Consider the following 144,179-nt stretch of genomic DNA (forward strand, 5'->3'; position numbering starts at 1 on the left):
GTTTATTGTAAGGAGCCTTTTCATACAATGATAATACTACATTTTGGATTTCTGTGTCTCTACACCAGTGCTCAGTAATACAAACTACTGCGCAGTTCAAACATTGGAGCTCAACTCCTAATAGTTGTATTTTATTTTTTATTGATTGCATGTTTTGATGGAGGATTGTTAAGTCTATGAAATGCCCCATGTTACTCTTTCCAGTGGTTTGTTTTTCTTTGTGACAGCTGGTATATATGATAAGTGAAGTGTTAAAATCTGTCTTGTGAGTGATTGTTTGAATATTTTGAAACTACTGGAGATACTCTTTAGGCAGGGGAAACTGTTGTCTGGATTTATCCTAAAAAAGCTGGTTTAGAAATCCCTGTTCTACAATTATATAACCTACCTGAAAACTTCTAATGTCTCCATGTGTCTTCCATATATACAACCATATTTTGTGATTCTTAAAACAAGTGGTTGCAATGACTAAAATATGCTCTTTGTAAAATCAAGTAGGTTCTTCTTTCTTTCCTTCCCAACCAGTTCTTGCTCTCTTACTATTTTATCCTTCTCTTCCATTTCCTACTATCACTTTCTGGTCTCCGACTGGAACTGAATTTTTAGTTCCTTTAACTAACCTCTGGATCATACTCCCAGTAAGACTGAAGGGAAAGCTATAGCTTGATTGACACAGGTAATCCCATATGTGCCATATCAGGGAAATTAATAGACATACTAAACAAAGTACAGATGTCATAGAGTTACCAGTTGTTGGCACTAAAATAAGAGGAGCCATTGGCAGGGTTAGCAAAAGTATAAATAGACACATACTTTTATCTTTCTCTACAAAAATATTCAAATCACATGGTGTGTTTTTTCATTTCTAACCTGAATGCAAATGTTTTGTTGGTTATGAATTGGATACTGAAGACAGAGGCAAGTTTTGATTGGATGAACCAAAAATTTCTATTTACAGAACATAAATTGGGAATAAGTCCAATAACAAATTTATTAATTCAAAATTGTACAGACTGGGTATTCAGATTTGAGAAGTGAGTTTTGTAGATGATGGGGGATACTGTGAAGAAGATAATGGGAAAGATAATGATGATGAGGCATACAGTAGTTTAGTTGAAGCTAGAGAGATTAAGTCCTGATAAAAACGCTGAACTGAGGGAACTGTTGTGGGGTTATTGTGATATATTTGATGAAAGATGTGATAAGGTAAGGGATCATGAGTGTGGACTTAGATTAAAGCCACATGACCCTTTTTGGCTCCCATCTCCAGAAGAAAAGATGTGGAAAAGGAATTGCAGAAAATGAGATATGGACTATTGTGGGGTGAAGTATTAGTGAGTATAACAACCCGTTAGTAGTGGTTCCTAAATGGGATGGTAGTGTTAGGTAGGTGTAATATTATTCGAGACACCTGAATGAATTTCTAGAAAGAGAAGCAGATCATTCTAAGAATAGTGACAAGCTCCTACATAAATTCAAAGATATGAAGTTTTTGACTAGTTTGGACTGCACCTGTGGCTTTCTTCAGGCAGCAATAGATCCAAATTCAAGAAAATGTACTGCATCAGTACTGTGTGGTACGCTTCAGACTCAAATGTTTTGGTTGCAGAGTTTATTAGGGCTTTAGATTTCGTTTCAGGAAAGGAAATTCTGGCTAAATTAACAATTTATGTTGATAATATTGTGATCACTGGGTAATGTTGGAAAGATTATGTTAAGATATTGAGGGAAGTTTGTAACAAATTAAGGCAATGGATATGTCCATAAAATTACCCACATGTAAATTTGCTATGAAAAAACTAAAACTTCTTGACCACAGCATTTCAAAAGAGGGGATTTTGTAAGACCAAGAGAAATTTGAAGCCATAGCAAAATTCCCAATTCCAAAAACAAAGAAACAGATTAAGTCATATTTCAGAATGTGTGGATATTACCAAAAATTCCTGAGTACACAGGCTTTAAATACACCTAATTTGAATAAACTTCTCAAGACAATTGTTATGAGGGTATGGGACCAAGGTTGCCTTTGATAACATAAAGACACAATGTGTAACAGTAAAATATTATACAGGTCTGATTTATTCATTCTATTTGTATCATGGCAGATAGCAATGACTATAGTCTAAGAGCTCACCTTTTCCAAGCAGTAGAAGTGAATGGGTTGTTAACACAGATCCATCACCTTTGTTTGCCGAACATTTAAGAAACACAAGAAATCTTACACTGAAATTGAGAAAGAATTATTGTCTATTTATTGGGCCTTTGTCAGATTCAGAAACTACTTACGTGGGCATCAGGTTGTGGTCTACACAGACCATAAAGCATTGATCTATATACAGGAGTGTAGGATACACTATGGTAGGATAACTTGGAAGACACTTCTGTGGCAACAGTTTGGTTACACCACTAAGCATATCAAAGAGCATGACAGCTTAATTGCCACTACATATCAAGATTTCCAGTGGGGAGTGATTTCATAGAAAATAGTGGGGAGTGCGAGAAATAATTCAGAATTTTGTATCTGAAAAGGGTAAATTATGAGCAAGGCATTGGGGACATTTGTAATGACATCTGCAGGAATCAAAACCATGATCAAAACTGGAAGCTGTTTAAGAGTTATTTAGTAAGGAGAAGACATGAAAAAGTGGGGGAGCATTAAAAAGTATACATGGGGATTTCGTTTATTTAGTACTGTGTTGACAGTGACTTTTCGTGATTATGTTGACATGAACGATACATTGTGCAAGCTTTGGGCATTGTGGAACACAGAAACGGATACAAAAAAATCCAGGAAAATTTTTATTTTTGCAATATCGCTAAGAGGACAAGCAAATTGTTAGCAACCTGTGACAGATGCCAGAGTGAAAGTGATGAATCTGTCTTTCAAGAGGTTTTATGCAGAATATTCTGCCAAGTGAACAATATGAACTTGTTGCAGTAGATCGATATGGAGCTTTACCCAATTCAGAAGGTGGTTTCTGGTACATCTTTGTCATGGTTGATGTATTTTCTAAATTTAACAGGTTGTACCCACTTTGGAAAGCAGCCAGCAGGAACAGTATCTTCAAAATCAGATGGGGGGGGGAGGGCTACTTTACCAAAGTAGGGAAACAAAAAAATGCTGTCTGATAATGGGATACAGTTCACTTCTGGATCATAAAAATCATTAATAGAAGATAGACTATATTTTTATAACTGTGTACCATCCATCAGGGAATCCTGTTAAACAATACAATTGTGAAATAGGGAAGTTGTTTCTAGCTTATTGAACACATCATCATAACTGTAGTGGCATTACCCAACTTTGTTAAGGAAATACAGTAGCTGGTGCAACATTATAAATAGGCTGGGAAAATCCTTGCTGGTGAAGGTTTCAGTTCTACTCACTTACAACCATGTCACTCAACCACACAATTTTCTTGCAGCAGCTGACCCCAAGTGGACAATATTTTGATTTATAATTCACGAAACAGCAAAATTACTCAAAGCAGCTGAAGACAATGATATTAAGGGTAGACTGTACTGCAGTTATTTACAGGCCAACAGGAACTACAGAAAAGAAAGAGAAAAGGCAAAGAAGGAAAGCAATGCCAAATTTATTGAAGAAGATTGGTAAGGCAGCAGCGGATCTGATTAAGTTACACATGAAAAGGCCCACCTCTTACACTAATTCTTCCAGTCCAGATGAGTTTAATGAATATTTTATAAAGATAATGGAAAGCAAGGTTTGAGAAATTCCTGACTTTGGAATAGAATATGCAGTTGCTTTAAAATTTTGGAATATATATGATATGGTAATACAGAACAGATTGTATCCAAATGACATAACAAAAATTACAAAAAAACCATAAACCTTCACAGAGCTCCAATATTCATGACATGTCCTGCACCTTATTAAAAAACCATAACCAGTGGAACTGCACAACCACTTACAGGAGTAATAAATAAATGCCTCCAAGATGGGGTTTCCCAGACTTCCTGAAAGTAGCACACACAAAAAAGGCAATCCACAGAAAGTGTGAAGCTACTGGCCCATATCTATATTACCAGTTCTAGCTGAGTTGATGGAGCCAATAATGAAAGATCAACTATTAAGTTGATGAAAATAACCTCTTTTACAATATGCAAGACAGCTTTTGGAAGAGCAGGTCAGCAACAACAGAAATACTCAACTTACTTACAAATATAAGTCAGAGTTTTTAAGACAAAGAGTGTGTAGCACTAGTACTCTGTGATCTTAGTAAGGCATTCAACTGTATCTCACACAAGGTCCTGCTTGGTAAGCTAAAATCATATGGTATTGGGGGGTCTGTTCTGAAAACTCTTGGATCCTGCCTGAATAACAGATGATAGACTTTATCAGTGGAAGACAGACACAGGTGAAAAGAAGTTACAACATGGTGTGCCACAGGGATCCATAAAAGGGCTGACATAGTTTCTGATTTTTGTTAATGGCTCCAACGGGCACACCTTGCAGTTTGAAGATGATACAAACTTGTTCTCAAAAGAAGAGAATGTTGTTCAGGCAATTCAACAAGCAGAAGTCCTTCTCAATGAAGATGACATCTGCTTCATCATGAACAAGATGAAAATTAGTGAAGACAAAACTCAGAGGATGATGTACAGATTCAGTGATATCGGAGCATTATGTGACATGGCAGCTCACAAGTTTCTGGGCTTTTTCATTTATACCAAGTTAACCTGGCAACAGCATGCTAAATACATATGTTCCAAACTTTCATGGGTCCTGTACCTCTTGAGGAAACTAGAAGTATAATATCAGAACACTACCTACTAATAGTGTACTGTTCCACAACCACATTAGTCGTGGGCTGTTGTGAGGTCATTCTGTAGGCTGCAAGAATATGCTTTTATTGCAAAAGAAAGCAATTAGGATCATTACCTCAAACAAAGAATAACTGACCACTGTAAATTAACTTTTACGACATCTGCAAGCCACTGTGAGGTGTGGCAGAGGGTATGTCCCACTGTATCAGATATTAGGGTTTCTTTCCATTCCATTCTCGTATGGAACACAGGAATAACGATTGTTTGAATGCCTCTGTGCGTGATGTAATTATTCTGATCTTATCCTCATGATCCATATGTGAGCGATATGTGGAGGTCTGTAGTATACTCATAGAGTCATCATTTAAAGCCAGTTCTTGAAATTTTGTTAGCAGACTTTCTCAATACAGTTTACGCCTATCTTCAAGAGTCTGCCAGTTCAGTTTCTTCAGTACCTCTGTGACATTTTCCTACAGATCAAACCAACTTGTGACCACTCATGTTGCCCTTCTCTGTATACATTCAGTATCTCATGTTAGTCCTATTTAGTACGAGTCTCAGATACCTACACACTTGAGCCAGACTCTAGAATTGGTCACGTGAGTTTTATAAGCAATCTCCTTTGTAGATTGATTGCACTCCCCCAGTGTTCTACCAAGAAACCAAAATCTACCATCTGCTTTACCCATGACTGAGCTCGTGTGATCATTCCATTTCATTTCTATATAATTTTTTTACACTCAGGTATTTGTGTGATGAGTCGGCTGATTCCAACAGTGTGTCATTGATATTGTAGTCAAAGAATACTCTTTTTTGTGAAATGTACAGCTTTACATATTTGAACATTTAAAGCAAGTTGCCAGTCTTTGCACCACTTTGAAATCTTATGAAGATCTAACTGAATATTTATGCAAGGTCTTTCAGACAGTACCTCATTTCAGATAACTGCATCATCTGTAAAAAGCTTGGGTTGTTATTAATGTCTGTACCATCATTAATATACAACATGAACAGCGAGGGCCCCAACACACTTCCCTGGGACACATCTGAAGTTACTTTTACATTTGATGAAGACTCTCCATTCAAGGTAACATGCTGTGTCCTCCCTACCAAAAATCCTGAATCCAGTCACAGATTTCACTTGATATGCCACACGATAATACTTTTGACAAAAAGTGTAGGTGTAGTACTGAATAAAATGCTTTTCAGAAATCAAGAGATACTGCATTCACCTGACTGCCTTGATGCCCCTAAATGGCTCAAGTGTGCACTACAAATTGGAGGCTGCTACTAAGATGTGTGTGGGATGCACACAAGGCTTTTTTAAATTAGGTGACTCTCCATCTGATTGAGGTAACAGTAGCTGTAGACCCAGAAGTTGTTAGTGTAAGACAGAAAAAAATGCCTTCTGCAGGTGAGAGTATTAAAATCCTAATGGTAAACTGCTGAAGCATTCACAACAGAGTGCCAGAGTTCAAAGATGTCATGAAAAGCAATGAAGCCCCTATCAGAATCAATACTGAACTTGTGGATGAGTTAGCTCCTCTTCTAACTATAATCTATCATAGATCCCTCAAACAATAAACCATGTCGAGTTCTTGGAAAAAAGTACAGGTCACATCAGTCTACAAGAAGGGTAATAAAAGTCATACTCAAAACTAGTGTCCAGTATCCTTGACATTGATTAGTTGCAGAATCCTAGAACATATTCTGAGCTCAAACATAATCAGGTATCTTGAACAGAGTGACCTGCTCAGTACTAACCAGCATGGACTCCAAAAACATTGATCATGTGAAACCAAACTCGCACTTTTCTCACAAGACATACTGAAAGCTTTGGATGATGGCAATCAGGTAGACACAGTATTTCTTAATTTACAAAAAATATTTGACCCAGTACCACACCTATGCTTGTTGTCAAAAGTACAGTCATATGGGGTGTCAAGCAAAATTTGTGACTAGACTGAGGTCTTTCTGACAAGGAGGATGCAGAATGTTATCTAGGATGAAGAGTCATCATCAGATGTAGAAGTAAGTTTGTGTTTACCCTAGAGAAGGGTGTCGAGACCCTTGGTGCTCATGTTGTATATAAACAATCTTGGAGAAAATATTAATAATAGCAATAGGCTTTTTGCAGGTGATGCACTTATCTATAATGAAACTGCATAAATATTCATCCAGATCTTGATAAGATTGGCAACTTGCTTTAAATTTCAGAAATGTAAAATTGTGACCTTACAAAATGAAAAAACATAGTATTCTATGTCTGTAATATCAATTAATCATTGTTGGAATCAGTCAACTCACACCTGGATGTAACACTTTGTAAGGATATGAAATGGGATGATCACATAGACTCAGCTGTGCATAAAGCAAGTGGCAGACTTCAGTTTACTGGTAGAATACTGGAGCAATGCGATCAGACTACAAAGGAGATAGCTTATCACCAGTGCAATCAGTTCTAGAATCTGGCTCAAGTGTGTGGGTATGTGGGACCCATACCAGACAGGACTAACAGGGGATACTGAATAGATACAGAGAAGGGCAGCACCAATGGTCACAGGTTGGTTTCATCTGTAGGAAACTGACACAGAGATACTGAAGAAACTGAACTGACAGACTCTTGAAGATGGACATAAACTATCCCAAGAAAGCCTATAACAAAGTTTCAATAACTGGTTTTAAATGATGAATCTAGGAATACACTGCATTTCCATAAGTATCACTCACATAGGGATCATGAGGATAAGATTAGAATAATTACAATATGCATTCAACCACTCATTTATCTAGACAATACACATGAACTGAATGGGAAGAAACTATAATAACTTGTACAATAGGACATACTCTCTGCCATATACCTCATGGTGGTTTGCATAGATGTAAATGTAAAGAAATCCATAGCTTTCAGTATGTCATGTGAGAAACATGCGAGTTGGGTTTCACACGACCAGTGTTTCCGGAATCCATGCTGGTTGGCATGGAGGAGGTAATTCTGTTCAAGATACCTCATTATGTCTGACCTCAGAACATGTAAAATTCTACAACAAATCAGTGTCAAGAATATTGGATGGCAGTTTTGTAGATCACTTCTACTATCCTTGTTGAAGAAAATCACTAAGAAACTGTATAAGAAAGAGTTGCAATTGGCGAAACAAAGATACAACACAAATCTCATAAAATATAGTAAAAACCAATGCAAAACAGCCTGGTCAGTAATTAATGCTGTTAAAGGTGAAGTCAGAAACTTTGATAAGACAGTCCCAATACCAGCAGATACATTCAATAAATATTTTGTAAGCTGTGCTGATGATATCAAAAAGTTGATCAGTAAACCCAATGTGACATGTATAGATTATCTTAAGAGAGCAAACCTAAATCATAATAGGGCCAGATCATCATTGAAACACTTTAAAGAGGTACGCCAACATGAAGTTCTTAAAATAGTCAACAAAAAAAAAAAATGAAAAATTCATACAGTACAGATATTTTTAATATGTCAAACAATCTGTTGAAAGAAATCATACATTACATTGCAGCACCATTAACATATTCTATAAACCTGTGTCTCATAGAAGGGTTTTTTCCTGATCCTCTCAAACCATCCAAGGTAACTCCAGTCTTTAAGAAGGGTGTCAAATCAGATCCTGCAAACTACAGAGCAATTTCACTAATTCCAGTACTAGCAAAAGTCTTTGAAGGCATAATATATCAACAGATGTATGAGTACCTAGAACTAAATGGTATTTTAAGCGCATCACAGTTTGGTTACAGAAAAGGAAGGTCAGCTATACATGCCATAGAGCTCTTAGTCAGAGACATTCTAGTAGCATTTGAGGACCATGCACACACACAGGTAACTTATGTGAGCTGAGCAAAGCTTTTGACTGTGTTGCCACTCACTTTTGCTCTCTAAACTTGAGTACTATGGAATATGTGATAAAAGTTTAAAACTCATCAAATCATACCTCAATAAAAGGAAACAGGTGGTGAGTTCAGGAAGTCATCTGTCAAACATACTCGAGGTTCAACACGGAGTGCCACAGGGATCTAAATTGGGACCACTTCCTTTCCCTGTACACATTAATGACTTACCAGGAAATATAGATGTAAAGACATATATGTATGCAGATGACACAACTTTTCTATCTGTAAACCATGTACTTGATAACCTTGTTAGTGATATGAAATTGGCAAAAGAAAATGCAACATCATGGTTTAATGCCAGTGGTCTGCTATTAAATGAGGAAAAGACCCAGGATATGTGGTTCAGTCTATCAAAGACTACAAAAATAGAAAAACAAAAGGCAAAGTTTTTAGGTATCATACTTGACAACAGTCTAACGTGGAACTCTCATGTTGATCACATAGTGGTTAGGTTGTCAAGAGTTATATATTTGTTGAAGAGACTGATGTGTTGTGTGACATTTGAGTACATAAGGACAGCGTACTTTACCTTTTTTCAATCTGTTTTAAGGTATGGGTTAATACTCTGGGGAAAGAGCAGAAAAATAAATGCAATTATGGTTATCCAGAAGAAAGCAATCAGAGTAATGGCTAAGGTAGATAATAGAACACATTGTAAACCATTGTTCATTAAATATAGAATTTTAACAGTTATTAATTTATATAATCTTGACAGTGTTCACTACATACTTGCTGAACTACCTAATTTAAGTGTAACAAATCAAAGGCATGGCTACTATACAAGAACCTGTACGTCTCTGCTGTTGCCACAAAATAGATTAGCTAAAACTAACAATAGTCACAAGTATATGGCAATTAAAATATATAACAAATTGTCTAAAAATGGGTCAATCAAGCCTGACAAATTATTTAAAGAAAATGTTCATAACTTCTTGTTAACTAATCCATTCTATTCATTAAAAGAATTTTTTGAAATGCCCAATATGAACTTAAATATGTAAAAATTTATTTTGTAAAATTAATAGGTTAAGTGAACTGACGAAGTCTATTGCATGTAATAATGCTGAATGACCAATAAAGATTCTGAATCTGAATGTGACCTGCGCGTTTTCCGAGAACTGGCCAAGGTTTTTTGTTCAAGGAATCTGTGATAGATTATAGTCAGAAGAGGGGCTAACTCAGCCAAAAATTTAGTGTAGAATCTGATATGGATTTCATCAAGCTCTTTAATGATTTCAGCTGTTTCTCAATGCCACTGACACGAAACTTATTTTGCTCATATTTTCAGTGGCACAAGGATTAAATCTGGGCTATTCTGCTGGGTTTTCCTTTGTAAAGGAAAATTTGAAAATGGAGTTAAGCATTTCAGCTTTTGCTTTGCCACCCTGTTTCAGTTCCTGTCTCATTCGCTAGGGACTGGATGCTAGCTTTGGTGTCACTAATAGCACTTAGATACAACCAGAATTTGTTTAGGTTTTGTTACAATATCTGCTATGGTAATCACTGAAGGCTTCAAGCATTACTTTCTTTACAGCTAAATGTATTTCATTAAGCACTTCTCTATCTATACTATAGAATCTACATATCAGAAGTTTTGAATGTTTACAGCCAGTATGTGTTCGATTGCCACATTAACGTAAAGGTTACTCATGAGACCTACAGAAAGAGAACTGAAGTTCACCAACACTGCACTTGCAATAAAGATAGTATAGACGGGTCAAAATGTCAGTTAACAAAGGTACAGAACAGCTTCCCAATGGTGGCCCTAAAACTGTTTCTTGCTCTACCTAAGGAAATTCAGTTTTTAGCACTGGAACAATTGAGGGCTAACATTTGTGTAAATTAAAAGAGCACCCTCTGTAGAGTACTGAAGAATTCTTCTTCGGTGTCTGCTTGAATTGCATGTTAGTACTATGACTGCTACAACAACTTAACTATTTAATTACACTTTGTTCTTGCATTGGTTTTATAGTTTTATTATCACTGTAAAGCATATAGGAATCTAGCTCTTAACTCCAATATCTTGATGAAGGGATATGTTAAATATATGAACAGGTCTGCACTTATATAATCACGACAGTGCTTAAATACCCTTGTGAAAGAAGAACTTTTTGCTTTCACCTCTTTAATTGTCTTCATGATATCACTAAGTGTCTTAGGAGATACAAGCATGTAGCTAACTTTGGAACAGTTAGCTTTATGCAGAAGGATTATTGTATCAATACTGAGTATTTACAATCAGTTTTCTTGTATCTGCTAAAAACTTATATTGAAGATATTAGTAAATCATGCACTGTCTTTTTACTATGTTTCCACCCCTGACTTATTTCTATGTCAAACATGCTCTCTGTTTTTTCTTCACTCTCCCTTTAAATAATTTTCCAGGTGGTTTTTGATTTTTTTGTTGGAGTTGTCGAGTTCAGATGCAATGTACCAAGCATGGTTATGGAATTTTTATGACTCTTTTAAAAATATTATGTACAATTTAGAATATTTCTTTTTCATGGGATCATCATGTATCCTTAGCAATTTGTGTACATTTCTTTTCATTTTATAGGCAATTCTGACCCTTCTAGTAATCCAGGGTTTCCTTTTAGTATCCTGAGGCTTGTTCCATACAGTCCTATTAAAATAAAAGAAGAAGAAGAAAAAGAAGAAGAGAGCTTGGAACAGTGACACAAACTCATTAGAGAACAAGGTAATTTGGCTTGCCTGAAAGATTTAAAAGATGATTTTCCTTTACCACATAGGATGATGTCTTGCATTATACTGTTAAGCAGTTGTCTGTCATGATGCGAATCTTGAAGTAGTATATAAAAACTGCAGCTGATTAGGGCTGGTGTTAGAGAAGAAGCAATGCCTTTTTCAAAGGCACCATTTTTCTCCTAATATACATATGTAAAGAAATCAGGAAGTAAATTACAAAATTGAATAGGCTACCAGTATGGTAGGCAGCTTCTGCTTGCTAATGTATAACTTGAGTCATTCCACATCCATCAAGGCTTTCCTTCATAAGGTGATTTACGAAACACTACGTGTGAATGAATGACCAAGCAATCAGGGCCAATGCTGGTGCATAACTTTTGAAATAAAGATTTGTGGTGTGTATGGGGAGACTGTTTCGTACATTTGACTTTGACCTTGTATTTTATAGTATATTTTTTGGAAAATAATTAAATGTGCCATTCTGGTTCCTTCTGAGCTGAAAACCTCTGAAATAATTGCCAGGATAAAACATGTCACTTTTCATCAATGATTACCAACACCGGTACCCATTTATTTATATATTACAGATAGTTTATTTCTTAAACATTGCTGATGTATTTGACTAATAGAGTGAGAAGGATTTCTCCTGTGTGATACATTTTAGTGCTATAGAGGCCAATAAATCGAAATCATCATGTAGACGTTCGCCTCCTTCCTGAGGTTTTCTCGACGAGAAAAGCGTGTCAGTTTTTCTATTAGAATATTAGTTTCTCGGTAGAACGCACAGCATTGTTAAATCAGATATTTGGCACCTGTGAAGAAAGAGTAAAGCGTACTGTTCCGAAATGGTAAACCACTTGGGCATCCCTACTAAGCGCTACACTATATGAATGTGCACAGTGCTAATATTTTTCAAATTCTTGTGGTACAGTCTTTAAATATTACTTGAGCTTGTGGTATTATTAGTTTAATGTCAATCTTTTATCGAACGTAAATGGGGTTTGTTTATTATGATATTTTGCTTCGAAAACATTTTTCGTTCACGTCGTTTATTTGCGAAGGTAGTACGGTGTAGTATTATGTAAACTTAATGATACAGCAGAATGTGTATCTGTATCGTAGTTGGTGAGAATGCTGTTAAGTAACACGTGTCAGATAACAGCTGTTGGCTGTTGTGCAGTGAGGTCGGGGTTCAGGAAGCGTCGCAGTCCGCAATGAGAAACATGGGAGTGTTTTTAAGGTTATCGCGTTTGGTAAGGAAAGAAGTTTTAAAGTACAACATTACAGAAGAGAATATATTATTGTCATTAGGCTATACACTGAATGTGACTTGTGCACCTTCCCGCATGATCGTAACCTATAGTTTCTTGAGGTGGAAAATACGTTGTTTACGAGTATTAACATTAGTACTCTTCGTTTGAGAGTGTCAAAGAATTGTATTGTACCTTCTCCTTGAAAACTCGTGTATTTACAAAAGAAAACAGTGGGAGTTGTCTGTATTCAGTCTCATTCAATTTCACGTACAGGGATTCACAATCTGGTTCATTGACTCAGTTTCGTAAAGGGATTCACAATCTGATTCACTGGCTCAGTTTCGTAATTATTATGAAATCGTGTATTTTTTTCGTAAGAAACATGGGAAAACATTGTCCAACTGGATACATCTCAGCGACATTGCTTTCTGTGATACTTGGATATTGTAAACGACGTCCTTCCAGATTATCTACGTGCTGTCTTTTAAGTGAACTTTCGAGCAGATTGGGAAGTCAGACGTTTCGTACAAACCAATTTGTTCCGAAAGAACATAACGAATCGAAGGACTATGGTAATAAGAAAGTAGTAAAATTAACACGAATCTTTACTTCAATTCTTGCACAGTAACGTTTATGTGATGGTGGCGAATTTTGGCTCTTTCAACTGCTTCCTAGTAGGTAAATGGAAGACCAAAATGTGATAATATGAGCAGCAAATTTTTGACATTTTGGTAAACTTTTATGTGCTCTTTATTCTGTGGAGTCATTGCAGTGTCAGTGCTCTAATCCTTTTAGTATATCTTAACAGTCACAGAATGCTTTGCCACGTCTTTGTTTCAATCTTCACCATAGAATTATGTATTTGAGGAGTTCTCCAACACAGTGACATACAAATGGCTTTGACTGTAAGAGCAGTAATCCATAAATAAGAATTTTTCAACTATATGGTAACAGATAAGATGGAATCAGAATAATGTAATTAATATGTAGAAAACCTTGTCAGTCTCAGGCTGGTTCATTGACTCAGTTTCGTAAAGGGATTCACAATCTGATTCACTGGCTCAGTTTCGTAATTATTATGAAATCGTGTATTTTTTTCGTAAGAAACATGGGAAAACATTGTCCAACTGGATACATCTCAGCGACATTGCTTTCTGTGATACTTGGATATTGTAAACGACGTCCTTCCAGATTATCTACGTGCTGTCTTTTAAGTGAACTTTCGAGCAGATTGGGAAGTCAGACGTTTCGTACAAACCAATTTGTTCCGAAAGAACATAACGAATCGAAGGACTATGGTAATAAGAAAGTAGTAAAATTAACACGAATCTTTACTTCAATTCTTGCACAGTAACGTTTATGTGATGGTGGCGAATTTTGGCTCTTTCAACTGCTTCCTAGTAGGTAAATGGAAGACCAAAATGTGATAATATGAGCAGCAAATTTTTGACATTTTGGTAAACTTTTATGTGCTCTTTATTCTGTGGAGTCATTGCAGTGTCAGTGCTCTAATCCTTTTAGTATATCTTAACAGTCACAGAATGCTTTGCCACGTCTTTGTTTCAATCTTCACCATAGAATTATGTATTTGAGGAGTTCTCCAACACAGTGACATACAAATGGCTTTGACTGTAAGAGCAGTAATCCATAAATAAGAATTTTTCAACTATATGGTAACAGATAAGATGGAATCAGAATAATGTAATTAATATGTAGAAAACCTTGTCAGTCTCAGGCTGGTTCTTTGAGTGTATTTTGTAGGTACATCAATGAAATAAGTTAAACCTGTGAAATGAAGAGAATTTAAATATTTGAGAAACATCCCAGGCATCTGTGAACAGCTCTGATGTTATCACTGTAATGCATTACAAAGAATACTGCAAAACATTGAAGCAAGTAATCTAGAAGTCTAGGCAGTTTTATTATATGAAAAATGTAATTACATAAGGCAACAAAACAAAAACCATATGGGATGTGGTGAAGAGACAGACAGATGGGGCTAGAATGGAAGGGGAACATAGCACTAAAAATAAATGAGACATTGGTAACAAGTGCATGTAACGTTCCAAACTTCTTAAACAAGTACTTTATTTCTGTTACTGACAACTTGGCATTATGAGATTCAGTAAACAGTGCAATGGAATATCTGAGATCATTTCTACAAATAACTTAAGTAAAATGGAAGTGACACTCACTTCTTTCAGAGAAGTAGCATAAATCATAAAATCCTTAACATCAAAGTATTCTAATGGCTATGATAACACACCAACAAAGTAAGTGTTCACATGCTTTGAGTTCTGCCTTAAATTATTCGCATAACCAATCTCTTATTAGTGGAACATTTCCAGACTACTGAAGTTAAGCCTCTTTACAAGAAGGGCCGTAAAGAGGCACCGTCAGAATATTGACCAATTTCACATCTTAAACATCTGACTGCTAATAATATATTGTCTAAGTCACAACTTGGGTTCCTTAAGTGTTCTGATATACAGAAGGCTATTTACAGTGAGAATGTACTTAAGTCATTGAGTAACAAATTACAGGCTACTGGCATTTTCTGTGACTTGTCAGAAACCTTTAACTGTTTGAATCACAGCATTGTCTTAAGTAAATTAGAATATTATGGTGTCACTGGTAGTGGTGCAAAAGTCTTACCCAACTAACAAGAAGCAAATACCTGTGGAGTAAGCAATCAGTCTTCATCTGATTGGGAATTAATTACATGTTGTGTTTCTCAAGGTTCCGTCTTGGATCTATTGGTTTTTTTCTTGTGTACATTAATGACCTCTCGTCTGTCACACTGTTGGGTGCTAGGTTTGTTTTGTTTGCAAGTGATACAAACATAGCAATAAATAGCAAGTCAAATATAGATTTAGAAATATTTGCTAATCAAATTTTCACTGGCAGTAATAAATGATGTAAAGCTAATTCACAGTGACTAAGCTTTGAAAAGACCCACTAATGCAGTTCAGAGTCTGTAAGAGATTTCCTTCAAGCTTGCATATAACATATGAAGACAGGCAGATAGAAAAGGTTGACAGTGTTAAATTTCTGGGCTAGTAATAAATTCAGTTGGGAAGAGAATACCACAGAATTGCTGAAGCACTTAAACAAGTCTGTATTTGCAATGCGAATGCTGTTAGATATAGGAAATATAAAGGCAAAAACTTGTATAGGAAATATAAATGCAAAAACTTGCATACTTTGCTTGCTTTCATTCTGTTATGTCATATGGGATCATGTTTTGGGTAACTCATCAAGCTGAGCAAAAGTTTTTAGCAGTGTAAAAGCGTGTAATAAAACTCACTTTGGTGTAATTTCAAGAACACCACATAGAAACATATTCAAAGAAGGTATTTTAATTGCTGCCTTCTTAGTATATTTATTCCTTAATGTAATTTGTTGCAGATAATGTGTGTCTATTTCCATCAAATAGCTTAATAAGTAGTATCAACACTAGAAATAAGAACAATTTACATTAAGATCTAAAATCACCAACCTTAGTACAAAACAGGTCCAATATTCAGGAACATACATTTTCAATAAATCGCCAACAATCTTTTTCAAATAAAGCACAGTTTAAAAAGAGTTTCAAAAACTTTTCTGATTGGCAGCTCCTTCTACTTTTAACAAATAAAAATAAAGTAATAATAATAATAATAACATGTTAGATATAGAAGAAAAATTTCAGCTAACATATATAGAATACAAAGACACAAATACAGACATTAGACCATTCTTGCATAGACCACCAAATAACCCACAAGTCGAAACAACAATAACAACTATCAACGCAATCATTCACAACAAAATAAATGAAAATACAACTATGGAAGAGTTACAACTACTGGTTTATATAGGAGCACTCACTACACTAAGTATACACACTAAGCAGAGATCAGACCAAACCAACACACAGAAGAAACCCACAAAACCAGCATGGCAACACAGGCTACAGATCAGAATAGAAAAACTGAGAAAAGACATCGGACAGCTAACACAGTTTATAAGAAATGAAATATCAGATAAAAAACTAAAAAGGTTAGGTAAAATCTCACGACAAGAAGCAACAGAGCAATTAGATGAAAAGATGCAGAAATTAAAAGCATTGGCCAAACAACTTAGAGGATACAAAAAAAGTGAAAATCGAAGGAAACAAAACCAAACATTCAACACAAACCAAAAGAAATTTTATCAGACAATAGATAACACACACATTAAAATAGACAACCCACCAAACATAACAGACATGGAACACTTCTGGAGCAACATATGGTCAAACCCGGTACAGCATAACAGGCATGCACGGTGGATACAAGCAGAAACAGATGCATACAAGATGATACCACAAATGCCTGAAGTGATAATTTTGCAGCATGAAGTCACCCAAGCAATTAATTCTACTCACAATTGGAAAGCCCCTGGAAAAGATAAAATAGCAAATTTCTGGCTTAAGAAGTTCACCTCAACACATTCACATCTAACTAAATTATTTAACAGTTACATTGCAGACCCATTCACATTCCCTGATACACTTACACATGGAATAACTTATCTGAAACCTGAAGATCAAGCAGACACAGCAAACCCAGCAAAATATCGCCCCATAACATGCCTACCAACAATATACAAAACATTAACTTCAGTCATTACACAGAAATAAAACATGTATTCATTTCAACATATACATTACGATATGAACGACACTTATGTAAAATTCTAGGTAAATAATTGCAGATAATTCACAGATGAGAGCGACTTATTAATTCTGCGCCTCTTTTCTGCAAATAAGTATCAATATTGCTAACTGTGGAGCCACACAAAATATTACATCCTTCTAGGACAACGAATGACATAAGAGTGCTGATACCTACTGGCTGCGACAAGAGAGTGGTGTTAATTCCTTTGTTTTGCTTTCTCTTCTCTTAAAAAATCGATACATATAATCTAAGTTCAGTAAATTAAATATTGTCTGTGCTCGAGTGCAAATGGTTCCTTAAATACTCTATAGATGAATATCTTAACAGGTGCTGTTAGACCTGCTTAAGTAAATATGTCTGTTAGATTTAGTTCTGACAGCACTTGGTCATAACAATCAAGATTGGGTATTTTGTGTATGATAAAATTATTAAAAGTGCATGACCATATCTGCTTCTGATAGTGTATTAATTCTGTAAATATTAGCAGTTCCAGTTTACTGTAATGTATTCACATATCTTGACAACCTCCTGTGAAATGATCAGTTAAGTATTATATTCAAATGTTCTACGTTTTTTATATCATACTTTCTGACATGCTCCACACCCACAAAAATCTTCTCATTTTTGGATCTGTGGAATGAAGGCTGGATCTGATCTGATCTGATATAAACTAAGAAATGGGTAGCAATAATAAGTTTCAGAAGGTTAATCTTCTTGGGATACTTTACTGATCAGGCTACCACCACAAGATTTCAAGATGTACATTGTAACTAGGTTTGTTTAAACATTTGTTTAAACGTGGTCCTATTCAAGCTAAGATCTTCCCTTCCTCCAACTTCTGAACTGGCATTAACCAATTATAGGTGACCTATAATTTAATGTAAACTCCAAACCCAAACTGGCATTTTTTTTCAAAGACACATGTTGGCAGAGGTGAAACGAGAAGGGACAGGAAAAAAAAAATCCTAAAGAAGAACGAGAGACATTTAGAGACAGAGCTCAAACTTGAGATGAACAAGGATGGGGAAGAAAATGAGCCATGTCCTTTTCAAGGAACCATCCCAACATTCATAGGAAGTGATTTAAGGAAGTACAGAAAATTAATTCTAGATAGCTGGTTAGGGATTTTAACCTGCTCCTTCCAAGTGTGTCTCCACTGTCTCGACTATTGTCACTGTGCCAGGTGCATGTTGATGTCAGAATACCTGAACCAAATGTCTTCACTTTTTTGAATTTAATACCATGGCTAATTGTGTGAGTTTACTGCCATTTTCATGTGTATTGCACCTGCGCATGTCAGTAAGCACTCACAAATGGCTTTTTGAGCTCAAATTAGGTGTGTAACTAAGAAGAGGTGTAAATAAATATGGGCTAAGTAGAAAAATTACCCTTTCATTTAGGACTTATTTATTGCAAATTGCTATAGATGTTTGCTGTTTCTATAATTTTTTCTGAGTTACAAGCCAGATGATTTAACAATACGAAAGTCTACAAACAAAATGACAGTTTATGGAAACTGACTCCAGTTGTGAAAGCCTACAAACATACTAGAGCAAAGATCCTTGGTGTAAAAGGTCATTGTTTTCATTCTGACACTGAGTACAGGCTCAAGGGGAGGGGGAATCCTTAATCCTGCATGCAAGTATGGAAATTTTAGCTGTCATGTCCAAATCTGTAAGGTGTTTTCATTATCATTAGCAGTGTACTCATTGCCAAGTGTGACGACATGTCTCTCAATTCATTTCTTAGGTACCTGAATAGTCGACTAGATGTCCCCGCAGCGATCTTCAGCTCTTCTTAATATAAGTAGCTTTGACTGACATGGGAAGATCAACTTCTAATGAAATAATTTGTTCTCCTGTTTGTCCATGGTATCCAAAATATGTTCCTCCAACACCACTTCTCGAAGGCATCGATTCGGCCCTTGTTGCTAGCTTTCATGGTCCAGGTCTTGTAGCTGTACAAGAACAGAGGGAACACCAATGAGTCCACCAAGTGCATTTGTGTTGTTTTGGATATTGCCTGTTCTGCTAGATCTTAGTGGGTTTAACCATTGAGACTTAGCCAAGAACAATTAATCTTTTTATTTCTTCATCACAATTTCCTGTGTCATTGATTAGAGGTTCTACGTATACATTTCACTTACTACCTACAGATCTTGTAAGTAGCCTGTAAGTTGGATTTAATCTAAACTCTGTCAGTTAATAACCATTAGTTAGGTCTTCGTCATGTTTATCTCTAGACTGAAATTAAAGTAATAATCTTCACTCAGAAAACAGATCACGAACTTCTCGCTCACTTCCTGCAATAATAGTAGTATCATCAGCTAAACATAGTCTGCATCTACATTTATACTCCCCAAACCACCGTGAAATGTATGGCAGAGTAAATGTCCCATTACACCAGTCATTAGGGTAACTTCCTATTCTATCATGTATGGAACATGGGAAGAATGATTGTTTTAATTGCTCTGAGCATGCATTAGTTATTCTAATCTTTTCCTCACGATCCCTATGTGAGTGACAGGGGTTGTAGTATATTCCTAGAGTCTTCCAGTTCAGTTCCGAGTAATTTCATGTGAAATCACCCAGTGGCCATTGCCATTATGTCACAGATTTTTCTGAAAATTTGGTGTAAGAATGTACATAATGAGTTAGGGTTAAAATATTTTTTCTGGAATTTTTTGACCAAAATTGTAATTAGGAGACCATTTTGAAATGTGGGTCCCTTCTACCAATTGGCGTTGAGAAACGAAGTGCCTTATAAAATTGTAACCACTATAACTTTATTATTTATGAATCAATTTTATTCAATTTGGTGTCATTGGAAAGTAAAAGAATAGAGCTATAATAAAAAAAATTATTAAAGTGCTGTTTCTAAGCAATAAATGTTTGAAAATTTGTAATTAATGTAATTGCTTAATTTTTTTTTTTTTTTTTGCAAATTTCAGGAATTTTTTTTTCAGCAGAATCACAAGTTTCACCATCTGAATTTTTGTTTCAAATAATTCCTACTGCCATCCTTTTCAACATAAAAAAAATAGAAGGGTGTTTGTCCTCTGCTGTTAGATCTTATACTTTTTCAATAATGCTGTAATAATTAATTGCTTCAAATAGCTAATCAACAATACATGAAACAACAATGGAAAATTCAGTCTAGCAGCAACACTCACATGCAACACAGGCTGCGTGTGTTAGGTTTTTGTGTGTCTGTGCACTTTATAAATCTGAAGGACTTTGTCTTGATTTTGTCCGTCTTACATAAGCAGCCATTCTGTCTGGTACTTAGAGAACAAGAAAAAGTTTCAAACCAACCAGTTCTTTTCTGCAACATACACAGTTGATTAAAAATCACAATGGAAAACAAATGTTCTTTAGGTTTTGGGTCAGCAGTTGTGTGTCTGAAGAAAAGCGGTAACAGGGAAGAGCTTGATTTAATAGATATGTCAAGCCTGAATGAAGCTGATACTGAATTATTGAAGCAAAGAAGCACCTGTGAAAATATTAAGCGTGTTTGTTCTTCGCACAAAAGGCTATATTTGGGAACATTTGAAGACAAAGAATTTGCTGTGACCCTTTTCTGAAGCATGGTAAAAAGCCTGCTAAGAAATCTTTGAAACCTATTTCTTTAACCATGGCAACGAAATATAAAACCCTTGGACTTATCCCAGGTACCAAGCTGTGCATAACATGCCGTAAAGACATTCTATCTCCTATGGGGGATAACCTTCCAGGGATGGATGAATGTGAAGTTGAAGATCAAGAATATACACCAGATCCATCTACAGCTCTTCAGAAACGTAATGAAAGTTGTGAACTACTTGAAATTCCACCATTTAAGATTACCAAGAGAGCACAAGACAGGCGCCCAGAATACATTCGATCCAAATCTCGTTGCTTAGCTTTAAAATTCCAGCAAACGGCATCAGGAGTGCTACATGTTCCAGTGAAAAAAGTGTCTGAGGAAACTGGCAGTGCTGAATATACAGACTGTAATATTTTAATGCAAAAACTTAAAGAGAAATTCAGCAGAAGTTCTGTTAAAGAAAAACTACAAATATTTACCTTAGCACCAGCTTCATGGAGTAAAGAAAAAATCCAAATGTTTTTTAACACTACTGAATACATGGTAAAGAAATTGAGGGTATTGCTAAAATAAGATGGTATTTTGTCAAAAGGGAGTTATAAAATGGGAAAGAGAATATGTAAGAATGTGGCAAAACATGTCCAGAATTTTTACTGTGAAGATGATATGTCGCATTTCTGCTAATAAAAAAGACTGAATGGCAAAAGAGTGTATAAGATAAAAAGACTACTTAGCTTTCAGAGAATAATACCCTGAAGATAAAATTGGTTTTACTAAATTTTGTGAACTTAGGCCAAAAGAATGTGTTACTGTAAACAGTCGTGTAATGCATAACGTATGTGTATGCATGTATCACCAAAATGTAAAACTGTTAATGCATGCTACACATGTGAAAGAACCATACACTGAACTTCTACAGAAACTTGTTTGCAATCTGGAAAATGAGAAGTGCATGGTGCATCGCTGTTCTCAGTGTCCTGACGAATATGAACTGCACAATTTTTTAATGGAGCTGGAGTCCTTAAAAGATTGTGAAAATGTTGTATTCAAAGAATGGATCCAAACTGATCGACCTTTACTGGAGACAATAATGAAGACAGCCGATGAATTTGTTGAGTATCTCATGCAAAAACTTCAAAATTTAACACAACATCATTAAGTATCAAAATCTGAGTCACTACTTCAAATCAACCCTCTCTGATACTACATGCATCATAGTGGATTTTGCAGAGAACTATACCCGTTTGCTTCAGGATGCTGCACAAGGATTTCACTGGCAGAACATTCAAGTCACCCTTCATCCTTTTGTGGTGTACTTTAAAACAGATGATTGCATTAAGTCAATGTCATTGTGTTGTATAAGTGACTTGTTTGCAGCATGATACAGACACATTCTATGTTTTCTCCAGAAAACTGCTCTCACTTATGTATTGGACAATTACCACACATCCAGCATGTTATGTACTTCAGTGATGGCACAATATAAAAACTTAAAGAACTTGGAATGGAATGGAATTTTTTTGCCACTAGTCATGGCAAAAATGCATGTGATGGAGTTGGTGGTACTATTAAATGTTTAGCAACAAGAGCAAGTTTACAGCATCCATATGACAGTCACATTTTAAGTCCAAAAGATCTGTTTACATTTGCCAAAACACATGTTCCAGGAATATAAACATTTTATGTTACAACAGAGGAGGTAACAAAGTTCACAAACATGTTACAAAAACGATATGAGACTGGTTCTACCATTCCTGGGACAAGAGTGAATCATTTTTTCAAACCACTGAATGAAAACAAGTTGCTGATAGTGTGTTTCATCATCTACTAAATTCATTTAAGTTCCTCGTGGAATTCAAAACACTGCCTCTAACACAATTAAAGAAGAAACATTTGTCACAGCTATCTATGATAATCAGTGGTAGCTTGGAAAAATTCTAGAGATAAGTGAAGAACACAGAGATGCAAAAGTCAAGTTCATGAGTCCAAGTGGCCCTTCATCAAGTTATTCATGGCCACTTCACACTGAAGTTGCCGGATACCTTATGAAAACATTTTAATGACATTGCCTGCTCCTAGTGCAAGCACAAGTACTGGTTGTTTATATACTTTTGAATCAGACATAATATTGTCCATTGAAAACTTGTTTGACAGAATCAATGCTTTTTGGAATTTTATGAATGTGTTTTATGAGAACTGATCATCATTTGTGACCACTAGGTAAGAGTCACAAAATGAAACATGTATATTATTATTTATGTTCTTACTGTTTTAAATGATTAAACAGAACAAACACCCTTCTGATTTTTTTATGTTGAAATGTATGACAATAGGAATTCTTTGAGACAAAATTTATATTGGTGAAACTTGTGATTTTGAGGGAAAAAAATTGCTGATCTTAAAAAAAAATTAATTATTGAAAAAGACATTAATTACAGATTTGCGCATATTTATATGCACAGTTGCAGCATTTTTGTAGTTTAGTGATATAGTTGGTCCTTTTATCTTTCTAATGACACCCAATTGAATAAAATTGATTTATAAATAAGGGAGTTATAGTAGTACAAGACTTTCAACCTACCTTTTGTACTGATGCCAGATGGAGAAAATGCTAGACATTTCAAAATAGCCCCCTGACTACAGTTTTGATCTAAAAAATCTGAAAAAAATATTTTATCACTTTCTATTTGTGTACTTCCTTACACTAAATTTTTACAAATATCTGTGACATGATGGCAACGAGATTTCTTTATTTTGGATTATTTTAAATGAAATGAACCTTCCTTCAATATTTCTGTGACGCACTCCCATAGATCAAACCAATGTGTGACCATTTGTACTGACAATCTCTGTAAATGTCATTGAAAGTATTGCACATTTCTCTCTTGACAGCCAAACGCGTTTCATTCAGCGTGCCTCTACCTACAGCCTTACACTTTGTTTTACACCTATTACACAATAATCTCTGTTTCTTTACAGCCAATTATGAACTATTGTACTGGTTTCATGTGTTGCAGTGTATGGTCAACTACTCTTTTAAACTTAAGCCATAGTTCCTGTGCATGCTCCTACCCTGTGCTGAAAGTTCCACATTGCTCACTGAGATATGACATTACTGATTTTTTATGTAATTTGGTGAAAATATAAGTTTTTCTGCTTGTTTTAGTTGTCTTTTATACTTTGGTAATCACTGTTGCCACAGCTGTGTCAGGTAACTGATGCTAGTTTTGGTGTGGACATCCTTAAAGAAATCAGATCAATTTGTTGCTATAATATCCAATATATTTCCATTATGAGTCAGGTTCCTAACTATCTGTTCAAGGTAGTTTTCAGAGAAGGCACGTAGTAATGTTTCGCAGAATGTCTTATCATATCCACCACTAACAAATCTGTAATTTTGCCAATTAATTGTCTCTGCCAATGATTACAGTATGATTGGGGAAGTTATGTACAAGTGAACTGAGCAGATTGTTGATTTACTTGCTACCAATTTAAATTCCACCATCCCAGCTATTCATTGTATCCCGGGTGACGTACTCTGCATCGATGTTATAGAACTGAGGTAACAATATGTAAACATGTCTGTCTCCATGTGTCACACCACATATCATAGCAATATCAAAAGCCTAAAAAAAACTGTGCTAAAGTCACAATATTTAATGCACAGCATGACAATTTTCTGGCAGGCTGTATGAATTTTCAAATCTACCAATAGTGTCATTTAGACCTTAATCTAAACCCCAACCATAATAATATCCTCAACATAGGAGGAGGGAGGGAGAGAGAGAAACCTTGCTGTTAAACTCTAATGTACAAGGTGTACAACTTTGCTTTTGCCGTTTTTCCCCAATATTTGAGGCTTTAATGAAACAAATTGGTTACACATGTATCATTCAAAGTATTTTCCATTGCTGGCCACTACTTTCTCCCGTCTTTTGGGCAGTGTACGAATCCCACATCGAAAAAATTGTTCGTCTTTTGAAGCGATCCACGAATCGATCCAATTTGTGACTCCTTCATGAGTTCAGAAGTGTTGATCAGCCAGGCCATGTGCCACTGATCTAAACAGGTAATAGAGAGAGCAATGTCTGCAGAATATGGCGGGTGGGGTAGGACTTCCCATTTTAATGTTTCCAAGTACGTGTTGACCTGTTTTGCAATGTCAGGTTGAGCGTTGTCATGCTGCAAAGTCACTTTATCATGCCTCTCGCTGTATTGTGGCCATTTGTCTTTTAATGCTCTTCTCAAATGCATTGTGTTCGATAATGAGCACCTCTGATTGTTTCACTTGGTTTTAACACCTCATAGTACATGACACGGAGCTGGTCTCTCCAAATGCAGAGTGTTGTGGATTGGCAAGACAGCCAACCCACTATGAGAGGAAGCCGAAAGGCACGCGTTTTAGCTCACACAGGCTGGCGTGAGGTCTGGAACAGGTCAAGGAAATGAGACCAACAAAAAAGTACATAGCTGCTGGAATACTTAACTTTAATCCATAAATGGTGAACATCGCTCTTGACGGTACATGTTTTACAGCATCAATAGTAACTGGTAATGGCACTTTGCTAGGTCGTAGCAAATGATGTAGTTGAAGGCTATGCTAACTATCGTCTCGGCAAATGAGAGCGTAATTTGTCAGTAAACCATCGCTAGCAAAGTCGGCTGTACAACTGGGGCGAGTGCTAGGAAGTCTCTCTAGACCTGCCGTGTGGCGGCGCTCGGTCTGCAATCACTGATAGTGGCGACACGCGGGTCCGATGTATACTAACGGACCGCGGACGATTTAAAGGCTACCACCTAGCAAGTGTGGTGTCTGGCGGTGACACCACACAGAGCATGATTTTGGAGCTGTGAATATGCGGTTTGGCCATCAATGTGGAAGCATGGCCGGGATATCCCCATGATTTTTTGCATTTAGGATTATTGCAATGAATCCGTTTTCCATCCCCACTCACAATGTGATGCAGACATCCCTTCTGTTTTTGCCTCTGAAACAACTGTTCACAAACACACAAATGCCATTCAATGTCTCTTGGTTTCAGCTCTAACGGGACCCAAGTTCCTTTTTCTGCCTTGAGACTTTTTGAAATGGCTTGCTGTGTCACTCTCACTAATCGTGCCAATTCTTCTTGAGTTTGACACGAGTCTTCACTCAGCAGTATCTCCAATTCTGCATCTTCGAAAACATTCTCTCTTCCACCACTATGCCGGTCTACGATGTTAAAATCACTGTTCTTGAAGCCTTGAAACCACTCACAACACATTCTTTCACTAATAGCATCCTTACCATACGTACTTGAGAGCATTCGATGAGACAGCTGCCGTTTTCTTCATATTGAAACAAAACAGTAACACCTCCTGCAAATGACAAGAATTAGGTTCGTAAACTGACATTTTCAATCAAGAACAACTTTATGATGCAGACACAAATCGACTAATATTTGAATGAGGTTATGTTGACTGAGGTCCAAGATAACTGCCTGATTCTGTGATATGTTTCTTTCGACCACTACTTACCATTGTCGCCACCTATTGGCAAATGGTGGAAAGCAAAGTAGTACACTTTGTTCTTCAGCAAATCATTGTTGGATTGTGAACAAACCATTGTAATTACATCTACTTGAGACATATTTTAAATTTCCTGGTGCACTTTATATTAACAGTAATAAAATGCGGTGGGGGGCATGATGTCACAGGGCCAAAAGGATGGGATACCACACTATAACTGTCCCTCTCATGCATATATTCAAATAGATGATGCAACAGAGAAAACTACAACTAAGGCTATAGTCTGTTTCCTTTAAATATACATTCAAGAAACCTTTAATGTAAAGGCTCTCACTAATTTCATTTCACTACTTACTCAACCATTTCTGCTTGTAACATGCTCATGATTTCTACGGCCTTTGGCCTAAGTGTACAGGTAGTTGAACTCATGTCGTCAGACCAGATATGTCTCCTAAGTTTGTGTGTTAACACATACTTCAGCACTGAAGGAGACAGAGATAGAGATAGAGATAGAGATAGAGATAGAGAGAGAGAGAGAGAGAGAGAGAGAGAGAGAGAGCTCAATGAGAAAAGTTTGATTTGTGCTACAGTGATCACCATTTCCTTCCAACTGACTACTTCCCCAAATAGAGCCAATAATCAGTGTAGTGTCACATATCAACGTGGTAGCGTGATGTGTTACCCAGCTTCTAGATAGACAATGAATGAGGACCATGATGTTAAGCAGTATAGTGATTTAATAGTTAAGAGCAAGAAAGTATTAATAGTTTTGTTACGTATTTTTGCATGAAGTGAGTGTGCAAAAGGATGTCACGTGTCCCCAAGGTGGGATGTTGATCACAGTAACTACAAGAGATGAAGTACTTGCATTGGCCACCTGTCCTTCAAATCAATTTCTTTTAGTGTTATCCTTGTTTCCTGGTCAGATGAATAATGTTTCTTGTTGTCCCAGGTCTGTGGTACCTTCCAGGTATCCTGTCTCATAGACAAATGGTTGTGTGAAATGTGTACCATGCCTCAGGCACTTCATCTGGGCTTCCATGGGACCTGTGGTAGTAATCAAAGGCACCATGACAGCTGTTGATGGTGCCAACTTTATTGTGGACCACCTGCATTCTTTCAAGCTTGATGTCTTCCCAGTGAAAATGGCATTTTCCAGGAGAATAACTATTTGTGTTACCAGGCAAGAATTGTGCTACAGGTTGTTTGAGGAGCATGATTGTGAACTGATGTCTGGGCCACCAAATTTGCTCGATATGAACTCTGTGGAATGGAACACTTCTGGGATACTATGGGATGCCAGCTCTGCACCCATTGGCCCATAATTTACAGGAATTTAGGAACTTCATGATGTGTAGACATATGGTGACGCATATCTCTATAACCTATGAAGGACTTGGCAGATCCGTGCCCCACAGAATTGCTGTTGCATTACATTCCAAAATTGACCAACATGCTATTAAGCAAGTGGTTGTAATATTTTGTTTCAGTACCATATGAACAAAACTACTGAATAAACACCGATACTGTTTACAGTTACCTCTCAACAAGCTTTCACATCATTCAAATTATTTAGGTTGCCTAAACCAACACCACTCATCGTATAGATGTGTATTCTAGCCTAATACAATCCCTATATCATTTTCTTGATTCAAAAAAGTATAAAGGAAATTTACTGTTCAGGCAAATTGTCTTGCTAGCTTTTCACTCTCAGGCATTGATGCACTGGAGGAGGGGGGAGATGGAGGGGGGGGGGGGGGAGAGAGAGAGAGAGAGAGAGAGAGAGAGAGAGAGAGAGAGAGAGAGAGAGAGAGAGAGAGAAAACTTTAAATAAAAACTTGGAATATCCATGAACATGACACAAATGACACTAGACTCTTATTGGAAATTGATTCACAGAATATGATGAATGAATAGCAAAATAGCAAATTCTATGCTTCATCATAATGCCATTATCAGGTTATTTGAAAAGAGGGGAAAAACACTACTACACATTTTCCTTTAAATTTCAAGCTATGTTTTGTTCTTACTGCTTAGTAAAACTAAATGTATTCACTACTTCAGTTTAGTTCAGTTATTTGTATGTCACAAGGATCATAAGTGCAATTTCTCTGTATGATGTGCAACAAAGGAGTTTTACACTTGGCAACATGCTGACCAATTACATGAATGCTGTAAGTTTTTCTTATGATCATATATATATATATAATAGAGGGAAACATTCCACGCGGGAAAAATATATTTAAAAACAAAGATGATGTGACTTACCATACGAAAGCGCTGGCAGGTCGATAGAAACACAAACAGACACATACATACACACACATACACACAAAATTCAAGCTTTCGCAACAAACTGTTGCCTCATCAGGAAAGAGGGAAGTAAAGTAGAGGGAAAGACGAAAGGAAGTGGGTTTTAAGGGAGAGGGTAAGGAGTCATTCCAATCCCGGGAGCGGAAAGACTTACCTTAGGGGGAAAAAAGGACAAGTATACACTCGCGCGCGCACACACACACACACACACACACACACACACACACACACACACATCCATCCACACATATACAGACACAAACTTGTGTCTGTATATGTGTGGATGGACGTGTGTGTGTGTGTGTGTGTGTGTGTGTGTGTGTGTGTGTGAGTGTGTGTGTGTGTGTGTGTGAGTGTATACCCGTCCTTTTTCCCCCCTAAGGTAAGTCTTTCCGCTCCCGGGACTGGAATGACTCCTTACCCTCTCCCTTAAAACCCACTTCCTTTCATCTTTCCCTCTCCTTCCCTCTTTCCTGATGAGGCAACAGTTTGTTGCGAAAGCTTGAATTTTGTGTGTATGTATGTCTGTGTCTGTCTGTGTTTCTATCGACCTGCCAGCGCTTTCGTATATATATATATATATATATATATATATATATATATATATATATATATATATATATATGTTCAAAATCCCTCTGCCCAATCCCCCCACCATGCACACACACGAAGTCAGATTATATTTACACACTCAGAAATTCTTTCTTCTAGAAAGTAAGAATTGTCAAACAGATATGATTTCACTTTTTATCTGTTAACTTCTTTACATCACTGGGAAGATGGTCAAAGATTTTTTTACTACTGAATACTTCTCCTAGTATTATGTTCACAAATTTTACTGTTGTTTTCAAATTGTGACTGTTTGTTAACAACAAACTCCATAAGGATGTACATGTTGTCATTATGCCTTACTATTCAAAAATCTGTCTGCTATAGGTTCTACAGAGGACAACACACATTATGCTCAGCTTCAGGCTTCTGTGCAATCATCACTTTCTTCCTCAGTGATGAGTCATCCCAAATAAGAATGAAAATATGAACTTGAAGAGCTACGACATTTGAGAAGATCTATAATATATGACTTTCTCTGTTTCAGTTTCATATCAATATAAACACCTAAGAATTTTGAATATTCTGTTCCATGTATTGATTTATCATTTTGTATTATTTCTAATAATGTACTGGGCCTTGTGCAGTACTAGAATTACGTGTATTGTCGCTTATCTAAGTTCAGTATAAGTCCATTTGCAGAAAACCAGGCATTACTTTATTTACATTTTCAAGTGTTGCATTTTCTCCATTAGGCTTGACTATAATACTTGAACTGTCAGCAAAGAGAACAATTTCTACTTCTTGTTTATATGGCAGCAAACCATTCATATATAACAAAAAGAACAGTGGGTCCAATATTGATCCCTATGATACATTTGTATTGACCATCTACATCTACATGTACATCCATACTCTGCAAAGTACATGTCAGGGGGAACTTTTCATTGTACCATTTATTAGTGGTTCTTCCCATTCTATTCATGTACAGAGCACAGGTAGAACGACTGATTTAAATTCCTCTGTGTGTGCTATAACTAATCTACTTGTGTCCTCACGAACTCTGTTCGAGTGACACCTAGGGGGTGCAGCATATTCCTAAATTGATCTTTTAAAGCTGTTTTTTTGTAATTCTGTAATTAGGCTTTCTCAGGATAGTTTGTTTCTATCTTCAAGTGTTTGCCAGTTCAGTTTCTTCGGCATCTCCATGATGCTCTCCCATGGGTCAAACAAATTGTGATTATTCATGCTGCCCTTCTCTGTACACACTCAATATCCTCCATCAGTCCTAGCTGGTATGGGCACCACATGCTAGAATAAATTGTTTATAAGCAATCCCCTTTGTAGACTGTTTGCAATTCTTAGCGTTTTACCAATGAACCACAGCCTGCCGCCTGCTTTACCTACAGCTGAGCCTATGCAATCGTTTCACTTCATACCCTTACAAGGTGTTCCACCCAAGTATTTGTATGAGCTGACCATTTCTAATACGGCCATGTTGATGCTGTAGCCGTAGGATACATCTTTTTTGTGAAATGCAGAATTTTACATTTCTGAACATTTAAAGCAAGTTGCCAATCTTCACACACTTTCAAATCTTACCGAGATCCAACTGGATATTTCTACAGGTTTTTTTTTTTTCAAATGGTTCGTCATTTTAGATAACTGCATCTTCTGTGAATAGAATGGGGTTACGCTAAACATTATCTGAAAGATCATTAATGTTAAACATTAACAGAAAGGGGCCCAACACCCTTGCTTGTGGTGCACGAGGTCACATATGCTGATAATTCTCATCCAAGATAAAACGTTGCATCTTCCCTACCAGGGAATCCTCAATCAAATCACAGATTTGGCTTGGTATTCCATATGATTATACTTTTGTGGCACTGAGTCAAATGCCTTTTGGAAGTCGAGACATACTGCATCTGCCTGACTGCCGTGGTCCATGGCTTTCAGGATGTCGTGTGAGAAAAGTGTGGGGTGACAGTGCACATGTTTGAAGTTTTAATCCATGAATCCTTGCTGGTTGTCATGGAGAACGCCATTCTGTTCAAAATACCGCATTACATGCAGCGGTGCGATAATTAAACTCATATTCTGTTGTATAGTTCTAATCGATGGTAAAAGCTGTACAGCACCCATGTGAAATGCAAGCAACTTAATTCGAGATTGTGCAGTAAAAAACTAGTTCTGAAAGTGGAGACAAGTCTCTCGAATTGAAAAACAAAATTGATATATTTTGTTTATTAATCCCTAAAGCATTTCTGAATACATGAAGGAACCAAATTTTCAATTCTATCGTTTCTTTCAGATTGACGTAGTGTAATTTTTTTACCAACACAACACGCATTTCAACACTGAACAGTCTTTCTTGGATGTTATGCTCTGGATTACGTGTTACTTCCGAACCTGATTTTGCATTTTTAATCACAGATTTATGGGATACATTATACCGTATGTTCAGTTACCAACAGATTCCACTACGATTGCATTTTTTGTTCTTTGGCTATGTCTTTTTAGTACTGAGAATTTTCTACACTTACGAAATCTGTTTTGGTGTTCATACGAGAGTCGCCGGTAATCGTCAGTTTTGCTGACACTGGCCTTGAAACATACCCCCTGTCGGGCAGATTAATGTTCAAGGACGCGGTGCTGTTTTTAGTTTTCCGTTATCACTTCACACTGAACCAGGCAGCTTTCCATGGCGACAGTATCCGTCTTTTTGAGTATACTAAACTGTATATATCGTCGTAGGCTTTGGTGTTTCTCTCCACGGCGTAAAATGAAGCCGATACTGGCCACTGAGTCATCTCTAAGTTCAGAACTGGCACTTGTGGTTTAAAAATCCGACTGTACAAGGACCTAAACGTCGGGACTAGTACAAGTTATATATTGTTACTGAGAAACAAATTACTATAAACCATTTATGTGGAAAGAAACTGTAAGTTTGCTGTCATTTATTATAAACAATTTCATTTTGTACATTCTATATTTTAATTTCTGCATATGACAAATCCAATTGTAGACAACTTCATTTAGTATATTCTATAGTGTTAATTTCTATGTATGACAATCCAATATCGTTTGTACGATGACACGGATGATAAATAAATATTTCCTTATAATATATAACGAACAAAGTTGGTATACTGATACTACTGTACCGGTACTCTAATGTACTTCTTTCCATTAAAAGTACTGTCTTAAGCGGAAAAAAAAACTTCTCACATTTCAGCATGAGAGAGCCAAGTATTGAAACACTAGTAATAATCTTCTAATGTGCATACTGAAATTGGACTATACTCGCACAGTTGTCGCTACGAAATGGCTACGCGTATTTGAGCGACACGAAAACCGGTTTTTGCCAGACTACCGCCACGAAGTTAGCCACGTATTCTGGCGCTGGTATACTTCGGATGGATCAGTAGTGGTAGACTTAAGTCCGTCAGAGGACCAGCGGCGGCAAAATTAAAGGAGGGCCCCGGTCTCATTAGAAATTGATGTATTTGTAGTACACATTTTGTAAAAAAAACAATTACATAATACAAATGTGACGGCTGAGAAAGTATTTATAGTGCGTGAGCTGTATGCTCTACTAATTGTAGTATAATTATGAAAACATATACCGTAAGAGAGAAACTTGGAACACGAATCATCATTTAGCACAGTAACCATTAGGTAGAGAGCAAGAAATAATAAAGAACAGAATACGAAAATGTATATCTTGAAACGAAGCCTGTACTATTATAATGTAAGCTAGTTTCATAACTTAGTACGGGATAGTACCGGTACCACTCGCGAACTGTTACTTTTCGTCAGGTAAGCAGCAACGTGCACGACGGCTGTAATAGTCAGTTGATTGCTTTGTGTTACAGAAGCTGAGATCACTGTTGGTATTGGCATGTGAATAAAAATATACTGATAATAGCGAAACAAGACATAGATGGCGACAGCACAGGTCTGTGACAAAGCACACAATAGTCTAGTCAACACTGGCTAATAGCCTACTCTGCACACTTGGCAACTAACGTCTGCAAATCGGTACGGGACGTAGTATTACCAGTTATTTTATTGGCTTCTAGCATACAAACTTTCTAGCCATCACAAATAAATGTACTGATACACATAACAAGGTAACATTTTTTTTCTTCGTCATAGATACTATTTAGGTCATACATTCACATGTTTTCAGATCAAAATTATTGTAATCAGATTACAAAACACAGTTAACCGCTAAAAATTTATTTGTTAATTAAGTTCTTTAGTTAAGTTCAATTCATTTTAGATTTTTATGTCTTCTTTCGCAAGAAACCGGGATATGACATCGTATCTACTCCTGGTGGTGTCTCCGAGAATTGGGATCGTGCAAAGCGGCTGGCAGTGACCAAGTCTTAAAGAGCACCTTTAAAACGTGAACTCTGCCTTTCTCATAGCGTCTACACTGATGTAAGATGTGATTTACATCACCAATTGTTTCCTCTTCACATTGACAGTAGGGTGTCTCCGATACGCCGATTCTGTGTAAGTTGGCAGGGGAAGATCCTTGATTGAGACGCATACTCACAATGGACGTTATAATTTTCCTTGAATGTTTGAAGTTCGCAAACCATGTTTGTCTTGGTATGGATTCTGTATGTGTGCATAGCTTTTACCTATTTTTCGTTGGCTTTCAGTCCATTCCCCTGCCAGGAGAGAATCGCTTGTTGTTTTACTTTTAGGAGGTATTCTGTATATGGCAGTTTAATGTCCATAGGTCTTCCACTGTAAGTCGCATCTCTCGCTAGTTGATCTGCTTTGTCATTGTATAGAATGCCGGAATGTGATTTGTCCCATACAAATTCTATAATTTGGCCAGTCTTCTTAGCTTTGTGATAATGATCCAGTATGTCGGGGTGTATCACCTGGTAGTTGAAACTTCCTTTCTTCTGCAGATTCTGGACAGAAGAAAGCACATCCGGTATGATTTTCCGTCCTCATTTTTGAGCCATCTGTATATACACTCCTGGAAATGGAAAAATGAACACATTGACACCGGTGTGTCAGACCCACCATACTTGCTCCGGACACTGCGAGAGGGCTGTACAAGCAATGATCACACGCACGGCACAGCGGACACACCAGGAACCGCGGTGTTGGCCGTCGAATGGCGCTAGCTGCGCAGCATTTGTGCACCGCCGTCGTCAGTGTCAGCCAGTTTGCCGTGGCATACGGAGCTCCATCGCAGTCTTTAACACTGGTAGCATGCCGCGACAGCGTGGACGTGAACCGTATGTGCAGTTGACGGACTTTGATCGAGGGCGTATAGTGGGCATGCGGGAGGCCGGGTGGACGTACCGCCGAATTGCTCAACACGTGGGGCGTGAGGTCTCCACAGTACATCGATGTTGTCGCCAGTGGTCGGCGGAAGGTGCACGTGCCCGTCGACCTGGGACCGGACCGCAGCGACGCACGGATGCACGCCAAGACCGTAGGATCCTACGCAGTGCCGTAGGGGATCGCACCGCCACTTCCCAGCAAATGAGGGACACTGTTGCTCCTGGGGTATCGGCGAGGACCATTCGCAACCGTCTCCATGAAGCTGGGCTACGGTCCCGCACACCGTTAGGCCGTCTTCCGCTCACGCCCCAACATCGTGCAGCCCGCCTCCAGTGGTGTCGCGACAGGGGTGAATGGAGGGACGAATGGAGAGGTGTCGTCTTCAGCGATGAGAGTCGCTTCTGCCTTGGTGCCAATGATGGTCGTATGCGTGTTTGGCGCCGTGCAGGTGAGCGCCACAATCAGGACTGCATACGACCGAGGCACACAGGGCCAACACCCGGCATCATGGTGTGGGGAGCGATCTCCTACACTGGCCGTACACCACTGGTGATCGTCGAGGGGACACTGAATAGTGCACGGTACATCCAAACCGTCATCGAACCCATCGTTCTACCATTCCTAGACCGGCAAGGGAACTTGCTGTTCCAACAGGACAATGCACGTCCGCATGTATCCCGTGCCACCCAACGTGCTCTAGAAGGTGTAAGTCAACTACCCTGGCCAGCAAGATCTCCGGATCTGTCCCCCATTGAGCATGTTTGGGACTGGATGAAGCGTCGTCTCACGTGGTCTGCACGTCCAGCACGAACGCTGGTCCAACTGAGGCGCCAGGTGGAAATGGCATGGCAAGCCGTTCCACAGGACTACATCCAGCATCTCTACGATCGTCTCCATGGGAGAATAGCAGCCTGCATTGCTGCGAAAGGTGGATATACACTGTACTAATGCCGACATTGTGCATGCTCTGTTGCCTGTGTCTATGTGCCTGTGGGTCTGTCAGTGTGATCATGTGATGTATCTGACCCCAGGAATGTGTCAATAAAGTTTCCCCTTCCTGGGACAATGAATTCACGGTCTTCTTATTTCAATTTCCAGGAGTGTAGTTTAAGATACCCTGCCCACTTTTCTGCCAGGTACGATGTAGGCGAAAACTGCCCATATCCTTTTCCTTTGCTGGAATAGTCGACATATGTTACAGGAACATCGTGATAAGAGCTATGATAGTCATATAGGAACATTGGAAGAACCTCACTTCGATATACTTTCTTTTGGAGATATTTACACGTGGAGATATTTACACGTGGAGATATTTACACGTGGAGATATAAAACTGTTGTTTCCTGACATTTCTGTTACTCCCGATTTGAGAGAGCGTTTCGCACTTTATCAGTGGATGTTTAGTATCTGCCATCCACTGTACGATATAACGAACACACACCATTGTTCTGCGAATATATAGAGGCATTTGTGATGCTTCCAGGAGAAGGGCGTTGGTGGGAGAAGAATGTATATATCCGAAGCAGATGCGTAAGCTTCTGTAATGCAGTTTATCCAGTAGTGATAGGTACTTTTTAGCAGCAGTGTGGTAGACCGTGCATCCGTAGTCTATACGGGAACGTATCAACGTGCGGTAGAGTGAGCAGAGAATTGGGGTGAGCACCCCACCATACTCTTGTCACTGATCTGATAAGGTTCAATGCTTTTTCAAACGTGCTGACAACGGTTTGAATATGAGGTGTCCAACTCATTCTGGAATCGAAGAGAACACCAAGAAACCTCGCATGGGATTTTACTGGTATTTTATGACCAGAAAGTCTAGCACTGTTCAAGTACCCTGGCATACTTTGGTTCGTGAAAGGAACAAGTACTGATTTTTCTGGCGAAATCTGTAACCCACAGCTACGCAATGTTTGATCCAGTGTGCCCATCGCCTTTGATAGCTCACACACAGCCTGATCCATTCCTTTGGTCGACGCATATAAACAAATATCATCTCCATACTGGAGGATTTTAACTGGGAAAGGGATAGTGCAAAGAGTAGGGGGCCGATGATAGCTCCTTGTGGAAGACCTGTTGTAAGGCGACGTGGTCCAACTAATTTATTTTAGAATCGAACCCATATGTGTCTTTGAGCAAGGAAAGTGCTGATTCCATAAATCAGTTGTCGCGGGATTCCAATGGTTTCCAACTTCTGTAGCAACACAGGTATAAGAACATTATCATTCGGTCCAACTATATCCAGGAATAGAGCTGTTACATTCTCTTTTCTTGTTGTTGCGTCATAGCTCTCTGACGTTTCTAAACCCATACTGACTCGATGACAGGGTCTGATTTGATTCCAACCACCATTCCAAGCTATTTTTTACCAGGCTTTCTAAAGTTTTGCCAATACAGGAAGAAAGAGAAATAGGTCTATATGATTTGCCCTGCTCTTCATCCTTATGTGGTTTCAGTATGGGTACCACTACTTGAGTTGTCCAATCTTCTATTAGCGTGTCATTCATCAATATTTGGTTAAATATCTGTAACAGTTTTCTGGGCGCTGTGTCTGGGAGATTTTCTATGATCTGATAGTGTATACCTTACAAACCGGGTGTGGAAGTTGCGCTCTTTTTAATGCCATTCATCAGTTCTTCATACGAAAACGGTACCAGAAGCGGATAAATGTAATCCCGTTGCTCGGGGGGGGGGGGGGGGGGGGGCATATGGCTGCTCGGCTGTGAAAGCTGGTGAGATTAAATTCACAAAGTCTTCAAGCCATGCGTCACTTAATGGCTGACGCATAGTATTACTAGTTACTTGTACTGGCCACACAAACTGCAATCGGTCCTTGGCTTCACTCATTCCAGACTTCCACACTTTCCTGTCATCTGCGTCTTCACCTCCCAGACGCAGTATCTGCATGTCTCCCATGGTATTATCCTTGCATCTCATTCTCGGCCGTCCCAGTGGTCTCTTTTCTTCTGCTTCTCCATCCATTACAGCCTTTATTTCCGTGTTCTCCCTTCTCCTCCTCACATGTCCGTAAGATCTTAGTTTCTTAATTTTCACACTCGTTAGGATGTCGGGCAGTGTCTATAATTGAGTCCTCTGTTTTTCCTTATTCTCCACTGTTCATTTTCTTTCACTGGTCCATATATTTTTCTCCGTACTTTATTTTCAAAAGTGTCGAGTTTTTTCTCTGTTTTCTTTTTCACGGTCCATGCCTCACATCCATAGCACACTATTGGCTTGATGATGGTTTGATATATTCCTATTTTTGCCTGCCTAGGTAGTAACTTCGATCTTATGATGATGTGCATAGCTCCTAGGCATCTTCCCCCAGCTTGAATTCTTGTTACTGTCTCTTGTTCTATAAGGTTTTGTTGGTTGATGTTGACACTAAGGTACGTGAATGTGTCTGTCTTCTGTATTGTTAGATTTTCGATTTTTAGATGGTTTGGTCCTAAATGAGCTCTTCTTCTTACTGCCATGAACTTTGTTTTACTTTCATTTATTCTTACTGTTAGTCCTACTTTCTTAAATTCTTCAATTGGCATAGTCCCCATTTTCTCCAGGTCTTCCATGTTCTTTCCTATCAGCACAATATCATCTGCAAAAGCCAGGACATCCATCTTTTTTCCTATGGTGACTCCTGCATTTTCACACGTTGCCCTCCTCAGGGTGTTGTTGAGGGCCAAATTGAATGGGGTTGGTGATACAATATATCTCTGTCTCACTCCTGTTTTTACTTCAAATGCTTCTGAGAAATCCCCCTGCACTTTCACTCTACACTTCGATCCCATCACACACATTTTAGTTAGCTTTATCAGCTTTTCAGGTGTCACATACTCCTCTCTTACTATGCTCTCATATGCTTTTTTGAAACCTATAAACAGGCAAAAGGTTTCATGACTGTACTGCCATTTCTTATCTGACATTTGTCTTAGTGCGAATATTGGTCGATTGTTGATTTACCGTTTATGAACTCTGCTTGTGCTGTGTCTAATATTTCCTCAATGTATGGGTTGAGCCTGTTCAGTATAATTTTGGTATTACCTTATAGCATGTGCATACAAGAGATATCCCTCTATAGTTCTGTGTCAGCGTTTTGTCTCCTCCCTTGTATATGGGACATTTTGCAGCAGTTTCCCATTCCTCCAGCATTACTTCTTTTCTCCATACGTCTTTTATCATATCGGCCAACCATTCATGTATCTTCTCTCCCCTTCTTTGATGAGCTCTGCTGGTGTCATGTCTACATCAGAGGCCTTCCCATGTTTTTTTAGTCATTTCATTGCCTCCTTCACCTCCATCACAGTTAGTTCCTCGATTAACGGTTGTACGGTCTGATTTTCTGTCTTGTTTTCATTCTTGTTGGTATCTAGCGGCTTGTTCAGCAGTTCTTTGAAGTATTTCCTCCAGTTCTCTAAATTTCCTTCATTCGTAGTGATCAGTTTTCCATTCTCGTCCTTCATTACCACAGACTTAGCTCTGTACTGTTTTCTATAGCTATTCATTGTCCTGTAAAACTTTTTACTTTTGTTCTGGTTATAGTCCTCCTCAGCCTTCTCTATCTGTTTATATATATGAATGCTCCTTTCTCTCGCCATATTATACTCTTCATTTCTCTCGTGATTTTACTGTATGTTGCTTGGTTTTCATGGTTGTTATTGTTCATGATTGTCTGTCTGGCTCTCCTCCTATCCTGTACTACTTTTCTACATGTTTCATTGAACCATGATTTGCGCTTTATATTGCTATTATTATTATCGCCTAGTAGTTCATGTGCTGTCTCCATCATAACTGTTATCTTCTTCCATTTTGTGTTGATATCATCTTCTTTTGTTGTCATTCTCTAATTCAGCGAATCTATTTGTAAGCTTCCCCTTAAACTGTTTATTCATCTTCTCCTCCTGTTTTAGCCTATTCACAACTACTCCTTAGGTTCTTTTACCACTGATGTTCTTACTTGGTGGTTTTGGTAGTGATTTTTTCATCTTTATTAGCACAAAAGAATGGCCTGATCCTATCTCAGCGCCTCTCATTGTCCGAACATCTGTTATTGCCTTTGTATGTTTTTTTCTATCAAATCATGGTCTATTTGGTTCCTAGTTAATCCATCCAGTGAGGCCCATGTTGCTTTATGTATATCTTTATGGGGGAATGATGTACTTGCTATTTTCATGTTTCTAGCTGTGGCGAAGTTGATAAGCCTCATACCATTATCATCTGATTCAGTGTGAAGGCTGAACATGCCTATATGTGCTTGTCATTGTTGTTCTTGTCCTATTTTGGCATTTAAGTCTCCCAGCACAATTCTGATGTTGTACTGTGGTAATCTGGCGTACATCTGGTCTAAGGTGTCATAGAATTCGCCTTTTATGTCCTCCTCCTCAGTTTGGGCATGCACACTTATTAATGAGATATTTCTATATTTGCCTTTGAATCTGATGTGGTATATTCTTTCATTGACATTTTTTAGTGTCATCACATTGGCCATTATATTGTTATGAACTGCAAATCCTGTCCCAAATATATGGTGACCATGCTTGTTACCACTGTAAATTATCATATAGTTTTTCTCTCTGTGCACACTTTGTCCAGGCCATCTTATCTCTTGCAAGGCTGTAATATCCATCTTTTACTCTGTCAGTTCTTCATCAAGTATCTTTGTCTGTCATGCAGCGTACAGTGTTTTTATGTTCCATGTACCTATTCGTAGTCCTTCATTCATAAGCTTGGATCGTTTTCCGTTATATCCATTCCAATGCAAGGCGGGCTATGAGTGTATAGGAACCTGTCAGTTTTTGTACAGTGTTGGATGGTTAACTCAAAGATTAACCCTCCCACTTTATCTGACCATGGGACTGGCTGGAACGCTAGTGTTACCAATGACCTAAAAATATATCCTATTTCATATGTGCGGTTTAATTAAGAACCTCCCCATGCAGAAAACCAATAGCATCTTTCATGACTATGATACAAGATCAAAATACGACTTGAGAGTAGTACAAAATGGGGTACACAGCTGTAGCACAATGGCGTGTAAATGCTCTCCCATAGTACATAAAAAATTTTACCAGTGTAATAATATACTTAAATTCTAGCAAATCTATAACATGTAATATGGAATAATTGTATTTTATTATTTAATTGCTTTATACCTCCGTTTCACTGTAGGAAATGCCGAAGCTGGTAATTACTAGGATATTTTGTTCCTATGCACATATTATAATTTGTGTCTATTAGCATTTGAAATCTGTTACATATAATCATGACTGGTTCCATATCTGTTGTGCATTGGATCAATGGAACACGAAGAAATAAATGCCATAAATCTCCATACTGGTATCATCAAGAACTAGTAGTCCACGTGCCAAGTTACTATAGGCCTATAGTACCCACATAATAGTTATTATTCGTATTGTTATAGTAAATGTTTTTGTGCTTTTATTTTTCTGAAATTCTTAACGATGTCGCTGAAATCTATTGCAATTGAAACTTTCCCGCTGATAAAATGGAAAGATTGGCCAGTCCTTCTTGACTCACTGTAGAGCGAAAATAATTTTATATTAGTTTAAAACTTCTCTCTCATGGTGCGACCAAGGCACGTTTACTCAAGAAGTACTGGGCTATAAGTGATGCATGGCAATTATCCACTGACAACCCATTGAGTTATAAACAGAAGGATTTGTTGGACTCGCTCGTATCGGCTGCACGTAGATGCCTAAGATACCTTTTTGCAGCACCCGCATCTTATCAGACATATCATAAATTTCTATCAAATTCTCCACTGCCACAGCCAGAGGATCATCAGGATAAATCTTGTTTAAACTGTCTAGAAACTTTTGGTGATTTACTTCACGACGATGCATCGTTGTGACAGTTCGTGTATAAATCCGTGTATGTATTCACACTCTGACAGATGGACTTCTTGAGTCGATAATCCAGTGCCATGAGCTAATTCAACCGGCATTTTTTTTTTTTTTAAATTACCTTCCGTCTTCCTAGTCGGTAAGTGTTTGTCAGTATCACTGCATTTTTAGTGCCAAAAATAATAACGTCATCAAAGACTCATTCAGGGCTTTTAATTTGGCGAGTCCTTCATCCAAAGTCAGTTTCGGAGACTGTAGACAGGCGCTATAGTTGGACTACGTCTACTTTCTCCAATACCGCGTGCAAAAACTTTAGACAGGCCAAGAAGTTAGTCACATACAACTGAAAGGAGCAGGTTTGCTGCGGATTAGTATCAAGGTTTGCCTTGGATGGATCTCGCATACCCGTATTTTCCAAAGTGCTCACAATTGTTTCCACTTTTCTTTTTTGACTGACTGAATTGTAATGAGGACTCCAGCGAGTATCAGAAAAAACACGTTTCCAACTTCTTCCCTTTTGTTTTCTCTGCAAGTAATTCCCATGTATATGTAGAATACGAGAAGCATGAACTTCTCGCCAGTTCAAAAATAGTTGACGGTGGAGCTCCACATAGAGTTTGTGAATAATTATCACAGTTACTAAAGAGAAATTTTGACAGACGTCTCGAATTTTTCGGTGTACTCATCTATGTACACCTGACAATGACTCGGCATTGTCATAACTAGTAATGCGGCGTAAGTGTGATAACAAGCAGAAGCGGAAACAGACGTCAAAAGCCAATTTTAGTGGAAGTGTATCTTTTAAAAAAAATTAACAATTATTTACCAGACACTGTTTTTTATTATATTAATGCTTAACATTTGTCAATGGAAGATTTTGTGTAACAAAAATTAATTTTGCCGCTTTTTCACCTGCAATCAATTTCGATGTTCTTCGTGTATGAGGTCAGCCCCACTGAATAACTGTTCACTGGCTACCCTACTGGTAGACGCTGGCATAGCCTATAATGGCAACAGATGGTAGTGTTTGTGTCCTTTTGATTTCCACCACATTAGCGGACCATCCGTTAGAGGAAGTCACTTTTTCTATTTTGTACTCTGATTTTGATGCTACAATCAAACCTATTAGATTGTCGGTTTCGTTAGTCGTAGTCGGATCTTGCTTACCTTCGTTCATACGAATTCTAATGTTTGTAACGATGTTTCTAATTGAGACTCCGTGATTAAGCCACAACTTGTTGTGACGATGCCACTGACTTGTATCGCGGATCTAAATACATTGTAATGGTGTACTTATCGTTTTTGGTATGTTCTTCTAATCTCATGGTTGAATTTAATTCATCACCTGATTTTCTTGTAAAATTTTGGAATTGTTCTGTAGTATCAGTTTTTGTTTTTCTTGCTGTAAAGTCGTCACAAGAACTTGAATTAACGTGAAAAGCTCACTTGAAAATTGAGTTTCTAGTAATTCCTTCGAATAGTTTCCTTACTTCCAAAATTTTTTGAATATTTGTCCAGTCTTCAGTGGAGGTCATCGTGATTTGATTTGAAAATAAGTACAGAATTAACGAATCCTTGAGCTCTGAAAATCGTTGCATCATATCGAAAATGCTGTTCCAGCTGGAAATAGAAGAAATTAACAGGATTTTCGTAAAAACAGAACACTCAATACATATACTAAAGATACACCATAAAATTAAAATTCATTTATATATGTTTAACCATATTTACTGTGTTGGGCAATTCTGAATGACAGATGAAGCGCAATGATTAAGGCATTCCCTCTGAATTTTTGCCAGCTCGGTTTGTGCGACCAAGGAATGATTTAAAGGGATGGAATTTTCTTTTTTCAGTTTGGCAGTAAGTAGTTGAAACACCCCTGTGGTTCGAATACAGAGTTGTATCTGATGTACTGCACAATTCACATCATCAAAACCAGACAACTGCAGTGCTTCAATCATGTTAAATACACGATTACGAACAATACAATGCACTGATTCATGATTTATGCTCTATTCTTGAAGTATCGTTTCAAATTTAGTCGATATTACGTTACCTATAAGACACCCAGTCGTGACTTAACATTTAAAAATTCGTTTGAAATGCCACGAGAAATCAAACTAAGTAATGAAATTCTGGAATGTAGATCAGACTATATGTCGGTTGCAAAAGATATTTTTTCAAATTCTTAAAGTAAATTTTTGACCTTTCTCGCCAGCTTATTGTAAAAGTTATCGCAGAAATAAGAAGTAAAAAAATCACGACCTCTCAGTTTATACTTTGGAAGAGCAGCATTCCTTACTCTACGAAAGCCACCCTCGACAAAATTAAACTAAAGTTCTGGAGGGCAATCATTTCAGCAAACACACGATCCGTTTGTTGACACCTTACGTGTGAGGAATCCCAATAATCATTTACTTGCAGACTTTGTTGCAATGTAAGTGGTTGTTGTTAAGCATCTTTGGCCGGAGTAAAAGAAACCTATAACGACACAATAAAAATAGTAATCTACCACAAGAAATTAAATACGTTAAAAGTAAAAAAAAATCAACGTTGTTAAGTGGAACACGTCAGTAATTCACAGCGAGTCCAGTTATAGAGACAATTGAAAATGAAACGCTTCTGAACCAACTTATAAATCACGCTGCAGTTTCTCAGTAGGGTGTTCATTTTTAAAATTGGATTTTATTCTCCATATTGGATACTAGGTTTTGAAAACTGTACTTACAACCATTAGTGTTTATTTTAGAACTGATGTTGGTAAAGAAGTTACCGACACCTGGTATGCAATATGGAGCATAAAATGCAATAAATAAATTAACATCGTATTGAGTAAATGCAACGTGACTGGTGACTGGTTACGTGAGTGCCATCACTCTTCTGTAGATAAATGGAAGTTGAAATTCTTAGAGAAGTTTTTTTAATGGAGTGCGTTAACTTTTTTAAGTGCTCACCTCAGACTGGATGAGGACTGGGACGTAAAACGTGTTTAAATTTTGTGCAGTTCTGCCAACGTACACTCCTGCGCAGCTCACGTAGTACAGTGATGTATTTATTCCGTGCTACACATTGTTAAATGCTTAAATCGTTGTTAAGTGCTGGCAGCAACAAGAAAAGACACATTATCTGTCGACTTTTACCAACACGACCCGACCAGAATTGAGGGAAGGGTGAGATCTTTAAAATGTTATCGTATTGTGAATCATTCGGATTAAACAGTTTCGCAAAATCAGTGGACACAGCTCATCCTGCAATAATCGAACTATGTTATTCTTTATGTAATAACGTTATCGTATTGTGAATCATTAGGATAAAACAGTTTCGCAACAGTATTGGACACAGCTCACCCTGCAATAATCGAACCATATAATTTTTTATATTTATGTAATTATGTAGTCTGAACTATATTGTTAGTACCGACTACATTATTATATACATATTGACTAGCCTTTTGTTTCATCACCTCCACTGAAAGTTTGATAGTTTCATCTAACTTCTCAAACTTTGCAAATTTTGTCGAATGTAATGATTTAAACCGGCCGGAGTGGCCGAGCGGTTCTGGGCGCTTCAGTCCGTGCTGCTGCTACGGTCTCAAGTTAGAATCCTACCTCGGGCATGGATGTGTGTGATGTTCTTAGGTTAGGTTTAAGTAGTTCTAGAGGACTGATGACTTCAGATGTTAAGTCCCATAGTGCTCAGAGCCATTTTTGTAATGATTTGAGATGACTTCTGTGCGGTGGTCGTACGCCCTTTTCGTGAATATACTTTTTCACCGATTTTGCGTTTGGCACTCAAATCAATAACCTCAACGAAATAGTCCCAAATAAGACTTATTTTTGGTTTCATTATTGCACTCCAACACGACCCGACCAGAACCGAGGGAAGGGTGAGATCTTTAAAATGTTATCGTATTGTGAATCATTCGGATAAAACAGTTTCGCAACTGCAGTTCTGCCAACATACACTCATGGTCTCTCTGTTATACAGCAGCGGGGAAAGGCAACAACCTTGTCTAACACCTCGTCCAATGCTGCTTCCTTCTGACATTTCATTTCCAGTCCTTATCCTTACTTTCTGGTGTAAATATAGATTCTGTATAAGTCGTCTCTCTTTCCAATCTACTCCTTTCCTCTTCAAGATATCCATCAGCTTGTTCCACTGAACTCTGTCGATAGCCTTTTCTAAATCTATAAAAACAGCAAAACTTTCTTTACCCCTTTCCATATATATTTTCCCCTATAGTTCTTAAAGGCAAATAGCATCTCTTGTTCCTTTTCCTCTTCTAAATCCGAACTGCTTCTCTGCAATCCCTCTAGCCAGCTTGCCATATAACCTTCTATTCAACACTCTCAGCAAGACTTTAGCTGCATGAGAAATTAGGCTGATGGTCCGGTGCTCTTCACATTTTTTAGTATTTCTCTTTTTCTCTATTTGTATCATAACTGTTGCAGCGAAGTCCTCAGGCCATTCCCCTTTGTCATATATCTCATTATAGAGGTAGACTATATCTTTTCTTGCCTTGTTTCCCAGACTCTTCAACGGTTCTACTGGCAAATCATCTATTCCACATGCCTTCCTATTCTTCATCTCCTTCAGCGCGTTTTCTACTTCTGCTTCCAAGATGGTAAATCCCTTTCAATCTTCCAGCACATATTGCTGCTCTTCAACCTTAATTTCACTTTGCATTTTATCCCCCTTATACAGACATTCAATATATTCTTGCCATCTGTTCAAAACCTCCTGTGGTTCTTCTGTTAGAGTACCATCCGCTCTTTCTATTTCCATGTTATTCCTCTTTGTTTTATATTCAAAAACTATCTCACTAGCCAGTCTATACATCATTTCACACTTTCCCTCTCCATTTTCTCTATTTCGTCGCATTTCTGTTTCATCCATTTTTCTCTTGCTTCTTCATTTTCTCTTCTTAATTCATTATTCAGTTTCCTGTACCTCTTTTTGCCTTCTTCAGTTTCTACATTTTTCCACTTTCTGCTCTCCTCCATCTTTTTCAACATGTTTTCTGTTATCCATTCTTTCCTGGGGCTTTGGGATACTCTAATTCCTAGTACTACTTTGGCAGAGTCCATGAGGCCTTCCCTCATTTTTATCCACTTGTCATTAACACTTCCATCAACACTACCTCTTTGCCATTTTTCCATAATTCTGTTATCCAAATCTGATGCCTTTCCTACCTCTTTGAGTCTTTCTATATTTAGTCTTTCCTTTGCTTTACCTCTCCAGACTTTTTTCAACTTCACTTGTATCTCTCCCACCACTAGGTTGTGGTCTGAATTTATATCCGCTCTTGGATAAGCTTTAGCATTCTTCAAACAGTTCCTAAACCTTTTTTGTATCAGGATGTAGTCCAGCTGATATCTTTCCCTATTCAAATTTGAATCCATGTGTAACGTCTCCTTTTGTGGTGTTCAAATAATGTGTTACCCACTGCTAATGAATTTTCTTTACAGAAACTAATTAGTCGTTCACCTCTCTCATTTCTTATTCCTAATCCAAATTTTGCTACTGAATCTTCATCTCTTCCTTCATCCACCACTGCATTCCAGTCCCCCATGATGATAATGCAGGCATTTCTATTTTCTTCCTCGATGAGTTCTTGTATTTTCTCATAATATTCTTCCACTTCCTCATCTCTGTGCTGGCTGGTTGCCATATATACCTGTATTAATACCAAATCTTTTGAACTACCCTTCAGTTGTATCATCATCAGTCTTCCATCAATATATTGTACCTTCATTACCTTATTTTTCAACTTTCGCCCTATCAGTATTCTTACTCCGTTTTCACTACTCTTGATTTCCCCTGAGTAAAAGAGTTTATAATCTCCACTTTCTATCTCCCCATTCTCTCTCCATCTCATTCCACACAAACCGAGGTTCCTTTTCATCTCCTGTTTTGCGTTCTCTAGCTTTCCTGCTTGCAGAAGTGTCCTCACATTCCATGGTCCAATCCGTATCTTTCCTCCTTTCACTGCCCCTTTCTTCCTTTCAAATATGTCTACTCTCAATGTGTTCCCATCCCGGAGATCTGAATGAGGGGAAGTTTTAACTCCGGAATCTTTCACATGGAGAGACATACCATGTACTTACGACAACGTAGTTCAAATTGATTGCCCTCGTTGTTATTCTTAAATTCGTTTGATGTTTGATTTACAAAATAAATTACCACATAATTTCCCTATTGTACGGGTCTGTTATTTGTTTCGCACTGAACCCACCATAGAACGAGCGTAGTGCATTCCTTTTAGGTGCTGAGTAACTGGATAAAAATTATTTGATACTGGGTACGTTAAGCAGAAATAGACCTTGCAAAACTTTTTTCAATGGTTAGTTCCGGCTTGTAAGGTCTAGACAACTCTGGTAATGAACTTGATGTCTACAATTGGCAAAACCCTTTGCTTAAATCTAGTTGACTCTATTCTAGTTCATTTAATTCGATTTCCGTATTCACGAAATAAACTGTATAATAATTATATGTAACCTTTGAAAATGTAATTTTTAGAGTGTAATCGTTTGGTTAAAAAATTAATAAATCACTTACATACTCATTTTTAAACTGTACTTGTAGCACACTCGTATAGATGTCATAGTATTAAAAACAGTTTCATGTAGAATAACTGCGTCTAGCAGACAACTGATTATCATTCAACAGGTCTCAAGTTTCATACAATATTTACAAAAATTCTAAAAATTCTGAAGACATCCACTGATAATTGCCATGGCCTGATAAGAGGTATGTTTATTTGTTGCATACATACGGGGCCTCGAACTCCAAACTTGCTCTTATCTGCTGAACATATTTTGGCGATTAAAAGTGGTCTGGTTCTGAGGACCTCCAAATCTTGAAGCCCTCAAGATTTGGAAGCTCCCCAAGGCCAGACAACCCGGGAGGCCATCCCCTCCATCTAGCCTGCCCACTTAATCAACCCCTGTGTATCCGGAAATCGTGGAATCACCTGCCTGTGATGGCCCAATGGGCTAACGCACCATGACAATTTACCAGAGGTTACATGTTCGAATCCTGTCTCGGGCATGGTTGTTTTGTCGTTGCTCTAATATGTAACGTAGTACAGAAAACAGTGAGATGGTGGTGGTAATAGAACAATGAAAGGCACTAGCCTGAGTGTTTTCAAAACGTGCTGTTTGGGCATGTTCCACACTGTCGCCTGATAAACAAAGTAAGAGCCTACGGAATATCAAACCAGCTGTGTGGCTGGATTATAGAGTTTTTAGCAAACAGAACACAGCATGTTGTTATCAATGGAGAGACATCTACAGACGTTAAGGTAACCTCTGGCGTGCCACAGGGGAGTGTTATGGGACCATTGTTTTTCACAATATATATAAATGACCTAGTAGATAGTGTCGGAAGTTCCATGCGGCTTTTCGCGGATGATGCTGCAGTACACAGAGAAGTTGCAGCATTAGAAAATAGTAGTGAAATGCAGGAAGATCTGCAGCGGATAGGCACTTGGTGCAGGGAGTGGCAGCTGACCCTTGACATAGACAAATGTAATGTATTGCGAATACATAGAAAGAAGGATCCTTTATTGTATGATTACATGATAGCAGAACAAACACTGGTAGCAGTTACTTCTGTAAAATATCTGGGAGTATGCGTGCGGAAGGTTTTGAAGTGGAATGATCACATAAAATTAATTGTTGGTAAGGCGGGTACCAGGTTGAGATTCATTGGGAGAGTCCTTAGAAAATGTAGTCCATCAACAAAGGAGGTGGCTTACAAAACACTCATTCGACCTATACTTGAGTATTGCTCATCAGCGTGGGATCCGTACCAGATTGGGTTGACGGAGGGGATAGAGAAGATCCAAAGAAGAGCAGCACGTTTCGTCACAGGGTTATTTGGTAACCGTGATAGCATTACGGAGATGTTTAGCAAACTCAAGTGGCAGACTCTGCAAGAGAGGCGCTCTGCATCGCGGTGTAGCTTGCTGTCCAGGTTTCGAGAGGGTGTGTTTCTGAATGAGGTATCGAATATATTGCTTACCCGTACTTATACCTCCCGAGGAGATCACGAATGTAAAATTAGAGAGATTCTAGCGCACACGGAGGCTTTCCGGCACTCGCTCTTCCCGCGAACCATACGCGACTGGAACAGAAAAGGGAGGTAATGACAGTGGCACGTAAAGTGCCCTCCGCCACACACCGTTGGGTGGCTTGCAGAATATAAATGTAGATGTAGATGTGCTGAGGTGTCCATTTACTTCGTCAGCTGATCTTGACCTCCAGGCACTCTGTATTCCAACTTCCTCGGTTGCAGCCATCAACACGCTCATGAACACATTTTGGTCCTTTCATGTAATGGACAATTTTTTAAATGAATACATATTGTACTTTGATGTGAGTGTTGCTATAAAGTTGGGACATTTGGCATCCAATGTAAGGATTATGTTGGATGGGTCATAAGACCCATTAAAATTTGTATGTTTTGTGAGAATTGGGACTAATAGCATAACTATTCCCCTCACTCGTCTTGCTATCGTTGTGTTCTTCTTCTTCTTCTTCTTCTTCTTCTTCTCTTTCTTCTTCTTATTCTTATTATTATTAATTTTTTTCTGTGTCTGCATTGATATTATACTGTGACATTTCTTAATTAAAAACATGTGATAACTCTGCAACTTTTACTAGTTTAATATTAATCTGCTTATAGACAGAGATATTCAGCCTGTTACAGAATGTTTAAAAATATTTTCAGTCTTCAGTAAATCTGTATGTAATGTTCCTTGAAACATCCTTGCAGCAATGACTCACTGACTTGACTCAGAACTATGCTTTGAAGGTTTTTATCTGTAATGGTATTTATGGAACAAGATAAGTGTGTGGACGAATGACTAAAAGACTAAAGTTTTTCTTTCTGTTTGTGTGTTTTATGATTGTGCATCGGCTTTCCCGGCTTGAAATTGATGATATTCACATCGAGTCTCCAGTCAGAACATAATGTCATATTGACACAATATTGCATTGCTAGATAGTAATGCTCTTTAACAATGTATAAGTTTGTAATGCTTGTGGTTGATACCCAATGACTTATTCTTACTTTTGTAAATGTTGCTTTCTCTATGGAAGAAAAATAATACTTCTTTGACTGTTTCCAATAGGCTCAGCTGGAGAGCACCCGGCACTACTCATCAGCTGTAAAGCTGAATGAAGTGTTCATAGTTTCATCAGCAAGAACACCGATGGGTCCATTTCGAGGAAGTATGGCATCACTGACTGCTCCAAAACTTGGTTCAATTGCTGTACAGGTAAAAATAAATAAATTACATCTTTTACCCCCTACATACTAAATTAACAAAACTACTTTTGAAATTTAATATCTGAAAGATCCACACTTGACAGCAAATAAAGGGTTGAAGTTGATATCTGAATTCTTTGCCATCCTATGTAGCAGCCAGTTGTGTCAGCAGGCATTGTGTGCTATTCTTAAAACATATACATTCTTCGTAACTGCAAGCATGTGATGTTTTATTTCTGGATGATTGAGCAGAAAATATTGGGTGTGATGTATGCTAAAAGACAAACCTATGGCTGGAAATAATGACTAGTATAAATCTTGGCACATCAGTCCGAACAGTTAGTTGGTAAGTTGAAAATGTCTGTACATTGGTAGAATTAGACTTAAATCTCACCTTAGGGTTGCATAGCCAGTGTCATTTTGAATAAAATCATTTTGGGTATTGGTCTACATCATTGCGAAACAGTAAAACATCTAAAATGCCAACTGGTGACTACAGTAAACAGGTTCAAATTGCTGTAGGTTGCAGTACTTCTGCAGAAATTTAGAGGCTTGCACAAGATAGACTTTGTGGAGAGCTTCATCAAACTGGTCATTGGACCAAAGACAAGAACATGAGTATAGTACTGGGCACAGTTTTTCTAATGGTTGGTTGGTTGGTTGGTCAATTTGGGGGAGTTGGGCAAATCACGAGGTCATTGGTCCCATCAGATTAGGGAAGGAATGGGAAGGAAGTCAGCCACATCTTTTCAGAGAAACCATCCTGGCATTTGCCTGAAGCAATTTAGGGAAATCACAAAAAACCTAAATCGGGATGGCCTGACATTGGTTTGAACCATCACTCTCCAAGATGTGAGATCAGTGCGCTAACCACTGTGCCACCTCTCTCGGTGGTTTTTCTAATGGGTAAGAAATCGTGTCCTGTTCTTTACTACTACTACTACTACTACTACTACTACTACTAAACATTATTACACTTGCTGTGGGAAGATTTGACTGCACATTTTTATATTGGATTCATGTATATCATATTGTACAATGTCAGTATGTATCGGAGCAATAATCACTCATTGTTTGAGCTGGAAGGATGTCTCTTACAGCAGGGTATTCCATGTGCTGATAGTGAGCATAGGTGATCTTAAAAGAAATCTGCAGTCCTGACTACACAATTAAAGAAGTTATCATTCACTTTCTTCTGCATTGTGTCTATGAGGGACTTAAAAAAAGCCGAAGGACTGTAAATAGAAACTTGTACCTTTATTTCAAAATTATTTCGAAAGGACTGCCAAGTGCTGTTGAGGCTCTTGTCCCACTGTGACATAACCCAGTGAATGGCCATCTCGTAATATTTCTGGGGCTGTGTTGTGAACCAGTTCCAAACATAATGCTTGATGCCCTCGTCTGAGGTGACTTGTTTGCTTCTCAGAAAGGCTCTGCAAAAATAGCGTAATTGCAGGGAGGCAGGTCCAAACTTTTATGTAAGTTGAAGAGGTGCTCGACTGTGTTTGCTGTATGAGACTGTGTGTTGTTGTGGACCAGAATGACCCTGTGGTTGACCTGCACCAGTCGTTTTGATTTGATTGCTTTGAAAAGGGTGCCCAAACTTTATGAGTAATGTTATGCATTTGCTGTTGTCCCATTGCCAGTAGATAGCAGCAAACATTCATGCTTCAAGTGGAGACCGCAATTTTTTTTGACTTGGGTTCGTCAAAGTGGTAACACAGTGTCTCATCTGCAGTGACAGCTTGTGACTGTCACTCATTCTCTTGCTTGGCTTAATGCTGCAAGTGTTAGAGAGAGAGAGAGAGAGAGAGAGAGAGAGAGAGAGAGACCGACCCATTCAACATGCTCCGTGTGCTGGCTGGATACTGTGAAGCACCCATTAGGAGCACACTTTGTGAAATTTCGGTTGGTCCTTCATGGTTATGCGAACACTTCTGACACTCAGTCTGACCTCCATGCTAATGGCTGTTGTCATAGCTCAATGGTTCTGAATAATTCACCTGCTGGGCAATGAAATCAGTAATGGGGTTTGGTGTTCCAGATGTGCATCATTGGCTGAAGACATCCATCTTTCCTGGAATTTGCTGGGCAATGAAATCAGTAATAGGGTTTGATGTTCCAGATTGTGCATCATTGATGGAAGACATCCATCCTTCCGGGCATTGCTTGTGCCATGACTTGTAGTGTAGACATGCAGGGGTGTCCATACACTTATGCCATTCTTCAATGACTTTTAATTCCTCATATTCCTTCCGCTGTTATGCTGCACTACACCCCATTGCTCTTATGCTGAAGCCTCCTTTCCACTGTTTTCAACATGACTGAATGCAGAAGACTGTCAACACATGTTTGAATGTGTGTTATTGCCCGTGTAGCAGTGAGTTTGGGATCTCATTGCTCTTTTAGGGACCCCACCTTCTTCCGCAAGCAATGACATTTTTCTGTCTTTTCACCAGTTTTCATTTTAAAGCATCTGGCTCTTTTCTTTTTGAATGGATTTTGCATAAATCTACAAGGGCTATTCAGAAAGTAGGGAACATTTTGGCATTAAAAAAAAACTAAGTGCAAGAAATACATTTTATTATATACATCTGAAAGAGCAACTGACAAACTACTTTTCCACATAGTCGCCAAACTCATTGAGGCACTTATCGTAGTGGTGGACAATCTTTGAAAGACCTTCATCATAAAATTCTGTCACCTGAGACTTCAGCCAGTGAGTCACGCCCGCCTGGAGTTCCACGTCGTCATCAAAGCACTGCGTTGCAAGCCAGTGGAAGTTGCTTGGCACAAGATTGGGGCTGTAGGGCGGATGAGGGGAAAATTTCCCATATGAATGAATTAAGGAGTTCTTTAGTGCAGTTTGCTACGTGAGGTTGAGCATTGTCGTGCAAATCAAAATTTTGGACGTCAGCTTTCCTTGGCGTTTGTTTTGAACTGCTCTTCTAAGGCTGTGCGAAGTTTGACAGTACTAGGTAGAAGTTGCGGTTGCTCCATGTTCGAGAAAATCAATAATAAGCACACCTTGCCTATCTCAAAACACTGTTGCCATCAACTTCCTTGCTGACAAGGTTTGCAAACATTTTCTTGGTTTTTTTTTTTGGGGGGGGGGGGGGGGGGCCCTTGTGTGCCCCCACTCCATGAACTGTAATTTCCTCGTGCAATTGACGTGTTTCATCCAAGTCTTATCACTGGTTATGATTTGATCCAGTAATGAATTCCACGTTTGTGGTGGTTCTCCAGAAATGTCAACGTTGCCTCCATTCGCTGTTCTTTATGGTGCTCTGTAAGCATTTTGGGCACCCGACATACACAAAATTTGTGGTAGCCTAGCTTTTGAGTGACAATTTCGAACAAAAAAGGTCTGTGAAACTTGTGGAAAAGAAAGCAAAAGCTCCGTTATTGTGAAGCGACAATTTTCAAGAATCATTTCATCAGCTTTAGCGACAAGATCGTCAGTCACAATGCTCGGGTGTCCACTCTTCTCTTCATCATGAACGTTGGTTCGGCCATTTTGAAACCGAAAGCACAATTTCCGGGTGGAACATTCACTCATCATTGTTTCCGTACACTTCACACAGTTCATGATAAACTTGTATAGATTTTAGGTTTTTTGGCAACAAAAACCATATCACAGACTGCATCTCACAACTGGTGGGATATTTGATTGCAGCGCACATTTCAGATTCGAATATTGAAAAAACTGGACCTGCAGAGACGTTCCTGCTATCACTGATGGATGCCAAGTGAGCATGCACATACCAAAGTATACGCGATCGGTGTGCACTTAGTAGTGTCAGATGGAAACGTTCCCTATTTTCTGAATAGCCCTCTTATATGTATATCATTTCCAAAACAGATGCCATTCGTGAGTTCTTGAATAAGTCTATGTGTTAGAGTAAGAACAAATGTGTTTTATGGAACAGTACTTTATAGAGCAACACATAAGATACAGGTTGTGTGCAGCACTGAACTCCTTGCCTGGACAACAGTGATACAGGATGAAGAACAGTTCGAACACTTGTTTGCAATTGCTGAAATTATACTGTTCCTCTGGCGGCTCTTCATAGTGCGCCAGTGGTTTGACCCAGGTGGCCTCCCCATAAGTGACTGTATGGACACACAACCTCTGAAATTGTGTGTCATGGGTGAAGGTACATCACTAGGTTTTTGACAATCATTTTTTTTTCTTTCTGGGAGCTCCTAACCTAAATTGCAAAATAGGCATACTGGTGTAAACTTCTACCAGTGCTGTAAGGGGTTTCCTCTGGCTAAATTCTCTCTGTGTGTGTGTGTGGGGGGGGGGGGGGGGGCATGAGAGAGAGATCAGGATAAATTAACTTTATTGCTACATTTAAGTGCATATGTGCATGTGCACTAGAATCTGAGAATTCAGCAATGGGAAAATCAATAGCATAAGAATTGTCAAAAGGCAAAAAATAGAACAGTGTCTGTGATATTACTTCTGAGTGTAGATACTTCGTATCTTGCACACTTCTGCACATCAATGGACAACCACTACATTCACCCCCTCCCTCAAGTGCTAATGATATTGGTGATTGCATTTAACTTGGGGGTCTCAATTGTACGAGAAGAAGCCTTGCTGCTGCGGAGCCATCACAGCACTCGATGTCCAGGGTGATGAGTGGTGGGGTAGCAGGTGACTCTGTCTTGTTCTTAGGTGGCAGGTGGCACGGCAGGCGATTTGTGTACATCATTGGAGGAAGTACTGAAGGCAGGTTTTTAGATGGTTGATGGAGATTATCTTGAGGGTACCCAAAACATTGATCTTAAATGTTTTGCCATCTCTGCTGTGTACTGGGTATGGCACATTGTACAGTGGCTTCAAAAACTTGTGGATAGCCTTGTTCTAAACAAATACTGGATTGCACTTCAGCAGGTCAATTGAAATGAAAGGGTGGTGAGTCTCTTGGTGCAATAAGACAGAGCTGCCATATCTGTGAGCGCAGCGTGCTAACAAAATTGGAAGAATCGATGAGCATTGGGCATATTGCAAAGAGTGCACTGTGCAGTCGATTGGTTGCTCGTACAGAATGCTAGCTGCAGTTGCTTTCAAATAACATCTCAGTCTAACATTGGGACTCGTGCCATCGAAGGTATACTTTAAACTGCTGATATAAGTGTTCTGCCAAACCACTCACTGCCAGGTAATAAGCCATTGTCCTTATGTACTTCATACCTAACCGGGAAGCTTATGCCTTGAACAGATAGGCCCACAGCTCGTGGTCTCACAGTCACGTTCTCGCTTCCCAAGCACGGGGTCCCACATTCGATTCCCAGTGGGGTCAGGGATTTTCATCTGCCTCAAGATGACTGGGTGTTTGTGTTATCCTCATCATTTCATCATTATTCATGAAAGTGGCGAGATTGGGCTAGGCAAAGGTTGGGAATTTGTACGGGTGCTGATAACCGCGCAGTTGACCGCCCCACAAACCAAACATCATCATCATTGAACAGATAGGATTCAAACTGTTGGTGGTAATATGCGATGGTATGCCAGTACAGGTGATCCATCCCCAAAAGAGAAAGAGCATGGTTGTGACTGTCTCAGCTGTGATGTCAGACATATGAAAGACCTCAGGCCAGTTAATAAATTGGTTGATGGTAGTGACACAGCAGGACATCCTTCAGATTAAGCAGTAGTCCAATGTTGTCTATATGGACATAGTCAAATCCCTGGTTAGTTGGAACGAATGTGCCAAGGGGTGAACAATATTTCGAGTGATTTTATTTCACTGACGGACCTTGCATTGGTGAAGAAATGCCTTACTATCTCTGCTGGTGTTAGGCTACATGAAAGTTCGTTTGAGCAAGTGTGGTGTAGCACAGTCCCCAGGATGACATAGGTTGTGCAGGGATGTGATTGCCTGCTGTTGAAAGCCAATGGTCACAAATGGCTATATCTTCGAGCTGGAGATGTCACAGTGCAACAGCACATTCATTGGCAGCATTTGGATACAATGGGGCAGCAGACTGGATAGCCATGCCAATTAGTCTTGATGCTCATTGTCAGATTGTTGCACCCAGGGTAGTGCCTCATAGTAGACAGCACCTGAAATCACATGTATGCAAGAGACAGCATCTGCTGGTACATTAAGTTCTCCCTTGATGTTGACAGAGTGGGTTGTGATCTGTTCAATGAAATCCAAGTGGTGATGCTTTGTCTGGACATTGACAGGAGGCATATGTCCCGTCAATGAAATCCAAGTGGTGATGCTTTGTTTGGACATTGACAGGAGGCATATGTCCCGTGGTATGTGGTTTGCGAAAAAGTAAAATTTGACCTTCAAGTATGTGCCTGATTTCCTAATTGAAGTGCCACATACAGCTGACAATCTTACATAGACCAGCTCTGTTGTGATGGGACAACGTTTTGCTGTATAACAGCAAGGGTTGCCACTCTTCATCTATGTGTTGTTGTAGCACAGCACCTATTGCTCTCGCCAACGTGTCAGTCATTAAGGCAAGCGGTGCTTGTGGGTCAGAGTGCAGCAACAAAGCAGCCTCGGTGATAGCAGTCTTCACATTGTTGAAAGCTGTCTCAGTTTCATTATTCCACAGCAGTTTCTCACTTGGTCTAGGTGAGCTGCACACAGTGATGATGGAAATCCGTAATCTGTAAAAATGGTCGTAATTCATTAACAATCACAGGTTGCAGATAGTTGACTATGGCACCTAATTTCTATTATGCAGCCAAATTCCATGGGCATTGATTGTGAAGCACAAGAAGCAGACTTCTGAAGCTCTGAAGACACATTTTGAGGGATTAATAAGTCCATGTGAATGAAGGCATGTAAATATCTGATACAGGTGTTCCAGATGTCTGGCATTGTGACTGAACATGATTAGTATGTTATTAGTGTATACATAGCAAAAATCTAGATCTTGTGTCACCTCATCCATAAAATGTTGAAATGTCTGTGTGGCATTGCATAAGCCATGCCACATTCTTGTACATTTGAAGAGGCCAGAGTGGTGATCGATGTTTTAGCAATGTCTTGTAATGATACAGGTACCGGTTAGTATGCACACACAGTGTCTAAAGTGGAGAAGATGTGCTTGCTGCAGATGTTTTATGTCTCCAGTGTGCTGAATGTTAGTGATCAGGGATTGTCCTGGCACTGAGCAGCCGGTAGTTACCACACAAATGCCATCCTTTCGTCTTTTTGGAAACAACATGTATCAGTGAGTCCTAGCTGCAGCTTGCTTGTCAGCAGATTCCTTGCACAAGCATGAAAGACAATTCTTATTAGCCACTTTCAGCTTCTGTGGTGTCAAGCGGCGAGGTTGAATGTGAATGGTTGGTCTTGGAGTCCTCAGGATATAATGTATGTTGAATGGCATATTGATGCTAGCATAGTTAGTTGCTGGGTTTTCTCTTGGAACTGTTTTAGAAGTTCTACATAAGGAGAGTCACCACAGGTCATCTACAGCGATATTATCACATAATGTAAAAATGTATCGAGGAGATGACGATATCGAAGGACTGGTAGCAGACCACAAAATGGCAAAGTCAGTTCTGAGTATAGAATTTGTCACATTTTTTTATGATAAACTGCCATTCCAACTTACAACATAGACCTAGGTCAGTGAGCATGTCATGCAACCATATGTCTGTATTGCAGATCCATTAGTGGCAAAGAGGAGACAATCATCTCTGCTGTGGTTAGGCAGATGAAAGGATGGGTGTATCAACACATCCACAGCTGTGTCTACCAAGACTGAAGCTTTGTGTAAAGGTCGGTGATTAACAGTTGACGACTGCTGATCAGAAAGCCAGTTGGTGTCATTACGGACTTTCTACTGCATTTCTTATTTCACTCAAAGGACTGAATTTCTGTGCTTGAGAACCAAACCACCTGTGGTACCATAAAACTTTTGTTGACAAATGTGATCGGCTGTGTTTCGTTGATGAGTGGTGTCACTGCTGTCAGCTATTGGAATGCTGTGTTTGTAGTGCAGAAACTTGTGCTGTGCTTCTATTGATGTAATAACAGCGACTGTCTGTGAGCCAACAGCTACTGCCACTGACAATGGGTACATCTCTGCTATGCAATCTGAGGTTTGCACTAGCACCTGTAGATCTCCAGCACATACTGTGAGAATATTCTGTGTGTCTGGAGAGAGATGTGACAACCAGATGTTTCTCAGGACACCCTCATTAATGGCATTGCTTATTGCTATCCGTAACCAGCAAAACAGCTGCGACGGAGTGAGGTCTCATAACTAATCTGTCCGCAGCAACATGTCAAGATGCTTTGCCTCAGATTGTGAAAAGTGAGTGGTCAGGGCATTCATAAGAGTCATATATTGGTCAGTGATCATAAGTGAGGTCAGAATATCTTGCACCTTGATAGCCATATCTTCATTTTATCACAGTGACAATATAGCCATACTTGGTTTCGTCAACCGTGTTACTGGTGAGCGCAAAATGAATCTCGAGCTGCATGAAACATTGAACTGTGTTTTGTTGCCAGAAAGGCATTGTATTAATAATGACTCAGTTAATCAAAGCATTTGGGGGGGCATGTCGATGGACAGTATTGAGTCTGACAATGCTACCACTCAGTATGCAGACGGCATGTGGTGCATGGCATGGCTGGCAAAGTAGACTGGTGCTTGATGTTCAAAACAAGTTAGTGATGTAGTACATGGATAGCGTGTGGCACAGCTGGTGTGGTTGGTTTGCTCTTGATGTTCAGAATGGAACAGATGTCACGTCAGTTGATGTCAGTTGTCACCTGAGATTACATCGATTAGCACGTAAGATCTTGTCAGTATCACCAAAATGTTGCAGTTCAGGTTGAATGAACTTTATTGTGTACATTGCAGTCCAAGAATTCAGTAACAACAAGATCAATAATGGAAAAATTATCAAAAGGCAAAGAATAAAGCAATGTCAGCGGAAGTGTAAATACTTTACATCCTGCACGCTACTACACACTGCTGCACAACCACTACGGAGCTATTAGAAGCTAATTTCTACATTTCTGCATTATTGGAGACTCCTGCTTTAGGCCTAACTTGTTTTAAAACTGCCAGTTGTGGTTTTTCTCAGGCTATCTTCTCTTGTAATGTTCCTTCTGGAACTTTTACAAGGAATTGATTGTACCTTTTTTGGCAAATCTATTTGTGTCGTCTTTGCTATATTGTTATCATAAATTACCTTTCTTCTCCAGTTATTTGCAGTACTATTGGGTTGGTGGTTTTGCTCCACTAATTCTTTGTTTTATGTCCTATGTAGATGTTGAATAGGGATGAGCACAGATTGCTTCAGTATCTAATGCTTGTAAGAATTCTAGCTTCTTTTTGTATACTTATCATCTTTACTGTTGCTATTTTTTCTTTGTATAGTATTTTACCCCCCCATGAACCATGGACCTTGCCGTTGGTGGGGAGGCTTGCGTGCCTCAGCGATACAGATAGCCGTACCGTAGGTGCAACCACAACGGAGGGGTATCTGTTGAGAGGCCAGACAAACGTGTGGTTCCTGAAGAGGGGCAGCAGCCTTTTCAGTAGTTGCAAGGGCAACAGTCTGGATGATTGACTAATCTGGCCTTGTAACAATAACCAAAACGGCCTTGCTGTGCTGGTACTGCGAACGGCTGAAAGCAAGGGGAAACTACAGCCGTAATTTTTCCCGAGGGCATGCAGCTTTACTGTATGATTACATGATGATGGCGTCATCTTGGGTAAAATATTCCGGAGGTAAAATAGTCCCCCATTCGGATCTCCGGGCGGGGACTACTCAAGAGGACGTCGTTATCAGGAGAAAGAAAACTGGCGTTCTACGGATCGGAGCGTGGAATGTCAGATCCCTTAATCGGGCAGGTAGGTTAGAAAATTTAAAAAGGGAAATGGATAGGTTAAAGTTAGATATAGTGGGAATTAGTGAAGTTCGGTGGCTGGAGGAACAAGACTTTTGGTCAGGTGATTACAGGGTTATAAATACAAAATCAAATAGGGGTAATGCAGGAGTAGGTTTAATAATGAATAAAAAAAATAGGAGTGCCGGTTAGCTACTACAAACAGCATAGTGAACGCATTATTGTGGCCAAGATAGACACAAAGCCCATGCCTACTACAGTAGTACAAGTTTATATGCCAACTAGCTCTGCAGATGATGAAGAAATTGATGAAATGTATGACGAGATAAAAGAAATTATTCAGGTAGTGAAGGGAGACGAAAATTTAATAGTCATGGGTGACTGGAATTCGTCAGTAGGAAAAGGGAGAGAAGGAAACATAGTAGGTGAATATGGATTGGGGGGAAGAAATGAAAGAGGAAGCCGCCTTGTAGAATTTTGCACAGAGCATAACTTAATCATAGCTAACACTTGGTTCAAGAATCATGAAAGAAGGTTGTATACATGGAAGAACCCTGGAGATATTAAAAGGTATCAGATAGATTATATAATGGTAAGACAGAGATTTAGGAACCAGGTTTTAAATTGTAAGACATTTCCAGGGGCAGATGTGAACTCTGACCACAATCTATTGGTTATGACCTGTAGATTAAAACTGAAGAAACTGCAAAAAGGTGGGAATTTAAGGAGATGGGACCTGGATAAACTAAAAGAACCAGAGGTTGTACAGAGATTCAGGGAGAGCATAAGGGAGCAATTGACAGGAATGGGGGAAATAAATACAGTAGAAGAAGAATGGGTAGCTTTGAGGGATGAAGTAGTGAAGGCAGCAGAGGATCAAGTAGGTAAAAAGACGAGGGCTAGTAGAAATCCTTGGGTAACAGAAGAAATATTGAATTTAATTGATGAAAGGAGAAAATATAAAAATGCAGTAAGTGAAACAGGCAAAAAGGAATACAAACGTCTCAAAAATTATATCGACAGGAAGTGCAAAATGGCTAAGCAGGGATGGCTAGAGGACAAATGTAAGGATGTAGAGGCTTATCTCACTAGGGGTAAGATAGATAGAGCCTACAGGAAAATTAAAGAGACCTTTGGAGAAAAGAGAACCACTTGTATGAATATCAAGAGCTCAGATGGAAACCCAGCTCTAAGCAAAGAAGGGAAAGCAGAAAGGTGGAAGGAGTATATTGAGGGTCTATACAAGGGCGATGTACTTGAGGACAATGTTATGGAAATGGAAGAGGATGTAGATGAAGATGAAATGGGAGATACGATACTGCGTGAAGAGTTTGACAGAGCACTGAAAGACCTGAGTCGAAACAAGGCCCCCGGAGTAGACAATATTCCATTGGAACTACTGACGGCCGTGGGAGAGCCAGTCCTGACAAAACTCTACCATCTGGTGAGCAAGATGTATGAAACAGGCGAAATAGCCTCAGACTTCAAGAAGAATATAATAATTCCAATCCCAAAGAAAGCAGGTGTTGACAGATGTGAAAATTACCGAACTATCAGCTTAATAAGTCACAGCTGCAAAATACTAACACGAATTCTTTACAGACGAATGGAAAAACTAGTAGAAGCCAACCTCGGGGAAGATCAGTTTGGATTCCGTAGAAACACTGGAACACGTGAGGCAATACTGACCTTACGACTTATCTTGGAAGAAAGATTAAGGAAAGGCAAACCTACGTTTCTAGCATTTGTAGACTTAGAGAAAGCTTTTGACAATGTTGACTGGAATACTCTCTTTCAAATTCTAAAGGTGGCAGGGGTAAAATACAGGGAGCGAAAGGCTATTTACAATTTGTACAGAAACCAGATGGCAGTTATAAGAGTCGAGGGACATGAAAGGGAAGCAGTGGTTGGGAAGGGAGTAAGACAGGGTTGTAGCCTGTCCCCGATGTTGTTCAATCTGTATATTGAGCAAGCAGTAAAGGAAACAAAAGAAAAATTCGGAGTAGGTATTAAAATTCATGGAGAAGAAATAAAAACTTTGAGGTTCGCCGATGACATTGTAATTCTGTCAGAGACAGCAAAGGACTTGGAAGAGCAGTTGAATGGAATGGACAGTGTCTTGAAAGGAGGATATAAGATGAACATCAACAAAAGCAAAACAAGGATAATGGAATGTAGTCTAATTAAGTCGGGTGATGCTGAGGGAATTAGATTAGGAAATGAGGCACTTAAAGTAGTAAAGGAGTTTTGCTATTTGGGGAGCAAAATAACTGATGATGGTCGAAGTAGAGAGGATATAAAATGTAGGCTGGCAATGGCGAGGAAAGCGTTTCTGAAGAAGAGAAATTTGTTAACATCCAGTATTGATTTAAGTGTCAGGAAGTCATTTCTGAAAGTATTCGTATGGAGTGTAGCCATGTATGGAAGTGAAACATGGACGATAAATAGTTTGGACAAGAAGAGAATAGAAGCTTTCGAAATGTGGTGCTACAGAAGAATGCTGAAGATTAGATGGGTAGATCACATAACTAATGAGGAAGTATTGAATAGGATTGGGGAGAAGAGAAGTTTGTGGCACAACTTGACCAGAAGAAGGGATCGGTTGGTAGGACATGTTCTGAGGCATCAAGGGATCACCAATTTAGTATTGGAGGGCAGCGTGGAGGGTAAAAATCGTAGGGGGAGACCAAGAGATGAATACACTAAGCAGATTCAGAAGGATGTAGGTTGCAGTAGGTACTGGGAGATGAAAAAGCTTGCACAGGATAGAGTAGCATGGAGAGCTGCATCAAACCAGTCTCAGGACTGAAGACCACAACAACAACAACAACAACAACAACATAGTATTTTAATTGTTCTTCTGCCTCTACATTCTTGTGTAATCATATTTAGAATTTCCATTAGTTTGTTCCAGTTGACAATGTTGGATGCTTTTCTGAGTAGCTGTGTAAATTCTTATGTTGACCCTAATGCTTTCTTCAGTTATACTGCAAAGACAGGACAGCTTCTCTTGTGACTCTACCTTCTTGGAAACCAAATTTATCTTCAGCTAGATTGGCTTCAGTATTGTTTTTAATACGTTTGTGTATTATTCTTGTTATGATCAAAGTCCTGTTACCTTTCCATGTGGCTATTATGTTCTTCTTTGGGATCTTTATTATGATACTTTTCCTAAAGTCTTCTGGGGTAATACTAGTTTCATATATATCAGTGAATGAGCCCTATATCAACTGTTATTTAGTCCTTTTTAAAAAAATCTTCTTTTGCAATTTCAGGCCCCATTTTCATTTTTTGTACTTTATTTCCTTCTTCTGTTTCACTTAGTTGTTCTGGCTCGTACAAGACACATCCAGAAAGTAAGTTTCCCCAATGTTGTTTCCTATAAAGTAGAAGTATTTAGCTGGGAAAATTTTGCATATGCAGCAGATCTATGATGTAACAATCAAATGGCCATCGGGCAGGTCCTGCCTGCTGCCAGTACTGCAGCAGCAGTAGTGCTCTGAAATGATGTCCCTTATTCGTTCTCCTGCCACCTGCCAGGTTCGATCGGTGATGAGGTTCCCTAATGCATGAAACAGAGCACTTATCGAAATTGTCAGCTCCATCAGGTCTACAGCATGAGCTAACAGATGCTGCATCACTGGTGTAGGCTTTTTTCCAAAGGTTGTCAAAGTGTCATTGATGAAGAGCGCAGTGGATGACTGTCCATCATCAATGATCACATAGTCGAGCTAGTGGGGTGGCACATCTTGGAGAAACGTCACTTCATGACTACAGAGCTCAGCAGCAATTTTCTGCAGATATCATGATCCTTGTTGCACAAAACTGCCACTGTGCACTTGCTGTCCAAGAAATTGGGTGCTGAAAAACCTGACAGCCGAGCACGAAACGAAATGCTTTGGAGCAGCACTGACATTTCTGCAGCAGTTGCATTCCTTGACAGGATCATCACAAGCAATGAGACAGGAATTTCTCACTTGACACTGGAAACCAAACAGCAGTCAATGCATTGGCATGAAAGTGGATCTCTGGTCAAGACGAAATTCAAACAGACTGTGTCGGTGCAGAAAGTGATGTCCACAGCATTCTGGTACATGAAGGGTTATTCTGCTTATTGACTTCCTGTCCAGAGGTGAAACAGTGAATGCTGAGTGTTACTGTGAAACAATGCATAAACTGCAGCATTCCAAGAGGTGTGAAGTGCTTACTGCAGGTATTGTGCTGCTCCATGACAATGCTCATCCCCATATGGCTTGGTGTGCATCAAATGTTTTGCAGAAGCTTGGCTGGAAGCTGTTTGATCATCCAGCATACAATCCTGGTGTTGCTCCCAGCGATTCCCATCTTTTTTTGCACTTCAAGAAATTCCAGTCCTCCGGCTAGCATTTTGACAATGGTGATGATCTGAAGGCAATTGCCACATGCTGGTTTCATTCACAGGTGGTAGACTTCTATGACTTACACGACAGAGGATGATATGACAAGTATCTCAATTATTTTGGTGACTATATTGAAAAATAGCTCAAATATTGCTGTACCTGAAGTTTTTCATGTAACTATATTGTTTTAAAAAATAAGGAAACTTATTTTCTGGATGCGGCTTATTGTACACCTCAATATATTGTTCTCATCTGTTAGCTACATCCTCTCTTTCTATAAGAATCCTTCCCTCTTTGGAGAGGACTGAATTATTGTGTTTTCATTTTCCAAAATGATTTCTTATCTGGTTGTGTTCCTTTACTGCATTTCCTTTTTGTAGTTTTCATACATTTCCTGCAGATTTTGTGATCATTTATCCATGGTTTCCTGGGTACATTTTGCAAGAGACATATTATGCCCTTTGTTGCCACTTCAGTTGCCCTTTTTTTCTTTTTTTTTTTTTCCAAGAGTGGTTTGTAGTTTGACCTATGTCATCTTTGAGGAGTACTTTCACTGAATTTCTGTAGTTTTCTCTGGTACTCAATATTTTTAATATATCTGTTACCCTCCTCTCAGTTTTTACTTTGAATCTGCAATTTATTTTCAGTTGCAGTTTATACTGCATTGCTGTTAGATTAAGGTTGCTGCACATATCAGTTACAGGGTAAGATTTACTTCGTTTAATTTGATTTCTTTGATTCTTGTTGACAATAATGTAATCAATTTGATAGTGCCCTGTATCCTCTGGTTTTGGTGATGTATAATGTGTTCTTGGATGGTTCTAAAATAATGTTTTTGTGGGCACCAGCTATTTCTCTGTGCAGGAGTCAAGTTGTCTTTGTCCTCTCTCGTATATGGCTCCTGTACCTTCTTGCCACTTCGGTTTCTTGTGTGTCTCTTATGAGACACCCATTAAATGAAATTATCTCTGTATTCCACATATAGAAAAATCCTGTTTTCACATTCCTGCATTTTATGTTTTCCCACTTTTCATGTCCATATTTGTCGGTTTCAACAGAAGTCCTTTCTCTCTATACAATGCTTTCCTGTCATTAACGATTCCATGTTACAACATTTCCTGCATTATAAGTTATTTTTTAACATTGATTTTCATGTAGATTTCTGCAAAAATGCATTGTCTTCTTGCTCAGTCAGTCTTAGAACAAAGCAGAAAATGCGTTATTGATCATGTAATGTAGCATTAGCACAGTAAGTGAGATATTCACTGTCATTGTGTTGGGTCAGAGCCACCAGTACTATATAGGGTCACAGTGTTTGGAATGGTGGGAAAGTATCCTGAGTCACAGCCTTAATGATGAACACAATCTGATGAAAGTGATGAAGAAAGGAACATGCATTTGTGTGTGTGTGTGTGTGTGTGTGTGTGTGTGTGTGTGTGTGTGTGTGTGTGTGTGTGTGTGTGTGTTTTTTGTGTTTTAGCACTCAGCTGCTGCCTTCATGATAATCGCACAGGCAGTGGCTGAGTGCTGACACACACAAACGCTTGCACGCAGGAAGATTCCCTCTTCATTCCGATCATGTCCAGAGGTGTAAATAAAACATGGAACAAAAGTCTTTTGCGAAACTACATTACAAAGATATTCATCTTCCAATGTGGGATGTGTTGATGAGCATTATAAAATCAAAGTAAATAAAACTTGTAACACAATATTTACTAAAACACTTGAGTTCACAATTCTTCACAAACAGAGAACAGTAGGCATGAAATCTACAACTTGTTGTGTTTCCTATGCTTTCTTTTATTTCACGCTTTCCTATATTTTACACTTTTTTGAGACATTCTGCAGAAAAGTGTAAAAAGCATGTTTTACTATATTGAAGTTGTTCATTCACTTCTTGTGTTTCATCATAATTGTATCCAGATGTTGGCTATGTTGTCATATTTAAATAGCTTCTTCGATTTAATTGTGTTCTTATCTTAGTTACTATGTGTCATTAACCCACCTCTGAGACACACTCCACTTGGAGATACAAATGGAGTACTATTTTACCTCCAGGAACTTTAGTACCAGAAGACTACATCACAGACAAAGGTGGTTTTCTGCATTGAGCTGGTTATGAGGTACCTTCTCCTTGCTTTGCGCACCACAATAAGGCAGCCTGGTTGATGGTTGCTGTCTTCCCTTGTCTGTCTTCATTTTGTTGCTGCACATACTTTGTCTCCTCCTGTAGTCAATATCGTTAGTGCTATTGCCTGACTGTAGGCTAGTTTGTTTAAGGTTTACCCAAGTATTTCATTTCCTTAGTACCAACCATATCTGGAAAGCATTCCCCTATCTGCCATTTGGGCAAGTTTCTGATGGAGGAGAAAACTAGAAAAACCGCACAAGAGGTTTTGTACTGTCTACATTTCCATTCCTTTTTCTGTGTTGCTAGCCTCTGGTGTTCCCCTACTCTACTATGTGTGTCCTTCCCTCATCTCTGACTTGTTTAATGCACTCTCTACCACTTTCAACTGGTTGAGTTTTCGAGCATCATAATGTTGTTAGTTTCCTTATCAGCCTGCTCTGCAGTCTCACTCGACCCAGCGATTTGGGTTACTTTTATACTCAGTCCTTTTCCTCTTTCTTATCAGAAAATACCATTTCCAAAAGCTAGTATTTTGTTGTGTTATTTTCATGTTCATCTGCTTCTCACTTTCTCTTTTTTACTGTAATTTCTGCATGAATATCCTTGACACTGTACTGTGGCTCTGTTTAGTCTTGCATGTCTCTCGTATCTATATACATTGCTGTAGCTGTTGTCTTCTTTTTTTTCCTGTACATTTCAGTTCATTCCCCTGTTCGTTTATGGTTTAGCAGATTCCCTGTTTCCACAGTGTTCCTGTTTGTATTTCCTTTCTCTGTCACGTTACCTTATTCAACCTTCCCTCCAGTCAAATATCTTCTCTAGTAACCTTCATTTATTTTAATCTGTTTATTTATCTTATTTCCTAACTCTTTGTCATCTTTTTCACTTCTTTACTGCCCCTCTCCATTGCCCTTACTACTGCTACTTGTATGTAGTATGTTCTTGTCAAGTGTGTACCTTTACTCTCACATGTGCTACCATAAGTTGGCCTTTCAAAACTGTTGCATATCCTGGTCATTTGAACTTTGTTATCCTTTTGCATGATCCCAAGGGCCTAATATTAAATATTTTTGTAGCATGTTTTAGTAGTTTCTATACTTTGGTTTCATGTTTCCTGCATTCATTTATAATGTTTTGACAGTTAGCTCCCTTTGAGAAAATATGACTTCACTTAATGTCTTATTTAAGATTGTTGTAATGTGCATGGGTATGAAAGATTAAGAAAATGTGAAGAACTCTCAGAAAATGTTTAAGCAATTATTTCATAATTGCGGGAGTAGATCTACAGCTGTTGATAACATAGTGGTTTAAAATGACAACTGTATCAATATTGATTTAGCCACAGTTTAATTGCAAAAACAATTTACTTCTCACATGTAAGTTGTTGTATAATGTACTACTTTTATTTACAGTTCATTATATAGCCCTACTATCTTACAGGCTGCAATAGAGAGAGCTGGAATTCAAAAGAACGAAGTGAAGGAAGTTTTCATGGGGAATGTTTGCCAAGGGGGAGTTGGCCAGGCTCCAGCAAGGCAAGCGGCTTTGTTTGCAGGTATGGTGTAAATTCTTGAACAGGACATTGTGTTTTGACTGAATGCTAAAGTTTGTGAATAGTTCAACAAAAAAAAAAAAAAAAAAAAAAAAAAAAATTGAGTAACAGGATCAGTTGTTCTTTTATTTTCAATATTTTTGGTTTTGATCAAAAATAAAAATGTTGATGCTGTTATTTGGTTCCAAGTAATAACTAGGATTGTGGAACATGCCACATGATGATCACACTCGGGACTAGAAACTTAATGAAGAGTTATGCATTCACTAAAGGAGGTGTACCACAAATTAGGTGCATGAAAATACACAAATAAATATAGTTGCGGAGCTGTACATGATATCTTTGTTGGAGATTTAATGATGGCTTGAAGCCCCCGAATGCTGCAGCCAGTCTCTAAATATCATTATGCAGATGACTCGACATATTCCTGATAAACCTCCCATCATGTGATTTGCACCTGGAGGCATTTCATCCATAGGGCACATGCTATGAGCTTGAGGCTGTCAGGGATCTCACAGGCACGCTGCCCAGTTTTTCAAGGGAAAATTCATCATTTGTAGTTTTAAACTGAAAATAGTAATATTGTTTAGGCTTATGTGTACATGATTGTGCAATGGTTTTAAAGCACTGGACATAATAGGTCAGTGGATAAATTTGTGTGTATTTTCAAATGTTTGAAGAGTACATTTCATAATTCTATGTATTACACCTGATTTTATGTATTGTAAATTAGAACAAGTGTTTCTTTTTATAGGTTCCATACCACTATGACCTGCGGTCCATTATTACAAATTATTGTGAGTTTGCACTACAGTATTGTTGACAAATTGATTGCTCCAACATTGTCAGCAAAGCCCACCAAAAACACATTTTTTTATACAACCTCGCATCAAAAAGTGCAGGCTGCTAAGTTGAGAGTAGGACAACTAGAATATTCTATCTCATTTAGTGTTGCATGTGCAATCATGTATTGTAATCCTTTCACAAATTTTGAGTTCATTCACAGTGTGCCCTTACAGTATGTCTGTCTGTCATGTTTCAAGACATTTTTTGGTTTCCACGTATGGTTCAAAGTTCATCCCATTCAGTTACACCATTGTGTTTATTCTCTCTTGCCAACTCTTGCAGTATGAGGTTTCCAACTTCTATTGCCAAGCACAACATAGGTTAGGAATTTCTCCTATCAGTAATTTCTCCTAACATTATGTACCGATGTATTACTGTGTTACATAGTGCTGTAGTGTATGCTGCAAAATATCTTTTTAATTGAAGACTGGAACTTTATGTATGCTTCTTTTCCAGAAATTTTCGGCAGTCGATATATGTTTCAAAAAACTCATAACACTGAACTGCATTAGCTCGATTTTGTTAGTTCTATTGGTTTCTGTCATAAACCATCATCTGGTATAAAACTCACTTAAAACATTTATTTGTCATGAATATTGAAACACAAAGCATTTAATATTTTAATCCAAATGAACCACATTGTTGTCTCATATGAATAGGATGATAGCTGCACTTGAAAATACTATCAGTTAATTTTTTTATTATGTGTTTCATGTGGATTAAAATATTCAATGCTTTGTGTTTAAATATTCATGACAAATGAAATGTTTTAAGTGATTTTTGTAGCAGATGATGGCCTACAGCTGAAACTGTTAGTACGAGGGTAATCCTAAAAGTAAGGTCTCCTATTTTTTTATAAGTACATAGACCTGTTTATTTCTACAATGGTTTACACCAGTTTACAGTTTGACCATGTAGCTATTTTTCTACATAATCAACATTTCTGTCGATGCATTTTTTGTAGACACTGTGGCAGTTTTTGTATGCCCATGTCATACCAGCTCGCCGCCATGATGTTCAGAAAGTTATGAACCTCTTCTTTCACCTCGTCATCGGAGCTGAATTACTGGGACCACAAGTAATGCTGACAGGTACTCTGAGTCTCTGAAAAGACTCAAATGGGCAATTCAGAACCGGAGAAGAGGAATATTGAGCAAGGGCGTATTTATTCTCCATGACAACGCTTGCCCACACATCGCTCAGCAAACCGTTGCTCTCCTGCAGCAGTTTCAGTGAAACATAATCACCTACACACCCTATAGTCCTGACTTGGCACCCAGGGAGTATCACCTGTTCCCTAGGTTAAAAGAACATTTGGCCAGTAAGCGATTCAGCTCTGATGACGAGGTGAAAGAAGAGGTTCATAACTTTCTGAACAGCATGGCGGTGAGCTGGTATAACATGGGTATAGAAAAACTGCCTCAGTGTCTACAAAAATGCATCAACAGAAATGGTGAAAATAGCTAAATGTTCAAGCTGTAAACTGATGTAAACCATTGTAGAAATAAACATGTCTATATACTTATAAAAAAAAGGAGACCTTACTTTTGGGATTACCCTCATACTAATAAAATCCAGTTAATGCAGTTCAGTGAAACTTTATAATTTCATAATACAATGCATTTTATTTGTTAACATGAACATCATAGTTTCAAGATGGTTTTGGTGGATTTTTGTAGCTTTGTTTTGATGGAGCACTGTTCTGCCTCGAGAGTGGTTTGCAGACAAACTCATTTGAGTCTTCAGCAAATCCCATATCCATCTCCACAAAATAGATAGATAGAAGCAAAAGCTATCAAAATTGAAGGTAGTGCAGTTATCTTTGCATTTTCATATTTTAAACTAAGCAGATAATGAAAGTTAACTGGCAACTTAAAACTTTGCACTGGAGTGGCATGTGGACCCATCTTCTCCTGCCAACTGAGCTTTCGAACTGTTGCTCACAATCCATGCTCACAGTTTAAATTCTGTCAATATGTCTCCCTATTTTCCAAGCTTCACAGATGCCCTCTTGTATTTATTGGTAGACTGGTGCTACATTAAGAAAAGATACTATCAGAAAATGGTTTAGTCACAGCCATGAGGATGTTTCCATCGATAATGAAGTACACTGTTCTGAAAACTGAAGGCAGTTTCAATTTACCCCCCCCCCCCCCCACACACACACACATACACACACACGCACACACGGGCTCCTACTCTTTTGTGGATATTTGCATGGTGATCACAGGACCCCAAGCTAGTGCGGCTCTTGCCTTTCTGGACTCCATACCTTCCTTTTCCACATCCCCCCCCCCCCCCCTTCCCATCTCTTCCCTTCCTCTTCTCCCTCTTGGGGAGTATGTTTCGTGCCTACGTCCAGAGATGGAGGCTTGTAAGACATAGTTTCTCTTCTTTGCTGGACAGTCTCTGTCCTCCCTTTGTCCTACTCTTTTCCTTGCCTCTTCTCTTTACCCTCTTCTCCACTGCAGCGTTAGACCCCTCGCTTCTTTCCTTTTATTTGTTCCTCCCTTTCTCTTCCTTTCCTCCCTGTCCTTGTCTGAAGGCTGACCCACACGTTCCCACGCGTAGCCAGTGACGGGGTGATGCATAATTCCCCATCCCGGGTAGGCAGGTAGGACATTTACTTACCCCCTAGTAAAGGCCAGATCCAGGGAGGGGTGATTACCCAAGCTCGTACCTTCTGAACATGCCGATTGGTCCCTCTGTCCGTTTCTCAGGAGGTGTGAACAATCACCTAAGCCAGGAGTGCCCTCAGAGAGGCTCCCCACGAGGAAGGAGCGCACCATCAGAGACGCCAGTAATCATGGGGGATACTTCCGCAATGGTTTCCTCTACGTCTACAACTTCCGCTCACAAGTGAAAGATGAGTTTCAGCCACAGACAATGCTCCCAACAGTGCCACATTTCCTAGTTGTTTCTTGGTATGACGAAGGTCAAGACTTCTCCACAGTGAACTCTTTCATTATTCAGAAAGGTATCGACACAATTGCAGGTCCTGAAAAGTCTTGTTTCCGATTAAGAAATGGCATCTTGTTGTTAGAAACAGTCAGTGCCCTCCAGGCACAAAAATTGCTGTGAACTCCACTGCTACACACCTTCCCTGTCCAGGTGGAATCACACCACACTTTAAATTCATCACGCGGGGTGGTTTATACACACTCACTTGACGGATCGTCCAATGAGGAAATTCAAAACTACCTGTCTGACCAGCTGTGTGCTGAGTCTTGAAAAGGGTTGACAAGGAATTGGTACCAACCCGTACTCTCATCTTGACGTTTGACAGATTTCAACTTCCATCGAACGTTAAAGCAGGATATGATATAATTTCATTTTGCCCTTACATTCCCAACGGTTTAATCATACCAGCCAGTTGTGTTCCAATCCGGCCAATTGCGTTACATGTGGCAGGGAAACCCGTGAGGGTGATTGTCCACCTCCATCCCCTCATTGCATCAACTGTATGGGTGACCGCGCCGCTTCCTCTAGAGATTGCCCTATTTTCAAAGATGAACGAATTATTCAGGAAATCTGAGTGAAGGAAAAGGTGTCTGCATTTGCTGCTCATAAGTTATTCGCCAGTCAAATGCCCACTGTGCCCCCAGCAGGTAAATATAGCACTGTCCTTGCATCTCCTCGGTCTACTAAGGAGGCAGCCACGCAGACTTGCGATCTCACCTTTAGTGCCATGGTCGTCAGATCGGCCAGTGCAAAGATCGCCCATTCAACCTCCGCACTATTACCTGCTCACTTTATGGCTCACCCGTCATTGGCTCCTGCTAAATCACGAGTCCCAAAATCAGACGCCCAGACTTCCAAAAAAGAGCCTACTCGTGAAGATTTTTTATGTATCCTGACTTCACAACCATTGATTCCTCCCTCATCTCAACATTCTGTTTCCAAGAAGGCTCATAAGAAACAAAGTTCCTCTCCTCCTCCGCCATGGCATGTTTTCCCTCATTTCCAGTCAGTCCAGTTTGATCTCCCCTCTGTTGATGGCACTCCGGCATATGGGGGACTTACGATTCTTCTCCATGATACTGTCCATTATCACCCAATCCCTTTAAATAGTTCCTTCCAAGCTGTTGCTGTCTGTCTTTCCCTTTCTGGATACACCTTCTCTCTTTTTACTGTATACATTCCATTGTCCACACTGATGGCAAGAGCTGATCTCCTTCATATCCTTGGTCAGCTCCCACCCCCCTATTTGCTTGTTGGGGACTTCAATGCCCATCATCTGCTTTGGGGATCTCCGCGTCCTTGTCCGCATGGCTCTCTATTGATTGACCTCTTCCATCAAGCAGATCTTTTTTGCCTCAACACTGGGGAACCTACATTTTTGTTTGTCCCCATGACAAATTTCTCTCATTTGGACCTATCTGTCGGTACTGTTCAGCTAGCTCGGCACTTTGAATGGTTTGCTCTTGCTGATACACACTTGAGTGACCATTTTCCATGTGTCCTTCAGTTACAGCCACAACTGCCATCTATGCGCCCAAGACGCTTGAAGTTTTCCCAAGCCAATTGGTCACTTTTCTCCTCTCTAGTGACATTCGATGACAGTCACTTTCCTAGCGTCGACGATCAAGTCTCTCATGTTACAGAACTTATTCTTACAGTTGCGGAATGTTCAATACCTTGCACCTCTGATTTGCTCCAGGTGGCTGGAGTCCCGAAACCTTTTAACACTTGCCCAATGCGGTTTCCGAAAGCATCGTTCTGCAGTTGACCATCTTGTTGCTCTCTCCACTTATATTATGAACCATTTTCTCAGGAAATGCAAAACGGTAGCAATATTTTTTGATCTGGAGAGAGCATACGATATGTGTTGGAGGACAGACATCCTCCGCACACTGTTCTCTTGGGGCTTTCGAGGTCGGCTACCTCTTTTTATTCGTGAATTTATGACAGAGCACACATTTCAGGTGCGGGTGAACACTACTCTCTCCCGTACTTTCTCCCAAGAAAACAGGGTGCCCCAGGGCTCCGTGCCAAGTGTTGTACTGTTTGCCATCGCCATAAATCCAATTATGGACTGTCTCCTTCCTGATGTCTTGGGCTCCTGCTTTGTCAACGATTTTGTGATCTACTACAGCTCTCAACAGACCAGCCTTCTTGAACAATGTCTTCAAGGATGTCTTGATCACCTCCACTCATGGAGCATTGGAACCGGTTTCCACTTTTCCGCCAGTAAGACTGCCTGTGTAAATTTTTGGCATCGTACGGAGCTTCCTCTGCCTTCCCTACATCTAGGCCCTGTCGACCTTCCGTTCACGGATGTAGCTAAATTCTTAGGACTTACATTTGACAGAAAACTGTGCTGGTCCTCCCACGTTTCATATCTTTCGGCTCACTGTCTGCGATCCGTGAACACCCTCAGTGTTCTGAATGGTAGCTCCTGGGGAGCAGACCGAGTGGTCCTTCTCCACTCTATCGCATCTTAGTGTGCTCGAAATTGGACTATGGAAGCATAGTTTACTCCTCTGCTTAGCCGTCTATTCTTTGGTGTCCCAACTCTGTCTACCACCACAGATTGCATTTAGCATCTGGAGTCTTTTACACCAGCCACATGGACTGCCTTTATGCTGAGACTGCTGAATCTCCGCTGTCCAATCGGCGAGCTGTCGGTGAGTCGTCATGCTAGTCATCTGTCTTCTATGCCTGCTCATCTGGCCCATGCCCTTTTTTTCGACACCTCCTTGGATTTAGGGTATGCAGGCCACCCTTCCTCTCTGCTACCATCAGGAATCTGCTTACATCAACTGCTACGTTCTCTTTCCTTCCACTTTCCAAAAACTTTCTTGACAACTGGGGCTATGGTGCCACCTAGGCAATGCCCTCGGACCTGCCTGCTCCGTGACCTTTGTCAGCTTCCCAAAGATAGTACCCCATCTCTCATTTATCGTTGGGCATTTGCTGCTCTATGCGCACAAATGGAGGATGCCACATTCATTTACACTGATGGCTCAAAAACAACATTCGGCGTTGGGAGTGCCTATATTGTTGGTGACGCTCCTAATAGATTTCTGCTTCCTGACCAGTGTTCGGTTTTTACTGCGGATCTTTACGCTGTTCTCCAGCCTGTCCAATACATCCGTTGCCATACGCGGATTCAGTATATTATATGCTTGGATTCGCTCAGTTCTCTCCTCAGCCTCCAACCTCTTTATCCTGTCCACCCTCAGGTTCACCGGATTCAGGACTGCCTCCACTTGCTCCACTCGGGGCGTCTCCGTGGCGTTCCTCTGGATCCCAGGACACGTTGGTACCCGTGGAAACGAGGTGGCCAATATAGCTGCCAAGGCTGCAGGCTCTCTCTTCAGCCTGCTGTTCGCTTGGTTCCCTTCACCGATCTACAGAGTGTTTTATGTTATTCTGTTGCTCTTTTATGGCACACACATTGGTCTACACTTCCCGATAATAAATTGCAGGACGTGAAAACTCTTGCATGTGTTTGGACCTCTTCCTCCTGACTTCGTCATCGGGAGGAGGTAATTTTAACTGGTCTCCTGATAGGGCACTGTCTTTTTAGCCATCGGCATCTTTTAAGTGGTGATCCTCCCCCGCTTTGTCCCCACTGCTCTCAACTGTGGACGGTGAGACACCTTCTACTTCAGTGCCCCTATTTTACTCGGCTATGCACCCGTTTACAGCTGTCATCTGATATATCTTCCCTTTTAGCAGATGACACGTGCTCAGCCGATCGCATCCTCGAGTTTATCAGTGTCAGTGAGATGACATTGGTCATTTGAAGCTCTTTTTTTGGGAAAACAACCCCCCCTCCCCCGTTCTATGGTAGTTTTCTAATTTTCCTTCTGTTTTTAGTTGCTCCCATTTTTGAGTTTCACTCCCATTGCTGCTGATTTCCCATTCAGTTTTTTACCCTGCCCTAAGCCACAGAACGGGCGCTTATGACCGTAGCAGTTTTGCGCCCTAAAACCATAAAGAAAGAAAGAGAGAGAGAAAAAAAAAAAAAAAGTTTCAAACTGTATGCCAACCTGGGGCTGGGATTTTTCAAGGGCAATTCTCATAACAGCTGAACTATCCGGGCAGTTACTCATGAGTCACCTTTTCAGAAATGTCTCATGTGGCATGGTTTGAAGAAACTATTGTTGGGAATGAACAAGATTAAATTTAAGCAATAATAATTTAATGAGAGCTAAATTGCATTCACTACTGATGTCACTGTTTCTTTAGTGAAAACCATTTTCCTGTTCATTGGGCCATGAAGTTCGCATTGCTCTTTACCAAAATTTGTTTGAGCGTTGTAATTAAACTTTTACAGGTCTGCCCAAGTCTACAATATGCACAACAGTAAATAAGGTGTGTGCATCGGGAATGAAAGCTATAATGCTGGCAAGCCAAAGTTTGATGTGTGGCCATCAGGAAGTTGCCCTTGCAGGTGGCATGGAATCTATGTCAAATGTACCATTTTACATGAAGAGAGGAGAAACAAGTTATGGAGGTGTCAATCTTGTGGTAAGTGTACATTGTTTAAATTGTTCAGTCTGGCAGAAATCAACAGTGTGATTTCAGAGAGTCACTTAATACATTACTTACAAACAACTGGCAGTATTTTGTTTTTCCAGCAATGTGCTTTACCAGTAGATCAGTAGGCAGACTATCTGTAGCTTGAAAGAATACATATGATGAAAATCAGTAATCATCTGTATTGCCACAACTGAATATATTCCAATTTGACAAAACCAGCTTTTTGTGAGAGCTAAAGATTAAAGAAAATATGACACCAAATGGCTCTATAGCTAATGGCTTAACATTTATGTACATTGAATATGTAGAAAAAATTAAAAATTTGTGCCAGATGGGACTTAGCTGGATGCATTTGCATGTCAGTCCATTTATTATTGCAATACTTATTCAGTATCACTCCAAATACAAACTCTGGAGTAAATTCTTTCTTGTAATCTTATTTATAAGAGTTTTTGGCCTCTTGATCAAACCCAATAATAAGGATGGAGGGTTGTCATATTACCAGATGGGAGTTAGCTGCTCGTTGCAGAGATCCCCTATGATCTGTCATGAAGAGTGATTTATAAAATTTGCTACATTGTAGGTTGAACAATTTAGTGCATTGATGGAATCTGCAAATGAAAGCTATATAGAATGGTGATGATTGTAGAAAATACAAGAACTGGTGTTCTTGAGAGACTGTGAGGATCTGTTGTGGAATGCCCCTCCCCTGTTACTTACACTGTAATTAGTACAGATTGTGGGTATGGTGCTTGTCCTGTGAACCCCTGTGATCAGCTTAATCTATATATTTATTTATATAATAGAGGGAAACATTCCATGTGGGAATTCCCTCTTTCCTGATGAAGCAGCCGTGGGTTGCGAAAGCTTGAAATTTGTGTGTGTGTGTGTGTGTGTGTGTGTGTGTGTGTGTGTGTGTGTGTGTGTGTGTGTGTGTGTGTGTGTGTGTGTTTGTTATTGTCTCTATCAACATACCAAAGTTTTCGTTTGGTGAGTTACAGAATCTTAGATATATGTTTATATTTACATATATATTTTTTATCTGCAACTGTACAGTGCATAGCAGAAGCTGTTTTGTACTACATTGACCTGTCCCTGTCTAGAAATAACAGAGTGAAGATCGTGGTGCATGATCCTCTGATTGTAGGACACTGTGATCCATACAGTTTGTGTACATAATCCAGTCAGAATCAAATGAATGATACTACATATGCATGCTCAGTCAGTTAGAAATCTACCCATGTAAACTAAGTTGACAAGGCACTAAATGAAACCTGTAGGATTATTACAATATGTTTGAAAACTAAGCCACTTGTAAAACTCTACCAGCTCGCAGGCATAGCAGCACCAAATACTCATCAGGAAGTTGCCACCAATGTGGAGAGAACTCTCCAGGCTTATCAGGAAAACCATTTCACCAACTTTGCTTCGTTTACGTACTGTACATTCTGCCAGCAGTGCAGCAGGTGACTCAGCTTTCAGATTTCTGCTTTCCTTGAATCTAACCCACTTGTGATATGAGTCTTTGCATGGCAAAGTGAAGAAGTCTGCCATAAAAAGTCCATAACAAAGAACTGTGACAATGAATCTCAACGATGCATCAAAGTGCGTACTAAGCTTCACAAGAAGAGTGTTGTAATGTGAGTTAAACATGTAGACCATTAATATTTTTTCCTGTTTTTTCTTTTGTTTGTGCCACATCAGCCAGCCTTCATTTCATATTGAGACACACACACACACACACACACACACACACACACACACACACACACACACACACGATTTGCATATTTGCATACAGTATCTACATTGATTTTAAACATTTAACTTACATCATGATGTGATCCCATCGTTGACATGAGATGTCATTCCAAATACCGATTTAGTGTGGAACACACAACATTCATTCCTCCACACAACTTTTCTGGTGTGCACTGCTTGTGTTGTGCAAGTTACATGAAAGTGACTATATTGACTTACTTAACATTGTTCTCTGAATTTTATTTGTTTGCGGTCAAGTCATTTGACTGTAGATACTTAATGATACTGATGAGAAGCTGGACTGTGCTGCTAGTTGCCTCATGAAATGCTTGTAAGGAGCAAGTTTTGTATAGATTTATGTTGTAGCATCATCAAAATATAGTTGCCATTGTAAATTGTTGCTTAAGATTAGAATGTTCATTTATAATATTATAAATCAGTCTCAACAAATTCCTTATGTGTTGCACTTATAAACATTCAGTTAATTCAATATCCTCCATGGAAAAAGATGTTCGCTTTTATCTTGAGGAAAAGAGATCATATGAGCTGATCAGAAGATTCTGTTCAATGTTTTCAACTGTCTGAACCTTCAATTTGTATTTTGTTTTGTTTGTTTATATCTGTTCTGGAGTTCTCATACAACTTCTGAAACAAGTAGTGAGCTCTCAATTTATGTTTGCTGGAATGAGGACATATAATCATTAGCTTGAAAGATGTCAGCTGTACCTAGAGGTGCAGTACACATTTCAGAATTCCATTACTCTGTCATCTTCATTTCATTTAGTTTTGTTTCTTGTCTGTTTAGGGAGAGTTAAGGGAATACAGAGTGAACATTGGAACGCACTTTGGGATAATGCAGGTTAGAAATTAAAGTTAGTGTTTGTGATTGAAGAGCAGGAAGAGCAGAAAGGATCATAGATGTAGTAGTAGCAAAGTACTTTTTCGTGGGCAGATGAGAAGAAAATTGGGATTTTGTTGGAGATTTTAATTTGGTAATTGTTGCTGTAATTGGTAGTGGGCCACATAGTAGATGCTCTTGAGGTGGTTTGTCACAGTTGGTTAGCATAGAAGTAATTCACACATACTTAAAAGTAGATTTTTGTAGGAGCTGTTCATGTTGATATTTGAACCTTAGTGGTTGGGTAAAACATGCTAAAAAAAAAAAAAAGAAAAAAAGTTAGCAGTGAAACCAGATTGCATGGATATTGTCTAAGGCATGTGTAGTTAGACAGACTGCAAGTTTGGGGCATTCCAGTTGGCTGTTTCATTATATCAGTTCCTTTTTTAAATTCCCAGATTTATCTGGTTATAAGATGAGGCTTTTCCCAAATTTGGCATTAGAAAAATGCAGGATAATCTTACGTTTGTTGATTACATTAGTGCTGCTGAGGTTAACATTTTTGTGTTGTATAATAGATTAATACAATGTTTGGCAACTGGGGTGACATGCAGATTTATTTGGAATATTTTGGATGGCTTAGAGGGAGAACAGTGACACTAGACTGGTTGAGAACTAAGACAAATGTGAGAAAGACTGGTGAGCTGCTTGCATCATACTGCCAACCTTGGGAATGTACACCATGTACATTGGCTTTTCATGAACATCTGCCACATTTAAACTGCCTGAATCCATTTGTAGTCTGAACTGATTTGACTTTAAAATGGGACAGATAATGTGTAGATTTTGCAGGAGACAGTGAAAGTCTACTTACAAGGGAACCTCCCCATCACACCCCCCTCAGATTTAGTTATAAGTTGGCACAGTGGATAGGCCTTGAAAAACTGACCATAGATCAATCGAGAAAACAGGAAGAAGTTGTGTGGAACTATGAAAAAAAAAGCAAAATATACAAACTGAGTAGTCCATGCGCAACATAAGCAACATCAAGGACAATGTGAGCTTAGGAGCGCTGTGGTCCTGTGGTTAGCGTGAGCAGCTGCGGAACGACAGGTCCTTGGTTCAATGCTTCTCTCAACTGAAAAGTTTACGTTTTTTTATTTTCACAGAGTTATGATCTGTCCGTTCGTTCATTGACATCTCTGTTCACTGTAATAAGTTTAGTGTCTATGTTTTGCGACCGCACCGCAAAACCGTGCGATTAGTAGACGAAATGACGTGCCTCTCCAATGGGAACCGAAAGCATTTGATCGCAAGGTCATAGGTCAACCGATTCCTCCACAGGAAACCACGTCTGATGTATTCAATACGACACTGGTGCCACCATGTGAGTCACATGACAGGAATATATTGTAGACCCACCTAACTTGTGCACTTGGCGAATGGGTAAAAAGATTCTTCTACCTTGCCCGATTTAGGTTTTCTTGTGGATGTTATAATCACTCCCAAAAAAGTGATGAAAACATAAAAGTTTGTGACGTAAACTGCAACAAATGAATGCAACAATTTCACAGTTGCACAGTTTTCTCTGTGCTCTGTCAAAACATGTTTTTAACGTTTTCAAATTTTTCCGTGTGTAGACCATCAAATCCTGCGTATGTCCAAGCAAATCTGAACATGTCCTGGAATTTTGGAGAGCAAAGTTGATTATGTGTGAGTGCCTGAACTTTGATGATTGTCTGAAAAAAAATAAAATTTTCACTCAAGGGAAGACTTGAACCAAGGACCTCTCGTTCCGGAGTTGCTGACGCTAACCACGGGACCTCGGTGTTCCGAAGCTCAATTTATCCTTCTTGTTGCGTATCTTGCACATGGACTACTCAGTTTGTATATTTTAGTTATTTTTTTTTTTAGTTCCACAAAACTTCTTCCTGTTTTCTCCATTGATCTGTGTTCAGTTTTTCAAGGCCTATCCATTGTGCCAACTTATAACTAAATCTGAAGGGGGTGTGATGGGGAGGTTCCCTTGTTAGAAGCTAGTGGTATGCTTACATGTTTTGCACAGCAATGATGTCAGTGCTTGCCATGAGGTATGATACGAACAAAAGGGGGTGTGTCATAGTCTGGTTCTTTGCAGCAAATGTAAGAGCAACAAGCAGACAAGCAAGAGACAAAGGAATATTGTTACATTATCACATCAGTATCGATACTAAATCTGCTTATATATACAGGATGTTACAAAAAGGTACGGCCAAACTTTCGGGAAACATTCCTCACACACAAAGAAAGGAAATATGTTATATGGACATGTGTCCGGAAACTCTTACTTTCCATGTTAGAGCTCATTTTATTACTTATCTTCAAATCACATTAATCATGGAATGGAAACACACAGCAACAGAACGTACGAGTGTGACTTCAAACACTTTGTTACAGGAAATGTTCAAAATGTCCTCCGTTAGCGAGGATACATGCATCCACCCTCCGTCGCATGGAATCCCTGATGAGCTGATGCAGCCCTGGAGAATGGCATATTGTATCACAGCCATCCACAATATGAGCACGAAGAGTCTCTACATTTGGTACCGTAGTTGCGAAGACAAGAGCTTTCAAATGCCCCCATAAATGAAAGTCAAGAGGGTTGAGGTCAGGAGAGCGTGGAGGCCATGGAATTGGCCATCAGTCACTGAATCTGTTGTTGGGAAGGGTACGAACACTTCGACTGAAATGTGCAGAAGCTCCATCGTGCATGAACCACACGTTGTGTCGTACTTGTAAAGGCAGATGTTCTAGCAGCACAGGTAGAGTATCCCGTATGAAATCATGATAACATGCTCCATTGAGCGTAGGTGGACGAGACTAAAATGAGCTCTAACATGGAAATTAAGCATTTCCGGACACATGTCCACATAACATCTTTTCTTTATTTGTGTGTGAGGAATGTTTCCTGAAAGTTTGGCCGTACCTTTTTGTAGTACCCTGTATTTGGAAAAAACAGCTGTGTCCTCAGGTCCCACAGTAACCAGAACCCCAGAAATTACAACATATTGAGAAGAAACAGAAAAATATATGTGACAACAGAGATTATAAATTTCATTGCTACTTATATGTGGAAATACATTGCCTCTTTTTCTCACCTCTCATTGATTAACTGAAACTGTAATGTCCTTGACAACACACAGCTGTCACATTGCCAGTATGTGAATGTTAGATAGACATCATCGTAACTGATGGCGGACCAATGTAGAATTTAGCACAGCATACAAATTAATGCTAATTGAAATATGTTCACACAGAATACGAAATGCAGCACATGAAATAAAATGTAAGCTTCAGTGAAGATGCCAAAGTTGATACTGCTCTGCCATACTGTTATTTCTCAAGGCTGGCTGCTGTGTTAATCAGAGGTTGTAAGATTTCTGCTGATTCAGCTGTAGAGAACTGAGAGGACAATGTATTGTTGTCATTCAGTTTCCTTATATTGTAAATGCAGTAAGAATAGTAAATTGTAGCAACTGATACTGGTTGATGATGACAGCTGTGACTCTGTTGAGGAACATGGATCTATGAGTTCACAGCTGGTTCATGCAGAAAATAGAATGCTAATTTAAAGTTAATGGTGAATCATGAGGCAAACAACTCTGCAGCAGGAAGGAAAATTTGAGACCACATAAGTGAATTTTTGTAGGAGGTGTCAGATGAAGAACAAATTAAAGAATTGCAGATAATGAGGGGACCAAAACTGGAAATGTTTCATGAATCAGAGTACCATGTTTTCCAGTACATGCAAGAGATATGCAGTGAAGGCTTCCCAATTACTCAATAAATCATCCAAACTGGAACAGAAGAATAATTTTGATAAGAAGAAGAATAATAAGAAGAAGGAGGAGGAAGAGGAGGAGGAGGAGGGTTGGGCTTACATCTTACATTAAAACGCAGAAAAATGCTTGCTCAGCAATTTCCCTTGGCATAAGATGAGAGCCGGCTGGTGTGGCCAAGTGGTTCTAAGCGCTTCAGTCTGGAACCGTGCGACCACTACGGTCGCAGGTTCGAATCCTGCCTCGAGCATGGATGTGTGTGATGTCCTTAAGTTAGTTAGGTTTAAGTAGTTCTAAGTTCTAGGGGACTGATGATTTCAGATGTTATCTCCCATAGTGCTCAGAGCCATTTGAACCATAAGATGAGTATTGTATAATCAATCTACAGAACTTTGCTAGGCCATATATGTTATCAAATGTTACTGTTGATGTGAAGGGTATTAATTACTGTTGATGTGAAGGGTATTAATAGTGTTCCTGTAAGTTCTGGCAGTGAAAAGTCCAGAATAACAGTAATACTGTGCGCACTAACAGATGGAAGGTGGTTCCATCCATATGGCATACTTTGCAGGAAAAAGATACTGAAATAAAAACTACCTGCAAGACTTATAGTTAGAAGCCAACAAAGAGGTTGATGACAAATGACTTGCTTCTAGATTGATTGAAGGTTGTTTGGAGCAGAATACCAAGCTCTTTCCTAAACAGAAGGAAAACATTGGTGCTCACTTCTTTCAGGGAACACTACAGCCTGGAAGTTAAGGATCTGATACCAAAGTACCACACATTCATGGTAATAATTTTGTGCAGCCTGACCTTACAACTTCAAGTAATGCATATTGTTGTGAACAGACCTTTTAAAGCTCACATGTAACAGTTGAGTGACTTCTTGGAGACAGTGCCCATGCTACAGGGGGAAGTTAAAGAAATACTCAACATTCATGCTGAGCCAGTGGGCCCTTACTGCCTGGGTCAGAATCTCAAGTGAATCTGTTATAAAAGTGAAACTTCCTGGCAGATTAAAACTGTGTGCCCGACCGAGACTCGAACTCGGCACCTTTGCCTTTCGCGGGCAAGTGCTCTACCATTTGTGCTACCGAAGCATGACTCACGCCCGGTACTCACAGCTTTACTTCTGCCAGTATCTCGTCTCCTACCTTCCAAACTTTACAGAAGCTCTTCTGCCAGGAAGTTTCATATCAGCGCACACTCCGCTGCAGAGTGAAAATCTCATTCTGGAAACATCCCCCAGGCTGTGGCTAAACCATGTCTCCGCTATATCCTTTCTTTCAGGAGTGCTAGTTCTGCAAGGCTCGCAGAAGAGCTTCTGTAAAGTTTGGAAGGTAGGAGACGAGCTACTGGCAGAAGTAAAGCTGTGGGTACCGGGCGTGAGTCGTGCTTCGGTAGCTCAGATGGTAGAGCACTTGCCCGCGAAAGCCAAAGGTCCCGAGTTCGAGTATCGGTCGGGCACACAGTTTTAATCTGCCAGGAAGTTTCATATCAGCGCACACTCCGCTGCAGAGTGAAAATCTCATTCTGGAAACATCCCCCAGGCTGTGGCTAAGCCATGTCTCCGCTATATCCTTTCTTTCAGGAGTGCTAGTTGTGCAAGGTTCGCAGAAGAGCTTCTGTAAAGTTTGGAAGGTAGGAGACGAGATACTGGCAGAAGTAAAGCTGTGAGTACCAGGCGTGAGTCGTGCTTCGGTAGCTCAGATGGTAGAGCACTTGCCCGCGAAAGGCAAAGGTCCCGAGTTCGAGTCTCAGTCGGGCACACAGTTTTAACCTTCGAGGAAGTTTCATATCAGCGCACACTCCGCTGCAGAGTGAAAATCTCATTCTGTTATAAAAGTAGTCAAAGAGTGCTGCGTAATCCAATGCTATGGATGGCTCAGATGACAATATACTATGGAAGGAGTGATGGAAAGAAAGAAATGCCAGTGGGCTTACAAATAGGAGGTACTGATACCAGTGATGATGATTAATTTTTGTAGGCAGGTTCTTTCTATCAGTAAATAGTTTGTAGTTTTGATTATTCAGAATATGTGAAAGATAAAATTTTTTCTCAAAGCTTCTGAAGAAAAAAAGAAAAATGTTATCGTATAATACTCTGGTAAATCATGGTTCCAAAGTTCAATGTATTTTTATGTAATTTAGTAACAGATTGATCATACTTTTATTGTTTATAACTGCAACATAATTATTCTTTGCGTATTATATTTTATATGAAATTAAAATTTTCTCCGTATCTAAAAAATATAGTTTCTCTGTTGGATAGATCCATATTAATTCAAAACTTATTATGCATGCGATGGACTGGATATCAGGGATGATTAAGGGAAAGATACTTTCATAATTTGGGTTAAGAGTAATTTCGTCTTTGGTTTCATTAATTTGTTTAATATGTTATGATAAAAAGCTAAATTCCCTTCTCCATTCTATTTTTAGAAATTATTTCCATCAACAAATCAAAACTATTTTCCATTTTCAAGTTGGATACTACTTCTTTGTTTCTTTCTTTCAAGGATTAAGCTATTGATGTTCCAAACTCTCAAACAAAAGTCCCTTCTTTTCCAACATCTTCCAATATCTGTCTGTCCCATTCAGGTTGTAGTTAAGGGTCTTCTGGAAAAATTTTGAAATTTGTTACTAATAATAATCTGCACAAATCATTGCAATAAAGGCTCTTCCATCTTCTCACAGATGCTTACAAATCTCAGCAGTAAGTATCTTTCATTGTGAAGGTACTGTTACTGCATTGCCATGTTGTTTGCATTCGACAGAGAAAGTTCAGTTGTGTCGGTAATTGAAGTACCATACACTATTAATAAACCTTATTCACATGGATGTATTAATTATAACTGCTGTTAGACAAAATTTCTTACTTGTCATAGCTCAAGCAGAAGAGATACCAGTGTCAGGCACAGGCATTTGGAATGCTTCAGCATGAGGATACACTTCAGGTGAAAAATATATCTAGGATGATAACTGAAATGTCAATACCAATCTCTCTCTATTGGAGAAGCTTACAAAAAAGTGAGTTTATTCTGAGCCTTAAGTTTCCTTTCAACTGTAATACCAATTGTTGGACTTGAAGACTAACACTACAGTAAAACTGTTCTTTGGTCATCTTTATTTATGAGTTAAAATTATATCAAGATGTCATTAATTATTCTGATTTGTGGCACAGTGTGAGAAAAAGAGGATTGGTGAATAAAGCAGTAAAGAGTCAACAACTCAGAGGTTTGGAGTATGTTCCCTGGCTTCTTAAAGGATTCTCCTAGATTACTCTTACTTTAATGTGTGACAGTAGGGTGTGAATGGGAATGAGCCAGGTTGTACTGTGTTTAAGATATCATCTTCAAAAATAGGCTCTTCTAAATTGGCTGGATGAGCTCATTCTCATTCAGTATGCTGAAGCTGATTAATATGTGCTTTATCTTCATCATTTCATTAAAAAATCAAAGAAAAAAGATGAAGAATTTGAATCAAAATTTCTCTTCCAGATTACAACACAGTGGTCAATAGTACCAGGAAGAACAATTAATGCAAACAAAAATGCCCTTTTGTTAAATTTTTTAAAATTTTTCATTGATCTCTGCGTCTTAGCCTCTTCTTATCCAATTGTGTGCTGATGGAAAGCTATCCACGAAAGCAGAAATTCCTTAATGGTTTTGTTGCTACTTTCCATGTGTGATAAATGTGTCAATCTTCATTAATTTTAATTTGATTTTTAGTGTCAAAATTAAATTTCATACTACTTGGCGTGACTCACGGAAGCAGAGGGAAAGAAATGTGATCTGCTGAGTGACTTGAAGAAAAACTGTTCTCACTGGCAACAAATAGTGTATCAGGGAATCTTGGAATCTTTCTCAAACAGATTGAAGCAATGTTATCAAAATTGTACAGAAAAAAAAATTCAGCCGTAATACTAGGCGACTTTAATGTAAATTTCCTGAATGAAAGTTATGACAGAATGGAGCTGGAGCAACTAATGAGCTGTTACAATCTACCGCAAGTAGTTGAATTTCCCACTAGGATAACTGACCACTCCAGTACTCTAATTGATAATGTGTTTGTTGATAAGTCTAGGCACAGTAGCTTGACAGCCAGTCAAGTCCTAAATGGGCTGTCAGACCGTGATGCTATACTTCTGACAATCCCCCATTTAAATCTTAACAGAAAACCAAAAGCTATCTGGAAAAATGTGAGACCAATAAATAAAGAAACAATGGAGACATACAGGCAGAAGCTACAGTTAGTTGACTGGTCTGAAATATTCAACTCAGCAGATGTCAACACAAAATTTAATGTATTTATTAATTTAACATCAAATCTTTTTGAGGAGGTGTTTCCAAATAAGAGTCAGAGAAAATCAATGTAACCCTGCATTTAAGCCATGGATTACCCAGGGCATCAAAATTTCATGTAAAGCAAAAAGAGAATTGTATGCTTCAGCCAGACAGTCTAACAGTACTGCAGTGATGGAGCAATATAAAGTGTACTCTAAGATATTAAGGAAGGTGATCCAGAAATCTAAAAGTATGTATCTAAAAAAGGAAATTGACAAATCAAATAACAAAATGAAAACCATATGGAAATATGTTAAAAGCGAGACGGGCTAAAGCCTATCTGCCAAAGAAGTGATTAGCTTAAGAACTGGGAGCCTTTCGGTGGATGCTCCCGAAATGGTGGCTAATATCTTTAACAATCATTTCCTAACAGTCGCCAACCAAATGAGATGCCAGGGTTCTGTAAAGAAAGCTACAGAATACTTGTATAACACCTTAACTAACAATATAATAGAAGGAAACATTCCACGTGGGAAAAATTATATATAAAAACAAAGATGAGGTGACTTACCGAACAAAAGCGCTGGCAGGTCGATAGACACACAAACAAACACAAACATACACACAAAATTCAAGCTTTCGCAACAAACTGTTGCCTCATCAGGAAAGAGGGAAGGAGAGGGGAAGACGAAAGGAAGTGGGTTTTAAGGGAGAGGGTAAGGAGTCATTCCAATCCCGGGAGCGGAAAGACTTACCTTAGGGGGAAAAAAGGACAGGTATACACTCGCACACACGCACATATCCATCCACGCATACAGACACAAGCAGACATATTTAAAGACCAAATGTCTGCTTGTGTCTGTATGTGTGGATGGATATGTGCGTGTGTGCGAGTGTATACCTGTCCTTTTTTCCCCCTAAGGTAAGTCTTTCCGCTCCCGGGATTGGAATGACTCCTTACCCTCTCCCTTAAAACCCACTTCCTTTCGTCTTCCCCTCTCCTTCCCTCTTTCCTGATGAGGCAACAGTTTGTTGCGAAAGCTTGAATTTTGTGTGTATGTTTGTGTTTGTTTGTGTGTCTATCGACCTGCCAGCGCTTTTGTTCGGTAAGTCACCTCATCTTTGTTTTTATATATAACCTTAACTAACAAAATAGATGAGATGCATCTTCTAAAAACTACAGTGATAGAATTAGAAAAAATAATTATGTCTTTAAAATGTAAAAATTCTGCTGGAGTTGACAACATTTACAGCAAGTTACTGAAATACTGTTGTAAAGAAATAAGTACAGACCTCTGATATTAGTAATACGTCATTGGAAGAAGGTGTTTTTTCCGACAGGCTAAAATATGGGCTTATACGACCAATTTATAAAAAGGGAGAAAAGACTGAGGCTACAAACTATCGACCAATTTCATTACTCTCAGTTTTCTCCAAGGTACTAGAGAAATTGATGCGTAGCAGAATGGTTGAGCATCTTAGTAAATATAACATCCTCAGCAGTAGCCAGTTGGCTTTCGGAAAGGGGTATCAACTGTGGATGCAATACATGCCTTTGTTGACAATGTTATGGAAGCCATAAATAATAATATGATGACGGTTGGAATATTTTGTGACCTGTCAAAAGCTTTTGACAGTGTAAGTCACCTTATTCTTTTAAGTAAAGCCAAGACCCTAGGAATGGGTGGAACCATAGGCACGTGGCTTGAATCCTATCTGTGTGGTAGAAAGTAGAAGTAATCATGGAAGGACTGCATGGTGGCCAGTTATCTTCAGAATGGGGCTCCATTACTGCAGCAGTACCCCAAGGCTCAGTATTGGACCCACTCCTCTTTCTAATATTTATAAATGACTTAGCACTATGTACAGAATATGGGAAAATACTCGTGTTTGCTGACGACACCACCTTATCAGTTAATAATCTCTCAGTGAATGTGCCAAATGAGGCTGCAAATAAAGCTTTTGCAGATTTGACAAACAGGTTTGAAACCAATGGCCTTACAGTGAACATAAAAAAGACAAATTACATTCATTTCTCTTCTAACACAAATGTTACTAATGAAATGAACCTAAAAATGGGTGAGCACGAGATTTTGAAGGTTGAGTCCTCCAAATTCTTGTGTCTGCATATAGATAGCAAAATGAAGTGGCATCACCATATTCAAGATCTGTGCAAAAGGCTAAGCTCAGCAGCATTTGCCTTAAGAATAATTTCAGACACTAGGGAAATGAGCACAATAAAAACTGCATATTTTGGCTGTTTTCACAAACTTATGGCCTATGGTATAATATTTTGGGGAAATCAACCAATAGCAAAAAAAGTGTTCCAAGCACAGAAGCAATTTCTAGTTCACCTCCTGCTACCTTGAGTATTACTGAATTTTCATCATGAATTTATATTATTTCTTCAAAATATACCAATTATAATAATTGCTAATTGCCAAATTCACCAGCCTATTACTGGCTGAGCCTCCAAAAAGGGGGGAAGGAGGGATTAGGTAGCCTGGAACAGGTAGATTTTTGCTGACTGATGATTGGCCTTTAACTCTGAAATGGAAGGAAATTTAAATGAATCACAAAGTCAACTTGTTTAAAATGTTTCAAACACACCTGCATTCAGACCTTTTAGTGATGAATCCTTCGCCGATATGCTTTGAAAATGTGAGAATTGTGTGTGGAGTACATCCTAGGCACTCGTGCAGGGATCTGTTTAGAGCTATACAAATCCTTACAACACCTGCCCAATATATTTTTTCCCTGATGTGCTTTGTTTCAAAAAATAGCAACTTATTCAAAATCAATAGCTCTTACCACAGTTATAACACTCGAAGGAAACTGGATATCCATTATGAGCTAAAAACGAAAAGCATGGTCCAGAAGGGGGTACTATACAGTGGCACCAAGATTTTTAATGCCCTCCCACTGCACATTAAAGAACTGGTTGGAAACATGCCCAAGTTTAAAGAAAATCTGAAGCAGTTCCTTTTAGATGAATCTTGTTACAGTATTGATGAATTTCTTAACAAAAATGCATAGAATCTCTTGTTTGTGCTTAACCTTACTGTGTGACCTCTACAATTGATTAATCATACTATGTAAGTACAGTGTAACTCAATACAATACCCAAATTTATGTATGACTGTATATTCTTTCAGATGTCCTGTATCTTAACTAATATGTAAGGGTATATGCTAAACTTCAGTTTCTTTAATCTAATGATAAGATCAATGCATCTGTGCACAAAACAATAATCTGTAAAAACCGTGACTCGTTCTATGTCCAGGGATATTTTCCCATATGGATCTATGGAACACGAAATAAATAAATAAAAACAAATAAAAAGTATGTGCAGGATACTGTTAACTGTTCACACACAGTATCAATGTAACTCTAATATTCATTCATATTTACTTGGAAAATGAATGGTGTCCGTGTGCTACCTAACATAGCACATTTAGGCTCATTGTTTGTACTTCTAATTATCTAACAGAGCTCGTAATTCATATAACTTTAATATCAACAAGATATTAAACCTAAACCATTCCTTCTTTCACTCATTCCATCTATCTATCTTTCTTTCTTTCTTTCTTCTATGTCCTATATCCTGCAGTGCAGCCACAAAACAAAATTTCATTTATGAGGTACTGTAATTAGGTACAAACTATTCAGCTTTTCGTGACCATCATATATATCATTTTCCATCATTTTCAAAGCATATCGGCGAAGGATTCATCACTAAAAGGTCTGAATGCAGGTGTGTTTGAAACATTTTAAGCAAGTGGACTTTGTGATTCATTTAAATTTCCTTCCATTTCAGAGTTACTTTTCCTCATTTACATAGATGATCTTGTTGAACGTATGAGCCAACAAAAAACTATCCTGTTTGCTGATGATACAAGCATAGTGTTGACTGGATCTAGCCCTGAATCCCTTCAGACAATATCTGACAACTCTATGGAAAAACTTTCTGAGTGGTTTAACAAAAATGGCCTAATTGTTAATAGTGGGAAAACTGTATGTATCAACTTCCATCTAATTCCCACATCCAGTCAAAAAACTATCCAAGTAAAGTTAAATAACGATAAAATTGAAAATGTAAATGCAACAAAATTTTTGGGTCTATGGGTCCAACAAAATTTAAAATGGGACACACATATAAACAACTTATCAAAGAACCTCTCATCATTGTGCTATGGACTAAGAATACTAAAATCTACTGCAAGTAAATCCACACTAATGCAAGCATACCATGCGCAGTTCCACTCATTGCTCCGCTATGGAATCATCTTTTGGGGAAATTCAACTCACAGCACAAATATATTTAAACTACAAAAAAGAGCACTGAGGATAATCTGTGGCCTCAAAAAGCTGGAATCCTGTAAATGTCAATTTATAAAACTTAATGTTCTAAGCATCCCATCCCTATTCATTCAAGAAACAGTCCTATTCACCAGGGAATACCTCTCAAGAACAGGCAAATTAATCCGAAACAATGATATACATGCTCATTATACCAGAGGGCAATCTAATATCCATCAATTTTTTTCAAGGACATCATCATACCAAAAATATATAACTCATCTGGGTGTCGTATTACACAATAAAATTCCAGAACAAATAAAAACTGCTCCAGATCCAATATTTAAAAATAAACTAAAGGCATTTCTGACAAAGCACTGTTTCTATTCAGTACAAGAATTCCTGGAAATGAAAAATTATAAAGTTCCTTTGTAAAATACTGTGATTAGAGTAAAACATTCTGTAGGCAAAATAATAACCTAATTTCTACTATACACAACTATGTTTCAGTTTCACTTCCCAAAATTTTAACTTAATTGTCTGTGAAATCTCAATGTTAATTTCATGTTTAATGTAGTTTTTAAATGACATTGTCCTTCTGTTGTGTTTCCAGTTGACATTTTCACTATTCTGTAATCTCAGTGATTATTTGTGTAAATTTAAAGTAGCACTACATTGCCTACATGTTTCTTAGTTCCCCATGTAAATTGTTTGTATTCTCTGTATGTGAAGTCACTATATTCATCAACGAACAATTTTGTGTACATTTTTTAAAATGGCAGTCCATTGCCTATTTTTTTTCTCCAAACTACATATTTGTTAAGAAAAATGACTTGTCCTATATCATGTGTACTTTGTTCAATATGTGATCCACAGGATAAATAAAAAAATAAATAAATAAAATAAAATCATCAGTCAGCAAAATCTACCTGTTCCAGGCTACCTAATCCCTCCTTCCCCCCTTTTTGGAGGCTCAGCCAGTAATAGGCCGGTGAATTTGTCAATTAGCAATTATTATAATTGGTATATTTTGAAGAAATAATATAAATTCATGATGAAAATTCAGTAATACTCAAGGTAGCAGGAGGTGAACTAGAAATCAGCAGTATATTACCATCAAAACGATATAGATGATTGGGAAATTCGTGTTTTCTAACATAGTGCATTAGCGAGTTTAAGGTATAAGGATATGCCACATTCTTCAAAAAGTAAAATATATGAAAGAGTTCCAATCTGGATGTTAAGAAATATTGAAAGTGATCATTACTAGTATTCAGTGTAATTTAAAAAACGACTACAATATTTATTTTTGAATACCTAGTTGTGCAACGTTCAAGAGTTAAATGTAGAACTAATGGTATTGTGACTGTTTTGTTGAAGGCTTTTACTAAACAATAATTTGGAGTAAGGTACAAATGTTATCATTCTTGTAAGTATATCATACTGCATTAAGTGGTATTTGTTTATTCCTATTGTATTTTGTCAATACTTCAGTCTGTTTCAAAAGCTACATGTTTCTCCTCTTGCAGGACGGTGTTGTTTTTGACGGACTGCTTGATGTTTACCATCACATCCATATGGGAAATTGTGCTGAAAATACAGCTAAGAATTATGGGTTTTCTCGTGAAGATCAAGACCAATATGCATTAAACAGCTACAAAAAAAGTGCAGAGGCATACAAAACAGGGGCATACAAAGATGAATTGGTACCTGTTAGTGTACCGCAGAAGAAAGGTGAGTATTTAACTTTCACATGTCTGCAATTAGTTGACACAATGATCCAATTATTTAGATATTAAAAGAGCATAGACAGGAAATGTGTGAAGGTGCAACTGATGGCTGTGAACGTATATTATTTGAAAAAGTACACCTCACAGACTGCCCTGTCCATAGGAATCATAAGGGGGAGTTCTAAGCTGGCTATTTAGAACCAATATTGATAATAGCTGGTTAAGAAGTGAGTAGAGAAAAGCAGTCGGTCATTTTTCTTCTGTTTTAGGTTCCATGGAAAGATAGACAAGTTCTACTCTTGTATGTTTTCAGCCAGGATGTGACCTACCATTTGTAATTAGCCAGGCTTTGACCTACCACTTGTAATTTCACAGATTAAAGAAACTGTGCTGTATCATATTAGTGAAATCTTAATTTTGTAACCAAAAAGTAGTTTCTATATAATTTCCTGAAGTTTTCTGTGATGGAGCTAATGACGAGAGCAAGTGATTCTTTTGTCAGCTATTCCCGAAGAAACACTGGATGTTGGCCTGCTATGTAAAAGTTTGTTGTTATTAGATAAGCTACAGTCATTCAACATATGAACTATTAAGAACTTCCAGTCACTGATTTTAAGCAACTATAGTCTCTGACTAGGGGGACTGATTGGCATTGTCCCACGTTGCCTCCATTGCCTTTTGAGTGTGCTGTGATGAGTACTAATTTTACTACAGCTTGTGGCTTTCAGAAATAATAATTCCTCTTCAGTTTTTCATTGTTTTTCTTAAGATTCCCTACTACTTCCTTCCTCCCCTCCCTCTGTGTATGCACACATTTTCTGTCTCACCCACGTGTCCTGGTAGACCTGACTGCGTTATATTTAAAGCTTTGTTTTTTGCTCTAAATTTTAGATTTTAGGTTATCACAAAATTGTAAATATATGATAGCTAAATATTAATTGTGAAATAAGGGAATAAAGAAGAAAATGGAACCTGAGACAACTAAATATCTCGAAAATGACACATCGCACAAAAAAAGTTTTGAGGTCAAAGTTGATATTCGTAAAGGGGATATCTGCTTGTGCTAAAACTGGCATCCTCCTGACCACTGCTCCTGCATGGGCAAGGTCAACTTTGTATTTTCGTATGGGAATTCCCCACTTTTATTGCATATTTGGATTCTACACCAAAAAATATGTATGGTTCACTCAAACCATTGTTTCCCATTCTTGATAGATGTTCCTGTTTTTGCAACTAAGAACCATCACATGTGGTTCTACGTTTCATTTACAATGTAAATTTTACATTATGTAGGGCCTGCAGCATAGCATGTCATAATAAGACACAATGAAAATGAAAGCTTCAAAACTGGCTGCAGTAAGGTAATATATTTTTAATATTTTGCAGGATAGGCCTATTTAGGCTTATTGTCATTATCAAGTGACATCTAGTAGGAAGTGACAGCCATATGGCATCTATAGTAATTTTTTTCTCTGTTAAGAATAATATTTTTTGTAGTTACGAAATGTAAAAATTAAGTTTTTGGCAGATATTTTGGCATTTCAGTATTTTGACAGTTCTTTAGCATAATACTATATACATGTATAGCATATAGCACATGTGGGATGTCAAAATATCTGTCAAAAACATATTTTTTTATGTTCTGTAATTACAAAAAATATTATACTTATCACTACTTGACAAAAAAATTACTACAAGTGCGATATGGTTGTCAATTCCAACTAGACATCCATTGATAATGGCAGTAAGCCAAAACACACCTGTCGTGTGATATATTAAAAATATGTTACTTCATTGCAGCTAGTTTTGGAGCTTTCATTTGCATTATGATGTAAATGTGATATTTTGTGTTCTAATAGTTGATACTGGTTTTCAAGTGTTGTAAATATGATTGTACAGTAAAAATAATATGGCAAGACATTTACACGTCTGGCAGATGAGCTACTTGCATGGTAACATAATTATCTGTTCCCTATGAGGTTGATTATGGCAAGTCCCAAACCATCAGAATGCATGATTTTGGTGGCTACCCTCAAAACCTGCCATCAGGATGACTAATTCCTGTATGTGTATTTTTCCATCCAGCTGCCGTAACACTCGTGGTGGCTGTTTTGGCCATTGGTGGAATACAAACCACAATCATTGTAATAGAATAAAATGTCCATGACATTATAGTAACAGGCACATCTGCCATGGATACTCACTGAAATCAACCACCTCAATGGTGAGGGCAAATGGTGAAGGCTCAGAGATATCAAGCATCTCAGTGGGAACAGAAAAATATTATATCCAGGTTGTTGTTCCTGCACCACACTAAATGTAGTTTCTAACCAGACATTGAAATGGCTAACTGTATTGTTCTGTACACTCAAATTTGCAACATTAAAGTAAATTTCAAACATAAATATCAACCATTAGAACACCAAGGCTGACATTTACTTTGTATGAAATGTGGAATCAAATGTGTTGATTGCAAAAACAGGCACACTTGATATTTGTCGATTACAGCACCAGCTAGCATGAATCTGAAGCAATGTTCTGAATAAACCATACATAGTTTTTGGCATAGAAACCAAATAAACAGTAATAGGGGAAAAGGAGGGGGGGGGGGGGGGGGGGCTTCCCATTTGAAAATAGAGTTGACCTCACCCCATATAGAAAGGGTGGTTAGGAGGTGGCCAGTTGTAGCACCGACTGATGTCCCAGTTACTGATATTAACTTTTCACCTTAAACGGTCTTTTTGTATACCATGTCAATTTAGAGATATTTACTTGTCTCAAGTTAAAACATACACCCTGTATAGCAGTGGCATTGCATTTGTATTTTACTGTTTTTTGTTTTTTTTTTTGTACTCTTGCAGGGAAGCCAGACCTAGTTATTTCTGAAGATGAAGAATTCAGAAGGGTCGACTTTGATAAGTTTACAAAACTTAAACCAGCATTTCAGGTAAGGCATTCATTAAATTTGTTCTTCCTCTCTGTAGTAATGTCACTTGATATATAAAAAGTGTTGCTTAAATGCTGGTATTCTGTTATCTAATAGTCCCAGGTTACTTTCAGTTCTTCAGGCCTTACACTTTTGTCATTTAACCATGTTTGCTTCTAGAAGAAAATCAGTTTAGGAGCAAAAAGAATTTATGTTCCTCAGGGCTGTCCCTCAGCTGTGTTATGATATTAAAGAATCCTTCATCTGCTTTAGTGTGGACCATTCAGCATTATTAAGCATATTTATTTCCTCTTCATGTGGAATTGAACATTGTCATTCTATTATTAATTTAAAACTGCTCACTGAAGTGGTTTTCCCCTCTCATGTTGTTGGAAGTGCCAGCTCTAGAAGCATGTTTGTGGTGCTCACTGGGCTACATGCCTGGCTATTATTCCAAAGGCCTGGGGTGTTTGATTGTCAGTTGACCCTAGGGGTTTGTGTTCCGTCACTTTACCACTTCTTTCACTTCTGAAGTGATTTCTATAAGTGAGAAATGTTGAGTTCAGCCACAATTCAGGGGCTACATCTAATTGTAGGTCCTCCAAAACCTGATTAAGTTTGTGTGAAGGTTATAAGAACTGTGGTGTTGAAACCACCCTTCAGATTGAAGACAGATTTACTTACATGCAGCTTTCCCATAATATTGAAATCTTCCAGCTGATTTGTGAGCATGTGCGTCAGATTGATATATGAGGTGAAACTGCAGTTAGTCTCCTAAACATTTGTGACAGGGCAGGATTGCTTCTCTTATAGAATCGGTGATATGCTGATAATAAAAAAAATGTTTTGAAATTTGTGTTTATACAATATAAAAAGGAAAGAATCATGTGGCATTATAGGGAGACCCTCAGAGGTAATTTCAGCTGCGTGATTGGAAAGAGTTTTCTTCTTCCGCACACATTGGGTACTTTCTACATGGTTTATGAGACTTGTTTTCAGTGTATCTTTCGAGTGCAGGTGACTGTAGTGGCTCTGTGGTATCATGATTGTTTTTTTTAATGATGATGAGAGCAGGAAAAGGTTGAGTCCCAATGCTAGCACATAACAGCTCCCCTTGAATAGCATGAAGGGGCCTGTCTGGTCTAATGTTGTTATCAAACAGGTGAATCACCATTTAAAGTGTCAAGTGCTCTCACTTTATGATTTCTAAGACACTGCAGCTATGTTTGAAACTGAATCCATGACACTGGTACCAAGTCTGGTAGTCTTGAATTTCACACCATCACCTCTCCTCCCCTTGCCATCCAAACAATTGTGGTTAAAATTTCTTCTACCATCAGCACTAAAAATGACTGCTTCATGGTCATAAACCACCACATATGCATGTCAGTTAACTCTGCTAAAGATATCCAACATAAATTCATAGTGTTGACATTTTGATTTCAATATGTCTTTCATAAGGACCTCTGGATGGCTGACTGACATCATGCACTCTTCTCCTTATTAAAATGTCCTTGAGCATCATACTAATTTAAATGTACTGGTTTGTAACTGCTTTGTATAAATATGTCAGATGGCATTACAATCAGTCAAGGTGGCACCCTGTTTATGGGCATTATTTTGTTTTTCTTCTTTATTGTGAAAGCATGTGAGCGTTTGAATTATTACAACTATTACTTAATGCAGTGAATATTATCAGTTGAGTTAAGATCTAGTTTGTGTGAGCTGGAATATGCTGAACATTTTTTAAAAGTCTCTTTATGCTGGTGTGTTTTCTGCTTATGTTCAAGAAAAGTATGTGGTTGTATCCATTATATTATATGTGGGAATATACTTTGTGACAAAAGCTAAATTGGATGATTTTGACATGTCTTGATTCAGATTTGACTTTGACTGGTTACCACAGAGTTCACTTGTGATATGAATAATAGCTGTGTATGGGAGGTATAAATATTTTGGTATTTATTTTATTTTTTACTTTTCAGAAAGAGAATGGCACAGTAACTGCTGGAAATGCATCTACACTAAATGACGGAGCAGCAGCATGTGTCCTCATGACAGAATCTGCTCTGAAAAAATTTGGCTGTAAACCACTAGCAAGAGTGGTTGCTTTTAAGGATGCAGCAACAGAACCTATAGATTTTCCAATTGCACCTGCTTTTGCTATTCCAAAGGTACATTTCCACATTGCTTACAATTAATGAATGTTTTTGTAGTTTAGATTAAAGTTACAAGAATATATATATGATAGAGACTATACATTTCTTACAGCTGGTTTTGTTGATGATGTATTCTATTACCCATTCCATTTCTGTAAGGTCTTCCTTCACAGTAGTGAAGAAATAAATAAAGGAATTATTTTCTGCTCTCTGATTGTTACATATTCAATGTTGAGCACACTGTAATACATTAATGAATCTACTTATTTTTTTTGTAAATGGTTGGTTAAAAAAGATGTTTCCATTTCAGTTGCTGGAGACCAGTGGTGTGAAAAAAGATGACATTGCCCTTTGGGAAATAAATGAGGCATTTAGTGTTGTTGTTCTAGCTAACATCAAGATACTAGACCTTGATCCAAGTAAGGTCAATGTGCATGGTGGAGCAGTGAGCTTGGGTCATCCTATAGGGTATGTGTTAATCTGATTTTAGTACAAGTGACATTAATAGTTGTTGTTCTGTATTCTGCATAGATAATGCTTATGTGAAGAAGTAACACATTGTGTACTTTCTTAAAGTTTGTACCTCGGACGTCTTTGTGGTACTAATGTTTTCATTACGGAAACTGTTCCTGCTCTCTGGAAACCTGTTGTTTAAATTTCCAGTACTGTAAATTATTTGCAGTATTTTACTCAGCTCAATGTAATAAATAAACATCATTTGCTCATAATACTCATGATGGTGAACAGTCAATTACACATTATAGCTTTCGGCCAAATCCTACACACACACACAGATTCACACAAGCAAACACACCTCATGCACCCATGACTGATACCACTGCAGCTCTGACTGGAATGTCACTGCTGTCAAGTGAATAGCAATCTGGAGTGGGTGGGGAAGGCAGAGGGAAAGCAGGGTATGGGTGGGGAGGATGAATGCAGTCTGGCGGGGCATGCAGGGACAACATGGCAACCTGCCCCCCCCCCCCCCCCCCCCCCCTGCCTCTCCCCCCATGGGGCTCCCTTTGATAGGTTCATGCTTGGCTACCATGGGACCCCAGCCTTTGCAACATCTTTTCAATTCCATGCTGTGTGTCTATCTGCTTGCTATTTTTTTCCTTTCCCTTGGGGAACATGTCTGGGATGTTGTTGCAAATGTGTTCTGCATATTCAGTTGCCGATATCAGAACAGTATCTCCACTGTCTTTCGTTCCTTCCTTCTTTCTTTCTTTTTTGGTTTTTGATTCCTCTTCTCTTATCTTTCCTCTGCTTCAGTGTTTGAGGTTCTGCTTCAGTGTTTGAGGTTCCTCTTTTTATTCTTCCTCCCTGTGCACTTCTGAAGACCAACCCACATGCTTGATACATAACAAGTGACTGGGTAATGCGTAATTCCCAGTCCCAGGTTGAAAGGTAGGGTTCGTACATACCCCCTGGTAAAGGCAGGCCCAGGGAGGGTTGATTGCCTGAGTTGCTGCTGTCCTAAATTACCAATTGGTCCCTCTGTCAGGTGTTCGGGAGGTGTGAAATGAGATGTGAACAATCACCTAAGGCAGGTGCGCCCCCTTCTGAGGGGGGGCCCCAGTTGGAAGGAGTGCACTATCGGAGACACTGGCAATCGTGGGGGATTTTCTTGCAATCATCTTTTTCACTGTCAGCGTCTACCAAACGTAAATATAATGAGGCTAATGATTCAAAGACCCTCCCTACTGCACCACCGTTCCTCATGGTTTCACATACTGAAGATGGTCTGGCGTATGCTGTGGTAAATCCATTGATTATTGAGAAAGGTGTTGATTCAATTACTGTCTTTCTGAAATCCTGCTGTCATTTACAAAATGGCACTTTGCATTTGAAGACTACTTCTGAATCTCAAGCACAACAACTGCTTGCAGTTTCGGTCCTCCATGGCTATTGTTTTCATGTTGAGGTCCATCAAATGTTGAATTCTTCCCGTGGTGTTATTTACACTAGGTTGCTTAATGGTCTGACTGAGGCACAAATCCAAACATACCTCTCTAATCAGGGCGTCAATGCAGTCCATTGGCTGATGGAAAAAAGTAGATGAATCCTTAGTGTCCCACTTTTGATAGAGTGATTCTATTGTCAAAGATCAATACAGGCTATGAAGTTATCACAGTATGACTGTACATTCTGAACCCGATGCGCTGCTACACTTGACAGTCCTATTGATACCCGACCAAATGTGTAACCTGTAGTAGGGATCCTCATGAGGGCAATCGTCTGCCTCCTTTTCCCCACTGTGTCAACTGTAATGGTGACCATGCTGCCTCCTCCCATGAATGACCCATGTATCTTGATGAGCAGGCTGTCCAGGAGATTTGGGTGAAGGAAATAGTGCCTGTCTGGTCACTTGCAAGTTGTTGGATAGTCAGAAACCCTGCGTTCTAACATCTGACACCTACAGTACTGTTCTTGCTACATCTCGCTCCATAAAGGGCGTGGCCATGTGGACACGCAACCTCAGATTTAGCACTGCAGTTCTGAAATCACCCAGTGTTATGGTAGAACCCCTGTCTCCTCCTCCAGCTGTGCAACAAGCCACCAAACTTTCGCCTCATGAGGCAAAGTCACCTGCTACACAAACAGTAGGCCGGAAAGGACAGAAGGAATACTCCCATGAAGACTTCCTACGTCCCTCCAGCCAACAAACATCTGAGTCTTTCTCTGCCAACTAGAAAATCTCCAAGATGTCAAACAGAGTGAAACGGTCTTCTCCTTCACTGACTCAGAGATCCACTTCGACTGTGTCACCACGTGATACCCTCCCCCCAACCGACCTCTTTCTTGCCAGTGCGCACCCCCAACCATTTTTCTGCCCTGCACGCCGCAGACCGACAGAAGGAAAATGCCGACATCTCTGTAGTACTTGTGGAGCAGGATCCTCCTGCCTCTGTGCCCTATAGCAGTGAATTTCCCAAGGCTGGCACTTGGGAGCTGCTGAGGTGACACCCCTTCATTTTTTCCTTATCATGATTCTCCTCCAATGGAACATTTGTGGCCTTCGATCCAACAAAGAGGACTTATAGCTGCTCGCAGCGCATTGCCGATTCCTGTAAGAGTTCAGGCAGTGTTTGTGCATTCGCACAGAAGAAGAAGATGGTCAAGTGGCCGGTGAGCCTTAACTATATATATATACTAAAATGGTATCTGTTCTTTCGGACATGCAACGCGCCACGAGTAATGAGTATAATGGGCGAGGGCACTACGAATGTGGTGCAGGACAATACGTTCACAATGTGGGTTTCACGGGAGGCGTGCCAGAGATAAATCCCTGCAGTCGTGCTATCCTCTGTGTCCTCAGTAGCTCAGATGGATAGAGCGTCTGCCGTGTAAGCAGGAGATCCCGGGTTCGAGTCTCGGTCGGGGCACACATTTCCATCTGTCCCCGTTGACGTATGTCAATGCCTCTAAGCAGCTAAGAGTGTTCATTTCATTGTAATTTCATTCTAATGAACTGCATGGTCACTGATGGTATCTGTTCTTTCGGACATGCAGGGGCAACAGTCTGGATGATAGACAGATCTGGCCTTGTAACATTGACCAAAACGGCCTTGCTGTGCTGGTACTGTGAACAGCTGAAAGCAAGGGGAAACTAGAACCATAATTTTTCCCAAGGGCGTGCAGCTTTACTGTATGGTTAAGTGGTGATGGTGTCCTCTTGTGTAAAATATTCCAGAGGTAAAATAGTCCCCCATTCGGATCTCCGGGCGGGGGCTACTCAGGAAGACTTCATTATCAGGACAAGGAAAACTGGTGTTCTATGGATCGAAGCGAGGAATGTCAGATACCTTAAGTGGGGAGGTAGGTTAGAAAAATTAAAAAGGGAAATGGATAGATTAAAGTTAGATATAGTGGGAATTAGTGAAGTTTGGTGGCAGGAGGAACAAGACTTCTGGTGAAGTGAATGTACGGTTACAAATACAAAATCAAAAAGGGGTAATGCAGGAGTAGGTTTAATAATGAATAAAAAAAATAGAAGCATGTGCGAGCTACTATGAACAGTATAGTGAATGCATTATTGTAGCCAAGATAGATATGAAGCTCCCACCTACCACAGTAGTACAAGTTTATTTGCCAACTAGCTCCACAAATGACGAAGAGATTGAAGAAATATGTGATGAGATAAAAGAAATTATTCAGATAGTGAAATGGAGACAAAAATTTAATAGTCATGGGGGACTGGAATTCGATAGTAGGAAAAGGAAGAGAAGGAAAAGTAGTAGGTGAATATGGAGTGGGGGTAAGAAATGAAAGAGGAAGCCGTCCGGTAGAACTTTGCACAGAGCAAAGCTTAATCATAGTTAACGCTTCATTTAAGAATCCTGAAAGAAGATTGTATACATGGAAGAGACCTGGAGACACTGAAAGGTTTCAGATAGACTATATAATGACAAGACAGTGATGTAGGAAACAGGTTTTAAATTGTAAGACATTTCTAGGGGCAGATGTGGACTCTGACCACTATTTGTTCATTATGAACTGTTGATTAAAACTCAAGAAACTGAAAAAAGGTGAGAATTTAAGGAGATGGGACGTGGATAAACTGAAAGAACCAGAAGTCGTGGAGAGTTTCAGAGAGAGCATTATGTAACAATTAACAAGACCGGGGGAAAGAAATACAGTGCAAGAGCTATGGGTAGCTTTGAGAGATCAAATAGTGAAGGCAGCAGAGGATCAAGTAGGTAAAAAGACAAAGGCTAGTAGAAATCCTTGGGTAACAGAAGAGATTTTGAATTTAATTGATGAAAGGAATAAATATAAAAATGCAGTAAATGAAGCAGGCAAGAAGGAATACAAACGTCTCAAAAATGAGATGAACAGGAAGTGCAAAATGGCTAAGCAGGGATGGCTAGAGGAGAAATTTAAGGATGTAGAGGCTTATCTCACTAGGGGTAAGATAGATACTGCCTACAGGAAAATTAAGGAGACCTTTGGAAAAAAGAGAACCACGTGCATGAATATCAAGAGCTCAGATGGAAACCCAGTTCCAAGCAAAGAAGGGAAAGCAGAAAGGTGGAAGGAGTATATAGAGGGTCTATACAAAGGCAATGTACTTGAGGGAAATATTATGGAAATGTAATAGGATGTAGATAAAGATGAAATGATGTAGATAAAGATGAAATGGGAAATATGATACTGGTTGAAGAATTTGACAGAGCACTGAAAGACCTAAGTCGAAACAAGGCCCTGGGAGTAGACAACATTCCATTAGAACTACTGGTAGCTGTGGGAGAGCCAGCCCAGACCAAATTCCTCCACCTGGTGAGCAAGATGTGTGAGACAGGTGAAATACCCTTAGACGCCAGGAAGAATATAATAATTCCAATCCCAAAGAAAGCAGGCACTGACAGGTGTGCAAATTACCGAACTATCATCTTAATAAGTCACTGGTGCAAAATACTAACATGAATTCTTTACAGATGAAAGGAAAAACTGATAGAAGTTGACCTCAGGAAAGGTCAGTTTGGATTCCATAGAAATATTGGAACACTTGAGACAATACTGACCCTACGACTTGCCTTAGAAGATAGACTTACATTTCTAACATTTGTAGACTTAAAAGAAAGCTTTTGGCGATATTGACTGGAATACTCGCTCTCAAATTCTGAGGGTGGCAGGGGTAAAATACAGGGAGCAAGGACTATTTACAATTTATACAGAAACCAGATGGCATTCATGCGAGTCGAGAGGCATGAAAGGGAAGCAGTGGTTGGGAAGGGAATGAGACAGGGTTGTAACCTCTTCCTGGTGTTATTCAATCTGTATATTGATCAAGCAGTAAAGGAAAAAAAAGAAAAATTTGAAGTAAGAATTAAAATCCATGGAGAAGAAATAAAAATTTTGAGGTTTGCTAATGACATTGTAATTCTGTCAGAGACAGCAAAGGACCTGGAAGAGGAATGGAATGGTCTTGAAAGGAAGATATAAAATGAACATCAATAAAAGCAAAACGAGGATAATGGAATGTAATCGAATTGAATCAGGTGATACTGAGGGAATTAGACTAGGAAATGATACATTTAAAGTGGTAGATGAGTTTTACTATTTGGGGAGCAAAGTAACTGATGATGGCCAAAGTAAAGAGGATATAAAATGTAGACTGGCAATGGCAAGAAAGCGTTTCTGAAGGAGAGAAATTTGTTCACATTGAGTATAGATTTAAGAGTGAGGAAGTCTCTTCTGAAAATATTTGTGTAGAGTAAGGCCATGTATGGTAGTGAAAAATTGACAATAAATATTTGAGACAAGAAGAGAATAGAGAGTCTTTCAGAATGTGGTGCTACAGAAGAATGCTGAAGATTAGGTGGATAGATCACGTAACTAATGAAGAGGTACTGAATAGAATTGGGGAGAAGAGAAATTTGTGGCACAACTTGACTAGAAGAAGGGATCGGTTGGTAGGACATGTTCTGAGGCATCAAAGGATCACCAATTCATTATTGGAGGGCAGTGTGGAGGGTAAAAATCATAGAGGGAGACAAAGATATGAATACACTAAGCAAATTCAGAAGGATGTAGGTTGCAGTAGGTACTGGGAGATGAAGCAGGGAAAATAAGGAAGGAGAGAAATATAAGGCATGGATCAGATCTATATATTGGTAATTGGAATGTGAGATCCCTATATTGACCAGGAGCACTGAAAGTAATGCTGGATCAAATAATGAATCTGAAGCAAAGTATAATAGCACTACTAAAAATTAGATGTACAGGGTGTGGAGTTTTAGAGAAGAAAGAGGCAAATATATTCTATAGCTGCAGTGAAAGAAATCATGAGCTGAGGAGAGGATTTGTTGTACACCATCAATTAAAGCATCAGGTAATGGGGTTTACACCCATTAGTCCAAGATTATCAACACTCAGGATAAAGAGGAAATTCTTTAACCATTCCATAATTAATCCCCATGCACCAGCAGAAGTATCCGAAGAAGAAGAGAAAGAAGTATTCTATGAATCTTGGGAAAGAGTATATGATGAGTGCCTAGGGCATGATATAACAGCTGGAGACCTAAATGCTCAGGTGGGAAAAGAACATATTTATAGACCGATAATTGGCCCCCACAGCAAACATGCAACACGTAACGAGAACGAAATGAGGCTTATACTGTTCGCAGCATCTAGAAATATGGTAATAGGATCAACACTGTTCCCACATAAAGAAATGCATAAGGGAACATGGAAATCACTGGATGGAAACACAATAAACCAGATCGACCATGTGTCGATAGATTTCAGACACAAATTGGACCTACTGGACGTGAGGAGTCTCCGAGGCCCAAAGATAGATACAGATCATTTTCTGGTATGGACACAGGTGAGGGCAAGAATGTCTAATGCAGCGAAAGCAATCGGCCACAGGCACAAAAATATAATATTACAACGTTAGAATTAGTGAAAGTTAGAGAACAGTATCAGGAGAAGATAACTTGGATTCTGGAATATGTTGGAGAATATAACGATATCGAAGATCAGTGGGAAGTGATAAAAAAGATGATGGGGACATTGGCAAGAGAGATACTTGGAATTGGGACGAGACAAGTAAGACCATCATGGTTTGATACTGACTGTGAAATAGTAACTGAAAAAAAGAACAAAGCATATAGAAGGACACTGCAATCACACTGTACAAGGAGGATAGTAGAAGAAAAATGGAGGATTGAAAACAGGACTCGCCAAAGAAAAAAAGAGACAATGGATGAAAGCAAGTGTCAAAGAAATTGAGCTCATGAGAAGCAAAAATGAAATGAGAAAATTCTATAGAAAGGTGAATGCGACGCAGAAGCCTTTTGGTAGTAAAACAAGCTCAATAAAAGATGAGACAGGGAATATTATAATAAGTGAAGAGAAGGGAATATGCGAAAGATGGTGCAGGTATTTTGATAGTCTCCTCAACCCTAGAATAACTATACCAGGGAATCCAACAGAAATGAATGGGGAAGAGGATCCAGACAACAGTACCCCACCAAATACAGAAGTAGTGAAAACTGCCATGAAGAAATTGAAGGCAGAGAGCTGGAATGAAGCCTTCTGAGAATGGTCACCAGAATACGAGAAGAGGAGAAAATTCCCCAACAGTGGAAAGAGGGTATCATATGTCCCATATATAAGAAAGGAGATAAGATGGAGTGTGGCAATTACAGAGGGATCACACTACTTAATTTGGGATATAAAATATTCTCTAATATACTATTCGACAGAATACTCCCAATCATACAGAGGGAGATGGGGCCATACCAATGCAGATTCCTACTACAACTACAGGAAGTCAACTACAGATCAAATATTCACCTTAAGACAAATCCTGGAAAAACAAACAAATACGGGGTTGGCATGCATGACCTCTTTATAGATTTCAAACCAGCTTATGATAGCATAAATAGAGAGCAGTTATATCAAGCTCTAGATGAACTGGGAATCTCGAGTAAGTTGGTAAGGCTGGTGAAAATGACAATGAGTGAAACACAAGGTAGTGTAAGAATAGGAGGAATGGTGTCCAATGCATTGAATATTAAAAACGGAGTCCGACAAGGAGATGCATTGGCATGTCTTCTCTTTAATGCTGCCCTGGAGAAGGTAATGAAAAACGCAGATCTTCTGAATAGTGGGACGATCTTCTATAAATCAGTGCAGATACTGGCTTATGCGTGTGACATAGATATAATAGCAAGAACTCAAAAAGCAATGGAAGAGACATTTACAGCTCTCGAACAGGCTAGTAGGAACATGGGGTTGATTATTAATGAACAAGAAACAAAATATATGGCAGCTGGAAAAGCACATAGAGAAAAGATGCCAAATGCAATAACAATGGGCAATTATACGTTTGATAGAGTTGAACATTTCAAGTACCTGGGCTCGACAGTTATGCATCTAAATGATACCTTATATGAAATTAAGCAGAGATTAATGCTAGCCAATAGAGCCTATTTTGCCCTAACAAGACTTCTATCCTCAAGGTTCCTGACTCATACCACTAAATGAACTGTCTATAAATCACTTATATGACCATTGCTTACATAAGCCTCTGAAGCCTGGACATTAACAGCTAAAGATATTAACACTGGATGCATTTGAAAGAAAAGTACTTAGAATAATTATCAGCCCAATCTGTGAAAGAGGAAGATGGAGGAGGAGATACAACCATAAGTTGTATATCATATATAAAGACCAACCCATCAGGAGGATAGTGGAAATCATCCAGACTGAGGTGGGCGGGACATGTGGCTCGCATGAATATTACAGAAGTACCAAAAAAAATATTACAGGGAAAGCCAGGAGGGCAGAGAGGACATGGTCAACCAAGAGCCAGATGGAAAGGTGCAGCAATCAAAGATCTTAAGAAGATGGGCTATAGAAACTGGAGGTTTTTGGTAAAGGACCGAGAGAAATGGAAGGAAAGTGAGGAAGAGGCAAAGGCTCATCATGAGCTGTAGTGCCAAGAAAGAAGAAGAAGACTGAATAGAATTGGGGAGAAGAGGAATTGGTGGCACAACTTGACAAGAAGAAGGGATCGGTTGGTAGGACATGTTCTGAGGTATCAAGGGATCACCAGTTTAGTATTGGAGGGCAGTGTGGAGGGTAAAAATCACAGAGGGAGACCAAGAGGTGAATACACTAAGCAGATTCAGAAGGATGTAAGTTGCTGTAGTTACTTGGAGATCTTGGTTGCACAGGACAGAGTAGTGTGGAGAGCTGCATCAAACCAGTCTCTGGACTGAAGACCACAAAAACAACATTCTTATTTGTATTTGCCGTCAGAGTTATCGGCCGTTTTAGCAAATGATGTGCAGGCTGTTGGCCGCGTTTTACTTTTTATATGTCGTACCCATATGGCGAAGTACACTTAATCTTTAGTTCAGGACCTCCATTTCTCTCATTTCTGTACGGCATATTTTATAGACCTTTCTCCTCTTTCCTGTTTTTAGTTGTCTTCTCTTCCATCAATTGGGATTTACATGTAGTCATTTTTCACTGCTCTCTTTGTCTTCGTGTTCTTCACTCCTGACATGGGCATTTATTACCCTTGTTGTTTTTGCACCCTAAAACAAAACAAAACAAATGTCAGTCTGACAAGACTGCCAGTGCAGTGTTGGGAGGTATAGCGTGTATCTGGGGGGGGGGGGGGGGGGAGGTGATGAGCAGGGGAGGGGGAAAGATGCACGTGGTCGGCACATAATGAGAGTGACGGCATGTGAAAATGGAGGAGGTGATAGGACAGAAGGAGTGGGAAGTGATGGATGGAGGGTGTGAGGACAATAGTTTACCCCAGGTTGAGGCCAGGTTAATTTCAGCAGCAGAGAATGTGTTGTAAGGATAATGTCCATCGGTGCATTTCAGAAATGCTGGTGATATTGGGATGGATCCTGATGTCCCTAGTTCTGAGGCAGCCATTGCAAACAATCATGTAATATTCAGCTGCATGTTGTGCCATAACGTAGTTTACTTTGCTCTTGGCCACAGTTTGGTGATGGCTGTTCATCCTAGTGGACATCTGGTTGGTAGTCACACCAATATAAAAAGATATATAGTGGTTGCAGCAGAGCTTACATAACACATAACTGCTTTCACAGGTGAACCGACATTTGATGGGGGTAAGATAAGCCTGTGACACGACTGGAATAGGAAGCACATGGTGGGTGTATTCGGCAGGTCATGCATCTGGGTCTTTCATGGACATGAGTTGCAGTGAATACTTGATGGAAAGTCTCTGAAATTGTCTGACTCATTCACCCATAAGCTCTGACACAGTGATCCCATCCCTGAAATCCAACATAACCTCCAATACCTGCTTAAGGCCTTATCCGTGCACATCCACCTTCTGCATGCTGCCCAAAACTGGCAAACCTAACAACCTTGGATGCCCCACTGAACTGGTTATTGTGCTCCCTACTAAAAGGATTTCAAGCCTCATTAACAGACACCTCCAATCAGTTGCCCATAATCTAATCTCCCACGTCATAGATACCAACCGCATCCTTCACCGACTCTCCATCAATCCTAACCCTTTACTTCCTGGTTCCCTGTTGGTCACTCTTGATGCAATTTACTTATGCACCAACATCCCTCATGCCCATGGTCTAGCCACAATTGAACACAACCTTCCACAATATCCTTCAGACTCCAAATCCACTACCTCATTCCTCATACACAAAACTAACTTTATCCTATCCCACAGCTACTTCTTCTTTGAAGGGAAGATATATAAACACATCTGCAGCACAGTCATGGGCACCTAGCTGACACCCTCCTATGCCACTCAGTTTATGAGCCATCTATAGGAAACATTCCTAGCTTCCCAAAACCCCAAACTCCTGATGTGGTTCAGGTTCATTGATGATATCTTCATGATCTGGACTCAGGGCCAACACACCCTATCATCATTCCTTCACAACCTCAACACTTTCTCTCCCATCCGCTTCACCTGACCCTCCTTAACCAAACATGTTACATTCCTGGATGCCAACATCCTCCTTTCTGATGGCTCCATCCACATCTCCGCTCACATTAAACGCGTCAACCACCAATAGTACCTGTATTTTGACAACTGCTATTCCTTCCACACCAAAAAATACCTCTCATACAGCCTGAGGATAGTGTATCTGCAGTGACCAGTACTCCCTTTCCCAGTATGCTGAAAGCGTCACAGACCTTCACAGATTGGCACTATACTCTGGACCTAGTCTACAGATAGTTTTTCTGTCCTCTCCCCACACACCCCCAATTCTCCCACCAACTCAAGAGCCAGCTACAAGAGAGTGCCCCCACCATCACCTAGTATCACCTTGGACTGTAATAACTGAACCACATCTTTTGTCATGGCTTTCTATCATTGTACCCTGAAATGAAGGATATCCTACCAAAGATGTTGCATTGCCCATTCAACCTCCATAACATCCTAGTCCATCCCTATGCCACTCCCAATCCCAACCTCTGGCCACAGGGATCATATACCTGCAGAAGACCAAAGTGCAAGACCTGCCCAATCCATCCATCCACCCAGCACTTCCTATTGCAGTCCTGTCACAGACTTATCAAAGGCCAGGCCACCTGTGAAAGCAGCCACGTCATATACCAGCTCTGCTGCAACAATTTCACAGCTTTTTATATTGGTATGACCACCAACCAGCTGTCCACTAGGTTAAATGGAATTAAATAAAATGCTAATCACAACAAGGATAAATAGCTGCTCACCATAAATATGAGAAAACGAAAAGACTGTTACACATTAAGCTTTCAGGCAAAGTCTTCATCAGAAAAGAAAAACACATATGCAAGTGCACTACACACACACGACTGCTACCTCTGGCTGCCCTGCTTGCATTGTTGTATTGAATTATACTAAAAGATACAATATTCTCAGATAGGTCTAGCCTGAGCAGCCAGAGATGGTGGTGATGTGTGGGTGAGATGTGCTTACTTGTGTGAATGTCTGTATGTGTTTTTCTTTTCTGATGAAGGCTTGATCAAAAGCGTAATGTGCAAGAATCTTTCAATCTATCTTTTCTATAATTGTTGATAAATAAAGATCAGAAAGCACTCCCCATGGCACAGTATCTCTCCAAACCTGCTGAAAAGTTTTGTTGTGAAAAATATTCCACATATTTTAACAAGGAATAGATAGTGAGCAAAGGGCATTGAAAACATGATCATTTGTCAGTGCATTGCCTATGTTCCTGTCAGCAATTTAGTGAAATATGAAGTTTATTACAACTGCATTCACCATGTTATCAGCTTCCGAAGCTACAAAAAACACCAATTGTGCCAAGTTTTTGATACCACATATCATAAAATTGACAAGTCTGATTGTATAATTGTTTACATCACTGAAAAGAGTGCATTTCAATGTACCAGAAACACCTATTTTCATTTTTGTGTTATTTCAGTTAAAATGTGAAAAAATTGCTTACATTTTGGGACTTACAGTATGTTTAATTAAATACTATTTCCTAATTTAGTGGCCAAATATTTCTGTTCCCCGTTTCCTTTATGGAGTGAGTTTGGAAAATTATTACACTGAATTATTGTCGACATTTCAAGTGAGGTTACTGTCCAGCATTGTAACGTAGCCACTTGTCTTAGTTATATCAGCTGTGGATGTGTAAGAAGATCAGTTAAATCTTTGCAGTTGTGAAAATGTTCATGATATTTAGCTGTGTAGCAAGTTTGTAAAGATCTAAAAACTGTGAAAGGATTTTAGAAAAGCAGCTGCTTAATTTGTAAAGTAGTTTATACTTGGATGGAGCTGCACATACATGCATTCATCATGAAGCATTGCTCTTACACAAATATGAATTATTACAAAGGTCAAGTTTTAACCATTTTGACAAAAGAATCGTACAAATTGAAAATGTCTGTTTTCAGTTACTTTGTATGTTTGTCTGATCCAAAATCAGATCTGGAAGAGTGCCTGTCATCTAGAAAAGATTTCTCCTCAAAGAAAATCCTACAGGTGACATTGATGGGACCAATATTACTGAAGGTGTTAACTGTTGCTGGAATATTGCCACTGATTTCAACCAAATGCTCCATGAGTGAAAAAGGCAATGCAAAGTGGAAGGTGTATCAGATTGATGCAATAATTAAGAAAATTACAACAATTTGTGGACATAATTGCAGTGAGTTGGAGCAACCGAGTTCAAACACTTTCTTCAGAGTAGAATCATCACTACATTGCTAAGCATCAAACTAAGAATGTGCAAGTGTTTAAGCTGGTTATATTGATGTATTTTGCTGAAAACTACTCCTTTATTGCTGAAAATACAGTTAGAGGACTTCACTGGGAAAGTAGCAAAGCAGATCTGCACCCTCTCTCATTAATTATTAGGATAATGACAGATTAAAAAGTATCAATTACTGCATAATCAGTGATTGCTTACAGTATGATACAGTTGTGGTGTGTCTCTCTTTGGTCACACTGATAAAATTAATTAGCACAGAAACTGAGTCATGCTGGGGTAGCTCAGATGGTAGAGCACTTGCCCGCAAAAGGCAAAGGTCCCGAGTTCGAGTCTCGGTCCAGTACACAGTTTGAATCTGCCAGGAACTTTCATACCAGTGCACACTCTGCTGCAGAGTGAAAATCTCATTCTGATTAGCAGAGAATTGTAAAATAGTATGCTGCTTGATTTTTTTATTTTAATGTTGTTGTTGTTGTTTTCTTCAGTCCAAAGACTGGTTTGATGCAGCTCTCCATACTACTATATCCTGTGGAAGCCTCTTCATCTCCGAGAAACTATTGCAACCTATATCCTTCTGAATCTGCTTAAAGTATTCATCTCTTGGTCTCCTCCTAAGATTTTTTTACTCTCCAAGTTTCCCTCCAGTACTAAATTGTTGATCTCTTGATGCCTCAGAATTTGTCCTACCAGCTGATCCCTTCTTCTAGTCAGGTTGTGCCACAAATTTCTCTTGTCTCCAATTCTATTCAGTACCTCCCCAATAGTTATGTGATCTACCCATCCATTCCTTAGTATTCTTCTGTAGCACCACATTTCAAAAGCTTCTATTCCCTTCTTGTCTACACTGTTTATTATCCATGTTTCACTTCCATTCGTGGCTACTCTCCATACAAATACTTTCAGAAATGACTTAAATCTATACTTGAATGTTAACAAATTTTTGTTCTTCAGAAATGCTTTTCTTGCCATAACCAGTCTACATTTTGTGTCCTCCCTACTTCGCCCATCATCAGTTATTTTGCTCCTCAAATAGAAAACACATCTACTACTTTAAGTGTCTCATTTCCTAATCTAATTCCCTCAGTATCACCTGATTTAATTTGACTACATTCCATTATCCTCATTCTGAGGACACTGTCCATTCTGTTCAACTGCTCTTTCAAGTTCTTTGCTGTCTCTGACAGAATTACAATGACATTGGCAAACCTCAGAGTTTTTAGTTCTTCTCCATGGACTTTAATTCCTACTCCTAATTTTTCTTTTGTTTCCTTTACTGCTTGCTCAGTTTACAGATTGAATAACATCGGGAAAACGTTACAATCCTGTCTCCCTCCCTTCTCAACTACTGCTTCCTTTTTGTGCCCCTCGACTCTTGTAACTGCCATCTGGTTTCTGTACAAATTGTAAATAGTCTTTCACTCCCTGTATTTTAACCCTGCCACCTTTATAGTTGGAGAGAGAATATTCCAGTCAGCATTGTCAAAAGCTTTCTCTAAGTCCACAAATGCCATAAACGTAGGTTTGGCTTTCCTTAACCTATCTTCTGTTAGAAGTTGTTGGTTCGGTATTGCCTTGCATGTTCCTGCATTTCTCCAGAATCCAAACTGATCTTCCCCAACGCTGGCTTCTATCAGACTGGTAGTTCAGTAATTTTCACACCTTCAACACCTACTTTCTTTGGAATTGGTATTATTATATTCTTCTAGAAGTCTAAGGGTATTTCACCTGTCTCATACATCTTGCTTATCAGATGAGAGAGTTTTCTCATGGCTGGCTCTCCAAAGGCTATCAGTAACCCTAAGGGAATGTTGTCTCTTCCCAGAGTCTTGTTTCGACTTAAGTCTTTCAGTGCTTTGTCAAATTCTTCACACAGTATCATATCTCCCTTCTCATCTTCATCTATGTCCTCTTCTATTTCCATAATATTTCCCTCAAGTACACCTCTCTTACATAGACCCTCTATATACCCCTTCCACCTTTCTACTTTCCCTTCTGTGATTATTTTAGTATATAAGCTTATTTCAAATTAATTGCCTTAATCAGAACATGTCTTGATGTTGTAGATGCACATATGTCAACTTTGATTTGAACCATTATTGCTGTCTGTAGTTGTGGTTGTAATATTATTTTCAGCAACATTTCAAATTTGCTTGATAATTTCCTATTGAACATATATTAACAATACTTTTTTACTATCAGACAGTTATTGAAATTCAAGTTTGTTATTCAGTTGTTTACTCGGGTATATAAAATGAAATGCATCGTCTCAGAAATAAAGCACATTTGCTATTTTAGTGATGGTTCTGCTGCTATATATAGACATTTTTGAGAAGTTTCTTTATCTTTGCTATCATCAAAGGGATTTTTAACATCAGTGCATAATAGATGTTTCTTACAATCTATGGCGAAGCACTACTTGATGAGATTGGAGGCACAGTTAATGGTTAGCAGTAAGAGCTGCTTCAAAAGCTAGTAGAAAACCAAATTTTAATGCTGGGTGATTTATTCAAATTGCACAGAAAATTTGCCTGGCACTGAATTTATCTGTATCAAAAATTAGTGAAAAAACAGATCATCATTGGGAAAAGTAATTTGAAAATGGATCTGCTGTTTCTGGTACAAGGAATCTCCACCTTCTTTTGCCAACTGATGAGACAGGGCTTCTGATTAGCAGTGTACCAAATGACAGAGGATCCTTTATTCCTTTGTGACCAATGCAGGCCAGTGTACAAATACGACATACAGGTATGTTGACACTGCTGAATCCCAGTCTGATCAGTATGTTGCTTGTGTATACAAGGGAATATGGTGGATTAGAAATATCAGTGAATTTTCAGATGAAGGCAAAGATGCACTAACCAACTTTGTGCATGCTTATGGAGCTGCTTAATCCTCCTTGTGGCCTTTTAAGAAGAGATGTTTGTGGATTAAAGAGTAGATAATCTCAGTAATTCCAACTCACAAAGTGCAACTAGGATTTGCCAGCAGCAAATGTTAAAAATATCAGCAACAAATTCTGAACACTGAACTGAATTATAAAGAATTATGGTTTGGAAACTAGAAACAGTCACAAGTGTGGCTTGGGAACTATAAGATGCTCATGTTATGGCTTTGGAACCTTGAATAAAGATTTACACCCACAAGTGACTTTGTTTGCTGTTGGGTGTGGCATATTTTCTCATTTACACAATACACCAGCTGCTGCCATGTCCACCATGATACAAAGTTCTTGATGTAGAAACACATATTTGCTTACAGGTGGCATGATCACATTCACATATTCTCTCAATGCAAACCCCAGCATAAGTACAGAACTTGTGGCCTGCTGTCTAAAGAACTGCAACTTTTAACAGTCAATAAATGCTTTGAAAGTGGTTACCATTTATAGTATGCTTGCCCGTTCTGCACATTTCACCATTAATGTGAGGTTTTGAATTAAGACTAGCAGCTAAACGTAATTCTGCTCCCTGCTACAGCTGAATTAAGAGATATCAAGATGGACGAGTGCAAATCTCTTCCCCTCCAGAATGAGTGTTCACATTCTCTGCCATGACTGGCTGGAACATACTGTAACCAATCAGCATCACAGTTTACCACAGACAAAATGGTTATTTCCCTCTTCAACCAATCTCTAACTCCAAATTTACTTCAATCAGTTTCCAAACAAAATATTTCCTGAAAATCAAATAAACTGAAAATAAACTCTTCACTAGTCTTCAGGATGCAAGTAAAGATTTTGCTTCTGCAATCCCTAACTGGCTTCTTTCAACACATTGTACCTTGTAGATGATGCACTGATCTATATGATTCACTCTCTCATTCAGAATTAAGGGAATGTAAATGAAGTCCCATGCTTCTTGACAGAGTGTGGGGAATGATGTGGAAGACCCGCACTGCTGTATAGGCAAGGTCCTAATGGAGGTGGTTTGCTGTTGCCTTCCTCCAACCATAGTGGGGATTTAATGATGATGATGAAGATGACAAACCACCACCACCCAGTCATCGTGTGGTGCTGCATTCACATCCTCACTTATTTTGTCAGTGTAACAAATGAAAATAGTTGTCATACAACTGAAAATAGTAATTACTGTTTGGAAACTGAAATTTACTGTTCTAGACATAATACAGTTTAATAAACTATTTAGCTACAAAATGTTTTCAAGTCATCCAATACATATTAAGATGTCCATTTGTTGTTTTCAATAGGAAGGTATAAAATTTATGTTTTCAGGTAATTTTAATATCTCCAAAATTATTTTAATGAAAATAATCAATTATTGAAAATGTAATTGTATTGATAAAAATCTATTTATCAAGTGGTGGCAGGAGAACAAACATGTAAAACTTGTTAAAGTTTGCAAGCTTTTGGAGCAAGTGGCTCCTTCTGGTAGAAGGAAGAGGGCTGAAGATGAAAGACTCACATGGTGTAGGAAAAGGGGTAGAGTTTGGAAAAGTAGTCCACAAGCCCAGGTCAGGGGAGGCTTGTTGGAAGGTATGCATTGATTGTTGGGGGACTGCACTGGACTGCATTTGAAAACCTGGTAGCCTAAAGGTGGAAGATGGAAATTACTGGCAAAACAACATGCATGAGTTAATAATAGCGAAAAGCTAAGAGCATTGTATATGACAGAGGCAGGGGAGGGGGAGGGGGCTGAAAAATAGACAGTTCAGACAATGGAAGATGTGGAAAACTAAAAAGGAGTTAAGAAAAGAATAGTTACTGTGAAGAAATGCTGAGATCCACCTGACCTTAATTTGCATTAGTTTCTTCAGAATCAGCATTTCTTCACAGTAACTGTTCTCTCTCTTTACTCCCTTTTGGTTTTCTACATCTTTCATTTTCTGAACTGTCTATTATTTTTCACTGCCCCCCCCCCCCCCCCCTCCATCTCTCACACATACAATGCACTTAGCTTTTTCGCTCTTATTAACTCATGCACAATGTTTTGGCAATAATCTCTGTCTTACGTATTACCCTATCTTCCACCTTTAAGCTCTCAGGTTTTCAAATCTTGTAGTTCACAACAATCAGTCTGTCCTCCTTATCCCTTCTCATCCCTTCTTCTGCCACCACTTGGTGAGTAATGTTTTATCTATCCAATTACATTATATTTCCAATATTAATTTAAGTAAGATACTGAAATTGGTTTTACAGTTAACTATTGTCATTTTGAAAGGTTATATGAAATTTCATCCTGATTGATGTGTTGTAAATGACAAACTGCCTGTTGGCTTCTGTCTCGAGTTCTTCGGCTGACTGGAAGCTGAAGCTTTGACAATGTCAGCCACTCATGCTGACAAAACATCAGAAAAATCATCCGACAAACATTGGCTAAAGAACCTGAGGTAGAAGTCAATGTGCAGTTTGTTAACAAGCAGCCACAAAAGCCTTAACAATTTTGTACTGTAAATGACTTCATTAATTCATAGGTCGATGAGTAATTAAAACAATCTGTAAAGTTTAAGTGCATGGATCGGCCTGCAACCACAAGTGATAAGAGACAATAGGTGGTAACATTTCCCAGCATGGGGACTCATTCAATAGGGCACCAGAACCACTGAGACAAATCTTACAGCTATCCTAATCATCAACGCATAGTGCTATGCCACAGTGTTTCTGATTAGCTTTTCAGTGGTGTAAATGATTATAAAATCAGAGGTGTCAATTTTAAGATATGGTGTCTAGTATAAGCGAAGTATTGTACATTTGGTATGTTTGGTAACTTTGGAGGTTGATAACATAGTGAATACAATTGTGAGAAAGTTCACAATTCATTAAATTGCTGACTGGTCCACAGACAACACACTGACAAATGATCACATTTCCAGTGCTCTTTACTCACTGCACATTACTTGTTACAGTGTGTGGAAAATTTCTCACAGCACAACTTTAGTGCCATAGAACTGATTTCTAATCTTCATTTAGATTATTTCCGATTTCTGCACAAAACATTGTCAGGATGTTAATTTGGATGATCCTAGCTCTGTCATGTAAGGAACAATGACTTGCAAAGTTGAGAATTATATTGCATACTTCAATTTTAGAAGAATTTAAAATAGCGCTAGTCCTCACAACATGTGACAGATGGAGCTGAAACTTGGCTAAAATTCATTCAGGTCCATTAGATACATTCTCTACAGATTTAAATTTGGTCAAAAATGGGAGGGGGATGGGAGAGGAGAATCTTGCAGACTGAGTTATTTGACACAGAATGACCCCCAAAGTAACAAGCAGTGTATTCATTGCATGCATGCAACACAATTAGTCACTATCAGAGGCAATGCAACAATTATTTCCATGGCAGAAAATTGACACTTTGCCATCCGCACGTCTCATACAAATTTATTCGCTTGGCGCTGGCAGCGCTAATTTGGATTACTTGGATTGTCACCAGCCTTTCTTGATGTTATTGGGAGATTATAAATTGTTAAGTTTTTCCAATCTCATCATTAGTTCTTATAAGTTCTCAACGCTGTTCCCCTACTTTCATGAAATTTTGAAGATATACATACGTAAATAAATACAAAATTTCTTTGTTTCATATATTTGTTTATTTGCATTGTCTTTGGTACTTAGTATTTCTCTTTCATATGATATGCAGCAAAACAGTCTCCAAGATGTAGTGCAACTCCACAAGACTTGCACATTAAGTTTGTTGTTCTTTTTTTTGTTTTTTTGAACGTACATGGCAGTTCCTTTATTTTTGTTTATTCGTTTTGGAAATACGTAGCCTATTAGTTGGTGTTGCTTTAAGTGACGGGAAAGTCTGTCAACCGGATCATGATGAGAGGTACGTGATGTAGTGGTAACCTCCAAGTTTTGCTCCGCGCATTCGTCGTAAATAATCGTATCATCTCTCTTGTCTGCCATGATAAAAGGGCACAAGTACTTATAAAAGCAAAAAACTTGTTGATGTGTGTAACCTATTGTTACCTAAACAAAACACCAACAGAATAAAAAAGATACTAAAATGCTGTTGCCGGCCACTGTGCACTATGCTCATGACATCACTGTGGTGTCGCCGGCCACTGAGTGAAACTATGCACACGAAACTACTGTGGTGTTGCCAGCTGTTGACTGCTATTTCACGCAAGACACGACTGTGGTGTCGCTGGATCGCAGAGTGTTAATAATGAGGTCTTGCATCAGTCCTGAAAATTTTTCAAATAATGTTTCACGATGTTTAACGAGCCAGTTTGGCTCTTCTTCCTTGTTGGGGAAATGTTGAAGGCTTGTGCCCCAGCTGTGACTGTGGGTAGTTCTGAAAATACATGGAAATTATTGTAGCACATAATTACTTTTAGATTGCACTGTAACATACAGAAATTAATCAACTCACTGTAAAATATACTACACAGTGTTTAATTTTGCATTTTAATCTTACATTCCAGCATGTCTGGAGCTCGCATAACGTTACATCTAGTTCATGCACTAAAGCCTGGTCAAAAAGGAGTTGCGTCAATATGTAATGGAGGTGGTGGAGCGTCTTCAATTTTAATTGAGAAACTATAACTGCAAGGATATGAGGAAGATTGAAGAAAAAAGGAAACTGAAGAGTAATTAAGAGGAATTTATTCAGTTATCATTTTCATGCACAAGAATTACAGAGAAGGTCCAAAATTTTTAATTTTTTTGTGTCATTTTAATCACATCATTAATTTTAAGTGTTACTTTACAAAATGTACAAAGTATTATCTTTGCTAATTATCTCTCAGCACCATATTTGACTGAACCAGGTGAAAGGCAAAGTCTGTCAAGTCAATTGTAAACTGTATTTTCACCTGTCTGATTCAGTTTTGCCTTATTCTTTATTATAACAAAATGGTTTATAATTCTTTCAACTTGGTCAAGAGTCCCCTCTTGCCAACAATGTTTGAAGCTAATGTAAAAGAGCAGTCAAGTCAAATTAAAGAGATTGTAATACAACTGGCACACCAGCTTTCACATTTATCTTTGACTGCATTAGTTTTGGAGGTATTGTACTAAGTTTGTATGAGCTACTGTTTTTTGTCTTGTGTTTCATTCTTGTTAAGAGATGTGTACAACTTATAATGAAGACTGAACTGTTTTAGATGTAATATAAATGTACAGTACTAAATCCGGCTACCTGTTCTTGTCGTCATTTTTATTATTTTTGTACTATTAGATATTTTTGCGTATGTAAGGAAGCATGTTTAAAATGCAATAAAAATGATTATTCTTCTATTGACTTTTTGTATTTAAAGATACAGTGTAAGTCCCTTCTGTCTTTTGTTTGTAATACGTATTCACTGTTAACATTAAAATTCTGCTGATCTTATGTCTGCTTTGCTGTGGGCTCTTCAAAATACATCAGAATTAAATTAACCTCTTTGTGCCTGAATAAATTTCTTCATGGAGGGAAAAAGATTGAAAAATTATGTCACTTTAGAAGTATCCAAAACACTCAGGACATGGCAGCACATGTAAGAAGTGTTGGTAGCTTCATGTAGAATCTGCACCTACCAGCACTGGCACTCAAAAACAGTTAACATTACAGTTTGTAGAGTCACACTGGTGTGATGCGAATTCACGACACTGGCATTAAGAGGTTAATTCTGACAATGCACTTTGATGGTTCTCTTGATTCCCTCTTATATGAATTAAGTGATAGAAGAGTAATGAGCCTATCAAAAATTGGTAATTCCCTGCACCACAAATTATGACATCCTATGTAGTGAATTGCACACAGTAACATGTACATTCATCAGAAAATTAAATCATTTTTCCATATAAAAAAAGGAAAAAAAATGGCAGGAGGACACACTATGTTTTTATTAAAGGTATTTTCTTTTCCTCTTTAGCGATGACTATGACACATTTGTAAATCTGTTCCTTTAGCCTAGTAGTTTCATCTGTGGCAATATATTTAATCTTGTGTTCTCTTCATTGTACCTAAGTCTTGTAGGAGCAGTTAGGCTTGACCTCACTTTTATTGCTGTAAATCATATGAGTTAACATTTATTATTGTTCACAACCATGATTCAAAGTCTAAAAGTGGCAAACAATTTTTTTTTTACCTTAGGGGGGAACTAGCTATTTATTAGAAACAGTTCTTAAAATGGGAAGAAAAATTGCAGGAATCAATGTGTGTGTGTGTGTGTGTGTGTGTGTGTGTGTGTGTGTGTGTGTGTGTGTTGAGAGAGGGGTGGGGGTTATTAGTCATAGTACTGTTGTTGTTGTTGGTGGTGGTAATAAGTAGCCACATATAGATGAATAACATCAATAACTTTCTTTTATTGTACTAGTGCTTACTCCCAATGTTTGCTTAAGTCACATAAAAATATTGGGGCAGACACTGTGTAATGTTGCCTCTCCCATCCCCCCTCTGTACACTTCTTTCTCTCTTCTTATTTCAGATGTGAGAGATATAGTTCTTGGAGCTTATTCCCTTGACAAATTTCTGTTTGTGTGTATTCCACATTTCCTCAATTCCTCAAGTGGAGATACACTACTGAGAAAAAATAGCAAACATGTTGTGTACTGTTCACTATAATGGATGTTGTGTAGTAACTTAAGGTGTGTCTGAAAAATATTGTTTACAATGCATTTTGATAATATTTCTAAAGCCACTCTGAAAGAAGAAAGAGAATGTGAGCACCCATCAGAGTTACTATTCGGTTTATGTAATGTAAGTCTAATTGTGCACTTTCATTAAATGTGTGTGGACCACTATAAAATTAATGTAAATAAATGAGACTACACACACAAAAGGGGGGAGGGAGGGGGGGGGGGGGAGACAACAGCCCAAGTACCTATCTCACTGAGTGGTAAGTAGCTGAACTTATTTACTCATTGCTTTCTTTATTCATTTACATATAGATCTGTGACCTTTAATTACATTACAGCAGCTTATCATCTGGTACCAAACACGAACAACTACAGTTCTGACACACATTTTTTTCACACTTTGGTGAAATTAAGAACACTTTGATGGACAGCAAATACCAGGAATTTAATTAATGCTAACTTTCACAAGGAGCTAGTGGGACAGGCTACTCCAAGACAAGTAACTAATAATAATAATAATAATAATAATAATAATAATAATGTGCCATAGAATGTGTTTTCAGTATTCACAATGTATAGCATGTACACCAAAATCTATCAAGTGCTTGAAAAATGGCACACTACTGGAAGAAACTGGAGCATCTTATCAACTGGACTAAACAGTGGTCCATATGGCTTTGAATTACTCTTTGATAATACCAATCTGTGACGGAATATGCAACACACTTAACACTTTCGCTGCGGCTGACGCTTATAAGCGCCAAAACAAGCCACGAGCCAGTGCAGCCGATGCTTATAAGCGTCCGCACTCACTGTCTAGTTGCAGCGTCTAAGGTAGCATCAAAGGGTGTAAACGTTTGTTTTGTGTGGTCAGTTATCAAACGTATATTGTTCGTAATGGCGGCTAATGGACCGACACCTGGTCCTTCCAATGTGAAAAGGCGCGGGAAAAGTGTTAAATTGACAGAGGAACAGTTACTTAGTGTACTAAATGACAGTGATTTTCTGTGTAGTGAGGACAGGCATACCACGGAGATTGACCTTTAGAGGCTGCAGAAGAATTGCAGAGTGATGATAGCGTGGAAGCACAGCTTTAGAATCTGTTTCGTGGCAGTTCCGCTACTAAATTGACGACCTCAATCTTAAAAATGTGCATTTGAAGTAAATATAATTTCAAATGAATCCAGTTTCCTTTTTTTTTCCTTCATAAGAATTTGCGTTTTGGAATCCAAATTTTTCCGGAATGCGGTGGACTTGTTGCTTGTTTGAATTGTATTTTTTGTTACATTATCAACAAATCACGAACATTTGAATGACACCTGTGACCCCTATAGGTGTCAGACAGCAAACAGACTTTAAAACATGACCACAATACAGTCAAAGCTTATTTGAAGTAATGCATCTAAGTTGTCATCATTAAGTCAGATCTTACAAGGTCCTGACATCAGCCTCTAGCTCAAGTGTGCTTAGGAGTGTCGGCTCTGAGCAGTACCTGCCGTTTCAGAGTGTTACCGGCCCGCACTCGCACGTTGCTGGGCCGCACTGGAGAGTTGCACGCCTGCACCGATGCCCCAACGAAAGTGTTAATTAGAGGAAGGCTGTTGTATCACACGGGAACTTAATACATATTGATGTACAGGACCTTAAAGGAGAGTGCGAGGAAACTAGTGGGGTGGATCCAAGAGGTAAGTAACAAGGAGAATCGCCTATTAGAAGCCAAAAAGATACATGCTGTTCATAAACTGTGAAGCTTTGTGTCATCATCTTCTTCAGTTATGAGTGCCACTGGTGGGAGGATGTGTCATTTTCCCCCCTCCCAATATTTTCTGAAAATAAATTTCAATTTTTTGAGTTTTAGTTGACAAAAAGTGACATTGTTGAACAAATATACCCAAGCTTAAATTATTACACATACTAAAAACTCTTGTGCAGTAAGAATTAATGGTTTGCAGGATTTACTCATGTACCAGTAAATGAAACCAGTTCATATTTTCACCAAAAAGTCAATATCCAAAGTTTTAATTAATTGTGTTGGCACAACTGAGTGATGAAGGAGCAGGGTAGATAAGCATGAATCTGTTCAGTTTTTTTGTAACTCTGTATGAGGGGTGGCCAGCAGGCAGACAGCTAACAATTGGACACAACGAGACAATCACATACAGTTTGGTGCTCGTGCTTTTTAGTAATGAAGTTGTAGTCAGTGCATGTGTCAAGGAATTTCTATGAAGAGAGTTCAAGCCATTCATCAGTACTGTTTTTTTTTTTTTTTTTAAGGCAAAGGAATGCTGGTAAGTAACTATTTATTGCAAAAGTATTCAAAATTACTCAATTTTAGCCCTATAGTGTATGTATCACACTTTTGCTAATGTTAACTCAGTAGAAGAAAACTATGCAGTGCGAATTTTTGAAGGGTATCCTTTAAAGTAATGGGTTTCCAGCTTTACCCATGTTTTAAAAGCATAGGTCTGTAGTTTAAACTACGGAATACAATTTTTTTTTTTTTTTTCTGGTGATTATTTTCGCTTTTGTGAACTGATTTTAATTATCAAATTAATACGGTACTTAAAAAGATCTAAAGATCTTCATCTGTTACTTTTACACTTAAAATTGCAAAATATGTTCTAAATCAGGCTCAAGTGGGCATACTTGGAAATGATGGTCTCAGACATCCAAAATGCTCCAAAACTTGGTTTTATGTCTCAATTTTCTCAACTTTTTTCAAGGGGATCTCCAGTTGAGACCGCCTTCCATCTATACCATATCTAATAACTCCCCCCACCCCCATTAATTCAGTGCTGCTGACGACTGTGACTTCAATTGCCAAAAAAGACTTATTAACAGGCTCTCAAAGATGGACTCTGTCAACTGAAGCTGCCACAAATATCTCCACACGCAATTGCTCTTGCAGTGGTGGAGACGCCACAAAAATAGTTGAGTCTGTTGCTCACTAACCTTACTCCACAAGCCACAAATACAGGGTGTTTCAAAAATGACCGGTATATTTGAAACGGCAATAAAAACTAAACGAGCAGCGATAGAAATACACTGTTTGTTGGAATATGCTTGGGACAACAGTACATTTTCAGGCAGACAAACTTTCGAAATTACAGTAGTTACAATTTTCAACAACAGATGGCGCTGCATGTGATGTGAAAGATATAGAAGACAACGCAGTCTGTGGGTGCGCCATTTTGTACATCGTCTTTCTGCTGTAAGCGTGTGCTGTTCACAACGTGCAAGTGTGCTGTAGACAACATGGTTTATTCCTTAGAACAGAGGATTTTTCTGGTGTTGGAATTCCACCGCCTAGAACACAGTGTTGTTGCAACAAGACGAAGTTTTCAACGGAGGTTTAATGTAACCAAAGGACCGAAAAGCGATACAATAAAGGATCTGTTTGAAAAATTTCAACGGACTGGGAACGTGACGGATGAACGTGCTGGAAAGGTAGGGCGACCGTGTACGGCAACCACAGAGGGCAATGCGCAGCTAGTGCAGCAGGTGATCCAACAGCGGCCTCGGGTTTCCGTTCGCCGTGTTGCAGCTGCGGTCCAAATGACGCCAACGTCCACGTATCGTCTCATGCGCCAGAGTTTACACCTCTATCCATACAAAATTCAAACGCAGCAACCCCTCAGCGCTGCTACCATTGCTGCACGAGAGACATTCGCTAACGATATAGTGCACAGGATTGATGACGGCGATATGCATGTGGGCAGCATTTGGTTTACTGACGAAGCTTGTTTTTACCTGGACGGCTTCGTCAATAAACAGAACTGGCGCATATGGGGAACCGAAAAGCCCCATGTTGCAGTCCCATCGTCCCTGCATCCTCAAAAAGTACTGGTCTGGGCCGCCATTTCTTCCAAAGGAATCATTGGCCCATTTTTCAGATCCTAAACGATTACTGCATCACGCTATCTGGACATTCTTCTTGAATTTGTGGTGGTACAAACTGCCTTAGACGACACTGGTTTATGCAAGATGGTGCCCGGCCACATCACACGGCCGACGTCTTTAATTTCCTGAATGAATATTTCGATGATCGTGTGATTGCTTTGGGCTATCCGAAACATACAGGAGGTGGCGTGGATTGGCCTCCCTATTCGCCAGACGTCAACCCCTGTGACTTCTTTCTGTGGGGACACTTGAAAGACCAGGTGTACCGCCAGAATCCAGAAACAATTGAACAGCTGAAGCAGTACATCTCATCTGCATGTGAAGCCATTCCACCAGACACGTTGTCAAAGGCTTCGGGTAATTTCATTCAGAGACTACGCCATATTATTGCTACGCATGGTGGATATGTGGAAAATATCGTACTATAGAGTTTCCCAGACCACAGCGCCATCTGTTGTTGAAAATTGTAACTACTGTAATTTCGAAAGTTTGTCCGCCTGAAAATGTACTGTTGTCCCAAGCGTATTGCAACAAACGGTGTATTTCTATCGCTGCTCGTTTAGTTTTTATTGCCGTTTCAAATATACCGGTCATTTTTGAAACACCCTGTACAACCCTACAGGTATCTGGACTGAATGTCAGTAGTGTGTCCCCACTGAAATCACCACCATCTCCAAAGACGGAAAGGGACATGGTGAAGCAGTTGAAAGCAGAAGGAAACAACCTAATGCCATCAAACTGCACTGCACTGGTCTTATGTGATATATAGAATGGAAATACAGGCGATATGGGCATAGAAATCTGCCAGAGGGAACAAATGAGCTCTTTCACCAATCACCCTCTGGATACAGCATCCCCAGCCCGATAGATAGGGAGTGGGAAGGAGAAAATAATACCTCACCATTAAAATGGCTTCCATTTTACAGTGGAATGTAACCTGATGCAGAGTACATGTGGAGGAAATAACACTTTTAGAACAGGGCAGACTTTTTTGCTTGTGTTAACAGAAAACACATTTTAAATTATCCGTCCTCCCAGTGCTAGGACGTTGTAGCCTGTACAGAAAGGATGACCTTAGTAGGGGAAGACATAAAGGAGGAGTCACCCATCTTTGAAGATGATGTTTACCTCTCTGTGACTCTCCCCTAACACTCCAGCTTCCAAGCAGTTGCTGCAGTGGTGCACATGCCACACAGGATGACCATATGCTCTCGTTACTTGACACCTAACACAGCCCTAGAGGCTCTCAGCAACCTCATCACACAGCTCCTTCAATGACTTCTCTGTTTCGCGGAGAGTTCTATGCACACTGTATAGTATCGTTTTGGTGCTCATCCACCACCACATGCTCCTGTAGTCGAGCTGTTGTTGACAGAAAATGCAGGGGTTGGACAAAAATATGGAAACACCATGTGAAATGCATGTTTGAACATAAATGCATATGCTAGCCAAAGATGCAGATCATGATTTTGTAGTTGACCATGAATGGCAATGTCCTCAGTACACTGTCGCCGGTCCCTCAGACGCCACGGATAGCACTAGCACCAGTGCTCAATTGGAGGCAGCAGGTGACCCAGCAGCGTAATCTGCCTTCCAAGTCCCGTCACGCCTTTCTCAGACATGGACAATACCATCCTCCAGTGGAACTGCAGCGGTTTCTTCCACCATCTAGCTGAGCTCCGACAACTTATCAGCCTTCACCATTTCTTCTGCATTGCTATTCAGGAAACTTGGTTTCCAGCAATGCGAACACCCGCCCTCTGTGGCTATCGGGGTTATTATAAGAACCGGGCAGCTTATGAAAGGGTGTCTGGTGGCGTCTGCATATATGTCCTTAACTCTCTTCACAGCGAGTCTGTTCCTCTACAAACAGCTTTAGAGGCTGTCGCTGTTCGGGTGTGGACACCACAGGCTGTTACCGTCTGCAGTCTTTACCTTCCACCGGATGGTGATGTCGCACAGAATGTCCTGGCTGCGCTGATAGCCCAATTGCCGCCACCTTTCCTGTTGCTGGGCGACTTCAATGCCCATAACCGTGTGTGGGGTGGGTCGGTGGCGACAGGTCGAGGCGCCACCATTGAGCGTTTATTGGCACAGCTCGATCTTTTGCTTTTAAATGATGTTTCCTTCACACACTTCAGCGTGGCACATGGCACATACTCCGCCATCGATCTTTCGATCTGCAGCCCTAACCTCTTACCGTCTGTCGACTGGAGTGTGCATGACGACCTGTGTGGTAGTGACCACTTTCCGATCTTTCTGTCACTGCCACAGCATCGTCCTCTGTGTCGCCTTGCAGGTGGGCTCTGAATAAGGCTGACTGGGACTTGTTTTCCTCCACTGCCGCTATTGAGCCTCTCTCTAGTGATGACATTGATGCAGTGGTTCAATCGGTCACCACCGGCATCGTTACTGCCGCCGAATCTGCCATTCCCCGTTCTTCTGGGTCCCCTCGGCGGCGGACTGTGCCTTGGTGGTCGCCTGAGATCGCTGAAGTGATTAAAAATCGCCGGCGGGCGCTCCAGCGTCACAAGCGGCATCCCTCCATCGAACACCTTATCGCCTTCAAACAGCTGCGTGCGCGAGCCCACCGCCTTATCCGCCAACGCAAGCAGGAGTGCTGGGAGCAGTATGTGTCCAACATTGGCCTACATGTCACTCCATCGCAGGTCTGGGCCAAGATTCGACGCGTCTACGGCTTTCAGACCCCTGTCAGCATCCCTGCGCTCTCACTGAATGGAACAGTTTGTATTGACTCCGACATCACTGCAATCCGCTTGGCAGAGCATTTTGCTATGAGTTCCACTTCTGCGAATTACCCCCTGGCCTTCCGCTCCATTAAAGAGCAGATGGAACGTCGGAGCCTTTCGTTTTGCACCCACCATCCAGAATCGTACAATGTTCCATTCAGTGAGTGGGAATTTTGCAGTGCCCTAGCCGCTTGCCCTGATACCGCTCCTGGGCCAGATGGCATCCACTGTCAGATGCTGAAAGGCCTTTCAGTGGACTGCCAGCGACGGCTCCTCGACCTTTACAACCGTCTCTGGGTCGAGGGTGAGTTTCCGTCGCAATGGCGGGAAAGTATTGTTATCCCCATTCTGAAACCAGGCAAGAACCCTTTGGAGGTGGACAGCTACCGTCCCATTAGCCTCACCAACGTTCTTTGCAAGTTGCTTGAATGGATGGTGAGCAGGCGATTGAATTGGGATCTGGAGTCTCGGGGCCTTCTGGCTCCGTCTCAGGGTGGGTTCCATAAAGGCCGCTCCGCTGCCGACAATCTTGTGAGCCTGGAGTTGGCCATCCGTACTGCCTTTGCCTGCCGTCAGCACCTGGTCGCTGTCTTTTTGACATGCGGAAGGCGTACGATACGACATGGCGTCATCACATCCTTTCTGCACTTCATGTATGGGGTCTTCGGGGCCCTCTGCCGATCTTTATCAGAAATTTTCTGTCGTATCGTACCTTCCGCGTGCAAGTCGCGGCCTCCCATAGTTCCTCCCGTGTTCGGGAGAACGGTGTGCCACAGGGATCTGTTTTAAGTGTCTGCCTGTTTTTAATAGCCATTAATGGACTCGCTGCGCCGGTGGGAACGTCTGTCTCAGCATCCTTGTATGCTGACAACTTCTGCCTTTTACTACAGCTCTATTGGCATTGCAGGTGCTGAATGTCAGCTACAGGGCACTATCCATAAGGCACAGTCTTGGGCTGTAGCTCATGGGTTCCAGTTTTCGGCAGCCAAGACCTGCGTTATGCATTTCTGCCGGCGATGCACTGTCCACCCGGAGCCGCGGCTTTATCTTGACGGCGAACTTCTTGCAGTGGTGGAATCACACAGGTTTTTGGGGGTGGTTTTTGATGCCCGGTTGACTTGGCTGCCTCATATCCGGCAGCTTAAACAGGCGTGTTGGCGGCATCTAAATGCTCTGCGATGCTTGAGCCACACCCGCTGGGGCGCCGACCAATCTACCCTGTCACAGCTCTACCAAGCGTTAATCCAGTCCCGTCTGGATTATGGGAGCCTGGCTTATGGCTCAGCATCCCCATCTGCGTTGCGGGTGCTGGACCCAATCCTCCACAGCTGGATACGCCTTGCCACTGGTGCTTTCCGGACCAGCCCAGTGGACAGCATACTTGCGGAGGCGGGTGTCCCTCCATTGCGGTTAAGGCGCCAAAATTTACTGGCCGCTTATGCTGCCCATGTTTTTATCTTGCCTGGGCATCCAAACTATTGTCTCCTGTTCCTGCAATCGGTCGTCCATCTGCCAGCACATCAGCCCTGGTCAGGTTGTACGATTGCTGTCCACGTCAGAGAGCTTCTCTCCGGGCTTAGGGTTTTCACTGTTCCACCTCTTTTTCAGGCCACTTTGCATACACTCCCATGGTGTGTTCCTCATCCTTGCCTTCGGCTCAACTTGGCACAGGGCCCAAAGGACTCAGTCCCTCCAGAGGCCTTCCGCCGCCGCTTTTATTCCACCCTGGCCACGTATCAGGGCTCTGGCATTGTTTACACTGACGGCTCGACGGTTGCTGGTCGTGTCGGTTATGCGCTAACTCTAGGGGACCATTCCGAACAACGCTCATTGCCGGCTGGCTGCAGCATTTACACTGCTGAGCTGGTCGCCATCTTACGTATCCTAGAGTATATCCGCTCCTGCTCAGGTGAGTCCTTCGTGCTCTGTAGCGATTCGCTGAGCGGTTTACGAGCTCTCGACCAGTGTTTTCCTCGTTCTCGTCTGGTGATGGCTATCTATGAGTCCCTGCATACTCTTGCACGTCGCGGCTGCTCTGTGGTCTTTGTGTGGACCCCAGGCCATGTTGGGATACCCGGAAATGAGAATGTTGACCGCCTGGTGAAAGAGGCCACCAGTAAACCATCTCTGGACATTGGCCTCCCGGAGACTGACTTGCGAGCAGCCCTCCGCCGAAAGGTTTTTGCGCTCTGGGACGCAGAATGGCGCGATCTAACCACGCCCAATAAACTCCGTTCTATAAAGGACACGACGACTGTGTGGCGTTCCTCCATGCGAGCCAACCACAGCGACTCCGTTGTCCTTTGTCGGCTCCGTATTGGCCGCACCCGGGTGACACACGGTTATTTATTGCGTCGTGAGGACCCGCCTCTCTGTCGCTGCGGGGCGGTTTTGACTGTGGTGCACATTTTATTGTCTTGTCCGCTTTTAGCTGTGCTCAGGCAGACCTTTGCGCTGCCTGATACGCTCCCTGCCCCTTTAACTGATGACCCTGCTATGGCTGACTTAGTTTTATGTTTTATTCGGGCAGGGGGTTTTTATCATTTAATCTGAGTGTTTCTGTTTCATTTTATTGTCTTGTGTTGATTCTGGCCTACGATTTTAAACTGAGTTTTTAATGTGTTCTTAGTGGTTGGCTTTTCCTTTTTTATCTCTATGGTCGGCCAACCACCATCACACTCAGTGTGATTTTAATTTGTTTTGTCTGTTCTTTGAGTTTTTCTTGTCCTGTGTCGTCTGTTGTCTCCATTATCCGTTTTTTTTTACTCTGTGTTAGTGTTTTTAAGTTTTGGAACTAGGGACCGATGACCATTGCTGTCTGGTCCCTTAAACCCTCAAACCAACCAACCAACTTCAGTACACTGGAACTGTCAGTCATGGTCAGAATAGTGTTCTGTGTGGTTGTGAATGCATTATGTTGAAGCTAAGGATCTCATTTGTGAGAAAATTGTTGGTGTTCATATGACAGGTTTGAGCCTTGCCATCTGTTATTTAACACCCTGTTTTTACCATACTGCCACCTCGTTATCTTAAGTTTGATTACTGGTGTCATTGAGTTGCTGCCTTGCCTGCCCGTGTGCGGCAGCAGCAGCGCTTATCGATATAGGCCCTAGCGTATTATCTATGTTGGACTGCTAGTACTTCCTGGTCATCGTGTGTCGTCCAATGGGTTGTAACATGCCAGCAGTGCAGTTCAGACCAAGCGATGAAGCCAGTTGCAACGGCCAGCTGTGGAGTTCGGACCTTGTAGTCGGACAATTGGGATGCGGCAGAAGTTCAGATGGGTTGGAGCAGCAGTTAGGCTAGGATAGCCATGACTCACCCGACTGTTGCCGACACACATGGCTGGAGCTGGTTTGGTTGATCGTCGGTTGGTCATCTTGCTGCACGACGTGTATTTGTTCGCCGATCGCTTATGGGTTGGCAGTGTGTGTCTCAACTCTTGGTTCGTCCTGTTGATTGCACTGTCACTGCTGTTAGTATTGGTCACGTTCTTCGTCCAAGTGTTTGTGAAATTGTGTGTAGCCTGTGATGTTCACTTCCCAGTTGTTTTAGTGCTGTCTCCGTTCTGATGTGTGGCAGTTGGTCAGTTGGCGCAGTTGCGTTGTTTCACCAGTGGGGCATGCAGCACCAGGGAGGTGCAGATAGCCATCATTCGCTGATGATTACCGACACACAGTGAGTGGGTAGCATTGTCTAGTTCTTCGTGCAAGTGTTCATGAAACTGTGTGTAGTTTATGTGGTTTGACTGACCAGTTATTTAAAGGTTGTTGGCGTACTGGCTCTGAGTTGATTGGTTGGAGCAGTGAGGAATTCTCGGCAGGGGATAGTTTGGCCGGGGCCCGCTGGCTGTCTCTACGTGGTGTCGGAGTGTGTGGCGCTGTTCCCATTGCTATGAGGTCCATGGCTCACCGACACTGGAGACAAGCGTTGAGTTTTGATTTAACCTACCAGCAAGTCAAGACTGTTCACGTTGTGTCATTTGAAGTTCGTCGTCACGACATTCCCATGAGCAACGACATGGATTTTAGGTTGGAAAATTCTAGTTTCACTGTATTTGGTTATTTGAATTGAAGTGCACCAGTGGAATCCTCTGCCTTGTGGCCATTAACGTTCCGGTTACCTGCCCTGGCCGTTGACGTAAATTTCAGGCAGTTAATTTCCTCCTCATGTTGTTGCTGTCTGGCACGGTGTGTAGTTTGACAGCTCCATGTATGATTGGTTGTAGGCACCAATACCTTCTACGCTGTTCCGTTGAACTCCGTGTTGTGCCCTGGTCGGGTGAAGTGGAAGTTTATCTTGTCGGTGGGTCCACTGACCGTCAGTCGGTTGGGTTGCCGTCAGATCGTGAATTGTTGGCCCAACTTCCTGTCTCACCTAAGCGAGCGTTAGTATTTGAATTAGAGGCCGACCCTCAAACATTTGAGTGGCCTTGTGTGTACTGCCCTATTTTTTAAATTTGTTCTTGTTGTTTGTACTTGTATGGCTTATAGCTTTTTTGAATTGGTTTGCTCTTAAGGCCTTCAGTCTAGCCCAAAGAACTGTGTCACGTAAGGCCATTGGCATTTTAAAAATTTTAATGTTGAATTTTAAGTCTTGGGCCTTCAGCCGATTGAGTTTGAGTTGTTTGCTCTAAGCCTTCAGCGTAAATTAAAGAACTGTTTCACGTAAGGCCTTTGGCATTTAAAAAAAATTAATTTTACGGAGTTTTAAGTGTTAGGCCTTCAGCCAATTTGAATTTAACTTGTTACTTCATCTTAACTAAAGAACTGTTTTAAGATAAGGCTTGCCTTTTAAATTTATGATGATGCTTGCGTTTTAAGTTATTGGCCTTCAGCCGTTTTTAAATTAAAGTCACTTTCAGCCAGCAATTAAGTCCCAAAGATTAAAGTTGGGTGTTTAAAATTTTATTTTTTTTGTTTGGTATCTTGTAATGTTTGATCAAATAATAAAGTTGTTTGTTCGAGTGTAACTGACAGCCCCTTATTTTGGCCCCTTTCCACTATCTAACTATCTGTCCTGTCCTGCAGGTTAAGCAGGGCGTTTCCAGGTGCTTCCGTAACCAAGTTAGCTGAAGTGTTTGGTGTTTTAAGAGACACTTTATCGAAGATTTACGTCGCATATGGAGAAAGCCAAAAATATCACCCACTAAGTCACAACACTGACATAAGAGTGTGTTGAGCTAGCATGATGGATGGTCATTGAAGAGGATCATGATGAAAAATAAGATAATGGCATAAGCAGAAGTTGCTGCAGAACTGAACTTTGTAATTATGAACCTAGTCAGCAGCAAAATAACTTGAAGGGAGCTCTGTAAGCAGGAGATTGCACAGCAAGCTGGAACTACAAAACCACTCATCACTGAGGCAAATGCCCTTAACAAGAAAAATGTGGTACTCCAGCCATACAACCTGGACCATGGAGCAATGGAAGAAAGTTGGATGAATCTTGTTTCACCATGTTTCCGACTTGTGGACAAGTTTACTCCCTTGAGTGGTGAAACATCGTGAGGGGGGGGGGGGGGGGAGGGGGGGGGGAGGGAGGCGGTGTTCTGATGACGATGATTTGTGCATCCTTATCACAGTATTCCAAGCCCCTTTGTTACTCTGCAATGTCGCACTGCTTCCAAGGATTATGTGACCATTGTAGGTGATGAGGTCCATCCCACGGTACAATAAAAAGTTTTCAGTGGTGCTGATCCAGAATCAGACAGTATTTTTTTGAAAGAATACACTGCCTTTTGACTATATTTCTGTATTTTTTGTATACAGTCAAGATTCTGGCTTTCTTGCCATTATTGAGTACAATGAAAAAACACAAATATGCAAACAGTAAAATACACAATAAAAAATATCAGTTTTTTACTGTGTGTCTGCCTATTCACGTATTTCTGCTTTTTAGCTATAATGGGATGAAAACCAAAATGTAGGTTGTATGCAAGAAAAAAAAAAATGCAGATATATACCATCAAATGATGGTGTATTCCATGGTAAAATATTTCTTCCCCAATAGTGATACTGTGTACCAAGATTACTGCACCCAGGTTCACGCAGGTCACGTGTAGCAGGACTGGTTTTGTGAGCAAAACTCTCTCTCTCTCTCTCTCTCTCTCTCTCTCTCTCTCTCTCTCTCTCTCTCTCTCTCCCCCCCCCCCCTCCCCTCCCCCCAGGATTGGGTGGATCATATCACCAAAGCGATCCAGAATGAGAATGCCACTGATTCATCTGTGCTGAAGTTATCAGACAATGACAAAGATCGCTTGTGCTGAAGTTATCAGACAATGATAAAGACTGCTTGTGTGTAGGTGGAGTGACAAATGTCACTCTGCAGATCCACAGCCTTGCAGTCTTACATTCAACAAATTTGTCAGTAACACAATAATGTAATCAGGTCTGAATGAAAATTCCTTCAAATGAAATCACAATTGTATATATTCTCTCACTTCTGAATAAGCAAAGAACAATTTTGCACATATTTTCATACACTAACAATGTATTTCACGTGGGTACTATGGAGGCAAGTTACAGTCTTGCCACCCCATGTCTGATCATCATAATCCCAGAAAAGAGTAACATGAACCAAAGACACAAAATACGATATTCCAGTGCCTGTGTTACTCTGATTACTATACAAAGTGCCTTTGGACATTCATGCACAATTGCAAATAAGGACAATGCCAGCTGCAGAATGGAATGACAACAATGAAAATTTCTGCTGGACCAGACACATGCATATCTGAAGGAACACTGCGTCGTGATTTGGACAAATAACACAGGCACTGGAATATCATATTTAACAGGTGACACTGGGCAAGTGACTTTCAAGTACAACATCTGACCTGTATGAAAAGGATGTACAAGTCCAGGTTGAGGTTGTAGACGCATGGCTGATGACATAAAGAAGTTTGTGTATGGCCATGAGTCATGCACAGATAGCCAAATGGTAAGGCAACCACTCGTGATAAATGGGAAATCCAGGTTCAGGTCCCAGTCTGGCACAAATTTTCATTGTCGTCATTTCGTTTCACAGCTGATGGTTGTCCTTATTGGTAATTACGAATACATTTAATGAAAGACACAAAAAGTCTTACTTCGACAGATCATAGTATATTATCCATATCAATACTTGTTCACAGATGACATGTATGTATAATAGTTTATACATCAAATAATAATTGCATTTTTGTTATGTATGAGTTATCACTTAATTTTAGAAACAAATTATAATGGGTTTTCAGAATACAGGACTATCAAGTAGCATGAAATATGAAATAAAGGTTTCCAACTAGTTTTACACACAGAAAAACATGTTTTGAAAATGAAACAATATTATAAGAACAAAAGGTGTAGTGTGTTGTACGTTCACTACACCAAAACTGCCATCCACTGCCGTCTGCACGGGTGTACACTTGTTGTAACATCAAGGCACTAATTTTCAATAAATTTTAAAATCGCTGAAGTAATTCTCTCAGCATTCACTATAGTTAGCTCTGAAAACCCTAAAAATTCTTCTTTCACAATAAAGTTTAATTACTTACCTACAAATCATACTCCCCTGTGAGTTATTATTTGCTACTAATGTTGGCCATTCCACCAGCCAATAATGAAAATTCTGGTGAACCTTTTCCTCATCAACAACATCATGTTGTAACACAGAACCACACATACTTACTAAATTGTCTAAACTTCGAGTGATCTATATTTTGCATTTCCACTATGATTTTGTAAATGATCCACCAACACTTTGTCACTCACACTTAAACAAGAGTATACCTCAAAAATTTCCTTCATTCGAATTCTTTCCTCTAATGCATGTATCATGAGTGCCATAAAATAAAGTAGCAAGAATTGATTTTAGTTTTTTATCTGTTGGTGTTTACAAGCTCTGTGATCCCACTGCAGTAGCGGATACATATGGGGGGGGGGGGGGCACACGGGGTGCGTGCCCCCCCCTCCCATCCCCCTTGCAAGGCCTCTCACATTGCCACCCAAACCGCCCCTGCCAGTCAGCCCGCACGCTATTCGTTCATTTCCTTCATCAGTCGACTCGACTGAATCGAGTTATCGAGTAGTTGTACTTTCCTATGTAGCATGCACATCCATGTCATCATATTTTATCCGTTTCTGGCTGGCACATAGGTAGCTAACACATACTTACGAGAAAAGTCATAGCCATTCTAGTGATCTCGATATGTTATTCTGTCTGGAATTTTTTTGAGAAAAGTCGCAAATAGTCTACTGGTTTCTAGTACAGAGAACCTTTGATACATAGCCTTATAAATGTGGACTATTCTGAATAGATAGCTAGTTTATATTCAGAAGCAGAAATATTAATACTGAAGAATGAATAAGTAAAAAGTTCTAGTTGTAGCAAGTGCAAGTGCGAAGATTAGTCAAAAAAGCGAGAGTGATCAGTTGGTTGTGAGGAATTAATAATAGTAATTCATAGTAATTTCTCAGTAAAAATATTGTTATGAGACTCATAACAACATTTTTACTAATAACGTAACAATAGTTTCCCATACCTAATTCGTAATATGAGTTAGGTGTGGGAAACTATTGATGCGTATATCACCACTAATAGTGACTTTTGAGAAGGTTCCTAAAAACACATTATTACTATATAGGCCCCCTATCAAATGCACTAGAAAGGAATGGAATTGCCAATAAAAGTTCCACATACATAAATTTCCAGATGATGTCATAATTGGAAACTCACCCTTATATTATACGTCGTAAGGTACATACTGTCTTGTTGCTTTCACAGTAGGTATTTGTCCAAACTCCATAAAAGTCTGGAAGCCACCATTCTGGCAGAAGATGTTCTCAAAACAACTGAGCCACATATATAAGGGAAGCAGAGTCGCTGCCAGGCAGTAAGTTTGAAAGCTACAATCATCGCAATAACTTGGAAGTGATAAAAAGTGAGCAACTGCGATTATTGGCTATTACCACAGACTTCAGTCAGTGTTGTGCTTAGTATATTAGAAATACTCACCCTGACATTGGCTGTCCTATTGATGATGTAATTAACCAACTTGCAGGAAGAATAACTTGCCAGTAAGAATAGGTGCGTATAATTCATCATTTAAGGAAGAGAACTACAATTGGAACTTTTTTATATCATAAGATGGCATTGACCTCTATGTATGTATAATCAGTTTAAATAAAACTTTCTTAAACTTTGCATGTTACTTGATTATTTTTTATTATGATAAAAGTAAAGGTAGCTCATTTTATCTTTATCTATATGGGGATAAAACCGTATTGAGAATTGAAGAGGATGACAATGGAGAGAGGGACATGACTAAATTGACAAGGCATAGCCTTTAGTTCATGATGATGATGTGTTAGCCTCAAGTTGTAAGAATATGGAATAGTGTAGATATCACAACAGCTCTGTTCATTTTTTTTTTTTTTTTTTATGTAAATAGACAGTGTTCTTGCCCTGACTAGGTTACCAGTTGGCTTTGCCATGTTAAATGTTAGCACTTATGCATTGAAATATGCACAAACATATCCAAAATTTACGCTGAAACAAGGAAAATATGCACCAAAAATATACTAATCAACACTTAAAATAAACGAATGTGCACCTAAAATCAAAGAATTGGAGAAACAGGAATCTGAAAATCTATTACACATTTCTGACATTTGCAACAGTACTGGACCAATTCTGAAATCATTTTAGTTAAGTCTGTTATAGTAAATTGCTAAATATTTTTCTGAATATTTCAGAAAGGCCACCCTTACAACTGTCAAAATAATTGTCACATTTGGAAAGACCCCTCTGCATCACATTATGGTACAAAGTAGAACTTCACTGTCACAATGTCACTTCCAAAATAATCCTCTCAAAGTATGTCTGGAATCACAATGCATGATATAATGTTTTTCTTCAACTTACAAATTTAAGAGCAAGTAAGTATATGGCAGTTTTGAAATGTACTAAAAAAACTTACTGACAGTATTCCATATAAACTGAGAGAATCACAGGTTACTACATATATTGCAGTGGCTGTAATGACTGAGCATTTCACCATAATTTTTAGTTTTTAGGAAGCAATACTAGCTGGCTCAATGCATGGTTTCCAGATTGCATTAAATGTTGATCTGTTTTTACATTCAAGACAAACAGCCAGTGAGAGCTTTTGTAGAAATAAACTGTATTTATATGCTTTCTTAAATTTCATTCCCATGATGCTTTATGACTGATGATCATTTTTATCTGTCTAATGATAAATAAAATGGGTAAAAGCCTATTAAATAACAAAAACATTATTTTAAAAACACCTAAATCTTCACTTTTCTTGCTTTTTGAGAGTGACAATCTTTCCTGGTTTCTCCATATCGAGCAAATGTGCCATTTGTCTTTCCACTGTTAGCATGGTAAGATCTTTAGCTGCTCATTGTTCATTGAAGACATGAGATAGTTTTCAATTATCTTTAGCTTGGAAAAGATAGGCACTGCAGAAGCTACAGATACTGACGGGCACAAAAATACTGTTAATGCAATTATTACATTTGCTAAAGGTCTTGAAAGTTCATTTCGGGGATGTGCTGAAGTACTTCTAAACATGTGTTCACAGTTTGTGGAAGCATAGGGGACAAAAGTTCAAATTCGTTTGGAAGATCCTGCAAATTTATGTCTCCTGAATACATTTAGGGCCTCTCAAAGCTTCTGCAAGATTCCTACACCCTCTGCTGAGATTGGATTTCTTTGTTGCCAAGTTCTTAATGTCAAAAATATGAACATGTCACAGTAGCTCCTGAACAACTGGAACCTTTCCTTCAAAGACATAATACCAGTGTCTGTCACAACATAGCAAAAGTTTACCCTTAAGTGTCTGTCTTCCTCTGGATTGGGTTCATTCTTACTTCCATAAGAAAACTGCCTTGTAATAGTTGCAGATCTGGATTATGTTAACTCAGTAACATTTCCTAAAGATACAACCAATTCCTCTGCTTATTTTTTAGCTTTTTCAGAACCGTTGGTTCTATGTCCTTTAATAACACTAAGTCTTGATTTTATTGATTTTACTGTAGTGTTTAACTGCATACCTTCTTGCTGAACTGCTTTACTGACTCTGTTGACAGAGCGAGGGACACTATGCCATATCACAGCACACAAGGAAGACTTAAATTCTGAGATTTCTTTCAACAGGCTAGATGCCCCACTGAAACACATTGGATCATTTCTGCATGTGTTCCTTAATTGCTTTACTATAAGTCTTGTGTGATTAAGCTCAGATTTTACAACCCAAACACTTTCAATCCTAGCCTTCCATTTTGCATCACACAGTGACTTCAGGGCCAGATTTACATGATTCTTGAGTGCTTCTCAGCACTTCAAACAGTCAGAAAATAATGTGAACAATCTTTGAACTACACCAAAAAGTATAGTGCAATTATAGATAACTTAACTACATCACTAACAACCACGTTCAGACTATGAGTACGGAAAGGGATACAATTAGCCCTAGAATTTTCTTCGATTATACGAGCTTGACTGCCATTCCTCTTTCCCTTTATGTTGTTCCTGTTGTTATAAGATTCTCCCCTACAATCATAGCTGCCTGGTTTAAGAAGAAGCAGAATCAATAATGAAGATATTCTCAACAGTAATAGAGTCTATTAACATTTTAAATTTGAAAGATTTTGTTTTATTTTATAGGAAACCAGACTTTATTAAGTGAGAGCAAATATTCAGAGGTCTTAGGGCTGATGTGACTGCAGGGATTGTGGTAGCCTTAAACAGGCTCTGTTGTAGTTCACATATATGCCATGATGTTCCAAAAATCATGACATCATGAACCAGTCATGAGCATCCCTGCCCCCATGCTTCCTCTAATGCATGGCCAATGGCATGGAAGCAGACTCCGTATCTTTGTAATATGTTGATTGCAAGACTATAATCATTTGCTGTCCAGCATGAAATGCATCCAGCAGTGGCAGCAGCTGTAGCAGCAGCAGCAGCAGCATCAGCGTCAGCATCAGCAGCAGCGGTCAGGCGGGAAGAAGTCTGTCTGTATGTATTACATCAATCCATCTCTAATTATTATTACTCTTTCTTTTCTCAGATGTTATGTCTGGTTAAAAATGGAAAGTGACACGGACCTTGATCAAGCGTGACTTCCTTTTAACTGTACGGTATATGTTACATTGCATTTAGGAACTTTCGGGTAATTGAACATGTATCAATAATTACAGATTTCTGTAGTTGTATATATAAGTTTGGATGTAGCTGTATTGCGTTGATGTACTGGTGGATATTGTGTGGTATGACTCCTGTAGTTGATAGTATAATTGGTATAATGTCAACTTTATCCTGATGCCACATGTCCTTGACTTCCTCAGCCAGTTGGATGTATTTTTCAATTTTTTCTCCTGTTTTCTTCTGTATATTTGTTGTATTGGGTATGGATATTTCGATTAGTTGTGTTAATTTCTTCTTTTTATTGGTGAGTATGATGTCAGGTTTGTCATGTGGTGTTGTTTTATCTGCTTTAATGGTTCTGTTCCAGTATAATTTGTATTCATCATTCTCCAGTACATTTTGTGGTGCATACTTGTATGTGGGAACATGTTGTTTTATAAGTTTATGTTGTAAGGCAAGTTGCTGATGTATTATTTTTGCTACATTGTCATGTCTTCTGGGGTATTCTGTATTTGCTAGTATTGTACATCTGCTTGTGATGTGTTCTACTGTTTCTATTTGTTGTTTGCAAAGTCTGCATTTATCTGTTGTGGTATTGGGATCTTTAATAATATGCTTGCTGTAATATCTGGTGTTTATTGTTTGATCCTGTACCGCAATCATGAATCCTTCCATCTCACTCTATATATTGCCTTTTCTTAGCCATGTGTTGGATGCATCTTGATCGATGTGTGGCTGTGTCAGATGATACGGGTGCTTGCCATGTAGAGTTTTCTTTTTCCAATTTACTTTCTTTGTATCTGTTGATGTTATGTTATCTAAAGGGTTGTAGAAGTGGTTATGAAATTGCAGTGGTGTAGCCGATGTATTTATATGAGTGATTGCTTTGTGTATTTTGCTAGTTTCTGCTCGTTCTATAAAGAATTTTCTTAAATTGTCTAACTGTCCATAATGTAGGTTTTTTATGTCGATAAATCCCCTTCCTCCTTCCTTTCTGCTTAATGTGAATCTTTCTGTTGCTGAATGTATGTGATGTATTCTATATTTGTGGCACTGTGATCGTGTAGGTGTATTGAGTGCTTCTAAGTCTGTGTTACTCCATTTCACTACTCCAAATGAGTAGGTCAATATTGGTATAGCATAAGTATTTATAGCTTTTGTCTTGTTTCTTGCTGTCAATTTTGTTTTCAGTATTTTTGTTAGTCTTTGTCTATATTTTTCTTTTAGTTCTTCTTCAATATTTGTATTATCTATTCCTATTTTTTGTCTGTATCCTAGATATTTATAGGCATCTGTTTTTTCCATCGCTTCTATGCAGTCGCTGTGGTTATCCAATATGTAATCTTCTTGTTTAGTGTGTTTTCTCTTGACTATGCTATTTTTCTTACATTTGTCTGTTCCAAAAGCCAAATTTACATCATTGCTGAATATTTCTGTTATCTTTAGTAATTGGTTGAGTTGTTGATTTGTTGCTGCCAGTAGTTTTAGATCATCCATGTGTAGCAAATGTGTGATTTTGTGTTGGTATGTTCCAGTAATATTGTATCCATAATTTGTATTATTTAGCATGTTGAATAGTGGTTTCAAAGCAAGGCAGAACCAGAAAGGACTTAATGAGTCTCCTTGATATATTCCACGCTTAATCTGTATTGGCTGTGATGTGATATTATTTGAACTTATTTGGATATTAAGTGTGGTTCTCCAGTTTTTCATTACTATGTTTAGGAACTGTATCAATTTAGGATCTACTTTGTATATTTCCAATATTTGTAGTAACCATGAGTGGGGTACACTATCAAAAGCTTTTTGGTAATCAATGTATGCCCTTTGTTTAGTTTTAGCTTGATATGTCACCTCTGCATCTATTATCAGTTGCTCTTTACATCCTCGCGCTCCTTTGCAATAGCCTTTTTGTTCTTCATTTATAATTTTGTTCTGTGTTGTATGTGTCATTAATTTCTGTTTAATGACTGAAGTTAATATTTTGTATATTGTCGGTAGGCATGTTATGGGGCGATATTTTGCTGGGTTTGCTGTGTCTGCTTGATCTTTAGGTTTCAGATAAGTTATTCCAAGTGTAAGTGTATCAGGGAATGTGTATGGGTCTGCAATGTAACTGTTAAATAATTTATATCAAAGATGATGAGACTTACCAAACAAAAGCGCTGGCAGGTCTATAGACACACAAACAAACACAAACATACACACAAAATTCAAGCTTTCGCAACAAACGGTTGCTTCATCAGGAAAGAGGGAAGGAGAGGGAAAGATGAAAGGATGTGGGTGTTAAGGGAGAGGGTAAGGAGTCATTCCAATCCCGGGAGTGGAAAGACTTACCTTAGGGGGAAAAAAGGACAGGTATACACTCGCACACACACACACATATACATCCGCACATACACAGACTCAAGCAGACATCTCATATATATTTTTCCCACGTGGAATGTTTCCCTCTATTATATTCATGTTAAATAATTTAGTTAGATGTGAATGTGTTGAGGTGAACTTCTTTAGCCAGAAATTTGCTATTTTATCTTTTCCAGGGGCTTTCCAATTGTGAGTAGAATTAATTGCTCGGGTGACTTCATGTTGCAAAATTATCACTTCAGGCATTTGTGGTATCATCTTGTATGCGTCTGTTTCTGCTTGTATCCACCGTGCATGCCTGTTATGCTGTACCGGGTTTGACCATATGTTGCTCCAGAAGTGTTCCATGTCTGTTATGTTTGGTGGGTTGTCTATTTTAATGTGTGTGTTATCTATTGTCTGATAAAATTTCTTTTGGTTTGTGTTGAATGTTTGGTTTTGTTTCCTTCAACTTATTATTATTATTATTATTATTATTATTATTACGCATGTATGCTTCATTACATTTGTTTGCTATTATTGTTACATGCCATGATTCAGTCCTGGACGAGAGCATGCAGCTGTTCCCTGCAGCACCACTGCAGCTGCAGCCCAGAGGGTGTTCTCCTAACCAAGCATTATTAGACAATGCCTTAGCATGAGCAGAACAGCAGCAAAGAGCCCCTGATCCAGTGCTGGATGAGGGCATACAGATGTTCCCAATCACAGCACACAGGATGACTTCTCGACCCGTCACACCTGATGCTGTCAGACTATGTCATAGCACAATCATATGAGCCGAGTCTCAGAAGTAAGTGCTTACTATTACAAACAAGTAAGTGCATAGACTACACACAAGTAAGTGCTTACCACTACAACTTACACTTCCATTTTCTTTCTGTTCATAGTATCAACTGTGACAAGTCCTTTTAGTTCATTTTCTCAAGTTA

The 144,179-nt window shown here is 39.3% G+C and overlaps 1 protein-coding gene across 2 annotated transcripts; it reads left to right on the forward strand.

Moving 5' to 3' along the window:
* The first annotated feature begins 12,532 nt into the window (after nucleotides 1-12,532).
* LOC126456746 (acetyl-CoA acetyltransferase, mitochondrial) lies at nucleotides 12,533-120,754 on the forward strand. Of its 2 annotated transcripts, none has more exons than XM_050092494.1 (9): nucleotides 12,533-12,677; nucleotides 50,648-50,794; nucleotides 68,586-68,700; nucleotides 76,829-77,022; nucleotides 93,566-93,770; nucleotides 96,628-96,713; nucleotides 98,678-98,866; nucleotides 99,162-99,319; nucleotides 119,941-120,754. In XM_050092494.1, exons 1-9 carry the CDS (start codon nucleotides 12,639-12,641, stop codon nucleotides 120,059-120,061), a joined length of 1,254 nt encoding a protein of 417 aa, XP_049948451.1. In that variant the 5' UTR covers nucleotides 12,533-12,638; the 3' UTR covers nucleotides 120,062-120,754. The 2 variants fall into 2 exon arrangements, with proteins under 2 accessions (XP_049948451.1, XP_049948452.1); XM_050092495.1 differs by lacking the exon at nucleotides 12,533-12,677 and adding an exon at nucleotides 32,247-32,276.
* Nucleotides 120,755-144,179: the final 23,425 nt, after the last annotated feature.

The sequence above is a fragment of the Schistocerca serialis genome, chromosome 2 (genome assembly GCF_023864345.2).
Source record: "Schistocerca serialis cubense isolate TAMUIC-IGC-003099 chromosome 2, iqSchSeri2.2, whole genome shotgun sequence".
In the NCBI taxonomy this organism is placed as follows: Eukaryota; Metazoa; Arthropoda; class Insecta; order Orthoptera; family Acrididae; genus Schistocerca; species Schistocerca serialis.

Excerpts from the sequence above, each read along its gene's own strand:
- LOC126456746 (XM_050092494.1), top strand. The coding sequence starts at position 12,639 with ATGAGAAACATGGGAGTGTTTTTAAGGTTATCGCGTTTG. Across the intron at positions 93,771-96,627 it reads TAGTGTACCGCAGAAGAAAG|GGAAGCCAGACCTAGTTATT; the intron begins GTGAGTATTTAA and ends GTACTCTTGCAG. Across the intron at positions 96,714-98,677 it reads AACTTAAACCAGCATTTCAG|AAAGAGAATGGCACAGTAAC; the intron begins GTAAGGCATTCA and ends TTTACTTTTCAG.